Source organism: Ictidomys tridecemlineatus, chromosome 7 (assembly GCF_052094955.1).
Source record: "Ictidomys tridecemlineatus isolate mIctTri1 chromosome 7, mIctTri1.hap1, whole genome shotgun sequence".
Lineage (NCBI taxonomy): Eukaryota > Metazoa > Chordata > Mammalia > Rodentia > Sciuridae > Ictidomys > Ictidomys tridecemlineatus.
This window is the reverse complement of record NC_135483.1, coordinates 19,576,463-19,710,403: the sequence shown is the minus strand read 5'-3', so window position 1 is coordinate 19,710,403 and position 133,941 is coordinate 19,576,463. Positions and strand designations below refer to the sequence as shown.

Sequence of the window (133,941 nt, the reverse complement as noted above, 5' to 3'; positions counted from 1 at the left end):
CCACACCCCCAATGAACCACTTCCTCCAGCCACACCTTACCTGCATCCAGTTACCAGTTAATTCCATCGGGGATTGGTTCACTGATTAGTTTAAGGCTATAGCCCAATCATTTCTCCTCCAAACCTTCTTGCATTGTCTCACACATGAGCTTTTGGGGGGATACTTCACATCCAAACCATAACAATAGGGTAATAAGAACCTAGTCTTCCAAGTATATTAAGCTACAATCTACTCCAAAGGTAGAGCTAGAAAAAAATCTAAGGCTATTAACTTAGACCTCTTTACACTGATGCCTCACCTGTAAATAAACAGGATGACCACATCACTTATAGCCCAATATAGAACACTTTTAAGAATTAAAGAGGGCATTACTAATAATGATGCTTGGACAATAAATGTTAATCAAGACATATAGTCAACCTACCTGACCACAAGCTCCCTAAAGCTGGGATAAAACAATGTGAATCCTGTGTAACAAATAACCCTATAGCATCCAGATCTTTCTCTCAGTAATAGCACATAGAATAATGAAGGCCATCTGAGACATTAACAAATCATTTTGTGCTCGGTTCCCTATTTTAAAACAATAGCAACAATAAACACAGAGACGCACACACACAGCACTGTGTAAATAGAGTTTCATTAGTTTTCTGCATAAGCTATTGTAATGTGCTATTCTTTGGGTTCTGGTACTAGATACATCTGTATTAGCCACACAACTCCATCACTTGTTTTCTAAGCCTCTCTTTCTTCATAAAATAGGACAATAGGGCCTAACAGGACTTTTGATTTATTCACTCAACAAATATTTGAACTGGAGTTTTGTACTGGATAATGTAGATATGATGCTGAGGGGGGCTCTGCATTCCACCTAAGAGCCAAGGCATACAGTATTAAGCCCCAGTGCATGAGGGTTGTGATCCTACACTTCCATATAACAAAAGAACCTGGTTCAGATTGAAGGGACAAAACACTTTTCAAAAGTTCTTGGTCTTTATGGACTTGGCCTAGTCAAGAAAGATAGGAAAGTCCTGTGTGACCGGAATGCATAAACTGAGGGAGAGAATGGTAGAAAAAAAGGGAGTCAGGGACAGTATAAAAAAAATGACTCTGAAGCTCATTTGTAGGGTCTCTTCATTGGTATTTTGTTTTGTTTGCAAAGAGTAATGGGGCATTAGAGACTCTTTAAAAAGATAACTGATGATGGTGACCATAGAGAAGGATATTAGCTCCTATAATTAGATTTGCACTTGGAAAGATCTTTCTTATTATAGAATGAGGAGTGGAAAAGATAAGGGTCAGAACAGATGTGGGAAGACCAGATAGGAAACTCCTGGAGTGGTTCAGGTAAGAAGCAAGGGTTGTTTGGATAAGGGTCAAGGTAGGCAAGGTGTGAGAAGGTAAAAGAGGTAAAACTGACAGATTGAGTGATGGTGGAGTGAACAGAAAATAATAGTAGAAGTGTCTATACATTTCTGGCTAGATGATGAGCCATTCATTGAAGTAGAGCGCACAAGAAGAAAAGTGGGTTTAGGGGAAGCTTACACACTTCTTGGATACACCGAGTGTGAATAGCTTTGAGATATGCAAGCATTGCTTTGAGTAAGAATTCAAACGTGCAGGTGTGGGACTCTGAGTTGAAGTTGGGACAGAAACTGAGCAGGCAGTCAACCCTGACGAGGTGGCAAAGGCTGCCATGTACAGGAGAGATTCCTGAGGGAGACCACAATGGAGAGAAAAGGGAAGGGAAGAGGAACCAAGGCCAAGCCTTGAGCAATGACTTTCATGTTGATGGCAGGTAAGAGAAGATGCTGCAGAGAAAGGCTCATGCCAAAAGAAGAGGAAGCAATACAGGAGGATAGGTGTATTGGTCAGGAAAACTTAAGCTGAAAAGTTCTCCGGAATTTAAACCGTGGTGGTAGCAGTGAGGGATTAAGGGCTGTGTTGGAGGAGTGATAGAGCAGAAGCCAGATGTGGAATGGAGGCCAGCTTTGTTGAGACGTCTATATCTGAAAATTGGAAGGGATCAGAGTATTAGAAGAACAGTTACAGGAAGCCAGAAGAGGACAGAGGTGTGATTTAAAGAGAGTCAAGCATGTTTAACTGTTTATGTAAAGATCTAATAGAGGGGATGAATTGATAGTATAAGATCCCTGTGAAGGCAAAAGAAAGTGGGACCTAAAGCACATGGAAAAGGGTGGGCATTTGGAGGAAGGACCCGTTAGTCTGGGTTGAGGAAGTTCCAGTGTGAGGGCGTCAGTTGTCTCTGAAAGTAAGAGGGTCAGAGCTCGGAATGATGGGCATGAAGCCTGGCCCCTTGTTGGGACAAGATGAAGGTGTTGGTGGAGGAGGGTATGAGAGAGCTAGAGGGCTGTACAGAGGTGTGATCCTGGATTTATGGTGATCCCACTATGTCCTACTGTGTGGCTTTCTCCAGTATCAGCACCCGGCTCAGACATGATAGATCTTGAGCATAGAAAATAAGGTCAGGATTTTCCCATGTCAATGTGAGAAAAGATCAGGCAAATAATATTTTCAAGGAGAGGAAAAGATAAAGAGATATGAATAGCAGCACTAAAACTCACTCTTTATACACTGGTGTGACAGGACACCAAGGGACCCTTTACTCACAGCCCAGCATTGCAACTAAGGCTCGAAGCTGAGGACCAGGTGCCAAGGATGAGTCACGTTCTGCAGAGGAACTCCAAAACTGGCTGCCCACAACTGGGGCCACACTGCTGCCTCCCTTCTTTTCCCTCACTTCCCCCACCAGGGTTTACCAAGGAGAGATGGGACAGGCCTGATGACCCTAAGATTATTCCCAAACCTCTCTGGTGGCACCAAACACAGGCAAGCATCTGCACACACTTTGTCATCATTTGAAAAAAGAAGGCTGCGCAGGAGAGTGGTAGACATTCCAGGAGAGGCAGAAGTGGTCAGTAAGTCAGGGTCTTTGCTCAAGATTCCTGTAGGGACAAAAAAGGGAATAGTCATAATATGTGTCTTATCCTCAATGTGTTGTCTCCACGTTGACATCAGCTGCACGTGGGACCTGTGTTATGACTTCATGTGAGGTAAGTGCTACATAAGGAACTGTGTGGCTCTAGAGCCCCGTTCCAATCTTCTTACTTCCCCTTGGGCTTTGATCCCTCACTCATGTTTCTGAATCAATAATTGTTCTTTTGCTCTCCCTAAAATCAGTAAGCAGGGCCAAGATAAGGGACTAGGGTGGAAAAGTCTGACTAGAGTGTCTAATGTAGCTGCTTTTCTTCTGTAGCTCGTATTTGCCCTGAGTAACCAAGCAACAGATCTCTCCTGACCTCACTTTTGCCAGTGTTGTGGGACAGAGGCAAGGGTTGTCTCCTCGATGTCCTAAGGGACTTGAGGCTCCACTTCACTGTCTGGGGGACATGGCACCTCTCCCAGCCTTGGCAAAGAGCAAGGGATTACTGCCAACATTTCAGACCCTCTGGTGAGATGAGATCTTACCTTAGTGCAAATCCATCGCTGAGCTCCAAAGCAGTGACTTCCTTTTGCTTTTCCAAAACCAACACTCCACTATTTGATGAGTCATTGGTTCCCTGACATTTGTAGAATACACTTGAAAAGTTCCCAGAGGGAGGAAAATTATACCGCAATCAAACCAGGCCCTCCTCCCCCTGGCCCTCCCCCCCCCCCAGTCTTTACTAGTAAAGACCCACCAAGCTTAGCAGTCAAAGACCCTGGAGCTATGGCCCTTTCTCATCTAGCTCAGCTGAATGAGCTGTGCCTGCGTTTCCACAAAAGAAATGAACCAGGTCATTGTTTGGTTATTTTGAGTTGTGCTGCTATAAACATGAGTATACGTTATTGCTTACTATAAAAATTATTGCTTTACTATAAAATCATTATAGTATGATTTTTATTCTTTAGGATAAATTCCAAGGAGTAGTGGAGTTTTATTCAACCATAAAGAAAAATGAAATTATGTCATTTGCACGAAAATGGATGGAACTTGAAAACACTGTTAAGTAAAATAAGTCAAACTCTGAAGGTCAAGGGTCTTGTGTTTCTTTTCATATGTGGAAGCCAAAGAGGAAAAAGGAAAAGAAAGGGGGGGGGGGGCAGGAGGAAACTCATGAAAATCAAAAGGAGAGCAGTAGAGCAGAGGGAAGGGACCAGAGAGGAGGAAGGAAGGAGAAGTACTGGGGAGTGATATTAGCCAAAGTATATTGTTATATTGTGTGCATGTAGGAATATGTAAGAGCAAATCACACCTCTATGTACAACTGTAATGCACCAATAAAAATCTTCTTAAAAAAATGAATCAAGTCTCTCCCCTGACTCCAACAGGATCAGGATCCTGGTGTTTTTCCTTGTAACTGAGAAAGCTCAGTCGGAATAAGATGGGATGGAGTTGCTGGGTTAATATCATCTGTGTGTGCGCTCACTGAAGCACGTGAAAGGTGTCCAGGCCTCACTGGGAACAAGGTATTAGGTGAAAGCTAGCAAGATTACAGGGACTAGATAGATGAACAGGTCTGTAACCAGGCAGAACACAGAAAAGATGAATTCGTGGAAGTGATTATGTGGCATGAACTTCAAAGCTGCAGCCAGAGTTTTGAAACAGAACAGATGATTATGACAAACTAGAAGTGATGGGTGAGAATAGAGTATTTTCTGAGTCTTGATTGTTTCATAGACTTTAATCTGCAAAAAAGAAGTCATAGCCAGCTTCTATGTGAGTTAGGATTTTTTCAGTTGTGGGTCAAAACCCAACTCAAACTAATTTAAGCAAAAAAAAAAAAGACATTTGTTGAGAAGCTTAGTGGGGGTACCACTGATGGAACCAGGCATAATAGAAGGCATTTGTCATCTCTAATTCTCACAAATATCTAGAGTAGTGGATATGACCATCATTACTTGTTAGTGAGCTGACCACAAGGTAAGAAACACGTCCAGGAACGAGTAATGGTGGAACCTAGACTTGAACACAGTCCCAGAGACTTTTCTCATGTGACAAATTTAAGCTGTTTAGGGGAAGAAAAGAGATTGAACTCATTTGACCAAGTAGTCAACTGAGTTTTAGCATCATCGGGAACAGTATAAAAAAATTCCAGGTCTCCAGGTGGGGTGTTCCCATGACCCAGAGAGGGTGCCATCGGCACACAGAAGAGAAGCAGGTGCCTCTCATTCCAGAAGCCAGGGTTATGAGTAAGATAGAGGTCTCTGGCTTGCTATTTTGTCTTCACTCAGCCTCAGGACTTTCATCCATAAGGATTTTAACTATCTTAAAGGACAAAGAGAGACTTAGGTTGTCCAGTCATTCAATTGTGTTTTAATGGCAATCAAATCTGCAGGCACTAAGCTCTGTGAGTAATGATTAACCGGGCAAGGCCCTCCACTGTTGTGGTGGAGCTGATAAATTATTCAAAGACAAGGCTGGTGCTAGACAGTACTGTGATGACAAACCAAGCTGTAAGAATGAAACAGCTGAAAGATTTAAATTAGTTAATTAATGTGATGATGCTTTTTTGATGAAGTACTAATAAAAATGTAAAATAAAGTGAACCTTGGGCAGGACGACCAGCTCATCCTGGTTTACCCAAGACATTGCCCTTTTTAGCCCTGAAAATCCTCTAGTCCAGGCTGATCCAGATACCTGGTCACTCTACAAAAGAATCAAAATCAAATACCTACAGATGGTAAAGTACATGAATGAAGAAGAGGGTGTGTGGGGGGGGGGAAAAACAAAGCACAAAATGAAAATGGAGACTTGCCTGCCGCCTGGGGGAAAAGAGGGGGCAAAGAGACTTGAAGAAGGAACACAGTCAGGGTTTCAGTGTCTCCTGAACTGCAATTCCAAACCAGTCTTTTATCTTACTAGAAGAAGGAAAAGTAAGAGAAGGGGGAGGAGGAGGAGGAGGAGGAGGAGGAGGAGGAGGAGGAGGAGGAGGAGGAGGAGGAGGAGGAGGAGGAGAGGAAGGAGGTCGAGGAGAAGGAGAGGAAGGAGGAGGAGGAGAAGGAAAAAGGAGGAGGAGGAGAAGGAGAAGAGGAGGAGAGGAGAAAGAGAAGGAAGAGGAGGAGGAGGAAGAAAAGGAGGAGGAAGAGATGATGACGACAACATCCAAAGCAGCAGACACAAACAGTGACCCACAGAAAATCCAGCTGGTCATCTGTTTCTGTCTGGCCAAAAAAACTAAGAGTTGTCATTTTTTTTTTTTAATCATTGGAAAAAACCTTAAAGGACAGCAATATTTTTTGATTCATGAATACTTTATGAAATTCAAATTTTTTCCAAGATAAAGCTTATTGGAACATGGCAAAGCCCATTCATTTACCTATTGTTTATAGTTGCTTCTAAACTTCTACAGTAGGACTGAGCAGTTAGAGACCACGTGACAAAGCCTGAGATATTTACTATCCAATCCTTTACTGACTGAACTAAAAAAACAGGCAAATAGATTCCTGCTGATGGTTGACAGGAAAAATAGCCAACAAACAATTAAAATATCTTTTAACATTGCAAAAAAAATCAAAAGCTGGATTTTTACATGAAATTTATTGAATGTTAAATATTGATATCTAATTCAATTGTAATAATAAATGAGCTCAATAAAGCAAATTGCAGCCTGTATCTAGCCTGCAGGTCACCATTTTATGAAGTCTGATGCACATCCTGCATTAATAAACACTGACCCCGTGATATTTATACTAGTTCCTTAATTTGAAAGCAAAATTTATTACAGCTGACTATTCATCAGATTACTTTCAATTTCATATTTGTTTATGATTCAATTTCTCCACCCATCAGTCCCTTTCCAGGATCTCCAAGTCTTAGCAACAGCCCATAAGGCCTTTTTTTCCATCCTAAATTAAATAAAATCCACCTTCAAGGCTACTTCTCTATTTCCTCCTCAGATTTCTTCAAAGGACAGTCTATACTCACCTCCTCCAATGCAGCCTCCCATTCTCTCTTCAGAACACCTCATTGAATGTACTTTCAAGAAAGACACCCCATTGCAAAACTTTCAAACTATCTGACTTAACTTCTCTCTAGTGTTGACATCACTGAACAATTCTTTTAAAAGTGATTCTACCTTTGGACTATTTACAGTCTCTCTCCCTCCTTCCCTTCCTCCCTCTCTCCCTCCCTTCCCCCACTTCTCCTCCCTCTCCCCTCCCCCTTCTGGGCTCTATTTCACTTAGCTAATATTCATTGAACACCTGACTTGTAAAAGCAGGGTACATGGTGCTAAAGCATTTCCCAAATGTAGCTGGAATGTATCTTATGTCACCAGAAATAAAACTTTCTTTATATCCTTAAAATAAAGAAACTAAACATCGGGCTTGCATGACTGATATGATGTTTAATTCAGTTTTTATTGAGGTCTCCACATTTTCCTTAGAGTCATATCAGATCTGGTAAATGGAAAATGATGGGAGAAGCACATCTTCATCAAGCACATCCAGTCCCTTGATGTTTGCCAGCCTTCTGTCCCCAAGCCATGGCCAGGACACAGGGTTTAGGATTCCCCCGCTGTAAAGATCACACAGCACATCCCAGAATGAACCACCTGCTTAGATCTACAGATTTCTCTCCATTTCTGAATCCCAGGAAATCTCCCCTTCTCGCTGGCTTTCTGAATACTATTTCTTTTTGCCTCTGGAATAAGTTTGAGCTTTCACAAAAGTCATGCAGTTCAGTTATTTCAGATTGTTCCCACTTCACTCCACTCTGAGGATGGGGGGCAGAGGGACAACCAAAGCCAGGAAATCACTCTAAAAGAGTATGCCTTCTTTGGTGGGAAGTGGAGATAAAATTACAGAAGACTGGCCAACTTACATTTCAAAGAAGTCTCCTCTCTTAATTATGATGCTATCTCTGAGAAGTGAGTATTATCATCCCTTTAAGGGTGAAAAAATTTAAAGGAGCTCAAAGCCACAGAGCTACAAAGGTTCAGCTTTTACCCTTTCTAAGAGAGCTGGTCTCCTTGCTTCTACCCTGAGATGCTGGTGTACTTTCTCCAGCAAGGGTTTCCTCACTCCATATGTTTTCCAAGGCAATGTCGCCCAGAGACATCGGATCAACTGTCACCTACATGCCAGGTGTGCAGTTTCCTCCTTAGCTCCAATCTCCTCCTTCACTTGATTCCTGGTCATCTTCTCAGTGTGCTTTGTTCATACTTTAAATTCTGCCCTTTCAAAACTGATTTATTATCTCCTTGTCACCCCCATCTTCTTCCACTTGTTCCTGCCTGGAAGTCTCCGTGAGTGGCCGCATCATCTCCCTAAGTGTCCAAATTAAAAATCTCTGAATTATCCTCCGTTCTTTCTGCCATTGAATCTCCTGTTTCTCTCTCAGATTTTTCCCTCTTTTCCATCCACAAGGCTACTGACATTGTTTGGAACTTCATCCCCACAACCAAGGACAGCCCAATTCTTTCCCAGAAACCTGAAATTACGCTCGGCCTTGAAGACTTGAAGTTTCTAAGTTATAACACTGATCATCTGTCTCCAACATTAAAATATCTGGGAGTAGCCAAGTGCCATCAGAATGAAACTTATATTATTTCAGCAAATTCTTTTGTTATTTGTTCTCAGACTCTCCAGTCTGACTTTTGGCCCCAACATCCCAATTCCAAACCCAGCATGAACATGCTACACGAAACTAATTTCCAACTCCGTTCCCTGTGCATCTGAGAGCTCTTAAAACCCCAAGTTTTGCAAGTGTTGGCTAGAACTGGTTTGATTTTCTCCAGGAAAGACACTTCCTAATCCTTCATGTACCTTGTTGGCTTAAACTCCATTTTCTGATACCTCTTCTGATCAAGGAAGCTTGGCATGTTGTCCAGAATGGGTTTTAGAGTTAGAACTGTTGCCTTTCTGCTCTCTACCTATGTGATCTTAGCAAATAAATTTACATCGACGACACTAATTTTTCACAGGTACAAAGTAAGTAGCTCAATATGAACCTCAGAATTGTGATTAGTGAAACAGACCACTGATTCTTTCAGTATAAGGTCACTTTGGCATACTGTAGTTGCTTAGTAAATGCTAATTTCCACATCAAAAACAAACCATTCTTCTTTTCTTGCTAAGTGCATTCTGTAATATAAATATATTTTAACATATATACATGACCCACTGTATTGTGAAATGTTTAAAGTTAAACATCATTTTAGGCATTTTCATATTTGCGGTATCCTCATCTCAGTCTTATTCATTAAATTAAATATTAAATTTTATTAAATGCCAAATAAATTCAATTTTGCAAAGAAAAAGTATACCTAATATGTAGTGAGTAAATTCTTGCCTTTAAAGATCAAGAAAAACATTTCTACTTCTGATCAAGATGACATAAGAAAAACTAGATTTTTTCCACTTACCTGAAACAACAAAAAGCTTGGAAAAATATATATATATATATGTATGTGTGTGTGTGTGTGTGTGTGTGTATATATATATATATATATATATATATATATATATATATATGTAAAACAATGACACTTAAGACATTGACATCAAGCAAGAAAGGACAATGATTTCTGAGAAATGGGAAACAAATGAGATGACCTTATGGTTGTCCAAGTTTGCTGCTGAGAGGAAGTCTTGTGACCACAAGGCAGGGAGGGACAGCCCAGGGACAGCCCAGTCATCTGGCACTGAGGAGATGAAGCCAGGGTTCAAGATGGCGAGACAGGCATATTTCACAGGACAGAATACCAGGGTTAAGAGAACTGCACAGAAAGAACTCCAGAGGGCTGCAGAGGCCCCCTCAAGCATTCAGCTGCAGTGCAAAATTTCACATGGGCATGGTTATCATTTAGAATACTACAAAAGTTCTTGTCTCAGTAGTAGGAATGAAATAGACTGTCATTCTGGCCACACCTAATGCAGCTGTTATCATATATAACAAGGCTTAACAGCAAACACAAGTTTGTTTGTTTTCCTGAGAAAAATTTCCAAGATTTCCCTCCCTTCAAATATAACTTCCTCACAGAATAAAGCTCAAGAATAGTTAAAGGAATGCAGAAATCCTGTACCCAAAATCATAAGATTTGCAATGCCTAACACATGATAAAAAATTACCAGATAACAGAAAGATACAACCAGTGTAAAAAGAAAACTCAATCAATTAAAATGGACCGAGAAATAACATAGATAATATTTCATAGACTAAGACATTGTAAGTATTGTTATAATCACATTCCACGTGTTACTAATATTAATATTATTAATATGCCAGTTTTAAATTGAATTTTGATAAGTAAAAATTATGAAGTTTGTGATGAAAGATGAAAAATACCAAACAGAATTAAAAGGTTAGGCTTTTCTATAAGAAAAAAAAATAGTGAACTTGAAAACAAAACAATAAAAATATGGAATGAAATTCATAAAGGAAAAAAAAGCCTAAACATAAACAGTGGAATTCGATAAACCAAATACACATGTAATTTGAGTCCTTCAAAAAATCCAAAACAATACTTGAAGAAATAATAGTCTTACATATTCTAAGTTTGATGAAAACTATGAACTCACTGAGCCCAACCACAAGAAACATGCACAAGATAAATCAAGGAACCTCAAAATCACATTGCTAAAAACTGTGACAGAAAGAATATCTTATGAGCAGCTAAAGAAAAAAGAACAAAGATAAGAAAGACAGAGTTTCCTTAAGAAATAATGCACACTAGAAGACAATGAACCCATACATTTGAAGCACTGAAAGAAACAATTGTCAAGTGAGAATCCTTCACCTATGGAAAATATCTTTGGAAGTCAGAAGTGAAATAAAGACCATTCAGATATACAAATGCTGGCCTATTTAAGTTAGGAGAGACACTAAGCACATAGGTCAGGGAGACTCAATAATTATTAACATGCCAATTCTAAATGATTTCAAGAGAGAGCTAATAAAATCCCAATGGAGATTTTTCTAAAAATTATAAGGTGATCTTAAAATTTACATGGAAATGCAAAGAATCTACAATAGACTGAATTACCCAAGAAGAAGAAGAAGAAAAGAAGAAGGAGGAGGAGGAGGAGGAGGAGGAGGAGGAGGAGGAGGAGGAGGAGGAGGAGGTTGGAAGGCTGATAATGTTTGAATTTTAAAATTATTAAAAAATAATAGTAATTAAAATGGTACTGTGTTGGTATAAAAATAGACATGTAAATTAGTGAACTAGAAAAAGAGCCCAGAAGCAAACTCACACCTACCTGCATAGCTGATCTATGGAATTGGGAAAGTGAAATAGAAGATAAAACAAATTGCTTTTTAAAAAAAAATAGTGCTGGAAAAATTGTATATTTTTATACAGAAAAAAATAATGGTTGAATACCGTATACCACATACAAATCTAATACAAAATGAATCATAAACCTAAACCTAAAGGTAAACCTTCTAAAGTTTAAACTTCAAGAACAAAATGAAAAAATAAAAAATGTTGTCTTGAATTAGGAGAAGATTTCTTAGATACCATACCAAATGTATAATTTACTAAAGAACAAATTAATGAATTGGACTTCATCAAAAATTTTAAAAATTCGTCTTCAAAGGACACCATAGACAAGTCTCAGACTGAGAAAAAGTTGTCACAAGATACATTTGAGAGATTTGAATCTAGAATATGTAAATACCTCTTAAAATCATTAGGAAACAAATAAGTCAAGTTTTTTTTTATAATTTGACATTTTTAAATGACTAAAATATTTTAACAGAAATTTCCTAAATAAAATATATGGATGGCAAATAATCACATGAGAACACTGGGAAGTGCAGATAAAAAAAGTAAAATACCACTACTGCACCTATTGGTGGAACTCTCACACACTACTTGTAGGAATGTAAAACACAACAACCACTTTGGGAAACAGTTTAACAGTTATTTAAGAAGGTAAATATATGCCTACCTACCACAGGGTCAAGCCATCCCACCCGAAGGTGTTTACCAAAGAGAAAAGAAAGTGTATGTCCACGGAAAGACTTGTACACACAAATCCCTAACAGTTTTTTGTTTGCAATAGCTAAAAGCTGAAAATAACTCAAAGGTCCACCAGCAGATGAATAAGCAAACATGCCATATGTATACAATGGGATACTACTACTCAATAATTTGAAAGGAATGGATTATTGATTCAGACTCCCAACTAAATGAGCCTCAGAATAACTATGCTGAGTCAAAGAGCCAGACACAAGAAGCACATGCTGTACTGTTCCATTAGTGGGAAACTCTGTAAAATGCCAGCTATAGTAACAGAAAGCAGATCAGGGCTGAGGGTGAGTGGGAGGGGTGGTATGGTTTAGGAATAAAAGAGAGTACTAAGGGACGTGAGGAAACACTTGGGTGAATGGATGTACTCACTATTATGATCATAAGAATTGTTCCATAGTGTATGCGTATGTCAAAGTTATCAAATTGTGTATTTTAAATATATGCAGTTGATTATGTCAGTTTATTTCATAAGGCTGGAAGGAGGAGAGGAGGAAGAGAAAGAGGAGGAGGACGAGGAAGAGGAGGAGAAGGAGGGGAAGCATCTGCCAGAGCTCATCCTGTCTACTTCTGCATTCCAGCCAGACCTTGACATCCTTGCCAAGGGGGTCAAGGATATGTGCTTCCTAGAAATGCCGCCCAAACAGGAACCACCAGCACTCTAGGCTGGACCTCCAGCAATGCTCTTCTCTCCAGCTCATAAACGTGAACATCTGAGTTTTGTTCATTGCTGTCCCAAACCATCCTTCTCCAAGCCATGGGAGAGTTTCCAACGCCTTTACCACTTCCCACCCACAGGGCAGCCCAGTCCTGACTCAGCAGGGAGATAGTAAGGGAAAGTTGAAGGAAGAGAAATATAAACAGGAGGGGTCATCTGGACCCACCCACAGACACCCGATTCCCAACTACCACAGGGATAAAGGGCACGGGAAGCTGGGAGCTGTGGCCCTTGGGAAGAGTTGAGCAAACCAAGTTGGCACCAAATACTGCCTTTGTTCAGAGATTTTTGTTGTTGTTGTTGTTAAAGTCAACCCTCTTATAAACAATTCAGAATGTTTTCACCCTTGGGAAACCATGTGGCTGCTTTCCTGGTTTATCCCATTACAATGAGCTCATTTTAGAGAGGCAGTTTCTGAATCCATCCGCTAGAGCAGGACCACCATGCTAGCGGGTGGCTTGCAACTTGCTCAATGAAAGCATGAATGGACCAAGGTCTCTGTATTTAAAAAAAAAAAAAAAATTGTACCCCAACTTAAAATAGTCTTCCAGACCTCATTTTAATAGAGTCCCTGTCCATTCAGGGACTTTAATAAATAACCCCACAATTAATGACGTGTTTATCGGCAAAGCCACTTACCTGAAATACACAGTGGTTGATGTTCTCTCTGGGCATTAAGTTTATTTATGAGAGAGAAACACTTGGCCTAAGGATAGAAATAGAGCAGCAGTATTCAACTAAATTTGCAACTGTTCTCCCCCAGGAACCTCAGGTATAACCTATTTTGGGAAGAGTTCGAGTTGAGGTGATATGGAAATCTAGCCCAGTATGGAAGTTGCAACTATTTAAAAATAATTTTTTTAAAAAAAAAAAAAGCCCCTCTCCCTTGCAGTGCTACGGTTGGGAGACAGTTATACTGTTGTAGCGTTTAGTAAGTGGATGCCCTTATCAGATCTATTTTTATGTGGATTTATATTCAGAGAATAAAATGTAATTCTTACACATCTGTAGTCTTACATCAGATCCTGTCACATCTTGCTGGAGACTTTTCAGTTATTTTCCATTTGCAATTTGAATGGAATCCAAATGTCTCTATAGGGCCAACCAGGCCTCAGTGGGCCTGACCCAGTCCCCACCAACATTGCCACCTCGCTTAGGCACACGTGTTTTCTTTCACATCCTCCATATCCCAAGATCTTTTCATTGGTCATGCTCTTACTTCTTGTCCCTATTCTTCTCAAGGCCAACTCTTCTCCTCTCCTGGTTCTGGGCTGCAAAGTCATCTACAAGGGCTCTTTCCTTTCAGTCCCTTTGTCACTCTCCACCTGTTTAACTCTTCCATAACACATAGCTAACTAAACTTCAGAGCCTAGAGTTTTGTTTTGTTTGGGGTACCAAGGATTGAACTCAAGGGCACTCAACCACTGAGCCACAAGCCCAGCCCTATTTTGTATTATATTTAGAGACAGGGTCTCACTGAATTGCTGAGTGCCTTGCTTTTGCTAAGGCTGGCTTTGAACTCAAGATCTTCCTGCCTCAGACTCTGGAGCCGCTGGGATTATAGGCATGCTCTACCTGCCTGGCTAGAACCTGGAGTTTTAATAGGATTTTTTCTTTCATTAAAGAGTAACCAGCATCAGGTCAGGAAATATTTATTTTATTCACCTGTTTTATAGGCACTGACATATAGTAGATACTGGATAAATCACTGTTGAATACTGAATGGATAATGAACCATATTCCAATTCTTTTTTACCTTTCTTTAACCCTACCCCAAACTCCAAAATCCCATTGAAACATTCTTCCTCATCCACATGCCCATTTTTCCCTTTATAAAATCTTCCCTGAGCTTCCCATTTTTTCCTGATTAGAGACAAGGCTTATTGAGTGCCAAAGATATTCCCAGACTACAGTGGGTACTAAATTAATGTTGCTATCATTAGTAATACTATGACCACTTCTTCCAACCTATTGCTAGAGCTATGTTTCTCAAACATCAGTTTTTCTCTCACCACCTTCACAAGCATTCACATATTCCCAGTACCATCTTCCTACTTTTGATGTCATGATTTTTTATTTATGCAATGTCTTCCTTCTTAAATTAACATATTTAAAGGAAAATTTATAGAAATTAAAAACTCCTTTCATTTATCATAAAAAGGAGCAATTATAAAAATTAACATATTGAAAATAAACAATATACTCTTCTTTTTTCTTCCTAAAGGGAGATGAGCAACTGTTAGAAAAGTAACAACCCTAATATATTAGTGACAACACTGATAAGAAAACTATAATCTCCATGATAGTCAAAAAGACTGAAATTTTTTGAACGTTTTCCTCACTCCATACATCAGTTATTATTTAAAGCCAAAATTATGTCCTTCTAAAATCACCCTACATACTTATTCAGCCTCTCTATCATATTATATTGTTACACGGTTCACATGGGATTTAGCATTCTCCACTTTGGGTAGTTACATGCTCATGTCTATATTTCAACTCACTGTTTTGTTTCTTTTTATATCTACCATGGTTCTTAGGTCGACACCTTGCACAGAATATAAATGCAATTTCAACTGAGTCTAATTCTTTGAGTTTTGAACCAACTTGATAAAAAAGACAATTCTTCCAATGTTCAGAATACTTTTTTAAAAGGTAGCTTTGGACGGGGTATTCAGGTATTCTCTCTTCCTTTTCCCTCTGCTCTTCTGATTTCTCACAGATATGTACCTCAACCATCTCATCCAACCCCTGTATTTACATACCAAGGGAGCAACTAGGAAGAGGTCCTAGCACGAGAAATGTGTTCCTTATATGCATGAGTATACCTGAAGCAAGCCCTCTAATTTATTAGTAAAATAAAGGCCAAACAAAATGAGGAAAAAAACTGAATGTGTGATTTATTATATTTAAGATTGGTCTATAAGGCTTAAATATGTCTGTCATAGTTAACAGCAAATGAATGTAACTTTACAAAATCAGAATTTTGATACAGTACAGGACTAAATGTGGCAACTATGCATCGGAAAATTAATATTTCCTCAATGCAAATATCAAATCTGCAGCACCATTTAGAAGCTTCCACTAAAAACTCAAGCTGCAGTATTTATTACAAGCTCTACTCGGAACACAAGACTACCTAAATCAAGCATTAGAGAAAAACAGTGGAGTCATTCACACTTAACATGTCAGATTTGGTACAGGATTAAAATACTAAGTTTTTTAAATGTCCTGGTTTCAAATTAATAAATATAAACACAATATAAAAATATACACCAGTTGATAAGGCTGTACTGCAGATGATCAGGAAGTTAAATCTCGCTCTCATATGTATGCAGGTATGTCTTAAGTGTCAGAATTTCAGGGTAGCTGCGGCTGGTCTTTCGGAAGAAATCCAAACTGGTAAGATGTTCAATGTCCCGCACTCGAGCTGTGTGCATCTTTATGAGTTCTTCTACCCATTTTGACTCATCCTCTGAGCTCTGTAATGGAAATAAAGCAATCAGAGTCAGAATGTTCCAGAGGTGGTTCTCTAAAGGGTCATTCTACTCCAAGTCCACAAATGACCTCCACACACTCCTGCACACAGCACTAAAGCATGTCGCTCCTTCTTGACCTTCCTGTCACTCGGCAGCATTCCTGTTGGTAATGCACCACAAATACCTGGCCTGGGCTGTAAACATTTTCAACAGCAATTAGCTGTACCAAATAAATGAGACATGTGGTGTGAGAGGCACTCTTCTCAATAGGTTTTCAGAATGTAAATCAAAATTAGGAAAACCATAGACTCTGGAGAATTCAATAATTTGGTTCTTTTCCCGGCATTGAAAAATGCAATGCTGACTACAGCGAACAGGTAATCTGAATACTCTCCTGCTTCCAAAGGAAAATGCAGAGCTGATACCCAATGCACAAAATTGTGTGTGTTTGCATTCTTAGATTGTTCAAAAGAAGCCACTATATCAACTACATCATCTATCAGACTGCAACTAGTTGATATTTGAATAGTGAATTCAACTTGACACAGCTCAGTTGATGCACTTGGCACTTTGGGGCTTGAGAGGCCTGAGCTACAAATGTAGTACTGCCACTTCCTGGCTGTGTGAACTCGGTCATGATGCTTGACTTCAAGACCACATTTCTTTATCAACTCAAAGGTTAATACACTTACTTCAGCAGCTCCCTGGGAAGTAGAAAAAAAAAAGGAGAGGGAGAAAGAGGGGGAAATAAGGTAAAGAAACATCATGAAGGAAAGGAAATCTCTTTCTGTCTCAGCTACTTGCCAAAAACTGCCTTGTTGTCTCAAATTCTAGATGCAAGATAGTCAGATGTCCCACATGAAACAATTTATCTCAAGCCTAACTTAAAACCAAAAGGTAATTCAGGTGAAGCAATACTTTGCTTCTCAAAAACATATTCTTTTATTTTGGAGGCAATTGGGAGAAAGAACAAGGTCTGAGAGCCCTGTCAATTACAAGTGTTTGCCTTCTTCAGTAGACTTGGGACAGGAGGGATTTACAAGTGATCTCATCTCCTAATTCCCTTGGGACTGAAATGACCCTCCCCAACCCCCACCCCCAAAAGAGTCTTTCTAGAAGTTGAAGTGTGGCTGCATGTCCCAGGGCTGAAAATGTTCAGATTTGCCCTCATCCAACTCTTGACCACTAGTGGTCTCAGTGAACTATCCACCAGAGCCCGAGAACCTGCAAAGATTTTCTCAGAAAGCTCCAACCCACACAGACCTGGACAGGGAGCTACAGAAACTTATGCCAGGACTAAATAAGTAGCATGACAGGGTAGGATCAGGAAACTGATGCCTGGCCATCCCAGGAAAATTAAGAAATGGGAAGAAACTGCTTTACAGCCTGGAGAAGTAAGGATTTTAGCCTTCCCTGCCCCACCCTCTTAGCCAACCTAACCAAGATCTCTACGACTCACAGGAAAGACCTAAATATAACTCTACCCACAACGGTACTGACCAATCCTCAGTGTGACCATATAATTAACGAAGTAGGAGGTCTCCAGATGGGTCAGGACCCCCTCAGAGTGAGCAGAGTAAGTATGAGGTTGTGCTTTGGGAGACTTTTCATATTTATCTCATTGGTTCGATTTTTCAATGGTAAGTCAGTCCAGCTTTCCCTTTGTAAATGCAATTATTTGAATATGTGGACAGAGGTGAAAGAGTTCTCCTAATTTAAATCGTGGCAAACTGGGATTATAAGAATTCAAGGGGAGAAAAAATATGTCTTTTGCAACTTCTTCTCCTGGGAAGTGATTTGCCATTTTCTTTGGAAGGGCATTCTCTGCTGGTTTTCACATGCTAAAATCTGGTCTCTAATTTGTCAGTAGGAAAACCAGGCTGCGCTGCACATGAAGAATGTCGTGCAAGATGAAAAACTAATAAATTTAAATAAAAGTCCATGCACCAAGGTCAGAGTAGGAAAGGAGAAACTTTAAAAGTAAATAACAGATTATTAAAGCAAACAGTAGCACAGTCCATGAACTTGCCTCCTGTCTTTGTGCTATGGGTATTTTTTCTTCACCTGCCTTTTCTCTCTGACTTTCCCCTAAGCAGATTTGTGAATTCAAGCTGGGGCTTTGAAATAATCTTCAAAGCATGGACTGGTTTCTCTGTGGACAGAGGATTCTTTAGTAAGAAGCATAGTGGAAGTGAACTTTACGAAAAAAAAAAAAAAAAAAAAAAAAACCTCTAAACTCTGCAGGTCAGCAACCAGTAGGCAGAGGAAGACCTGTGGGGACAGTACTGAATTACACTTTCCAGATAGAAAAAGTGGATCAGCTAGAGAACTATCCCTTCCACTTAGTCTGAAACAGTGCTTTTCAAACTCTCCCTTCACCCAACTCCCCTAATGACATTAGAACTTGAACACGTATTTTCAAGAACTCTATATATACCTTAAATGCCCAACTCTGTGTATGAAATGTCTTTGCAATCTTTATCTAAAAAAAAAAAAAAAAAAAAAAATGCAAGACAACTTTGATTTCACTCCACAGTATGTGTTTGTTTTTTTGCAAAACTTTTACTTCCCAAGAAGTTCTTAGTAAAACTGAAGCTCAAAGAAAGTATTGTAATGTTGCACAGAGGCATTACATCCCCCATTACTCCATTAGCTACTCTTGTGGTTTTGAACAATCAAAATAAAGGTCAACTGTGAAGTCTGTGATATCTCACCTCTCAGTGCAGTTGCCTCACTTCTCCACCGCCCATCCAGTCATGCAGAGAGCCCCACTTATCCTTCAGGTATACTATTACTGCTTTCCACTGTCCTTTTTAAATGTCCTGGATCCTACTCCAGTTTAAGGTTTGCTACCTCACTCCTGTGAATCTCTCCCTTTGAACACCATGCCCAGCCTCCTCCAATTCAAGTTCACCTCTATAAAGCCTAAATGTTGCTCGTCTGATCAGACATTTTTCTTGGTTTATCTAATGACTGTGCAGAAAGAAAAGCTCCCAAGTGCCCAGGTTCTAACACAGAAATCTGGTAAATGGAAAAGAAAACAGGCTTCTATACATTCTGCCCTCCTACTAAGTCACCCGGCAGCATGTTTCCTTTATTATCTATAGGTTCCTCAACAGCTGATAAAAAGGCGTGTGTGTGTGTGTGTGTGTGTGTGTGTGTGTGTGTGTGTGTCTATGTAAGCATACATATATGGAGAGAGAGAGAGATGCCTCATAGGGTGATTTGATGATTAGAAATAATACATGTAGAAGACCTGCACAGTACCTGGATCACAATATGTACTCGATAAATGGTAAAAACTACTAGAACTGTTACTAAGACTATTATTACTATTACTACTATTACTATATTTTTAATTTGTTTCCAAGCAACTTTTAAAATCTTATCTCCCACTATTGGCCCTAATTACAATATCCTAGAAAAGCTTAACTCGATTTCTACACAGCATTTCAAATATGTATGTTTTCCTGCATCCTTTGTTTTGCTTTGAATATTCATACCTCCAACTTTCAACCATAATTGAAGCCATAGCCCAAGAACTGCATTACCCATGAAGCTGATAATCTCTGTTGTCTTTTGGCATAGCAATGACTTAGCCAGGCATGTTGGCACACACCTGTAATCCTAGCAACTCAGGAGGCTGAAATAGCAGAATCACAAATTCAAGGCCAACCTTAGCAATTTAGTGAGACTCTATTTATAAAGTAAAAGCCAAAAAAAAAAAAAAAAAAAAAAGGTTGAGGATGTAGCTCAGTGGCAAAATGCCCCTGGGTTCAATCCCCAGCACCGTGTAAAAAAAAAAAAAAAAAAAAAGGAAAACATTTTTTTTTTTTATCTGTTTTAATTGTAGCCTCACACTCTTGGCTGCCTGAGAGTAGTGACTATGTCTAACACAGTATTATAAAGGGAGAGATTCACAGGAGATTCACTGGAGTAGGATCCAGGAATCCTTATATCAATATCTTATATTGTATATGTTATACAATTTAGGGATTTGAATATGATTTGTTTACTAACATTCTCTTCTGCAGATTACTTCCCTGCTTCTTCTACCAAGTGAAACAAATGCATAGACTATTACTTGTAGCAGGGACTTTGCATTACATTAAAGACATCCGAAGAGATTAGATGATTTTCCCCTTGTGCTGAATTAGTGCAGGATCAGGAGATAGCAAGGCTCCTGTCTTCCTGCTAGTGTTTGCTAAATGTACCCATTCACACACAGACACACACAGAAAAATAAAAATCCATTAGAACACCAAGCCTCTATGTGTTAAATAATATTCAACCTGGGTCCTTCTTTCTTTTCACTTTGTTGGATAGTCCAAATGCTTTGTAATATGTGTGTTCTAGTTCAATGACAGGAGTGTAAATTATAAAACAAAAATTAATTATGAAAGCAAATCCTGAAGGACTCTGTCTTTGAACTCACATTACAGCTCTCATCATTGTCTGGTCTATGAGGAAGGATGAATGAGGATACAGAGAGCGGGCCATCGCACTTGTCGGCTGGCTGAGTGAAATCCAGGCAGCTGGTAATGATACTGTAGTAGTGAGTTGGAACAGGAATGGAACTGCCTTCCACATACCTGAAACGGGAAGGTGATATAAAATTGAGATATGGAAGCTTTCTTTTTAAAATGGTGACCAAAGGTTATTGCCTAAGTTACTTATTAATTCTCATTAATTCCCACTCAATGGAGTTATTTTTTCACTTCTTAGCACTGGCCCACTTCTATAGCTCTGAAAATAATGTCTGCCTGGCATCTTCTCCTTCCATCTGCAGAAGGAAAAAGATATTCCAGGTAAAGAAAATGGTCTGATCCAAGAGTTGGAGGCAGGAAATGGCAAATAGATCAAATTTGTAGAAATGAAAATCTGGAGAGCTAACAAAAGACAAATTACACTGGGTTGTCAGCCAAGATGTAGTGTTCGGATACTACTGTTTAGGAAATAATGTTCCACTGAAGGTTTTTATGGTAGAGCGTCATTATTACACCTACATTTTAGGAAGGTAACTCTCATAGAGTTGTAGAAAATGGACCAAAGTCATGAGATATTGGACTTAGGGAAATAATCGTCCTTTCAAGCTGCAATGAGACCCTGTCTTGGTACACAGAATTCATTTACCAAAGAAAGCATTAAGGACCAAGTGCTGGGGATGAGTCTAGAGGTATAAAAAAATCATTTCCAGTACAGCAAAGTGCAGAAACTTACAATTTCTTACCTGTTTTTATAGTATCTTAATTTTAATCATTTTCCAAATATCAAAATTATAATTGAACTAAAAACTTAATATTGGTTAAACAGTATGTATTTTGTGCTGGGGTTGTGGCTCAGTGGTAGAGCACTTGCCTAGCATGTGTGAGGCACTGGGTTTGATTCTCAGCACTGTGTATAAATAAATAAAATAAATAGCAATAAATAATATAAGTAAAATTTTTTAAAAAACAATATGTATATGTATATAAATATATACATACATATATTATATGCATACTGTATATACTATACTCATAAACTATGTATGCATAAATATTATTATATATATATAAAACAATGATCATCAATAAAATAAATGTATAACTAAGATGAAATTTCTCTCATAAATAACTGGAAAAGGAGTAAGATAATTTCTATTTTAATAGTTCTCTGTTACTTTAAAATAGCATTTATTCTCTAAACATCTGTAACACAAAATTATGTATGTCTTACATGCCATGCTGCTCCCTTTTTGTTTCCTGGGGGTATAAAATTAAATGATAACTCATTCTGAAGTTGTCATCTCTGTGTCTTCTTGCCTCCTCCCCTAAACTCTTGAGTTCCTTATGAAATCAACATTTGATTTATCCCCAATAGCATCAAAGAGAGGGATAGAGAAAATTAGATTCAATCAATTCATGCAATTTCCTAATGATATATAATAACTCAGAAAGTATAAAAGCTTCCAGAAGTCTCCCCAAATAATGGAGATAAGTGAAAATTATGATCTTTCCATTGAAGAGTTGTTTCATAGAAGAACCAATGATAATTTTTAAGTATTTGATATATTTTCTTTCATGGAATAGGAAACTGCATTTATTTCTCACAAAATGAAAAATTCCCTTTGAACCACTAATGCCACATTTAATCAAAGGTTCAAAAGAACTGAAGAATTCAAAAAAAAAAGATTCAATGAAAGAAAAGACTTAACGGTATTGACTCTTCTCTAGTACATGAATATTTGAAAAATAACCTTGGCTGATATCTTGGAACTTAAGCATCCCATACTGAATGAAATGAAAAGCTTACTGTTTGATTTTGTCTTCTGTGTCATGTAAGCCATCAAAGTCATAGTCAAATATTGGTCCACTTATTACATTTACTCCATTTCTTTCTGAGGCATATTTCTTCACCAATACCCTTTGGAAATAATTCCAGACCCCTGTGCAAAAACAAAAATCAGATCTTCTTAAACAAAACTCCTTGCTCGGCCAAATTCTCTCTAGGATGCATTCTACAAGCCAAATGTCACAAGCCAAGAAACAACAGTACTGTTGTGGTTCGTGAGAGGAATCTATGCTAAACCATTATCTCTGTGTTTCATTTATAAAGGAGCCAAAGAAAAGATATGAAGCTACGAGATAATGGTAGGATTTAATTAAGATAATGGTAGGATTTAATTAGGTTCCCAGAAAAAGTTACTGAGCTGAAATCTGAAGGATGGATTAGTAGGTGAGACAAAGAGATGGAGGTAGAATGTGCCAGGTAGTGTGTGCACATACTAACTTTGCAGTAGGTACAAAAGTAGAAGTGTGGTCTTTCTGGGTGATTGAAAAGAAAGCATAGCTAGCTCACAAGTTTGTCCTTAGCTCCGACCTTTCCACGGAGCCCAAGCATGTTATCCAACCATCCTTCTCATAATCCACTTGAATATCTAATCATCATATCCAACAAAACATTACCCAAAGGGAATTCTTGATTTTCCTTCCAATCCTGCTCTGCCCCTGGTCTTCTCCATCACAGTTAATGGCACTCTCACCCAGAGAATTTGTTCAGGACAAATTCTAGGAGGCATCCCTGACGTCTCTCCTCACTCCTATAAGCAAATGCTCTCAACGCTGTCTCAAAAATGCATCCCAGTCACCCCAAGTCCTGTCACCCTAATCATGGCTTCCATCTTGATCTAAGTTTCCATGCCATGTGAAGTGAACTACCAAAGAAGACTACTTCCTGGGCTCCCTGTGCAAAACTCTTACTTCTTGATAGTAACCATATGGATCCTTTTACACCACAAATCAGAATCAATCAATCCCCTCACCCATTGGGCTGGAGATGTGGCTCAAGCGGTAGCGTGCTCGCCTGGCATGTGTGCAGCCTGGGTTCGATCCTCAGCACCACATACAAACAAAGATGTTGTGTCTGCCGAAAAACTAAAGAATAAATATTAAAAAAAAAAAATCCCCTCACCCATTTCTAAGACTGAAGAAGATTTTTCATTGTAACTACAATAAAAATCCAAATCCGATTCCCATCCACAGCCCTGCCTACACCTGTGATTTTACTTCCTACCCCTATCCTCCCCTGGGTGCAAGGCTTTTTTCCTGTCCCCCGACCTTATCAAGTTTGTTCAAGCCTAAGCTTTTGCTTTTGCTCATTCTTTTGCCTGGAAAATTCATTCCATGGTCTCTTTTTGTCTGGTTTCACTTCTATTACTCATTTCTCACTTCCAGTGTCACCCCCTGCATGGGACTCCCTTGTCCATTCTAATTCCAGTTTACATTATGGTCAACCAAAGGAACAGGAGAGGAGTGGAATGGAAGGCAGACAAGAGAAGAGACTAGCAGGAGCAGAGAAGGCAAGCAATGAGTTGTTTCCCTAATATTAGGTCCAACTCACCACTGTTTTACATGGGGATTAGAGGTTCAGGATGCTACCACTTCTTTCCTGTCCTTATTAAAAAGCACTTGGCCATCTTTCCCATAGGGCTTCCACGGCTCTTTCTATCTTCTGATTCTCTACTCTGAATAAAAATAGCAGAGCAGCCCACCAGAGCCAAAAAACCTTGGATAATTATTTGTACCAAAGAAAGAAGGAGGACAGTAAGAGGAAAGGTCCAATGTTAACTTAAGCCAAAAGAGCGAGAGAGTGAAAGAGAGAGAGAGAGAGAGAGAGAGAGAGAGAGAGAGAGAGAGAGAGAGAAGAAATAACAATGGGAACAGTCAAAAGGCCAAACCCACAGAAATGTGGCATGAGAAAAAAACCATCCCCCTAGTGAAGAACAGCAAGCCCTCTGTCAAAGGCCTTGCCACACCAGCCTCAGGGTGGTACCGTGTGTTTCCTTTATTTCTGTTTGGTCCAAATTACATCAATGAAGAATAGAGAAATCCAGGAAATCCCAACTCATGGCAATTAAAAGAAGCTGTGCCCCCATTGTGAGAAATGTACCTACGTGAGTTTCTGAAATGTTTCTCAACTGAGTCTCAGAACATACTAGGAAATCTTCCTTTAAAACCCGACTTTAAATTTTCATTCATAAGCAACAGATTCTAGCTTTGAGAACACCTTCATTTACTAACCAGGACATCAAATAAACATATTTTTCTCCAAACCATGCAGCCATTTCACCAAAGTTAAGCAGGGAGGCCTGCCACTGTAGCTGACACACCACAATTCCTCCTTCCTAATTTGAGACTCTATTTCAGCCCTGAGAGTCCTCAAACAGAACCCGATCCTCCACTGCCAAGTCAAATTAGAGAGAAGTACTTCTTTTTCCTGCTTGTCCCATAAGCATATAAGTTCTTTCACTGTAAATGAACTAAAAGGGAGTAAAATCTATTCCATACCACCTTCTCTGTCTCCAGATAAATGGATGGTTGGATGGGTGGATAAATGGAGAGATGGAGGAATTAATTAATTATTTGATATGAGAAAAAGAAAATGGATTATTTTTACCACTGAATAGATAAGTCATAAATCTATACGAGTCTTAGAGGTCATGCAGTAAAAACTTTTAATTTTACAAATGAGAAGTCAAATAGCATTTTTATAATCACACAGCCAGTGGTCACACTTCAGAGATGAGAACTTGATTTGGAGGGCCAGAACTTATTGTGCCTATAAAATTCATAAAATCCTTACCATCCAAAACTATTGTTGTCATGTACAGATCAATTATGTATTCAATGAAATGCAAACAATAGTTTGCACAGCCCTAAAGCCAACTGAAAATAATATTCTGATGAATGAAGACCCCTTAGGCTCTTGATGGGTTTCAGAGTCAGCATTCTATATGCATGAGCACCCCACAGGGGAGAGTGATTTCATGGCAATGTTCAGTAAGTAAATGTAGATGCTGTTAAGTGTCAAGTGACTTCCAAAATTCAGTGGAAACCTTTTTAACCACCAAAAGAATGAGTATTAAAATTGCAAGAACTAAAAGAAAAACACAAACGTGGTTCATTCAGTTTCTACCACTTATGACCTCTGTCACTTATGATGTCAACTTCTTAAATATAAACAAGGGATAAAGTACCTGCCAACCTTCCTCACAGATTCAAATTTGGGGTTCACGTAGAAAGTTTATATGAAAGTTTTCAAAAATGTTTGAAGGCTAAACACATGAAAGGTATTATCATTATTAAAATCAACATAGTGGTAGAAAAGGTAAGTGGTAAATTTAGAAATATTTACTTTCATAAATAACAGTTTATTAGGTAAATATTGGACTTACTTTTGAAAGCAGGATACATGGGGACCATATTGGTTACAAGGAATGCATCATATTTAGCCTCTGGCGAAGAACTCAGATCTAAACATCAAGAGAGCAAATAGTGTACATGACTTACCAAAATCTACATCAAAAGAAAAATAGTCTTCCAAAATGGTCCCATGGCAAGCAGGTAATAGATCTCCTCCTTTATTCCCACTCTTTGCCTCCTTTAGACATTTCTCCCCCTCCCCCACTCAGTCTTTTCCCTTCACTCAGTCTCTCTCAAAAATTGTTTTTCATTCTACCTAGTTCTTAAACTTAAGTACTTTGTAAAAGAATTTCTTGATTTTTCATTAGTGTAACTCAGACTTTTAAAAATAGCATCAAGATAATGAGACAATGAAAGGGTTCCACTTATTTTTAAAAGATCACCTTAAAATCACCAAAAGATTAATGTTTTCATTTTTTCAGATTCTCATGAAACAATGTAAGGAGGAACACAGAAGATTCCCTTGCACTTTAAAATTCTCCTGGAAAGTCGGATTTTTGAAAGTTGGTCATTGGCTAATTTTGGAAGGATCACATAAAGTTCATCTCTACAATCTCTTGAGTGGCCCCTCTTAAAGAAAATCTGAGCCACCGAAACCCTAACTTCCTAGTTTCACACTCCAGAATGTACAGTATATCCCTGCCCCCAGCCAAAAGATCAGATCCAGACACTCTATGACTTACAGGGAGGAAAGAGGAATCCGTAGGACATCTGCTTATCATTCTTGTAAGCCAAACAATTCTGACTGAAGCCTGGAGAAACACGGACGTCAGGGCGGACACAATTGGTCAGATGCTCAGGGATGCCAGAAACCTCAGCCTGCATGAGAGTCAAAGTTACTCAGTAATGCCATTGCAGAGAGAAGGCCAAATGACAGGGACACAGTAATGCCAGGTTACTCTGTCATGAGCAGCCCAAACCAAAACCCTACTGGCTTTTACTATAGCTCATATTCTGATATTCTGATTCCTTTAAATATCATTAGTTTTAAAAACAACAAGCCAGTAATTTTCAAATGCTTATTTTTTAGCAACAGAAGTCTTTTATCAAAGTCTTAAGGATAACAATATATAAAGCAGAAATCCCACTGCTGGAAAATGAATAGGCTTTCATAGATCATTTAAAAACTAACACATTTAGCAATAACAGACATCCTTTCCAAAAAAAAAGTGTGTGTACTCTTTATATGTGTGGATATATATATTCATATATTTACACACATAAAGAACATATAATATATATAATATACGTATATAAGTAGAAGTATTCTTTTTATTTATATTCAGAAATTTAAAACACTTCAAGTGCCAAATAAATTTTTCCACTTCATGATGTAACCTATGTATCTGATCCTCATCACATTGAAGCTCCAACACAAAACTTTTAATAAATAAAAACAGGATGCCAATTTGTGGGAGAGGCTGTGCATTCGCAGAGAATATAAGGAAACTGTACTTTCCACTAAATCTTGAAGCTGAAAACTGTTCTTATAAAAATAAAGTCCATTAAAACAAACAAAAAATACACAAATCTTAGTGGTTTCTGTAATTACTGGGCAATAATTTATGCACAGTTAAAAACGAACAAACAAAAACAAAAGAATTAGCATGCCCCTTTCAATATTTAACATATTATCATGGAACTATTAGAACCCTGAATAAAGACTAGTTCAAAATATCTTATCCAACAAGGATCCAACAAGGAATTTCTTCCACCAGAAAAAAAGATATTTTCTAAGACAAGTAATCATTGTATTGATCAAGGAATGTAACGAAATGAAGAATACAAAACCCAATTTTTCCAATGACCTGTTTGGAAACAGTGTATGATGTCCAGAGTGGCATTAGGAATATTTCACTATAACCGCTTTCAAAGTCAGTGTGATATAAGATATTATATCTAGTTCGATAAAGCACGGCAGGTCGCCCATAGAGGAGATGTCTCTCTAGGAAAGAAAAAAGTTAAACTATGTTAAATGCACATTGAACTTTACACCAAAAGTTAAAGAAATATTGGAAGAGTTGAGTTGTCTAAAATGTGCTAGCTTACTTATTAATAATGCAGTGCCTTCTCCTTAATTTAAATGTGAGTCTTCCTAACATTTTTGTAGTTTCTGATCACCTGTGCATGCATCAAGGCTTGCAGTTATCAAAACTGTAATGTAAATGCCATATTTATGTTAAATATGCTCTTTATGGTTGTAAGTAATTTAAATCTGTATAGAAAGGAAATATTATATATAACAAAATTAGAAATGATTCCACTGAATGGAAAACCAAGGATTGGACTTCAGTAGAATAACAGGTTAAACAATGACTTAATTAAGAAGAAGGCTCTCTCATCATTATTTGCAAACTGCAACTCAAATATACATTATTTCAGCATAAAATGTGAGTGGTAATGAGAATTTAAAGGAAGCAGCTTTGTCACATGGAGGTAAACTCTTTAGGTAGGAACTTAAAGGAACATGTATAGATAAAATAAGTGGGCATTCAAGAGAGTTCTTGAAATACATCAGTTACCCAAGAGCTCAGTGAAGACTCACAAACGCAGAGACAGATCCCTAAAGGGAAACCTCTCTTCTTAAGGAAAAAGGTCTGAAACCTTACTTTTTGAGGAAGAAGAGATGAAGTTTACTAGTTCCATACTAGTGCCTAGAGCCTGATCTGACCACTTTGGACAGGCCAAAACTTCCACAGATTCTTAGAAATCAGGGTCACTCCAGACCAAAATATTTAGAGATTGAGGCTTAGGCAATTCATAATTCCTTAAGTGCTATATATTTTTAAGGGGGAAAAAAACTTTTTCTTACTATTATTTTATTAGAGAAAATAAGTTTTGGCAATCACTTATTAAATTATGTATACATGTTGCTTTAATTAAAGTGTTACCATTCTATGCGAGTAATGGAGAAAACCCTTCATAGAATACTTTGCAAGACCCCCCCAAGTAGAACTGATGATTTGAGGCAAAGAGGCCCACACTGTTACAACATAAGCCTGTTCTGCATAGTTTGGCTTCGGCAGTATGGCAGTAAATGTAGAAGGGTTGCCTAAGCTGCCAAATTTGGGGACCCACCCCTAAGAATTAGAACATTACATGATAATATTAAATAAGTGAAGTATAATAAAGTAAAAGCCAGCAAATCATAACAGTAGTACTTGGGGGGGCAGTAAACCAACCCAGACTTTCTTCGAAACTCAATCCAAACCTTTTCTAGGTTCAAAATTTCCATTAATGATTTCCTTGTTTTCATTTTTGCTGCCTCTGAATTTCCTGGTTTCAGCTGGAAGCAGAAGTATCAAAATTTTTTGAGAAGCTATTCTCTTTTAATCATTCAAGTGTTAATGCTTACCATGCACATTCCTCCAAACCGGAATTCAAGCCTAGCCTCCCATCTGTTCCATGAAGGGACAGCAAAAGAGCAATCACATGTAATACCCCTCCTTGAGCAGCAACCAAACAATAGTTTGGGTGATCTACAGTTTCCACCAACCCTGGCTCTTCCTTTCTCCAGGGGCCCTCATTTCTTGGCATTTCTCAATTTGCAACACCCTGCACATGATCGTGGTGAACACCTCTTTGATATTACGCATGTGATTGCTTTTCTCTCTACTAACAGTAACTTCTCCAGTCTTCTCCACCAGTCTGTCACTTATCTCCTTCCCAATTCATCCATTATGTATTCCTCATCAAACACTGATTGAAAACCTACATTTGACCAGGTCCTGGGCTGTAGAAGAAAAGTAACTGAGCAAAGAATATTAGGATAGAACTCTTACCCTCAAAGAGCTCAGAGTTCAATGGGAAAGACAAACGTGGCACAAATAACTCACAAATAACATAGTCTGCACCACATCAGAGCTATCCATAAGAATATGGAAGGAACATAGAGGAGGATGAATGTCACAAATGGGGGTAAGATGGCATCAGCAAAGCCCTCCACAGAGTATATGACGTTAAACCAGGGTGAAGCTATATCCCAGCTTATGTCTGCTATTCTGACATATTATTAAAACACTCTTTTTCACACTCAAGGTGCAAGACAAATAATATGGTCACAGAGTTCAACCATCATGGGAGAGACATGAGTTAAAAAGGAGAAGTACAAGATCAACCAAATATCCAAGATTCACTTTCTACAATTTCCCGACGCACCTTCTCCATATCTACTCATTCTTCTGCTCTGAATATATAGACTTTTAAGTTTGCTTCAAAAATTTGGGCTTCACAGTTTCGAAGCATGGACATAACTGCATTATGAAACATAGCTGGGGCACAAATGTATCATTGTCTGATCAATTCTTTTTCAGTTATTACTGAGCATCAGGAAAAAGAAAAAGAAAAAGGAAAAAAAAAAACAAAACCTAGTGGTTTCAACAACCTTCCAAAATCCAACCAATCAAGATTCCCAACTGACCCCTCCCCACCCCCCAAAAAAATCTACCTGGGTCTTCCTAAAACTTAGCAGTTTTGTCCAAGAAAGAAGTGAAATAATCTTTGCAGTAAAAAACAGATTTTAAAGTTCTGATTCAAATTTGGATTTTACTTTTTCAATTTATCAAAGTATCAATGAATCACAGGATCTTCATCATATCCTGACTTTGTGGGTCTTTATGATTTCTTAGGCAAGCCACATATTGAGTTTCTGCTGAACAAAATGCTCCTACCCAGGCCACAAAACGTACTAGATTCTGTCCTTACACGTTAAGATCTTCGCCTCAAGACTAACCCACAAGCTTCTGCTTTGACAACATGTTCCTGGGATTTCTTTTTTATTTTTTCCTACAGTAAGTGACTTCAATAAGTAATTGAAGTATTCATGCTTTTAAAATATTTACTTTCAAAATATTTAAAAATTTTTAATGTCACAGCATTTGCACAAATTTATGGGTTACAGTGTGATATTCTAACACATATGTGCCATGTATATATATATATCAGGGTAAGTGGATCAGTGTAATTGGAATGTTTATTACCTCAAACACTTATCATTTCTTTGCATTGAGAACATTTAAAATCCTCTCTATAAGTTATTTTGAAATATATAGTTAATTTTGGTCATATCGTTACTCCATTATGCCACATAGAAGTTATTCCTGCTGTCCAACTGCACTTCTGTACCCATTAACCATCCTTCTCCTGTGATTTTTTTCTGTGGCTGTGCCTTCCCAGACTGGGTTCCTACTCCATAGAATTCTAGACAGAGCCTTTATTCCACACCCTGATTCCTGTTTACAATAGTGTCTCTGGCATTTTGGTACACGCCAAGGTTCTCCTCCAGATACCACATTTGGCAAAATGCTGTGAGACGAATCTTTTTAAGTGGTGTGGACTCCCCAGCATTTACTGTTTTTCCCTTCCAAAGTTTGGTCATGCAGACCTGAGTTTGTGTTTCTCTTCCCTCCTCAGCTTCCTGATTCACATTCCCACAGATTGGCTGGCTAACTTGCAGCCACATGAAAATCTCTCCTCCCTTTTGTTTTTTAAACATTCACTCCCACAATAATATGCTCTTAAATTTGACCACAAAAACCTCTACACAAGACCTTTCCTTTTCCTGTATTCTTTCTCCTTCTTTGCTTTACAAGTGTCTATTATCATTCACTGACATTTCAATCTCCATTGGGATTCTACTGGCCGTCTGTTCTTACCTCAACCCTTGAAACAGTATGCTGTAATTCATCTACTTCCTACGTCCTTCCACAGATCAAAAACTGTATGAGGACAGGGACTTTATCTGTGTTTTTTACCACCAGGTCCTTCTTCTCCACTGCCAATCACATCATATCTACTTGGTAAAGACTTATTGATGAATCAATAAAAAATAAATAAAAATAAAAAGCTGGGTTTTACATATGACCTGCCTTACGTAATGCTGAGAGACAGATTGGGCAGATCGGTTCCCCCTCCATTTTACTGATGGAGCAATTGGGGGTTTATTATTTATACTAGATAATTCAGCTACATAGCGGCACCCAGACTCTAGGCCTCAACCCTCTTGCTCATCATTCGTCACTTTAGCCTTTGGGGCAATCTCCAGCCCAATGCTGCCTGCTGGGTTGTTCTAATGGAGAACATATTGGAATGAAGGTCCTGCTGCTCCTGTGCATCATCAGTTCTATCCAAGTGATATCTGCTGAGACAACATTAGTAAGCCCTAACAAGGACAATCATTTGTATCAAAGCCTCTAGTATTTCATAACAACTTGCAAATCTTGACATGAACTGAAATTCTCTCCTGACATATTCCCTTTGTGCCAATACTTAGAAGAATAAGCATTTTCCGAGGAAATCACATAGGCTTAAGTGTCACTAGAACTGGAGTCAAATCTCATCTCAGCTCTTCATAACTCTGCAACTCTGAAACTTAACATCCTAAAGGCTTCTGCTTCCCTGGGATGTTGTATTGTCAAAGAGCAAAACACGTAACACACCAAGGTCAGTCTTCACCCAAACTAGCTTTGGTCATAGTGGTTGTAGTTGTCACAGCAAACAATATTGGTAGTTAAAGATGATTAGAATTCAGTGTCTATATCAAAACTACTATAAATCACAAGCAATTATACTGAGTAATGGTTTCTTCCAAGTCTTCTTTAAAACACACACATGGGCACACATACAGAGAAACACAAATATATCTTCTTCCTTAAGACAACTAGCAACTCCAAAATATAACAAAACAAAGAAAGAAACATTTTTAGAATCAAAAAGAGAGACAAGAGATTCCCTCTCTAAAATATTCAAAATGCTACTTTAAAGTTAGTAAGTCTTATCACTCCTTAAGTCACTCTTCTCTCATTGTGTGTGAGAAGGAGCCAAACATGTACACACAAAACCATGTCATTTTAAAATGATTTTCAATTCCTTTTTATATAAAGATGATAGTGAGTTCTAACTTAAGAAAATATAAAACATTTTCTAGCCATGTAAATAAAGACCAAGGTGAAACTAAATATTGTAATAATTCTTACCACAAAAATTATAGCCAGCTTCAGTGCTAGAATCGCCTGCTATGAGAGTTTTTAAATTTTCCATTTTATTCATGCATTCATCCATTGATTCAATGTCACAAGGAAATGAGTTTTCATTGCATAGTAAGTCCATCAAGATGTTAGCTACATGTGACCCAGAAAGAGCAACCATCGTACAATTAAGATCTGGAATTTATCACTTATCTAGAAATACAATTGCAGTGTAGATCACCATCTTGGAGACTACATTTTCTTCCTTTTCATTTTGGCAAATGGCTTCATTCTATAACAGTTTAAATATTTATAGCAAACTATTTCCTATGATTAATTTAATATACCTCTTTTTTTAAATCTCCAAATATCCCCTGAGTTATTTCATTACTGGAATGTGCAGCCTTTACATGTATGCTTTATACAGATATATGAGTGATTTTATAGCATATGACATTAAAACAGCCACATATGAATACTTCAAGTGGGTTATGTGTGACATATGGCTTATTCTGAAATATATCAACTACCTATATCTGTGTTTAAAACAACTAATAACAAAAATTGTACAATTTTACATTTGTATAGAAATGTAGGTTTACAAATTACAAGCTTCAACACATATTCAAAGGTATCCAGAAAGGGGAAGTAATTACTCTTAATAGATTCATGTGCTCACACACACACAGATTTGCATTCACAAGGTTCTGCTCCAGTGGAGTAAGCATTCAATATTTTAAATGGGAGACTAGGATTTATGACACAGGAAACATCACAGAGGCCTGAAAGGACTTGGACTAAGAAAATGTTGCTTTGCTGCCAAAGAAATGACCAAGAGAGAGCCTATAAGAAGACAGAAAAAAAGACCAAGAGATGAAGAAAAAAATAGAGTATTGAGGTGTATGCATATTCCAGAATCTAAACAAGAAAATGCTTTACCCATAATACAACCATGACATATAATTATTTTTACTTCACGAAATTCTTTTAAAGGCTGGTCCCATTAGGACATGAGCAGACCAAGGGCATGTGCCACTATGAGTCTCCTCTAATATTTTATGCTGCCATTTTTTATAGGTGCAGCTGTCTCAGAGAAACCAGAACCAGGCCAGGGTAAGCATCCTACAAACACTGAATGAATCCACAAATGTTAAACTTTTATGCTTGGAAAGACCCTTTGGTGGGAGGTGTAAGAGACTTTTGTTCGACTGAGCAAACCACACAGAGATGACAATATTACCTGCAAATTCTATCCCTGAGAGTCACAGATTCATTAAGAAGATGCCTCTTATGTTCATGTTTGGAGATTTGAGGATATTTCATGCTCCATTGTCAGAATGATTTTGTCACAATGTCACCGAGAATTATTTCTAAGATCAAAATGTTTTAGAACCATGAACAACCAGAGTTTGAATCAGCAAAAACAAGGGATTTTTATCATCAACATAAGGTAACTGTAGTTATGTGGGTTAGTCTCTGTGTCCTCTATGCTGTACCATTGGTCTATAGGTACAGTTATCGTATATTAGACAAAGGCACCAAAAACATATATTGGAGAAAAGATAGCCTCTTCAACATATGGTGCTGGGAAAACTAGAAATCCACATGGAACAAAATGAAATTAAACCCCTCTCATCATTCACAAAACTCAACTCAAAGTGGATCAAGGACCTTGCATTTAATGGAAGAAAAAGTAGACCCAAACTTTTATCATGTGAGATAAGGCCCTGACTTCCTTAATAAAACACCTATAGCACAAGAATTAAAACCCAGAATCAATAAATGGGATGGATTCAAACTGAAAAGCTTCTTCTCAGAAAAAGAAACAATCAGTGAGGTGAACAGAGAGCCTATTCTGGGAGCAAATTTTTACCACTTGCACATCAGATAGAGCACTAATCTCCAGAGTATATAAAGAACTCAAAAAGCTAAACACCAAAACCCCCCCCAAATAACCCAGTTAATAAATGGGCCAAGGAAATGAACAAACACTTCTCAAAAGAAGCTATACAATCAATCAACAAATATATGAAAAAATGTTCAACATCTCTAGCAATTAGAGAAATACAAATCAAAACTATGCAGAGATTTTACCTCACTCCAGTCAGAATGGCAGCTATTATGAAGACAAACAACAATAAGTGTTGGTGAGGATGTGGGGAAAAAGGCACACTCATACATTGCTGGTGGGACTACAATATGGTGCAGCCAATCTGGAAAGCAATATGGAGATTCCTTGGAAAACTTGGAATGAAACCACCATTTGACACAGCTATCCCACCCCTCAGTCTATACCAAAAAGACTTAAAAAACAGCATACTACAGGGACACAGCCATATCAATTTTTATAGCAGCACAATTCACAATAGCTAAATTGTGTAACCAACCCAGATATTCTTCAATAGATGAATGTACAGAGAAACTTGGGTATATATACTCAATGAAATGTTACTCAGCATTAAAAGAGAACAAAATCATAGTATTTGCAAGTAAATGGATGAAGCTGGAGAATATAATGCTAAGTGAAGCCAATCCCGGGAAAAAAAAAAAAAAGGCCAAATGTTTTCTTTGCTATGAGGATGCTGACTCATAATGGCAATGGGAGGGGAGCAGGGGGGAATGTAGGAACTTTAGACAGGACAACGGGGAGGGAGAAGAAAGGAAGGGGCAAGGGGGTAGAAATGACAATGGAATGAGTTAGACATCATTACCCTAAGTTCATGTGTGAAGACATGAATGGTGTGAAAATACTTTGCGCACAACCAGTGACTTGAAAAATTGAGCTCCAAATGTGTAATATGAAATGAATTGCATTCTGCCATCATGTATAACAAATTAGAATAAATAAATAATTTAATAAAAAATCATCAACAACAAACCAGTGGCTTTTAGAAGAGAAGCATCTCAGTACTATTTCTTTGCTTTGTGATTGAATATTTGAAAAACTCAAATCATGAGACTATCTACCCTTGACCCTGGCAGCATCCCAATTCTTGTAATTATTATGACACCATAGTCCACATGGTTTAGGGAGGTCAAACATTTCAAATCACTCAGATTTTGTACAGGATATGTGTAGCTTTCACCAATGAAGTTCCACCTTTAAAAATGGATTTACCCAATTATATGCCTGAGTCTACATTCTCTGTGATCAAAGGAAGGAGGAGGAGGAGGATGGAGAAAAAGAAGAAGGGCAGATGAATATCTTTATAAAGGAGGAAAATAAGTCAGGTAAATAAAAAGTCTTCTACTGCTTTCTTCAACTTCTGCTTAGTAAGATTGGAAACAGCACATATGATAAATGAGCCATACATAAACTAATAACTCCAGCGATGGTCTCAGGAAAACTTGACCTTGTGCATCTTTGCTGCATGGCTTGGGGGTGCTGTATTGTGTCCTATGTGGTTCCTTACTTTCAGTTATTTCCCCCACTGTTTCAACAAGCTGTCCCATCTACTATAGTAACCCATACAGCAGCCTCCACACCCTCTTCTATTTTCTTCTAAAGTTTGGAATTTCAAAGTTAGAAGGAAGAAGGTAAATTGCATTTTTATTCCTAATTATTTATTGTCTCCACCCATTGCCATGTGACTTGTGAGACAGGGTCCCAATGGAAAGAATATATTTCCCTGCACCATTGGTGCCAGTGATACGGCTTTGGCCAGTGAACTGTGAATGGAAGTGAAGTGCCTCATGATAGTAATGCTGAGTTGCAATATGCATTTCTGTGTGCTGCCCTAGACAGGCTATGTCACATACAGGGGTTACCCTGTCAACCCAGACTCTAGAATTAAGAGTAAGGGACCACTGAATTAAGTCAGGGACCCACTGAACCTAAAGTCAGCATAGTAAAATACAAGCAGATCATAAGATCATCTCTCTCTCTCTCTCTCTCTCTCTCTCTCTCTCTCTCTCTCTCTCTCTCTCTCTCTCTCTCTCTCTCTCTCTCTCTCTCTCTCTCTCTCTCTCTCTTCTTGGTATTGGGGATTGAACCCAGGGGCACTTTACGACTGAGCCACATCCAGCCTTCACCCTTTTTATTTTTTATTCTGAGACAGGGTTTCGCTAAGTTGCCAAGGCGGCTTTGAATTTGCAATCCTCCTGCCTCAGTCTCCCCAGTTGCTGGGATTATAGGCATACACCACTGCTCCCAATCTTGTGTGTCTTTCCTGACAAAAATCACTGAGTTTTTTTTTTGTCATATCTCAAGTTTGAAAAAATTTATTAATACATGTTTGTTATCGATGTATGTTATACATGATGGCAGGATAAGACAGGAGGAGATTGAAGTCAGGCCTCAAGATAATCCTTTATTTGAAAGGGGAGTTCTGATTTCATTCCCCTGTATCTCTTTCCCTACAACATATACACTGACACTCTAGGTAGGTGAGCTTCAGCATAGAAACCAGCTGCTCATTTATAATTGTGACTACTATTCCTTGTATAGGAGTCCCCATTAGCATCTTCCCTTGAAACCCATCAGATACACAGTGGATTATCTGGTTGGGGCGGGGGACTTGGAAGCAATTGAAGAAAATGAAAAATCAAGTCACAATTTTCTATCTCAAGCTGGCATTTTGAGCACACAGAATAAACCAATACCCTTCATCAGATGGATATAAAAATCACTTTGCAATACAAATAGGAATTTTTTAAATAGTGTTCTTATACTATGAAGCAAATAGAAGTCTTCAATTTTTTCATACTAGAAAATAAAACTTGTATAATTTTTTTTTTTTAACCAACCCCTTACCTTCTGTGGACCCTTTTGTATGAAGGCGTTTATTGAGTTCATCCAGCTTGTTCTTCATGAGTGAATACCAGAAAAGCAGGGGGGAAAAAAGCAAGTCAGAAGTGTTCATTCTTTCCTGTACCCTCTCTCTATTTGATACTGCCTGCATCTTAAACTCTGTTAATATCATAAACTACTCTGAGGAATTTCTGTTTTGACATTCTAATCTCTACTTCCTAGTGGTTCTGTGTCTATGAGCATCTTCTTTAATCTCTCCATGACTGTTTCCTTTCCTTAAAGCTGTGGGAAATCATGTACCAACTTCCCATGTTGGTAATGATGTTTACCTGGGCATACAAAAATATATATATAATTAATTATAATAGTGCCTCAGTATTTCAGATCAATCCTTAGGTACACTAAAATAATTTCCAAACTAATAGATGAAATTGCTTTCTCCAGAACTAAAAATTAATAAGTCAACAATTCTAAAACATAATTGGTCAGTGACTCTACCTTCCACTACATATATCCTAGAGCATTTAAGCTTAAATGTCCAAAATACATTTACAATAACATTTGTTGCAGCATCATTCATAAGAGTAACATTTGAAATTACCAAGCGTTCTCAAATAGGAAAATCAATGAAATCAGTATGATACATTTTTACAATTAAATACAACTATAAGTAGTAAAAATGAGTGAGCTAACAATATATTAATACACGTAAATCTATCTCAAAATCATAATGATAACATTTAAAAGGTATTTCATGTACAGTAGATTATAAATAAATGTTCACTGATTCTTTATGAAAACAACAATGATAAATAAAATAATTGCAGGGTTCAAATAGTATAATAGCATTCATATAAAAATTTATACTATGCAAAATACACATAAATCATCTTTGGAAACAAACTAAAGATTACATCATATATTACTTGAGATGTACAGCCACATGCATTAGAAATATACACACTACATTCAGGACACCAGTAAACTCTGGGCAGGAAGGAGTTAGGATGGGGAGGGAAGCATGGAACTTCCACTGAACCTGTAAAGTTTTCTCTCTTATGATTTGTGTACTTAGGTATTCACTTTTTTAATTCTTTACATTTTTTTTCAATATGTCTGGATGTCTTAGAGGAAGAAGGTAGTCTTTTAGAGAAAGCCATAGACTAAGACAAAGCAGAATTTTTCTGAAACAGTTTGAAAAGATATCCAACAGTCTCCTTCTTCTCGGAAGACAGATAATTCAGAAAACAAGAGGCAATCAATTGATTCCTGTAAACCTGTATCTGGCCTCCACTTCACCTCACGAAATGTCTTCCTGTTGACTTTGGCAATTCGACTCCTCTAAACTGAGCTCTGAGATTTCCTGCCTTGTTATAACTAGTCTCTTTGGTTCTTGTCAAGAGAAAAAAAATGGGAAGAAGATTAAAATGGGGAAATGAGGAAGAGAAGCAAACTGAACTCCTACAGTAGGGAACCTCCAAATGTGGCTCCTTGGACCCCCAGGAATCCTGGAAGGAAGCAAGTAGAAGGAGAAGGAGACTAGGCAATAGGAGAAATATTTTACATTTTTCTAAAGCTGAAAAAAAAAATCATACATATAGTTACCAAAACACCACACATACAAATATGCCAGATTGCCTTGCTTTGGGCTGGCATTGTGTCAGTTGCATGTGGTAGCATTGGTTGATTCCTGCTGCTAGAAGCACTGGTTGGCTGCTATATTGGTCTTTGATCAATATAAATGTCAATAAGAAAATTATTGCCTAGCATTTTAGTTTGTTTGGTTTTCAAAAACTGTTCAAACATGGAATGATGATAGTCTCTGCAGCAACAATACTGCCTCATTGGTGTTGCACCTTTCCCCACCCCACTCTGTGTCCTGGGAGGCTGACCTCTGGGGACTGTATCAAAAGGCAAACTTGCCCTCTGGTTTCCTGTTGGACTCTACCAATGGGAGACATCTGTAGGGGAGTAAAGGAGAGGGAAAGGAGGGTATTATTCCCTGTCTCTCTTCCAACCAAGGTGCAATGTACTACCTGGACTCAGCTAATAAATCTAATAGTTCCTTCCTACCCAGGTCTCTCTGTTCTGATAACTTGCCTCCACCCCTCACTTTTCAGAGTCTGGATCTATCCTCCTACTCCGGAGCACCTTACCATTCCTCATTGACTTCCATCTACCCTGCCCAGCCTCTGTAAATAGTTCTCTCATTAAACATGATTGAAACAATCTTTTCAAAGTGTCTTTCAAAACCTCTTTATCTTGGCCACCTGTTTCCTGCCAGGATCATGACTGATCGATATGTAATCCATGGCTGAAGAAAAGAAAGCTTTTGGTTGGGATTTGTGCATGGAATAACATTTTTTATTCTTCATTTTCTGTCTGTGTTATGGTAGTAATGAGCCACTGCTGGATCCTTAAATTTAAATTTTAAATAAGAAAATTAAAATCCCTTGATCACACCATCCAGTGGCTCTACTTTGGACAGCAAAGAGAGAAACTATTTTCATCATCACAGAAAGTTCCACTGAACATGCTATTACAAACAAACCCCACCAGCTCCTCAGTGATAAATATAAAGGTTATTTCTACCTTTGGCTCTACCTTATCATCACAGGTGCAGCCCAGGTCAAAATCAGACTGAAGGTACATAATCCCTGGATAATTTGGTCGGGTAACTTCCTCTGGCATGGTTGGCCTGAAGGTATTAACACGCAGGAGGTGATTCAAACTCCCATGGGTTCCATTGTTAGGAGCTGGCTTCAATCCCAGGAGATCTGATGCAAAGAGAGAAAAGGAACCAGGTGCTTCTTAAATGGCTTTTCGATGATATATAATAAGAATCAAAACCTTTCACCTCCAATGGTGTGTAAACTCCCAAACACAAATCAAAATTGAGTAACACCAAATTTAGGTAGCAAGCATCCCTGACATACCCCCAAAACCATTCTGTCCTCACCATGTCTTGCCACAGCTTCCTGAAATAGCCATGCTCCTCACTTGACCATGAATAGAGAGAGGCACTGCCCAAAACAAGAGTGGAGGAAGAGGGTCTTACACAGCTATTGCCTATGTGTGTGATAGGTGTGACACTTCAAGGACTCTTAGCTTCCATATCACTGCCTTTCTGCACTTCTCTGAGACTTTTTCATCCAAAATAAGACTTATAATCAATAAATAACCATAGCCCTGTCCTCTAATACACTCCACACAAATGTGGGGACAAGAGGAGGCTCTGGCCTGGTGCCTTGAAGTGCCACTGTTACACCAACAGGCTGATTTCACAGCAAGTGAATGGTTGCCAAGTGGGCACACAGTGACTGACTTGCCTGAGCTGGGAGGCAGGACAGGGAAGAGCGAGCAGCCAAGATGGGAAAAGAACCCAGGAGACCCGACTTACAGACTCCCCCTCTAACCACCAGACTGGCACTCCCTTACTAAATAGGAAAAGTTGTCCTCATTCAGCAACTAGAAGCTCAAGGAAGAAAAATAATTAGGAGCACATAAATAGCTGGCCAGGATGCAAGCTGGCAAGATTTTCACGGGGCTGCAATGTGAGAGAGAGAGAGGTGGGGAAAGCTCCATGCCCAACTCTTGCTTCATCAGGTCTCTGACCAGCAGTGTCAAACTGTAATGCTATGTTGGATCAGCCAGAGGCTGCCAACAGCAACACTGTGAAAACTCCCTGCTAGTCAACTGTTGAAGGGAGACAAAGACGCCTTAGAAGGGATGACATTCTGTCCTCTGAACCAATGAGCAAGTTACTACATTTTTTTTTTTTTTTTTTTTGCGAAAAGCAGAGATGGTCTTAGAAGAGACATCTCGTTTCTTTCTCTGACATTCAGGAAGTTCGTACATGAACTAAAGATGGTGTCCCTGGTTTTGATTTAATGAGTGACTTACCACACATGACATTGTAAAGTTCAATGTTTTCAAACGGAGGCACTTTAGTCTTGTACTTAAACGTTGGGCCATAACCTACAAAAACGGTCTTCCAAAAGAAAAGAAAACAAACAGAAACAATTAACCACTCCTGACACCCAGTAGCAAGCCTTGCTCTATGTATGAATGCCACAACAAGATGTCACTCACCTCTCCACTCCCATCCCTCCCAACAATGGCTAAAACAAAACACAACATCAGCGCACAGTTCTGGGATCCTACCTGCATGCTGTTGACTTTGTTATCAAATCCATGGTCCCCCTGGAAAAAACATTTTCCTGATGGTTTCTTATAAACATCCAGAGGTTTCCTATATTGAAACAATTTTATCATCAGTCAGGATTTCTCCTGAAATCGCTCTGATAAAAAGCCATTTTCAGGATACAGAGGATCTCTGAGAAGGGGCTTTTGAAAGCCCATTTGTCTCTGTTTTGATTGCATCATTCCTGTGGTGATGACAAGATACTTCTCTTCATTTCTCCAAGCATCCTTGCCTTGACAGTCACCCCACAATCAATGGAGACCTTTGAACAGAATCAGTACCCTCCTTGTAGATCCTCGCAGAACACTTATCCTGGGTAATGCTCTGCCTGCCCATGTGCCTCACTAGCCTTCAGAGTGTTAAGACTTTCCCTGTGGGACCACATGCCACCACACAGTAGGCTCTTTAAAAATATGAGATATTTCATCAGTGCTTTGAGTTCTGGATTCTGTAAAAGGATTGTATGCAAATTTGCCTCTAAGTACACTACAACTAGAGTATAATTGTACAACTGAGAGTCAAATGAACTCTGATGGTGACATCTAACAAAATCCTACACAATATCTCTTCTTAGAAATAGAAAATTGGGGAGCTGGGGCTGTAGCTCAGTGGCAGAGTACTTGCCTAGCATGTGTGAGGCACTGGGTTCCATCCTTAGCACCACATAAAAAATAAACAAATAGAGTAAAGGCATGCTGTCCATCTACAACTACAAAAAAAAAATTTTAAAGAAAACAAAGAAATAGAAAATGAAAAACTGCTCTCAAGACATCAAGCTCATTAATCTTTCCCCTTATAACACGAACTCACCTTTTACATAAGTGTCATAAGATCCTTTTCCAAATAAAGTTTATGTTTATTAATATGAGTATTCCTAATACCTACAGGGCACATAGCACTGAAGCAAAGTACTTGGGGAAAATAAAGAAATCTATCAAAAGTGTATCCATCCTTAGCAAACAGCACCTTGAAGTTGGGATGATAATAACATATGTGCATATGTAACCCAGCCATGAAAGAGTTAATATTAAAAAGATTTACTAATTAAAATGCCTGGGGCTGGGGATGTGGCTCAAGTGGTAGCCTGGCATGCGTGTGGCCCAGGTTCGATCCTCAGCACCACATACAAACGAAGATGTTGTGTCCGCTGAAAATTAAAAAATAAATATTAAAATTCTCTCTCTCGTAAAAAAAATAATGCTCAGGCATTGCCAAATGGGGGGCAAAATACTCCCTTGTCTCCACTCATGACTTTAAAAAAAATAAATAAAAATAAAAAAATAAAATGCCTGGCTTGGGTCTATGTTAATTTGAACAGCTGTCGTCATCTTTCACATAACATCTGCTCAACCCCCATATGCTCTTCTTCATATAAACCTGACAACTGCATCAAATTTTCTCTCTTCCCCCCAAGTCACCCCATACATAAAAGGTCCTGCACAGGGTATAACCAAACCATTTTTGTCACATCTCTGTAATGCTTCTAACTCCTCATGTCTGTTCCACATGATTTCAATAATTTCTGACCTTCACATATATCTCTTAATAACCCCACATATTTAACTCTATCAACCCCTTCAGATTACAGTAGGACCTTTATGTGTTTGCCACACGTCTTTCTAAGCATTCTCTATTGATACAAGTTCCTAGGGAACCAATTTGTCATTATCTAGTCTCCTTTGTAAACGGAGTAGAGAACCTAGGTAGGATGCATGTCATAGCTATTTTGTCATTGCTACAGACAGATTCACAGCACTGTTCTTAAGGGAAAAGTTAAAGGAAGAGGGTGTGGAATATGGCTGGCTCCAGGGCTGGTTGAAAATGAACCAACTTTCAGCAATTAATTCTTTAAAACTGTCTGAGCCTCCAGATGTCCTACACCAGATTCAAAAGCAAGACTTCATTAATATTTGAAAGAAGGCAAACATGAGAAATAAAGCAATGTAAAACACATTCACAATAATAGGTTTTTAGATTCACATTTCCTGAAGTCCTCCATAAACACTGCTATAGGCGAAGTCTCATCAACCAAGATCGCATCCATCCTGGGTCCAAGGACAAGGTCCAAGTTATAATTTTGACTGGTTCAAATAATAAAAACAAAGGCTAAAATATCAATTCAAAATTGGATACAAGCATACACACATGCACATATGTACATGAAGACACTTCAAAGGAACACAAACACACTGACCCCCAGAACGAGGAGATGCGTCATCTCAGCCCTTACCTGAGATGAGTCCAACTATTTCTTTTAATAATGACAAAGAACTTTAAATTATTTCCAGTTGCCAAAGAGATGGCCTCAAAGATAAGAAACAGAGATAGCCGGCGCCCCCAAGTTACCTTGCAACGTGCCACCTGCGGTCCACCAAGAGATGAATATCCTCAATTCTTCGGTTGTTGGCATAATGCAAGCGTTTGGGAAGGTGCTGTTTCATATAAGGCTTAAAGTGCTGATCTGGTTTTTTACACTGAAATAAAAATGAACATTGGTGGTTTTCTTCTAGAAGAAATCCTAGGTGTTCTCTCCCTTAAAAGTTGAAGGCAGTTTTAAGCTCAACAAAAGAGTCGTTCCTGAATAAGTGGAATTTGTTACCCCCTATCAAATAATATACACTGAAAATAAATAAGTTTAAAGGGGGTTGGTTAGCTTTGGAGATAGTACAGCAGGCTATTAGAGGGGAGGGAGGAATTTGGAAGACACATTCCTGACTCAGGATGACCCTAACTGAGAGCAGCTTATACCCTAAGGCCTTTCCCAACTGCTTCAAGTCAAGAGGTAGAGAAAGGGAGGTGTGATACACACAGTTCTATCTGAGGAAAGTTGCTAGTGCTTTAAGGGTCTCTGCCCTGAATCAGGGAACAATGGATCCAGACGGTGGGCAGATCTGCTCCAGAGAAAGTAAAGATTTGATTAATGGTGAATGAAGACTTATCAGTTCTAATGGAAGGATCCAACAGTCTCAGTTTTCATCATTGCCAAGACCATTCTGGGGCCTGCAGTTGACCCCAGGCCAGAAGTTTTGAAGGCTCTCAGGGCAGAAGATGGCAGGGAAGTGAGGAAGATGTTCCTCCAACCCACAGTGGGGGATGATCATGGAAGAAAAGCGCTTGAAGAGCAGAGCCCTGGTGGCTTCCAACACTTACCGTGAGGTTAGCAATAATGACTTTGGGGTCATCTGTGCAAAGAGAGAGGGAGAAAGATTTCAAAAAACATGACAATATTTACTTGCAGGATATTCAATTCTTTATCCCAGAAGGACTATCACTTTAATATTTTATTTTAAACATGTATATAATCATGTGGGGTTTCATATTTCAGTAAGTAAAATGCAATTAAATAAATAAAACAAATCCTATAGCAAACTTGTCTGTTGGTCCAGGTCTCCTCTTCTAGAAGGAAATTCCTCCTTTCATAGCACCAGGATACTGCTAGGTAAATTTCTCCCAAGTTGCCCAAAATGGTTCCTCTGAAGCAGAGACTTAGTTTATTTTCAATTTAATGTCAGGAACTAAACTGAGCATTGGGGCTTTCAACACAACTTCCTATTTATCTGCAGGTCTTTGAAACAAGTCATCACTCTGTTTAAAATGAATCTTCTGATCCATTGAGTTATATATTTAAAGGGAATTTTGTTTTCATGGTAATATTATGAGCCTAATTACATAGGGGCTGTTTCTTTCCGGTCATGGGCACACACATATGCATCTTCTTGTTTTTCATTACCAGCAAACAAAGGCTATTTTAGTCAATACTCTGAACCAGCTAAAAGCAAAACTATGTAAATGATGGCTGTGTATAAACAGGATTATATTATCTGAATGTCCTCTTTTGGGGGGGTTGTGGGGAGAAAGAGGAGATTGTAGGTTGTTTGGATTTTGTTTTGTTTTCCAAAAATTTAGTGCAGTATGTCATTATAGAATCAGCAAAAAAAGGAAAACAGCATTCAGGAGAGATGCCCACTGTCACGGTGCAGCCATCCCTACCATCTAAATGTCAGTGTGTGTATCACTGGCTGCTGCAATCCCTAGAGCCTGATACACAGTAGGCACTCAGTAAATATTTATTAATAAATATTAATATATGTCTGTTCATATTGCTGGAAATACATGTTGCCTTGAAGTATAAATTCATACACTTCAAAAACTACTTTCGAAATCTTTGTTCTAAAGCTATGAATCCAAAACGAAAATGTGCAGTCCATCCTATTTAAATCGGGGTTAAATTTTAGTTGCATCTTTTAATGGAAAGTGAAAATGATAACAATGATGGCTAACCCAACTTGAGTTCATACCACGTGCCTGTCACTCTAGAAGAGCTTTGCAAGGGCCTTCTCTCTGGTTGTCCATAATCACCCCAGGAGGGAGATGCTTTCAGATCCTCACTAAGCCAACCAGCTTTGGAAGGTAGAGGAGGCCACACACTCGGATGCCCAGGCAGCCAGATTGACAAAGCCATCTTTAAATCTCTACACTTTTGAGCCTCACAAACCACAGTCCTCAAAGAGGCCAGAGCAAGTTCATATTCTTTGATAATGAAGAGAAATAAATAGCACGGGGCAATCTTGAACTCATATACATTCCAGAGAATTACTAGAAAATAACAAATGCCCAAGTCCATGTTTGAGACACCAGTCCTTCAATCCTGACCTCCTCATCTTTGTATGCCACCAAGTCCCACTTGTATGAACAAAGAGTAGTGATTAAGAATAGGCAAATCTGGGTTTCTGTCCCAGCTTGCCACTTACTAACTGTCCTCTGAGCCAGCTCCTTCACCCCTCTCTGATCATTCACTTGTACTGCCTACAAAGAAGATAATAATACATATCACACAGGACTATTAAAAGGATTAAATAAAATTGTGTACATATTCAGCTAAAATAAGGATGCAATTAAACCACCATCATGATTAACCCTTCCTTAGCTTTGACAATTTGCTAGTGCACGTTACACCAATGTCAGTTATATATACATAATGTCTCATTTAGTCTTTCCCACAGTCTGTAATTTACAGATCAGAAAGCCAAGGCACAGAGTGTTAAAGAAGCTTGTCCAACATTACCCGGTGAGTCCCTGGCAGAGCTAAGGTTTGAACCTGGACATGTGGACACCATTTTTGCCTTTTGCTACCCTGCTTTCCTGTCTCTCCCAATGAAGTCACATATGATAATGTTTTGTAGAGCGTAAAGCATTTCATTTTGGATAGTTATGATTTCACACTTCCCAAGGAAAGTCCCTCTTTCCCCTAAACAACCTCCCTATTATATTTTCAGATATCAAAAATATCTTTTAAAACAGACATACTCTTTCTTATCTAAGCAAAATGCAAATACTAAATTCAAGAGGTACCCACACTGCTTGCATCTAGTCTATACCAACAGCCCACCTATCTCAAGTGAGCAAAGACAGGAGGCTGTGTGGGACAAGAAAGGACAAGGAAAGAAGAAGCAAGAAACACCAATGTTTTGTTTATTTCACAACCTTGCTTGGAACTGACCTTGGAAATTTCCCAAATGTGTTGACTCAGGAACATAATTTGGGAAAAAAACATTTAATTTTCTAAAACTTTAACCTTGGTGTCAATGGTTTCTTATTACCAAGGCTTGAAAACTCCAAAAATGTTCTTTTTTCAAAATTAGCCATGTCTCCAATAAAACTATAGACTTCTCAAAACCTAGGTGGGCAGCACCTAAATGTCTTAGCGCACAAATTTAAAAGTCTTTAGTGGCATATCATCACTTGACATGTAAAGCCCAAGTGACAAAATTATTCCTGTTAATTTCACTGCCAATCTTTCAAAACAGTTGCCAATCCCAAGGGCTTAATATTTTTCCCTCCTGGGTTCCACCAATCACTTTGACAAAGGGGAAGAGCCCCCTTCCACGTGGTTAGAAACTTTCAGTGTCCAAAAGTGGTTCTCTTTAGACTCTAGTTTTAGCTAAGGAGCTAGCTTGAACTTAATGCTGAAAAACTCTTCTCTTGTAAACAGAAAGTTATGGTTATAAACATGCCTCAAATTAAGTTAAATTTCTACGTGATAAAAATAAGAGTAAATATTTACACAATACTAGTCTGTGCCAGGAACTATTCTGAACAATATACATAGATTAATTACCACAACTCTGTAAATAGCTACTGTCATTTATCATCCCCATTTTCCCCATATCAGAGGGGAAAAAAAAAAAACCCTGAGGTTTAGGGTTTAAATTACTTATTCAAGGTCACTCAGCTAAGCAGGAGCAGAGCTAGGATTTTTGCCAAAGTGTTCCATCTCCAGAAAACAAACCTTTACCCAGTCCACTGTATTATCACTCTAACCCCGAGCATTTTATGCATCAACTTACATTTAGCATTGTTGCTAAATTTGGATCGAATTCTTCCTAGAGTTCCAGGCACTAAAGTAATATCATCCACATTGGTCAGGTAATTACTCAGGAACTCAGTTCTATCACATGTAACATCTTCCATACCTATAAGCAAGGGGGAAAAAGCATTTTCAGGCAATATTAAAACTAAAATCTTAAAAGTGTCACACAGACTCTCAAGATGACATCCAAGCCTCACTTTATTTAGTTCTTAACGGGAGGAACCCTCGCAGTGGAGATCCTGAAGCTGACTTTCAGCTTTTCAATGGCTCTCTGGGTAACCTTTCACTGGACTTTGATTTAGCCATATCATCTTGCAAGCACCAGAAGATTGAAAATGCATCATCTCAGTAATCATTTAAGTCATTGAGCAAGAACATCAAGACAAAGGAACTAATCATGTTTTTAAAAAACAAACAATTTAAAGTCATTATGAAAAAGATCTATTCTTAAAATATATACATAGATTCTTCAAACTCTTCCCAGCTGGGGGTGGTATAAATAACTGGAATACACAGTTCTGTGTCTCTTTTACCAAATGTCTTTCTCCAGCTCACTCCCCACCCCTTGCCCCCCCCCAGTCTCCCTCCCTTCCCCCCTCCCTCTCTCTCTGCCTCACCCTCCCCCTTCCCTCTCTCTCTGCCTCACCCTCCCCATCCCCCTCTCTCATGCATCTGCTATCTTAAGCACATAATCACCAGCCCTCACTCTGTCTCCTCTGGTGGCCTTGGATGTTACTGACAAAACAATACTGGCAACAAGAGATGAGAAAGGAAAATGTCAGCTCCAATGACCACCCAAACTGAAAAACAAAATAATTCTGAAAACAAGTTGTAAACAGTGTAATTAGAACCGAAAACTAGCAACTAGAGCACAGAAAGGGTCTAGATAAGGAATTGTTTTTAACCAAACAATGTTCTTTCTCCCACCTCAAAATTTCTTTTCTTTCCTCCATCAAGGAAAGTTTCTTGATCGATATTTTTAAAATAATAAAAACAAACGTGGAATCATAAGCTGAAGGCATCTAGTAGAGACCTTTATTTGCCTTTTGGGAATTTATGACATGGAAATTTCATGAAGGTTTAATAGACAGTAGTCCCTCCACATCCAGTTTTGCTTTCCATGGTTTCTGTTACCCATGGTAAATAATAGTCCAAAAATATTAATGGAAAATTCCAAAAGTAAACAATTTGTAAATTTTAAATTGCCATTCTGAATGCAATGATGAAATCTCATGCCTTTCTGCTCTAAACTGCCCAGGACACGAATCATCCCTTTGTCCCAGGGTATCCACATTATATATGCTCTCCACCCCATGCTAGTTGAAAGAAAGAGGTAACAGTCATATAAATTTTATCACAGTGTATTCTCCTAGTTGTTGTATTTTATTACTAGTTTTTATTGTTAATTTCTTATTGTGTCTAATTTATAAACTAAACTTTATTGTAATTATGTTTATGTCACTGGCTGCCTCAAAGCATGACATATACAGGGTTTTTTATTATTCACAGTCTTAGATATCCACTGGGGCTCTTGGAACATACTTTCCTTGGATAAGGGGAGACTACTTGATTGCTTTACACAATCCATGATATGCATATTCTCTAAGAGGGAAATAGGTGATTCCGTAAAGGCTTCCTAAGGTTTTATTTTATTTATTTTTATTTTTGAATTGTTTTTTTTTAGTTATAGATGGACACAATACCTTTATTTTATTTATTTATTTTTATGTGGTGCTGAGGATCAAACCCAGTGCCTCATATGTGCTAGGTGAACCCTCTACTACTGAGCTACCACCCCAGCCCCTTCCTAAGGTTTTAAACTAAAGAAATAAAGCCCAGTGTGGCCCAAACCTGATAAAATTCAAATGATAACCTCCTGTAATTCCAGATCCGTATTCTGTATCCTTTCTTAAATATAAATTAGAAGGAAGAAAGAGAGAAAAACAAATCTCAACATAGCATAAGGGTTATATATCATTTCCTTTCACACTCAAAACTCTCAGGAAGAAAATTTTAAAACAAACAAGCAAAAAAAAACCCTCAACTACCTCAATCTTAGCCCAAGGATGGAAAGTCTCCAAATAGATATTAATGGAGGACTGGAGGGGTCTTCCACTTGTTACATTCTAGGGAGTCACTGATGCCGCTCCCAGGGTGCATGACCTCCCTTGCTTTCAAAGTTCAGAGGGCAAGTTTGCTTCTCTGGCATTGCCACACATTCCACCTCCAGACCAACTTGGCATGGGTAGAGTCAGTGTTCTCCATCTTCAGATGAGGAGCTCACACTTCAAGAGGCCCCAGAACTTGTAGAGCATCAAATAGTGGCAAGATGCAATTTGAGCTTTGCTGAAATTCATTCTGACCTCAAAGCTCACACCCCACAACACTAAACCCTTTTTGGAGAGAGACACTATTGCTTCCCCAAACCAAATGGATCTACTCATCTTAGAAACCTGCACACTGAGAAAAAGTTCTATTCTGTCCATGACTTTTACAGTGCTTCAGCCTGTGATCCACTGGGACAATCTACTTCTTAGACACCTGCCTCCAGCATGTGGGCAAATACTCTTGACACATCTGGGCGACTCAGTGGAATCAGCTGTGTTACATGCTCCAGATTCTCTGTTCTGTCCTCCCCACTAAGCCAAACTCACAGAATACAATTTCACAGGGGGTAACAGGCCCCTCAAGGGAGCAAGTGAGTCCCCACAGCTTTTCTCCCCACAGTCTGTCAGAGATCTTCTAGAACATTTCAGACCTAGAGCCCAGCTTTGACTAGGAAGATTCACCAGCTATTCTCAACAGAATTGCCAAAGAGTCAATGAAGTATTTTCATCTTCCAAACTCTACTAAAAGGGAGCAGTTAGGAATTCCAAGGTCATTATTTCAATTGGGTAGTTCAGGAAAGCAATGTGCATGTCTATGAAATAAAAATGTCCCGTAGGCCCCGTCATCATACTGTGTTTATAAGGTTCCACCTCAGAGTGAAGCTGTCATGAGTTTTACGACTTTATAAAATGTTTGGAAAACTGCTCCTTGAGCTGCTGCCGCTGCAACAGAGGGCGCTGGTTTTGGCTTTGAATTCTTCAGTGAGTTAGGGAAATGGCTGAACTTGTAGTACATGGCTTCTTGGACAAGACCCTGTCTCTCTGCCTCCTTATCATATTCCCATGCATGATTCAACCACCCAAAATCTGTGGGCTCCTTTGAGGGGTGTGGTCCACAGGGATGGGAGATGATCACCTGATGTGCCAGATTCACAGAGCAAGTCCTTAATATCACAAGTGAATCACCTGCCTTCAGAGACAGATTTTGAAGAGAGGCCTCTCTTGCAAAGAATAGAAAGATATAGAAGACCCTGATTTTGATTTAAAAGAACCCAGGGTCATCTCAGGTTGTTTGGAATCATGACCTGATTTCTTTCCCTATCCTGAAGAAAAGGAAAAACTTGGATTCTGGGGGTGCCAGTGTTCCTTTCCTTTACACCCTCAGAAGCATCTATTTATCTATCTTATTAGCAAAGAAAAACAAAGCGTTACCATGATCTCCAACAAAGATGACATTCACACATCGATGCAGCTTGAGCTGTTTCAGCCCATCCATTAACTGTCCCACAGTTTTGTCAATTTCCCTCAGAGGATTCGTCATCTGGAAAAAAAGATCAAGTTAGTTCTCACAGGTTTTGTTTTTGTGGTTTCGGTTTTTGACCTTTCAGTTTCCACAGATGGTCTACCCTTAGAACATTCTGGAAGGAAAACTTCAGGCCCAGTGGCAGAGCTTTGTCTAAAGGGGAGATTTTTCTGCCATTTTTAATGGAAATCTGGTCTAAGGACTTCATACCTTTTTCATGATAATTAATAACTCTCCTCATCCAATTCTTTTCAAGATTCTTGGATATAAAAATAGAAATATTAAATTCCTTTTAGAGAAAAGGAAATTTTTTTGGAAAATTCCTTAACAACAGCATCTTTTAAGTTCAAGAGTTTTGAGAGTGAACAGAAAGTTGGATGGATGGTTTAAGCCCCATGTCTCTGTGTAAAATCGCATTAGGCCCCAAACTTAGGCAAGAACAGAGTGCTACATGAAATTATAAGCTCCCATAGGGTAACAAATGAGAACATCATTAAAGGGACCCATCACATGTCCCAAAGAAATCTATTGTCAGCTTCTAAAAGCAATAGATTAATGGAAGAAGTTTTCTAACAATCAAGCTACCGTTCCTCCAATCAGTTCTTTTCAAGCGAGCTTTGAGTGAAATGAGAACTTACAAGATCCCTAACTGAAAAAAAATGAACCAGAGTTTGTTCTAGAACGTTTCTTATTTAGTCTAATACAAAAACTCACTTCTTCTCTGAAGAACATTTTCAAAGCCTAGGAAACATGATCATCTCATATTTTTCTTCAGATGGAAGTCTAACAACTCAAGCACTCCCACACACACTACAGGTCTCCCTTCTCAATCTCATCTCTAACTGTGCAACGGAAAGATTCTTATATGAAACTTCACATCAGACAAACCCTTGAGAGCACTCTAGATGAAGTTTGCAGTTTAGCTGGCAATCACACACATCTACCTAAGATAACCAGGATAAGATCAGAAGAGATCTGAATATCATTATTACTCAAACACACAATGTGATCTTTCACTGGCACCCTTCACAGAGGATTCAAGAACTTTCCTCCTATTGTTTCATCAGTGAAATCAGGTATAGACCTTTTTTCTTCATGGGAGGCATTAGTATTTCAAAACCTATCCCAAGGAATAAGTTAGAACTGAAAGTTTCAGAAAGAGATGAGCAATGGAATGTGAAGGGACTAACAGATGTGGGGCTCAGCGGCACTTGCTTCTGAGAAAACCACACTCCCCTCCAAGATCCTTGTCTAGATAAAGAAATACCAAATGCATAACATATGTCAGTCCTTGGCAATGTCTTGTTTTCCTTGATTCATCAGGACAATTCAGGTAAAATCCAGAAACTACTTCTTAGTTTCTGATCTGTTCAGACAACTATAAATAAGAGATTGCCTCATAAGTATTTGAAGGTTTCAGGAAAGTAGTAACCATAGGCTCTTCTGAGTGTACCAGGACAAGTAAATATTACTCACGTCATTATGAGAAAACACACGACTCTGCCCATTGTTTTTTTCTTTCATTCTATCTCAGTTATTGCCTTGCCTGTACTCTAAGATTGTTTCTGATCTCTGAGAGTACAGACCACTAATCTAAGTCAACCTTCCGACTCCTCCTGCTACCTTGTGGGGTCATTCTCAAGAACCAAGGTCACAAACCATTGACTAATTCTGTGCATAAGTGCAAGTAAAACCAATAGCCCTCTGGACAGTCACTCCAGCCTCAATGTTAATACCCATTTAGGGACAATGAACTCTGAAGAAAGTCAAAGACTCCTTTTTCTTTTTTTTCTATCATGCAAAAGCTCAAGAAGTCTTCATATCAGTGTTCACCTTTGAAGTACCAGATTCTTCTGGACTCCAAGCCCAAGGACATGGCACCAGAGTTTTTCTAAAACATGTATCCAGCCAATTTTCGAACTGAAGCACTGGAGGAAACCTTCAACTCAGACGTGCCCGCCACAAAGCTTTGGAACAATAGATAAACTTACTTTGTCCTGACGAGTTTCCGCTGCATAATGATCCATCCTATGTAATTTTCTTCTTCTTTTCTTTGGAGGAGCAACGGGTCTTTCCTGTCTCCTCTTAGGGGCAACTTTCCTCTTAGGTCTCTTAGCCGGAGTAAGAGATGGGCCATAACTACTCTCCTGTACTGGCGGATAGAGATGTCTGCACTCAGAGGCCGTCTGTCCCTCTGGGTCAGATGATAAAGCTCACCTTTTCCGTCTGGGGTCAGCAGAGACTTAGAAAGACTAAGGCTGCTTAAGTGAGAACACATGGGTAGGACAGGTGATTCAAGGACCTCTCTGGAGAGAAGCCTCCTAAGCGGGTCTTGAAGCTGTTGTCTCAGCTTCTTTGCTGGGAACAAGAATGTAATTTAAGACAATCTAATCATATGGGCTTCTTTTAGCTGACAAGCTTGCTCATAGATACACCCAAAGGTGACATTAGAGAAGTCCTGTAACGCAGCACTCCTGCATTAGGGAGAGGCTGATCCTCGGTTACAAAAAGCTCTCCATTAATGAAGTACTAGTTTACCACCAGAGAGAAGACTAGTCACTTGGCCATCTCAAGATGGGAATACAATTCGTGAAGGTGGTTCCAGTTCAGAAAAGCATGGGTATCTAACTGTCATGCCACTAAATTGGTCACAGCACTGTCACCTTCATTGGCAAGGATCATGTAAATTTTTTAACCCAAGGATGGAATGAACATGAACAACTCCTTGGTCCTGAATACATCTGACACATCGGGACTTCAAGCAGGAGAGAGAACCTCTCACTGACGACCAAAGTTTCCGGTACAGAGGAACTTGACATAAACAGTACTGTATTTTTAGAAATGCTCTTAGAAAATTAGATAAAATGTGACAATTCATCAAGATTTCCTCATCTTGGTCTACAGAGCCAGAATGGCTCTATTTACATCTTTGCTGTCCCTTACATCCTCCCCTGATTGGGAGGGTGGCAGTGCTACAGATTTTGTTTCAAGCTCCAGAGAACAAGTGAAGTCTGATACTTAAACTGAGTGAAGAAGATAACCTTTTGGGACCTCCAAATGCTGGAGAAAAATAGGCCCCTGATTTGCTGATGGTGCAAAGGTGAATTAAAGCAGCAAGCTCTGCTGTCTACGTAGCTAACTTCTCTCCTGGCAGGACTGTTCCAAGAGCCATTCAGATGCAGGAAGGGGCAGGAGGAGGAACAGTGTTAGTGTATCCAAGAAGGAGAACATCTGCCATGCGCTCTCACGGTTTCCAGGGCAAGCGACTGCAAGGGCTCTTCTGTTTCTGTCTCATCCTCTTTCTCCGGCAAAGCGATCTAAAGACACAGCCTCAGAGACTTGGATTTGGTTTGGTTTAATGCCTCTAATTTTAGGCAAATCTCCACGAGAAGAGCAAGAAAAGGAAAAGAAGGATTTTCCATTTCATGATCACCAAGTACATTCTGCTAGCACTCAAATCTGCCCATCAAACACCAGGCCACTTGCAAGAGACTTCAACATTCCAAAGACTCCCAAGGTGAGCCCTTCCGATTGCAGCAGGTTAGAGGAGCAGGAGAAGTAGGGTTTAGTCAAACTGAGTTTTCATCCAGGGATTACAGTGCATGTATTTCCTTCTTCAAATGTTAGAGGGAGATGAAAGCTAAGTTTTCAATGACCAGCCATACTGTAGCCTGAATTTAGAAGTTTTAGCCTGAGGTTATTAGGAGGATGGGAAGGAGAGGGGCAAATTTCCCTGCTTTTCAGAAGGATATGTTGCCATCTGAAGGTAGGGACTAGCCAGCCAAAGCTCTGCCTCTAGGTCTGGAGGAGCAGCCCAACGAGAGGTCACAGAAAAGGCATACAAGATTTAAGAGAAAAAGGTTGCGCCAATAATCAAAAGCAAGCTTATGTTTGAACATTCACCATTACACTATGAAACCAGGAGCAATACACCATTTCGGGATGCCATTAGCCCAGTGTTTGGTCATCTTAATACCTTTGAGAATCATCCTGAAAAGGGGTACTCAAGTATTATGTAAACAAAGCACAAACTCTAATTGAGTTCATCTTATTGTAGCATACAACATTCTGTTAGATAGAATCATTTCAATTAAATTTCAAATGCAAGTTATTTTCTCATATGTCAAGGATAGCATGCTAATGATTTTAAAAGTAGTTTTTCAAGTGTATAGTCTTTTCATGTCCATAAAAGTATATAGGGATATCTATGTATTAATCTGCATATAGGACACATAGGCATATAAGCCAATTAGTCTATGCCCAAAGAAAGATTTTGCTCACTTGCTTTGGTTTTGTGTTTAAAACTGTAAACTGTTTTGTTTTGTCTTGTTTTTAGTTAGAATAAGATTCCTAGAACCACATAAGAAATAGTTGAAACCTGAAAATACTCCCTCCTTTTTCAGAAAAATCGACCAGGTGATCAGATTACCATTACTGAAGAGATAATCTAAATTATCCAATTAAGAGTATTTACTCAGTAGGTATATGAGAAAACACCCATCTGCAAATATTAGTACTAAAAAGAACATAACATGAGTAGTTTTAACTTTTAATTCAAAAATACTTTAGGAGTAAAGATCCATTTGTATATTTATGAGCACTCCTGGACATAGAAACCATCTTTATAGCAAATTAAAGCATTCTATATCACACTTCATTCATTCATTGCTCAGAACTTAAAATGTTTGTTTCTTAATTAAAACACAGGCACATCTACTTTCAATAGGTAATTGTAACTGAAATACACGTTAGAATTCCAAAGATGTTCATGGAAAAAGAACAGTTCTTATTAAACTACACAACCTAAAGTATAAAATGAGTGATACCTCATCTGTACTGTTAAAAACCAGCTTCTGAATTAAAGAAAATACCCTGTGTGATTTGAACACACTTATTAACAGACCACTCTGCTGGTTCCCTGGACTGAAGGAGCATTAAATGTTTCCACGAAGCCGGGCACCGTGGCACACTCCTGTAATCCCAGCAGCTCAGGAGGCTGAGACAGGAGGATCGCAAGTTCAAAGCCAGCCTCAGCAAAAGCAAGGCACTAAACAACTCAGTGACACCCTGTCTCTAAATAAATACAAAATCGGGCTGGAGATATGGCTCAGTGGTTGAGTGCCCCTGAGTTCAATCCCCAGTACAAAAAAAAAAAAAAAAGTTTACACAGGAAAGCCGTGGTATGGGAGCCAGAAGTTCTGAGGATCTGTCTCCAGGTTCTCCACTTACCTTCGAAGCCACTTGAGCAGCCCAAAGTTCTTCCAATACCAGTCTCCTACTTTTAAAAGAGTAGCTATACCCAAATCTCTGTTCTACCTACCCTTGGGGTCTTTTAAGGGATAATATTCAAGCAAAGTTGAACTTTACATAGAGCACATGGAACTGCTTAGGTGTTTCGTAAGGGTTTTTTTTTTTTTTTTAACATTTTAACAAAATGTGGTTCCTTTTGTTCACTTTAGATTAATCTCAAAGAAACTCATCCTAAAGATAAAACAACCATTCTTTTTCTTTCGTTGCAAAATAAGATTTGTGTTTCATGTATGCAGATGTTTATCTTGTTTTATCATTTGTGTTTCATAATCATGCAAAACTGATTAAACATCAAAGGAACAGAAAAAGAACACCAGATTTATATGACTTCTGTGATTTAAGACAAAGAATGGTTTCACATAGCCATTAGTTTCTAATGTTTAAAGAAAAAAAATCACTGACCACTGAACTGATGGATGATTGAACATTCAAGCATACTTATAACTTCTTGGTATTTACTGCCTTTATTTACACAGGCTGCAATTTGTTCGAAACTACTTAAGCTAAGATACATCTATCTGTATCTCCAACTCAGCCTTATACTGAACCCAGTGAATTTAATTATAGGCAACAGTTGTCATAGGCTAGTAGAGAATCAGAGACAGTTTCCCTCAAAGGGTTTTTTAAACAATTTTTCAGCTGAAATCAAGTTTTACTATGTTCATGTAGACATATCATCCCTGTTAGGAAAGAAATGCTAAAGACATTTAAAATATGAAAAAGATTTAGATTTGCAGACTTCGTGTTTTAAAATTATCTTTGCTGAAATATTGGGAGGATTCCACTCTGGATGAAAAAGGAACATAACAAAACACAGCTATTCCCCTTCCCCATCTTCTGAATTTGAAGTTTTACTGGCTCCTACCTTACAAATAGACTGTCTTCTAAGATGACTGAGCACTTGATAAAGGGTACCTCACAACTCTGCTGAACAGATTCATTGGGTAGCATGTTCCTCTCAATTAAGAATTAATTTAACCTTTGGGGGATGATGGATATGTACACACCCTTGAATGTGGTGATGGATTCACAGTATAAATACCAATGTCAAAATGTACCAAATAAAAAGCATCCAACACTATAAACTATACTTGCTAAGACTATCAGAGCTGCTTAACTGACCTACCCTCTTTGAACAGCATACTCATTTTAAAGGTGTTAAAATTCAGTTGTAATGTTACATATTGGAGGTTTCATCCCCATATGCCTTTCCACTCCTTTCCGACGGTGGCTGGTGCCAACCCTTCCCAATTCTTCACATGGTAACTGATACCTGCAAGCTTGCAATACACCCCATTCCCATTAGCATCAAGTTTAGGATATGTTTCAATATCAAAGGAATCTGAAATGAAGTTCCTGTAAGAGAAACAAGTATATTTAAGATTTTTCAAAATGTTTTAGTCTTGTAATTCTGAATAAACCTTGTAGATTACAAACGCTCCCAAAGACTGTACAAATCCTAAAATAAGGTCAGTAGGTCAAGTAGCCCAGGGGCACAGACTCCCCTCAAGCAGATGATAAACTACTAACCTCAGGGCCAAAAGGGCCGTATTTGTGTCCAGAGAAATCAGGTTGTTCAGAGTAGAAGGCATAGACCGAAGGCCTAAGAGAAGATTGGAACGTTTATAATTTGCCCAAACCACACACAACAAAGAATATCAAATATCCCCTACTCACTTTAAAAAATAAAAATCCTTCAAGTTTCGTTAATCTCTCAACCACTGTCAGTATTACCATGGAAAAACTTTTTTTTTCCTAATGCTCCAACACCCGCCATCCCACTACACCACCCTCATTGTGGTAACTGCCTGGTACCACTTTCAGAAATTAAAAGTCACAAAGGAAACTCTGAGCATGTACTCAGAGTCTCAAGATAATAGAGCCCAGTGGTAATTCACATGGGCCATGAAATCTGCAGCCAAAAAGATTTACCTCTGTTCAAGTGCAAAGTTGGTCTTAATGCTTCTCGGTCTTTGAGAAGCTGATAGTTCATTTATCAAAGCCAGAAACTCCCTTCGGCTCTGCTGTAGTGGCCAGGATTAAGAGCTGTAGTAATCCATGTAATTAAATGGTCCCCAATCACCAAATCCTTCTTAGGGAAATAACGCTTAAGGCTAATAACCACAAAACTTTTAATAATACCAATCTTTGGCTGCACTTCTATTTCACAGTCCATCTAGTATTTCACCCAAGTCTAACCAAAGATGGAAATGTACTGAAGAAAGAAGAGAGAAGGACAGAGGAAAGCAAATACCTCTCGTCATCTGGCAGGGTGAGCCACTGCAGGATGGTCAATATTCTCCGCTCATGGGGGATGGCCCTGTAGGGGATAAGCAGCAAAACATGTTGGTAGGTGTCTTTCCACAGACTCAAGTCTGTGAGTCCTGGCTCTTGCACCCAGGCCAAATGCTCTCTATTTGCCACCATCTGTTTTCACTTCGTTGTAGTAAAAAGGCCCTCTTTGGAATTAGCATTGAAACTTCCATTTCCATTTGTAACATATTACATTGCTCAACCTCTTCCACAGAAGACTAGACTGGAAATTCTGATTCATGGTCACAGTGAGGAACCTGTCTTGCTGATGAAAAACTCGGCTACAAGTAGAAAAGACCATGGCTTCACAATCATTGTTGTTCAGTGGGTTTGGAATCAGCAGTATCCGAGGAGGGAACAGGACTTCCATGCGCACTTTGCCTCTTTCCAGCAGGATGACCTCTGCTCTCCTCTGTGCCAGTTGACCTCTCTCAGCCTCAGTTAACTCATCAGTAAAACAAAGATAACAGCAAAGCACCACCACACAGCTTGTTTCTATGAATGAATTGATACGAGGCAACTAAAAGACACAGGGTCCCTGGTACACAGTTAAGTGCTAAAATCATTCTTTTATTGATGATCATAATTAGTCATCATTCTGCCTCTAAATAGTTACATAACTTTAAAAACATTATCTAACCTGAAACTTTAAATTCCTCCTGTATCAAATAATGGGTTAGGGAAGGTATTCTTGAAATTCTCTTCCATCTCTATAAAAATCTATCAGGAAGGAATAGGCACATATAATTATGAGACTGACAAAAAGGGTATAATCTTCATCCACAATGACTTTTGTGTTTAAGTCTCATTCCTCTGTTGAAACATAATTAACCTAAGCCTGGCACCAACCTGAAGAGCTCTTGGCTACCATGATAGCACTGCCTCTTGAGCCGAGTTCCATTAGGATATTCATATCTGAGCCATCCCTTGGCTTATGGGGAAATTTGCTTACTTTCTTAACCTGGAGCACAAAATGCTTTTCACTCCCCTACCAAGACCAGGCATCAGAAGCATGTTCGTGATGAATTCAGATGAAAACTAAAGTTTGATTGTGGTAAGGAAAAATTGTTAAGGAACCTTGGATGAACCACTGAAACTTCACTCCTGGTGGACATGAGCAAGAAAGCTAGGAGAAAGAAAGCTCTCCAGAGCCATGGTGGAAGGCAGAGTTGGCAGAGGCTGTGGGCCAGCAGCCGTTCCCTGTCCCCACGATCACTACATTCCCCCACCGGCTCCACCCATCTCTCCTCTGGGCATTTGTCATTCTTCTGGCATCCTCTCTGTCGAGAGCTATCATACACACCAGAAAATCATGTTTATCATAAAATGAATCCTGCTTTAAATATATCACAGTGCTGTTCAATAAATGTGACCCTGTTTATTATATCTTATAATTGAATTAGAAATAGGCAGAGCAAAGCCAGGTTAATCACTTAAGGAATTTAATTCTTCAGCTTTAGAAATCCTTTTTATCTGAACAAAATAATTATGATTACATATTTTGAATTCTTTCCTAACTTAAAAAGAAAAAAGCCAGTGTCATAGCTTTTTCATTTTTCCTGATTTCACTTTCTACCTAAAAGCTGCTTTATTTTATGTGATTGGTGTTAAGCCACAAATATGGACTCCGATGAACCCACTTCCAATGCTAATGGAAAAATACCAGCTCAACAGAAATTTTTTTGTCAAGCTCAGAATGCTTACCCTATAACACCCTTGTTGGACAGGGTACTTGAACAACAATAGATTGAGAATTAAAAACACCAGCTCAGAAGCCAAAATGTGTGAGTTTAAATCCTGACTCCTACAAGTCAAGATGTCGGTGGGTTACCTAACCTTTGGGTGCCTCTGTAAAATGATAGTACCAGTACCTACTCATGAGGGTGTTGTAAAGAATAAAAGACAAGAAAAGTGCTTAAAATGATGTCTGGGGCATCGAAAGTGTTTAGAGAAATGTTAGCTTTTATCATTACATACTGGTTTTATAGGTCCACAGAGATGATACATTCATCTGTGAAATGTTTGTTAAAGGCATATTATGGCCCAGGCGTGTGTGTAAACATAATAAAGATACAGACACTCCCACAAAAATCCTATTATGGAGGTGTCATTGTCCTCTTCTTGGGGAAAATAAGCTGGTAGTTATCAACTCTGTGTGTGTGTGTGTGTGTGTGTGTGTGTGTGTGTGTGTGTGTGTTAGGAGCATTCAATGAAAACTCTGGAGGTCTGAGTATCCACCCCAGGTATGACTTTGGGGATAACATTTAACCACTTTAGGCTTTACTTAGTATTCTAACCTCTTAAATGAGTTGGACAAAGTGGCTTCCCATGAGTTTTAGATGATCACTTTGAAATAACCTCATAGACCAAAGAGACATGATCCTTAGCCATTAACTATGTTTCAAATACAATACAGAGGCACAGCAAATAAATTAGACCAAAGGAAGCAAAAAAACAAGCAGAACACAAAACAGGGTACATATCCCTGTCTTTACATCCCTGATAGATTCAGAATGTGTTGTGAAACCAAGTGCATGAGACATGATCAGAAAAGGGAGAAAAATGGAAATGGAGCATTGGAGGACTAGAAGAAGTATTTAGGGGTAAAGGGAAACAAAATACCTCAGGATATGTAGAGACATTGTCTGGTCAATGTTGAAAGAGATAATGCAAATAAGTAAACAAATACTGCTTATTGTTTGTTCTCTCTATACTTTAAATATATTGATTCATTTTATCTTCATAATATCCTGTGATGAAAGTACTACAACACCCATTTAAAGATGAGAACATTGAGAAAAGAAAAAAAGATGAGAACATTGATTAGTTAAGAGATTAACAACAAATGGTCCAAAGTCAGCAGTCTCAGTAAGTAACAGAGCTGGGATTAGACCCAATCTACACACACATACATAATGGGAATTACTCCCTTTAAATATGAATTGACAAAAAAGAATATGATGGAACTTCTACTGAGGATGATTTTGGAATGAAATATTATCATTTAAAAAGCAAGAATATACTTCTAGCCTGCAGTAGAGCAACATATTAAAAAGATGGCCTCAAAGTCTAAGCCTGTGGTTTGAATCTAGTTTTAAATTTTAAATTTTGCAGAATGTACTTTGTGTAGATTTCCTTGACCTGTGTTTCCTTAAATAATTGGAAGTATGATCAGATTTTTTTTAAGGTTATAAAAAACTTCAAATGAGGAGAAAAAAAAGTAAATCCAAGTCACTTCCAGGATACAGAGATAAAAGAATTGTCTGAGAGGCAAAGCAAAACTACAGATGTCTTTCAAAGAAGCACACAACAGCCACCTTCTCATGAGTGGTTTCAAATGGGTGGAGAAAATTGTCATTCAAAACCAGAACACTGGGCCTTTTCAAGGAAGCTGTGTAACATTTCCAGGGGGGCAGGGCGGGACCAAGTATTAATTATGTTTTTGGCTCCACCTCCATTCTGACAGGCCAATGAGTTAAAGAGCAAAAGAAACCACTTCTATAGAATCAGTGACAGTCAAGGGTTAAAAAAAAATGTAATGTGTATGATTAAATTGGTAAATCAACACCCCACTTACATTCAGCAGTGTCTTTTCTAACATATCCATGCTTATTTCTCAACTCAGAAACCTCTTTAAAAAAAAAAAAAAAAAAAAACTTTTAAAGAGACACTCTGTCTTAGCTTTAAATCACCCAACTCAATTTCAATTTAGCCCTTCAAATCTGAAAAAGCTACTTTTATTCCTGAACTTGGAGAATATATATGGTACCATTCTGGATTAATATGGACCTGTGATTGCTCTTAGCACACTACTATTATAGAATAGTCAGATTTTTGTTAAAGTATAAGAGGCAAATACGAAAACAGCTTTAGGTGGTTAAAAAAAAAAAAAAAAAAAGATGGAAAGAACATCTCAGTGGGAACAAAATCCCCATGAAAGTTGAAACAGATTTCTCTTTTTACTAAGGAGCCTTTGAAAATAATCAACATGTTGACAATTTTATTAGGTAAGTTTCATCTTAAGGCTTACAAACTTCAACTACTAATCCCGTCACCTCTGCAGGGATGAGAAGCACTTTCTTATTAGGGAAATCTTGGAGTTCAGTGGAAAAGCGGGGTGAAACAAAGGGTTCCCCTATCTCTTGTTTGGAATCCCCAATCTCTAGATCACTCCATCGACTCCCAAGCTGTCTGAGACCACACCAGAGTTTTAAAGTTGTGAACCAAAATAAATATAGCACATTGAAATATGTTTATAGAAATGATAGTGCAGACCACAGCAATAAATATTCTAAGAGAAATATACATTCCCTAGGTGGCAAGTTACCAAAAACCTCTAAAGAGGGGTAGAAAGAGCAAATGGATGGCTAGAAGAAGAGAAAATCTTCCCTCCTTCAATGATAGGGAAAAGGAGGAATATGGAAGAGAGGTGAGAGAAGGAAGAGAGAAGAGGAACAAAAAAAGGACCTCAGGAAAAGGTATTGAGGTATATTTCTAGGTATCAACAAATATGTAAAATGTTGACATTTTTACATTTTATGGAAATAAAATCAAGACTAAATTAATGTTTCATAAACTGAATCATAACTATAATTTTATAAACATTGACAAAATAAAGGTAACTTACACAGACCAAAAGAATGTTCCAGCTTTCACCCCTTGCTTGGTGGCTGTAATCCATAGCTAATGAGGAAAATATAAGAGGCTTATAATATGATCTGGGTTTTGGTTAAAGAAAAACACTTTTAAAATATATTAGATCTGATATCTTATACTCTACTCACACCCCACCATAAATTTCACATTATTTGCAACCATTTTTTTTTTTCACATCTGGAAGTCAGAACCATTATTTCCATAAATGTTATTCAATACATTCTCTGCGAAAACTCTCAAAAGCTCTGCTACGATTCTAGTGACATTTTTTTAAACTTTTATTTCAACTCAAAAGTCTCTCTCTTCTGTACCTGTCTATTCCAATAATTGTTTTTGAATATTTCTCTCATACATCTGAATTCTGCTCATCAAAGGACTCAGGAGTGAACCATATGTTTCCTTTACTATTGAAATCCTTACAGAGGAGAGCCCCAATTTGGCACCCAGATGTCAGAATCTTGGAACCTAGTTTGTCTTGTTTGACTTTAAAGTGGATGAAATAGAAGGGGAAGAAAGGCTAATTTTTAATTTGGATTTTTCTTATATCTTTTACCTAGCCTTTTAATAAACAGGGATTTAAGGAGAAGATCCTAGGATACGTTAGATGAACTAAACCTTTCATTAAGGCTTTGAAAATATTTATAACTCGTGCTGCTGAGAGGCAAAAGATGGAGTTCAGAACCCAGGCTCTGCAACCAGATAGCCAAGATTTTAAACCTGGCTTCTGTGACTAGTGAACCACATGGCCCTCCAGCAAGTCACTTGACCTCTCTGTGCCTCGGTTTCCTCCACAGTGGAGGCGATGTTTTCTTGCACACAGGATTACTCTCCACTTTAAAGAATTAATACATTCAAAGCCCTTCAACTGGTGTTTCAGCATTTGGTAAGCACTTGATCAATTTCAGTCTTTATTATTATGCAATAATGGAAATAAATGGAATCCAATTATTTCCAGGAACATTAAAAACAGCTTAGGATGGCGAGTGTCCCAATGAACAGAAGTCCGTGAGGAAAGAAAAAAAAAAAACAAAAGCCCTCACTGAGAGGAAAAGAGTGGAGGCAAATAAGGGAGAAAACTTGTTTGTTATGAGACTAAAGCAAAAATGATGTGGGAATTACAGCCAGTCCATTTTCTGGTTTCATGGCATGCAGACTTTGAGAGGATCTCAGGATACCAATAAAAACCTCCCCCGCCCCATTGTGGAAATGTGCAACTGGAAGGCGTAGAACCTTTAGGAGCTAGGAGCTTGGCCACAGTTTCAAAAGGGTATGAGATACTTGAAGAGTTCTACAAGAGCTGCAAACACATTGTTAGGGGCATCTAGAAATTCCTATCACAACTAGTGCAACTGGCAAGGGAGACCTGGGGTGGGAGAGCATATCTAGCCCTCTAGATCCACAGAGCTCTGAGTAGCTAGTGGATTTTATCTGCAGGGGAGAGGTGGGGTCCTCAACCCATTCCCATAGTTCCTGGCTGGCAGGGACCTCTGGTTCTTTGAAATGGTTAAGAGTGCCCACTCCTCCATTTGGTCCAAATCATCCTTCCACTTTCTGAACAAGCTCTGGCATGGCCCAACCAGGGTTCTAAATGTATCCTGGACTTTCAATCATTCTTGCCCCAACACCTCTACAAACAAGAAGATGACTTCTAAGTGCTGGTCACCCTGTAGCTGCCTCAAAATTGCACTAAGTTCTCAGGAAGTCCAGTTTCTTATATTATAGCACCACTTTCATATACTTACATTAATTTCACTGACACAAGCTTAGTATATTTATAGCCAAACCACTTTCTAGAAAATCTAGTGCCTTGCTAATTCCAAAGAAATTATACCAGGCAATTTTTGACATATATGAAATATAAGATCCATCTAGGGTTTCCTAAAGGAAAAAAATATTTTTAATACATTTTATCAAAGATGACCAAGGCTTTTCAAAATAATATTGTAGGATACATACAGATACTGGCAATATCTGGGCAACAGTAAACCCTAGGAATAACTTAGCTCAGGTGTTCTCAGGACAAAAAGACCACCAGAGGGGTCTTTGCAGTGTTCAAAATATGCACATGCATGTGAAGATGGCAGAATAAGTGTGCTGAAATCATTGTGGTGGCCCTCACCACATACCACTGAGAAAGAAGCCATCTGTCTTCACAAGCTACACTTTCATAATACCACTTACCTCCTAGTTCTCCCATCTAAGAATACTCCTGAATGAATTGTCAAGCCCACTAATTAATAATATCAGAGATTTTACAAGAAATTATTTATGCTAATAAAAAGTATTCTAATGGCAAAAATCAGAATCACTTATTCTCTACACTTTTATGTACTTTGCAAAAATTTTACTGACAACATATTTATAATCAGGATTATAAATTATGAATTATCATGATAATATAAGGTCAAGAATTGTCTTTCTTCTGAGAATGGTGATGTATAACTATAATCCCAGTGACTCAGGAGGCTGAGGCAGGAAGATTGCAAGTTCAAAGCCAGCCTCAGCTACTTAGTGAGGCCCTAAGCAGCTTAGCAAGATGCTGTCTAAAAACAAAAAATAAAAATGGGTGGGGATGTAGCTAAGTGGTAAAGCACTCCTGGGTTCAACCCCTAGTAGCCACCCACTACCAAAAAACATTGTCTTTCTTCTGAAAAAAAAGAAACAGAAAAATTCTCCCTGTTTCTTGTTGATGTCACGTTGACAATATTTTCTAACAGAAAATTGAAGGCATGGTCAGAAGAGGACAAAAGCCAACAAATAAGAGAGAATACTTGAAATTTAAAAGTATATTTAAAAACCTCAAATAAAAGAATCCCAGCCCTGATAAACATGATCTGTCAAGATTTAGCAATTGATGCAAGGCTGAAATCTAAAGGAAGTTCTTAAGTCATATCATGAGTCTCTATTGAAGTTTCTCTGCAGGCCAAGTGTGAGTGTATACAGACACAAGCTATATAAAAATATACAGAAAAAAATATAGGTCTATAGTAGAATGTGGAAAAGAAACAAGAAAATTTTAACAAGAAAAAAAAAAAATATATATATATATGTATATATATATATATATATATATTCCATTTCAGGGCTCAGAAGTTAAATCTAGTAATTACCATGGGAAAAAAGTATTAAAATGTTGGTGCAAAAAAAGAAAAGTAAAAACAACACTCCAGGGCTATCAAAAAAGAGAAGCTTCCTTATTAATTCAGAGAAATAGAAGTCAAAATTTCTCTGAACTTGAATGCAAATTCCCTCAGAAGTTGTTTTTTAAAAAAAAATCAGCCAAAAACATAATCTAAGAAGGCACTGGGTGCAGGGTTTAATCCCAATACTTCTTTCATTGCTCATTTTTTATCTGTAGTATTTGTGTCCTAGACGCTTTACTTTGAAAAGGGGACAAATGGAATTATACCATATCTTCTTGCTATGTTATCAGGAATAAATAAAGCTTCCCCACTGGAACTGAGGATGTGGGCTAAATATAAAATTCAACACTTTTTCTAATTAAGTAAAGTATGCAGTTATGGGAGGAGAAGTTTTGAAAAAGTTAAGAACCAAAAAAATAATAATTTTTAAAAGCATAGACTTCTATTGTGGATTTTAGCAATGCAAGGAAAGTTTCCTTTGCATTCAAAATCACAGAGCTAGAGTAACTAGAATTCTGAGAGATCAAAGGAGTGGATAGGGCTCTAGCACCAGCAAAATAGATAAGATTATTGAGAATTAGAACAAACTAAGGATGTAAGGGTCAGGGGTGCAGCAGAATAGACTATGGACCAGTGTGCTGCTCATAAGGAAGTGCAGAACAGGTCAATCCAAAATCCAGCAGTAGAGCTCCTCAATACACCGGGCACTGGATGAGGTCTTCAAACTAGAAAGAAAATAAACCAGGCTCTATCCCCATGGAATCCACAGTCTAAAACAGATGTAGAATTAGCCAATTTCAAAAGGAGGTGGTCAAATTTATGATAGGAAAAAAAATATATAAAAGCCTCAAGGAGGATCAAGTCACTTGGCCAGGGCTGAAGGAACTCAGGGAAGGCTCCTAGGGACAGATACTACAACTGAAAGTTTTAAGTAAATTAAGAGGTCGCTAGACAAAGGAACCAATCCCAACAAAATTACCTTAAGGTGAGTAAGTGAGCAAAGCTCATCCTAACTAAATACCTGCCTGGGCTGCAGCTCAGTGGTAGAGCACGCTTAGCAAACACAGGGCAACAACAGCCACAAAAAAAAAAAAAAAAAAAAAAAAAAATATATATATATATATATATATATAGAGAGAGAGAGAGAGAGAGAGAGAGAGAGAGTGAGAGAGAAAGTATAGGTCTTTAGTAGAATGTGAAAAAGAAACAAGAAAATTTTAACAAGGTAACATTTTTCTGAGCAGAATGTAAATCTTCCTCTACCCAGATAACCTGGAAGAACTGAGTACCATTGCCTCCTTCCATCAGCCAACCCCTCTGGCCTGGAAATGCGCAGCTGTTCTTTCATTCTTCTCTTTGCTGTCTTTTTCTAGAATATGCAACCCTTCTTCACTGCCCCAACAATGCGGGGGAAAAAGCAGTTTCTAGGCCAAGGAACTTAAAAAGTATTAAGAATACACCTGCTCCTCTTAAAACACCTAGAAAATCAAGACTTTGGAGGACTCAGATCATGAGTCCTCCACATTTAGTTTCTCACATCTCCACATTAAGTCAGGCCCATGGAGTCCCCTTCATTCTCCACGTGGCTGAAGGTCCAGATTTGGACTGAGCTGGGAACTATCCCACCAAGTTATCTTTATTCAGAAATTACAGGAGAGAGAATTTTCAAAGAAACAAACACAATCAATGAGCTCTATTAAGTGAGAAATGTATGTTGATGCAGCAAATGACAACTCCTAATTGTGCATTCTGAAGATTAGCAAGTTAAAAGCAGACCAGACTTTGCTAAAGTAATTATAACAGAGGTTTCGGTTTTGGGTTTTTTTTTTTTTAAGATGAAATTAAATCATACAAATTATTTTTGGAAGAAAAATAATGAGGAGATTCAAAATCTCAGATGGACACTGTATAAATGCCTCATCTCATCTTCTGGGTTTTAAACAAGGATGTCACTCTTATTCACCATTTAATCTGGTTCCTTTATTATGAAGCCAACTATCTTGCATGGTTTCATCATTCAGTAATAGTAAATTTAATTTAATTTAATTACCATTTCTAAATTTTGATGAATGTTTTCTATACTCCAATTATTTTTTCACTGGTAATTCTGTGAAAGGTACAAGCATCTGAGAGGTTTATATAAATGCTTGTGGAGGAACAATTATTCTTTCTTATAGGACTCATAGTTTCATGTAGTCATATACTTAGGCTGAAATCTCTTATAGTTCCTGTCTATACACTCCACAATAGATCAAATTTCAAGACAACAATGTGCTGTTAAATTATAACTATGATGGTCCTTAGATTGGTTTCACTGTATCTCTCAGTCAGTCTTAGACCGAGAGTTTGAGAGTTAGGGGGGAAATGAGCAGCTAGTGCTGAGAGAGAGACTACTCCTGGGGAGAGGTTAACGGCTTCCCCTGACCTGTGTCTGCACCAGTTAATTGGACTCTTCTGCTTCTGAGTCATCAATAACCCCAAGGAAACCTAGTGTCAACACCAAGTGTGAGGTGATCCAATTAGATAAAATTACTATTTATATCCTTTGTTATCACTCAGACAAGTTGACTTCCATGATAAAATTATTACAAGAGACCAACTAGCAACAGGTAAATAGAACTCTAATTTCCATCACTCAATTTACTCATAAACTATTGCTCTGTCATAAACTGTGGAATCCATTCTGTCCACAGATGTCATTAGACCACAATATGGGTCATCACAGACTTCTGGGAGTCCAACCCCAATAAAGAGCAAGATCAGAACTTCTATTATTTCCTGCAGATAGAGAAGAAGTCTTTCAATATTAATTTGAAGCACAAAAAGTCCACATTTGTTCTTACATAGTATATATCTATTTAACAACGTGATGTTTTGATCACAGATGACTTTTTTTCAAATGACTACCTCCAGAACACAATTTCTGTTTATGTTCCATATTCTGCCAGTGGATCACAGCAAGCTTTCCAGGTTCAGTCCTCAGGGCATTGTGGACACACAGGATAGTGCAGACCCCATCCGCCCCTCAGGCCTTAATAGACTGCACGAAATCTCCCAGACTCTTCCCTGGCTAGTGTTCCAGGGAGCCACTACCCCAGATGGGAGTCGGCATGAGATGGAGCCATTCTCTGCCTGTCCTTGACACATCTCTGTTTGTGTACAATGCCCATGCTTAGGTGGTGATTCCAATCCTTTTGACCAGGTACACCAGAGCCCAGTTCTGCACATTCCACAACCATGGCTTTATGTTGCTGCTTTGCCTGTGTCTGAGCAAAGCAACTTGCCCATCATATGCACTGTCACAGGGAAAACATGAGGTCAAAGCACCAACAGCCCATTTCATTTTTTGCTCAGCCACTTAATCTGAACAAGGGAAATTCTTCCAACATCTTAATTTGTTGTCTCAGTGAAAGATAGGATTCCACTTATACTCTTTCACTTCCATGATTTAAAAAATAGATTAAATAAAAGAATGCATGAATTTACAATGGGCTTCAGTGAATTCCTTTGTTTTTTTCCCATCAAATTTCCCTGATTCTGTTTACTATGGAACTGGATTTAAAATAACAGGGAAGTCATAACCATTCATTTTTCTTTCCCATTGTATCTCCAAATCTGGTAAATCATTAAGATCTGACTATTCAGTCCTTCTTCAAAATGCTTCTGAAATTCAACTCATGGCACCGTTTCCATTATTATCCTAGTGAAGACTTTTCATCATTCACACTTTTAGAATCATAACTTTACACATATACATATAAATGCACATACACATGTATATACAGAAATGAATGTATATTATATTCCAGATGTATATGCATATATACATATGTAAATATATGATATATACATACATGTATATACATTATACATAATATCAAAAAACAAACATTGACAAGTATGAGGACATATCTTTTTCTCAGGTAACAAATTTAGGGATGAAATAATTCCAAGTGCACACACCAAAAAACAAAATGCAAAACTTACTGGTTGACCTCCCCACCATCTATGATTAAATTTCTCTCGCCCTCGAAGATGGAAAGTGGCATCAAATACAGGATCATACATTGAATTGCCAACAATTCCATGAGATTCTGGATACAGACCCTTTGTATAAAAGCAAACTTATTGTTAAAATAATAATACAATAATCTACATATATAAGTTCTATTATGAGTTTTCTAAACACAGAAGGTTTTATAACAATATTTAATTTCCAAAATCATATAAGATACACATAGCCTTTACTGTGTGTCTGCCTGAGCAAACATGCATCAAGGCTAATTATTAGCCATTTGAGAAACAACATGACTACAAGAATTTTAATATCTAGATTTTTAACTATTAGAACCTGATATAATTTTTATTACTTTATTTGAAATTTACACATGTGCCTCCAAAGAATTTCAATTTCTAAATATTCTTTTCTATTTTTCTTAGTTCTATTTCCCCCCCAGTCAACAATAAAAAAACAGTAATAACAAAATAATAAGTAAATTGCGTATTAAAAAAAAAAGATAGAATTTGGAGTATCTGAAAATTAAAACATCTGAAATCAAGATTTTTATTTTCAAATCTAAAAATTAAATGATCAACTCTCAGGTATTTGAGGGAAATTTAATGCTTGTGTTCAGATTGAACTGCGCCTGAAGAAAGACTTTAGTTTTAAAGTTTCAATGAAGCTCAGGCCTGTACCAAGTTGTAAAAGGCATTTGCTGTGAATTACTGAGGCCGATAAGATGGAAAACAGAGAGCCTGTCTTTGAACACTAAGGAACATGTTTGAAAAAATCTCCCCTTGAAGTCATTCCAGGATTAAATCAGACCTTTGAATATGTATCATTCGAGAAAACACTTACGGTGGCCAAAGTGTATAAGTTAGGAAAGGTTTTTGTTGGGTACACAGGCCTCATGTAAGGAGAATGTGTCCCACAGGACCCTAGAAAGAGAATTTCAGATATTAGGATAACAGAACCAACAGGAATCACTTCATATAAAATTCACTTTACAAACAAGACACGTGGTGTTACTTTCAATTTTCTTATTTCAGATAATAAAATACATTTAAAAACAATGTGTGCATAGACCTCAAACCCCATAGCAGAACTGTACTTCAGAAATCCTGGCTTACAGATGAGACCAGGCAGTCAGGAAATCACTTACTTAGTTTTTCAATGTTAGGCATGACCTTGCTCCCTTTCTTCATGTAGGATGCCCGGAAGCCATCCACAGAGAAAATGATTAATGGAGGACGAACAAACCTTAAACAGAAATATGTTAAAGCTTAGAAAAATTATTGCCACCAGGCATTGTATCTACTCATTTTCAGTAACTGGGACCCATAACTTCCATGAAGAATCTGTACAGAGGATATCTGGATGAATCTGAGCTTCCAGCCATATAACAATTGAGGTCACTAAAGTCCAGGGTCAAATGACCAGCCTCACAAGGACCAACAGAAGGGACTTCACACCCAATTTCCCTTGATGTACTTCCTCCACTGCTCCTTCTCCCTTACAAACAGGGTTATTAATAACATAAAAATACAGTTACATACTGTACATTATGAATAAAAATGCAGTTATATTTGCCTCAGATAAGTAGTCTCCCATTTGCCACGTGGAAAACTCCTATTCATTCTTTAAAACCCAGCTCAAAGTTTCCTCTTTGATAAGGTTGGTTGTTCACACTTCTGAGTTCCTTTAAGATTATTCATTCCTACCTCTTTCCTCATTCATATATACATTATTGTACATGATACTGCAATGATCTGTTAATATATTTCTCTTCCTTGCTAGTTCCAAAGCACAGCTGAATCTTATTCATCTTCTTATTTTGTGGGCCCCAAAGCAAATATTTATTAAATACATTAATGAACAAGTGTAAAATCATCAGGAGATGCACTTGTACTATTACATCTAAGCGCTTATAAAAATTCCTTTAAGTTATAATTTAAAAAATAGTTTAAATTTTAAAAACCTGTAAAAGGTATCTCAGTAAAGGACTAGACTATTCATCTACCTGGGCTGTATCTTATGAAATGGCTCTTTATCAGACTTGAGAATATTAAAATATGTGCAGAATTACTGCTAATAGTTTGAAACTAGTGAGCAAGCATAAGTTTATGTTTACTTGCAACCACGTCATAAAGAGGACATAGTTCAAATGAGTCACATAGAAAGCACTTAGAATAATGCTACATAAACAGGGTTCCCTGTTATCACTACTCTTATCAGTTGCTTCTACTCTTTCTTCAAAAATATGCAAACACATTTTAAACAGTCCAGGAACTGTTGCCATGCACTCTACAAACCCAAAGAAGTTCAAACATCTCACTAAGGTTAAGAAGGAGGAAAAATTAAAAACATCTCATTTAAATCCTGTGTCCCAGGCTGTGCCACCCAAAACAAAAATACCTTTAAAAACCAAATGCATTTTAGTGCTTTTGCTGGAAGTGTATTTTCTGCTAAGCATGTAGAAGGTGTGTGAAGCCTCCATAGTTTCCTGGAAGGTGCCGGAGGAAGGGCATACTTGAGCTGGGGGGTCACCCAGGATGGCTGTGCCCCAGCAAGACCTCACTGCTGTGGCTCATCGAATCTCTGTATCATCTGCTAGGACAACCTCCAGGGTGATCCTTTTAGAGGTTGTACATTTTCCCTCTTCCTGCCCCCTCCCTGCCCTCAGGAAAGGGCAAAACCAGAACTCAAGGAGAGAATATGAAAAAAATAAAAAACATATATATGTGTGTGTATATATGTATATATGTATGTATGTATATGTATATATACATATATGTGTGTATATATGTATGTATATATGTCTGTATGTATATGTATATATACATATATGTGTGTGTATATATGTATGTGTATATGTATGTATGTATATGTATATATACATATATGTATGTGTATATATGTATGTGTATATATGTATGTATATGTATATATACATATATGTGTGTGTCTATATGTATGTATATATGTATGTATGTATATGTATATATACATATATGTGTGTATATATGTATGTGTATATGTATGTATGTATATGTATATATACATATATGTGTGTGTATATATGTATGTGTATATATGTATGTATATGTATATATACATATATGTGTGTCTATATGTATGTATATATGTATGTATGTATATGTATATATACATATATGTGTGTGTATATATGTATGTGTATATGTATGTATGTATATATATACATATATGTGTGTGTATATATGTATGTATATATGTATATCTGCCTGACATGTTTCCTTCTTCAGTGATAGTCAGGTGACTTTGTCAAACTTTCAGCTGAGGGGAACATAGGAAATAGTTGAACTCCACACAAGTGACAAGAAATCTGTCAAAACTTTAAGATAGCTTTTGACGGGTAGATTACTTTTAAGCACGCACCAGTTTGTAAGGAAGGATTTCAGTTTTACATTGTTTATATCCAGTAACCATTTATTCTCTGTGACGTTTTACTAATAATACGTACAATTTTATAATATTCATTAAAATACACTTACCCTGCAGGACACTCTGGGGCCTTTATTTCTTCACAGTCATCATCTACCCAATGTGATTCTCCTAGAAGGAAAAGCGCTGTCTGTTTATCGTGGAGTCTAATTACGTGTGATACCCAGAGCCTTGAAGCACATAATCCCAGGATCTGAGTCCTGTTGGACACTTGCTAATGGAATACCATCTAAAATGAAATTCTGAAATAAAGTGTAGTGTCTGGTTTGGCTTTTAAAGTACACCCATACATGGTGGGAAAGCTAAGATTTAATAACCTCAAGTGGTGTTTATTTGAGCTTTGAGAGTCTAAATGGTTTGTAGATTAAAAAAACCAGTGGCGTCAGTGAACAAAATTTCATGTTTGTATCCCTCCAGAAATAAACTGTTTGGTCATTAGATGGAACATTCTTTTCTCTACCGCTGAAGATCTCAAAGCCATAAAAAGCATGACATATTTCCCTTAAGATGGGGAAAAAGGCTTAGAATATACAGGGATGATAAATGGGAGATGACAATATGGGAGATTATTTGCCAATGGATCTGTATATGGCCTCGATTTTTAGAAATGCAAACCAACTTCACTCCTATCTTGCACCAGGATCTGACAGCATAGACCTAAGTCTTTCCTGAGTTATTCCCATCAAAATAGAGAACAGAAAAGTGTTCATATTGAAAAACAAAAAAAACGCTGTTGGTCCCCAGCGTTTTGTGTGGTTTGATCTTTAGAGGGGCAGTGTTGAAGTGGTATAACCTTTCAAATGTGGGATCTAGTGGAAAGTAATTAGGTCGTGGGAGCACCATCCTCAGAAGAGATTACTGTAGGTCTCTTAGGACTGGGTTAGTTCACAAAAGAATGGGTTATCATAAGAAGCCTGGTAGCTCTCTTAAATCCCTCTATTACACATGTATCTACCACTATAATATGATCTATTCTCCATGATGTGACATAGCTAGAAAAGACCCCACCAGAGACTGCCCAATCTTGAACTTTCAACCTCCAAAATTGTGAGCTAAATAAACCTCTTCTCCATATAAAGTTTCCAGCCTCAAGTAGTTTGCTATAGTAACACACTCACACACCAAAGGGAGGGGCGGAGATTGTAAAAGCTTTCTTTGGAGAAAATGAAATTAAAAAAAAAAAAAAAGAATTTGCCTTAAATTGTTCTAAGACAAACAAAAATTGCATGCCTTAAATTTTACAACCACTAATATGGAAAAACTTCTCCTATTTAAAGAGCATTGGAAATTTCTGTTAGTCAATAAGAATCTAACTACTGAACTACTGGGTAAGTACTATGCTCCTTAAAATGGGAGCTCTAAACATGTAGTAAGCCAGGGCATCCATGTGGGCTTCATAAAAGTACTAAAAATAGAACATTAAACCAGAAAAAGCAGCTTTAATATTTAATAATTCAATGAGCAATGATACCTCAGACTTTTTTAATCTTCATTTTTTTTTCTAAAAGCCTTTGTGGCTGATACACTTACTGCATAGGAAATTTTTTAAATTTCCCTTTTAAGGAAAGGGCTATAAGTTCTTAGTTCATCTAATATTTAAAAATAAAAGCATAATTCTTAGGTTAGTAGAAATTCATAATACAATAATTGCTTGGGTATGAGAAATTTGCCATATTCACTAATATAATACAATTTTCTCACAACTATATACCTAACACATTTTAGAACTGAATTGCTCTTTCCCTGAAAACTTTTAACAGAAACTCTTCATAAATGTTCCATGTATGACACAGGGGAAAGGATTTGTTTAGAAACTAAAAAGTGACTTCAAAGGTATAGATAAAAGACTCTTGGGTCTTTCCATTAATAAGTGCTTGGCACAGTGCCTTAAACTTCTTAAAGACAGAAACTACATCTTTTATATTTTCTGTAGTCATTGATCTTGTTAATTATTATAATAAAAGCATAATATTCCACCACCAACCATACGAAGAAAACACACATTCACAAAAGGCTCAGGTGTGCAGCATTATTGTCTTTATCAGCTAGTACCCCCATCCCTAGGTTGTGTCCCCTCCATATAAAAGCCACACCCTCCTGCCTCAAGTCTGCAACTCTGAGATTTAATTTTCAGAACCATCAGTGGAGCAGGCCACAGTGATCTTTACCTGAGACATCACCCACCCCTGCCTCCCAGTCTGCTGCCCTTGCTCTTTCACATGATTTTTCTACAAAGCCTGCCCTTAACTTCAGGTTCCGAATTCCTATCTCAGATTCTGCTTCTATGAAACCTGACCCAAAACTAAAACAGAAAAGTGAAAAGTCTCTTCATTATTGTGGTTCTAATTATGGAATTGGGCTTTATTTCCTTGCTATTTCAGATTAAGGAAATGCAGGACAGAAAAACTAAAAAATGCATGAGAAATTAAAAAGGACAACTCCACCCCACCCCCACTTATACACCCATGTCCAAGATGTTTTCTAAGTTATCCCCATCAGAAACAGAGAACAGTAAAGGGCTCATATTAGGAAAAAAAAAATACCCTGGGGGATCACCAATTTTCATTCTTCTAGATCTCGAGCTGATCCCAAGTCATGTACCTTTGCAAACCACTTGGTAATTAGTACAGCAGTCTCCCCTGAGCAAGCAGTCCTCGGAGCAGTGACACGCATTTTCCTCATTCCGTACTTCTCCACATCTGTCCTTAGTACACTCCCAGCCTCGAGCTGAAATCATCACAATAAAACACTTTCACTGCTGCATACAAACCAAATGAAAGAGGCCACAATTGATTACGGGTTTCCAACCAAAAAAGCTCAAATCCCACATCATTTCATCTGCTTGTGAAATCTGAGTCAGCCTCAGGCCTAGAGGTATTTGGAGGATTTACAGATCGGATGAATTTCTAATGTTTCAAGGCTGGGGACAAACTCAAAGTACAATTGACCTCCTTTGGAAAAATGGTACCTGGAAAGGCAAGCAAAATATCTCTCCCATTCCTCTATTGTCCTAAGGGACCCAATAAAAAGCATGGTTTAAAAGATTGGTGATAGGGGTATCTATCATTGTAGAGATGGTCTCCATAGCTCTGCTCATTTATTTTCAGAAGTAGCTTTATTTAACTTTGATCAGCTTGATTTCAATGCAAATAATAAGGCTGGGCATGTAACATAGTGGTAGACTTTGCCCAGCATGTGTGAGGCCTGAGTGTGATCCCCAGCACTGAAAAAAATATATTTTTTAAAATAAAAGCATCCAGTGCTGAAAGGTCCGGGAGCCTTTGATAGCAATATGAAATTTCAGAGTCCAATTTTATACTGTATGTTTAAATTTTATAAATGCACATACGCTTTGACCCAGAAATTCACTGCTAGGAATTCATCTTAAGGAAATAGAAAAAAAGTATTTATGTACATGACTGGTATTCATTAATACATTATTCTCAGTCGCAAAAGTTGAAGGAATATAAATGTTGATTCATTAATGACTTAGGTCTCAATACTTTGCTGAATGTAAACATTCAAAAGAATGATGTGGAGAAAGATTTATGGATATGGATACTCCAAAACATGTTTACATATGTCATATGTATATATAAGTGCATATACACACATGCATTCATACCAAACACGCACAGAGACAGAGAGTAATCAGAGTTTGCAGTGAACCCTCATGCTTATTGCTAGAGTGTGCTTGTATCAGCAATGAAGAATCTCAGAGATTTTCTCCCTTGACTTTTTTTTTTTTAAAGAGAGAGATTTTTTTTAATATTTATTTTTTAGTTTTCGATGGACACAATATCTTTATTTTATTTTCATGTGGTGCTGAGAATCGAACCCAGTGCCCCGTGCATGCCAGGCGAGCGCGATACTGCTTGAGCCACATCCCAGCCCCTCTCCCTTGACTTTTTATTGTTATTTGATATTTGATCCTGCCACCAACAACATTGTGTTTGAACATAGGAGAATAAACCATTTTATAAAAGGCTATTATAGTTCATCTTTATTAAGCCTGAGAGAAAGGCATGAGCTACACTTAGAAAGAGCTAAGCTAGAGTCCAGGGGATCCTTTAAACTTTTCAAGAAACTCTAAGATCAAGACGGTAGAAAATTGACATAGCATGTCAGGGACAAAATACTGAAGGTACGACAAACGTAAAGCATTCGTAAAATCCTTAGTGCCAAGCAAACAAAGACTGCTGACTTGAAACAATTTTTGAAGCCAAAGAACTCTCTGGAACATCTGTTCCATCCATACACTCCATTTATTATGGTCTCAGCATTTAAGTTTGCAGAGCCACAACTAAAAAACATGGGGAAAGTTCCAAAGGAAGCAACAACGACAAAAAGTGGTGGCTATGTTCTTGGAAATGTATTATGAAAAGAAAGAGTCTAAAATGAAGCTCTTCTTATTTTGCAGGGGCTGAGGGGCAAAAATCAGAATGAGTAAGGGAGTTGATGAGTAAGGGAGTTGATGAATAAGGTAGTTTGGGGCTTCGCCTGGAGGCATGATGGTGACTTCATAAAGTATCTTAAAAGTCCATCTGAAAAGTTTACTTTTGAAAACAGAGCAAGTGTGATAGAAAAAGTCCCCAAAGGTGTTTTTTTCTCAACTAATGTGCACTCACCTGAGAGCCTGTATATTCTAATGATTGTTCCACCATGTGAGAAATACAAAGAAAACCAGAAATCTTAGAGGAAGATTTGAAGCTACCCAGAGCACAAGACCCCAAATAGAATTCCATAATAAATTTGCATTTGTACAGAAAATAGGGAAAGACATCAGGGCAGACCAGCAGTCACTACATAAGATGAAAGAAAACAAATGCTAGAACTAGGGCAGGTAAATTTAAAAAAAAAAAATTTTTTTTTTGAACCTAAAACTTTAAGAATGTGCACAATTTTGGCCTATGTACCCTGGCAATGAACACAGAAATGGACAAGAAAAGGCAGAAATAGTGACTATGAACCAAAGCCTATACACAAACACTTTTAAAACTGGCATATGATGACTACACCTGTGAAGAGCCTTCTTTGGTCAGGCCCAGTGTGGGAACAAGTCATTCACACAGGACGTGTTCATCACACGACCAGCAGTCATTCAAGAAACAAAACTGAAATCCATAGTTCAGATAGGCCAAAGCAGGGGGCAACTCCAGGGCATCCAACATCACGGAGCCTCTAGGCCATCTACTGGAAAGAGAGAGGACACCAAAGTGACATACCTGTCTTCAAACAGAGCTCATCAAAATCATGACAGCAACTGCTGTAACTCTTACACAAGTTGTCACACCGACAATCAGGAGGTCCAACCTCTTGAAGTTCAAAACATCTTCCCTTGCAAGATCCAGAGGTGTTGGTCCAAGGGGAGTCCGATAGCACTGCAAGAGGTAAAGGCAATGATTTAGGAAGGGGGTCATGACACTGGAAGAATGGCCCTGGGAAGCCATGCAGGATGGGGCTGTAGTCTGACCCTAGAGGAGAAGTCTGGCCCCATCACCTGCCACCTATGCACCCTGGACACATTGCTGAACTTGCTGTGCCACTGTTTCCTCATCTGTCAAATAAGAGGATCCATAAAAGTAACTCTAGATTGAAATGAAAGTTAAACCACCAAAGGAAAACATTTAGCAGGGTATCAAACACATAGAAAAAGTAAAATCTGTTAGCTATTGGTTTCATTATTATTTATTATTACAAATGTGTCAGGTTACTTCCCCAGTAGAAATAAGAATTTGTTTCCCTATTTAATAATGCATTGCTTTTTTTTTTAAAGAGAGAGAGAGAGAGAGAGAGAGAGAGAGAATTTTTTTAATATTTATTTTTCAGTACTTGGCGGACACAACATCTTTGTATGTGGTGCTGAGGATCAAACCCGGGCCGCACACATTCCAGGCGAGCGCACTACCGTTTGAGCCACACCCCCAGCCCCTGCATTGCTTTTTATAAGAAAAATTAAGCTCAAATGTTCTAAAGACAGTCTGAATATATGTGATGGAATAGAAGAAGACTTTTACTATCTCTTCTAACCAAAAATCTATGTCATAGCCAGTGTTATACAAACACAAACTCCACAATCTCATCTTGTCAAGAACAAACCCTCTTATCATTATACTCATGAGATAAAATTGTAGTCTGAGAAACCTCAAGTCATCTACATTTGGGGAAAAGAAAGAATTCCATGAGATGAAAATTTCACAAATTCATAATTTACAGAAAATGTAAGTTTAAAAATTAAGCGGTAATTTTATTCACTGAAGTACCTAAAAAATAAAACGTCTAGGAACAAATTTAATAACATGTATAGAACCTACATAAGAAACACTTTAAAACTTTACAAAAAGACTTTTCAAAAGGTCTAATTCCATCAAAATTCATACCACCTTAGATGTAAAAATATTATGAAAATATTAATTTTTCCTATATATCCCTAAAGATTCAATGCAATCACAATAAATATATCTACAGTTCTTGAAACTTGAGAGGATAAAAAAGATGTATGTAAAAAGAAATATGTGAAAATAGGAAAACACTAAAAAGGAAAAGTAATTTGGTGACTAGACAGGAAAGTATATTCTGAAGTTAAATAATTAAAATAGCTTGGTACTAGAAAATAAGTACATCAGTGTTATATATGGTCCCAGGAATAGGAACCATACATAAATGCTAAATATATGAGAATATATTGTATAATAAAATGACATTTAAAACCAGAGAAAGAGAAAAGGATTAATCAGTAAGTTGTGACTGGAGAAAAGTAAGCTGGACCCTCACCCCAGTTAATAAGATAACTAATTTATGGTGAATGTAAAATATAAACTGATAACTGTTTCTAAGAATGCAAAGTTTTGTAAAATAGAATACAATTTAGAAACATCTATCAACATTTTAAAACGTGCATGACTCTTCCGGAATTTCATTACTAGTAGTTTACCTCTCATATATAATTGCGAAAGTTCTCCAAAATACATGCACACACATGAAAAAAATGACCATTATTCACTGCTTTTTTTTTTTTTCAAAGGGTAGAAGGAAGGGTTCCTGAAGTCAACCAAAGGTACTTTATCCATCAAGAAAGAAAAAATCCCTACATTTATAAGTGGAATGTTGCTTACCCTTAGAAGAGTGAGTCAGATCTGTATAGGCTAATGAAAAATCCACAAAACATATAAACAATTTTTTTTTTTAAAGAACAAAGTACCAGTAAATGGATGGAACTGGAGATGATCATGCTAAGTGAAATAAGCCAACCCCCTCCCCCAAAACAAAGGTCAAATGTTCTCTCTGATATGTGGATGCTAACACACAACAAGGGGTGGGGGTAGGAGAATAGAAGTTCATTGGAATAGAAAAGGGGAATGAAGGGAAGGGAGGGGGATGGGAATAGGAAAGACAGAATGAATTACACCCAACTTTCCTATGGTCCTTTATAAATACACAACCAGTGACACTCCACATCATGTACAACCACAAGAGTGGGATCCTAATTAGAATAAGTTATACTCCATGTGTGTATAATATGTCAAAATATATTGTATCCTTGTGTATATCTGAAAAGAACAAATAAAAAAGGACAAAGTAGCCGGGCAAGGTGGCACACGCCTGTAATCCCAGTGGCTCAGGAGGCTGAGGAAGAAGGATCTTGAATTCAAAGCCAGCCTCAGCAAAAGCAAGGTGCTTATGCAACTCAGTGAGACCATGTCTCTTAAAAAAAAAAAGAAAAGAAAGAAAGAAAATACAATCTAGGGCTGGGGATGTGGCTCAGAGTTCTAGTGCCCCTGAGTGCAATCCCCATTACCAAAAAAAAAAAAAGAACAAAGTACTTAATAGTGTTACAGTATTAAGGATTATGTATTAAATTTTGTGCTAAAAAAGAGAGATAAAGAGAGCATTAAGGACAAGAGATAAGGATGGAAATAACAGAGTCAGAGGTGCAGAGGGGAGACAGAGACAGAGAGGGAGGGAAAGACTGAGAGTAAAGGGGTTAAGAAAATGTGCAGGTGTGAATTAACCTTTTTCTTCCCTGTAAGAAACTGTTTACAGGAATTATATTTCTGAAAAATGAGAAAATTAATTTCTATAATTTGAAATTACTGGCGTTTTACAAATTTGTGGGTAGTTCTCTGGATTTTTTTTTAATCGCTTGATTACTTTCTTCTATATATCACATATGTATATATGCATGTGTGTGTATAAAACATGTCATACAATATATAGTACATGTAAATACATTAACAAGTATTATTTATAACATGCTATTTGTAATTTTATTTCCATGTTTATGAATTTCATATTTTTAATAATCCACATGTATCACTTTTAAAAATCAAGAAAAAGTGAAAAACAGGAGAAAAGATGTTAAGTGACATTTCCCAGTTCATCCACACCATGTATTTGAACATCCTGCTCATCCTTTGTCTTCTTTATAATCAGCATCACCCAATGCTAACCTTTATGTCATCAGATCAGTTGAACTAAAGCAAACAGATTCACTAGACCATGAAATGTGAAATGCTTTCGCATGGTTGATTCTGTGATGTTGAAATACATACAAACCACATCAGTTCAGTTTAGGAAATAATGTCAGTTTCCACTGCAGTGCCTTACCTCTGGTCTAAAAACCACATTTTTTCTATTGACTTTGGCTAACCTAAGAACAGTGTATGCTGAACCACAGGAAACCATGGTAAGGAGAAGGAATTGAAAAGGGGGCGAAAAAAAAGATGGTCCTATAGTAAAAATAAAGATAAGGAAAAACTTATAGTTGAATATTCCTTTTTTAAGGCTCGTGGTTAGATAGAATCACTGCATTAGCAGCTAATAAATGGTGAGCAGTTCTCACTCCAATGAGCTGCATACAGAAGCCTGCTCAGCTCTGCTGAGAGAGGAGGAGGCCTACAGGCAATGTCATTCACAGGTGTTTTTTGTTTGTTTTTGTTTTTGTTTTTTTACCTGCCTTGTCTCCTTTAGGGGTCCCAGAAAGCATTTGAAATTTTCCTGCACTTATGCCCGGCATATTCTTTTTATCTTAATCTATTCCCTATATCTTTTTTACTTTCAAAATATCCATATAGGCTAGGAGTAGTGGTGCAAACCTGTAATCCCAGCAGCTCAGGGGGCCTAGACAGGAGTATCATAAGTTCAAAGCCAGCCTCAGCAATTTAGCAAGGCCCTAAGCAACTTAGCAAAACCATGTCTCTAAATATAATATCTTAAAAAGGACTTGGGATGTGGCTCAATAACTAAGCACCCCTAGGTTCAATCCCTAGTACAAACAAAAAAACAAAATCTGTTGCAAATGCTTCATCATTTTGTGCTCTTTTTTCATGCCTAGTACCAAAATGATTTTTACTAGTAATCATTCTTTCACTTTGTGCCTTGCTTTGTTTTTCAATGTAATTGACTCTCACTCAAGGGTTGACCCTTATCACAGCCCTCCTGACCAAGCTTTAGACTGAAGACAGCTTTGTTAGAGCTGCATTTACATTCATAAAGCAAAGATACATCTCATAAAAAATACTCTACCCAAGATTGTGTTATCGACAGCTTCAAACAGGAGTGAATTCCTGAGCCTGTGTAGATTAGGGGATATCTATGCCCAAATTCACTCTGGGCTAACAGGAATCACAGGGGCAGAAAAATGCAAAGATAGTTTGAGTCATACAAAGCCTCTTCTAACCCTAAGAAATTTGAGCTGCCATTGCTTTTTCAGTAAAGGAGAACAGAGAGTAGGAGAATGTTGGCTTTGCCAGTCCAGGTCCTGATGCATCTTGGCTACCTGTTTCACGACAAGTTTTGGGTCCTAGTCATTTTCTAGGAATTCTGTATCTCATCCTCTTCATTCTACCTTGCTTTTATTTATTTATTTATTTATTTGTGTGTTTGTTTGTTTGTTTGTTGAATTCCTGGCCCAGGATCCATGTCTTTCTTCCTACACCAGAGAACAGGTTTTGGGGACTTTTCTTTTTATTGTGCCCGATTCAACACCAAATGTGGAAAGATCAGTTGATTATACATCTCAGTTTTAAATTCCAAGCCCCCCTTTACTTGACCTAAATCAAGAGAACATGGACCTGAGCACCTTAGTTCTTTAGCTCAATTAAAGAATGGCAAAAAAAAAAAAAAAAAAAAAAAAAAACACAAGGAACCATAAACTTGTGGCCTCCCAGGATTTTCCTGAGATCCCCACAAAAGCTTGAAACTAAAAAAGAAGACAAACTCTAAAGAGCAAGCAAACAAAAAGTACTCAGAAGTATTAAGTTAGAAATACGTAGTAAGTGTGATAGGGCCTTCAAATTAGATCTTAGGAGGCACTTGCCAATATTTTTGTGTAATTCAAATTACATTGCTGCCTTTAAAATCATATATTTAAATGATGTTATTTTACTTCGATGATAAAGTCAGTCCTAGAATCATGAGTAACAAATGTTATAGAACCTTACAAATATATTTTGTTATTTTTTCAAAAGGACATTGGATTTTAAAATTAAATATACACATGATATGCATACCAACAGTGCCATACACTCCTTATTTTTCACAGAAGTATAATTTCATGACTTAAAGAAATACCAATATAAATCATAATTTATTATTTCATTCAAAAACCTTTTTTTTTTTTTTAGAATATCCCATCTCACTGTACACATACACAGAGAGGATTGGAGAATTCCGGTGTCATTTATTCCATAGATATACAGAAAAAAATAATGAAAATGTATACCTCTTGGGAAAAAGCGTAATTGATGAGAAGAGTTGTGATCAAAATATAAATCCATCCCGGGCACCCCATCATATTTCCCTCGAAATTCTCCCACACAGGAAAATTTTCAAATTTGGGTAATGACCAATAAGGGAGAGAGTCTTTAAATTGAAAACATGAAGCCCAGCCCAAAGTTGGAAGGTTTTTTTTTCTTTCAAACTTCTTCCAACAGGCTGCTCCTGTTTTCAGAGTTTGGGACATTGCTCCCTATCTGTCCCTCCCATTCATTCTGGTTCTCAGCCCAGGTGTTTCCTGAAAGTGAGAAGAAAGCCCTGAATTGGATTTCAAGTTGTGGTTGTGCCTTTTCTCATAAGCATTAAAACAGAAAGGGTTCCCCTGGGTTGCCCTGTTTGAAGTAAACCCAGTGAAACCCCAAGGGCAGCATGGATGCCACTCAAGATTCCACTCAACTCTAGAATTTAATACTGTCTTATGCCTCTTCTGGAGTATCTGATTCATCTTTTTAGGTGATACTTTCTTGTTCTGAAGTTGCTTTTATTTTTCTGATGGTTCTGACTTCACCCTTTAGCAAGCAGCTCTATATACAGGCCTGCTCTCCACCTCTCTGCTTCCTAACATCACTTTCTATAAATACCCACTCATGGGCATCACTGTTTCCTCATCTTCAGAGCTGCTAGGCCAGATTTCATAAGGTTTTTTTTTTCTTTTTTTTTTTTTTAATATAAATAGGTCCACCTGGAATAATATAAATAGGTGTTTTCAAACACCTGTACTTTCAAAGAATTTATCAATAAAATGTCCTCCTATGGAAGGCCTCACAAACTACAAGAAAATAGATTTCTTTGTGATTTAAATCAAAAGTTAAAAACTTAATTAAATGTCTAACCTATTCAGAAAGCCTTAAAGATAAGGACTAGCATGAATCTGAATGATTTGCAAATCTGCTAGCCAACAATGAAACACTGTCACCTTAAATCATGGTTTTATTAGCCCTAGGAATACATGTAGAAACTGGCCTTACAAGTGAAGATAAATTCAATGTATCATCCTATTTTAATAAGACTTCTAAAATTTTCAATAGAAAATGATCCTTCTCATCCCTAATACCATTTCTATTTTCTCTGTGATTCACAAAAAAAAGTTTTTACTCATAAAATTATTTATGATACTTTACATTTCATATTTATCCACAAATTTCAGTTGTACATTTTGAAAGTTTCTTGTTAAACCAATGAAAAGGATAATAAATTGGAATGAGCTTTCAGGTTTCTATTAGCTCATGAGCTCACAAGTTTCCTTTTGTCTTTCAAGTATTAAGTTGCATATATTTCAAATATACAGGTGGATATTCCATTTCCACCTGGGAACTAAAAGAATATGTATGTCATAAGCTTCAATAAAGTAGACTCCCCCGTACCATCATAATCCCACACACATACAGGTGTACATGAGAACATGAACACCTGTGCACACATAAATTCTCTTGCAGTCTTTTTAAAACCAAATTAAGGGATCTGCATTAGATGTTCAGGACAAAGATGTCAAATTGGATTGCAGTTGTTACTCACATTTTCTTTGAAAATTGATACCTGCCATCTTGCTTACCTGAGGGCCCTTTATGTTTACTCAAAAGAATTATAATTTGCTCTGCTCATTTTATACCTTCTAATAAGTCTTTATGTGTCTGGTAAAATAAATCTTATTCCACCCTTACTTCCAATAGATCACTAGTTCCTAACAATAAATCCAGCTAACAAGTATGCTAGTTAATTAATTATAAGTTTGTTTACTCTGCCACAACCTTGAAACCAATGCCTCAGTCCATAGTACAACAGTAAGGATCTACATGTGTGTAGAACATTCTCCACTGTTGCTGCATAAAAAACAAGAGGCTGCATGCTTTTGAACAGTGGATCTTGCTTTAATCAGTCCAGAGCTGGCCATATATGAATACCCTTTGTGTTCCTTGTGTTTGTTAAAAAAAAAAAAAAAAAAAAAAAACTTGAAGCACTAAGCTTTGTAGGATTTCTTTGGAATCCAAAAGGATTTTTTGAAAATGGGAAAGCAGGAGTACTTTCCCTCCTGGTGTCTTATCTTAATCCACATATAAAATTTACCCAGTGTTTTCTAATGTGAAGGCTTTACTAACAGAATGATCAATCACATATATCATTTGAAAAATGTCCCTTCTAGGCACAAATGGCATTTAAAAAGACATAAAAACTCTGCACTATGCTTTCACCCAGTTTCCAAAGTACATCTTTGGTCGTTTCTCTGGAGGAATCAACCACAGCACCTAAACAGTAAGTAAGCTACATCAGAAGAAAAATTAAAAATAAAAAGTGTGCAGACATAACAAAACACTTCAACTCAGACTTAAATTGTATTGTACCCTAAGACAAAGCTTCTCACTCATAGGTGGAAGTTTAACTAATAAATTATTTTAGATGCTATCATAAAGCCTGAAACAATCAGTAATTTAAATTATTTAATAATCAAATGTTTTGTAATGTATTTAAAATTATATAATTTATAGATTATAATGTAGACCATACTACTTTTTCCAAAAGTAACATGGATTTGTTAGTTCTTTTAGTTGTTTCTTATAACATTTGGAAATAATTTAACATATACAAAGTATTTTTGAAGATTACTAAAGCCGACCTACGTTTTCCACATTTTCTAGTGGAGAACACTCAAGCCTAAGGGACAAGAAAGCAAGATGGAAATCAGGATTTTTTTTTTTTAATCCAGAAAGAAATTAGAGATCACCCAGGTCAGCTTCTCAGTGGGCAGCTAGGGAAGAGACTTCACACATGATTTGCCCAAGACCTCACTGCCTACTATATGAACAGAGAGTATCAGCCTAAGACTTTTAAGACTATCTCCCAAAAGAGTCAACTTCAAAAATAATGGATATCTTGATTTTATACATGTATTAAGGAACCAGCATTTAATTTCTCAATATCAGTTTTAACCAAAAGTAATATATGAAGAGGAAACAACAGCAAGAAAGTCCCATTTTGAATGCATTGGAAAGAACCAGCTGTTTGCTGTCAAGTTGCAAGCTGGTCCACGTGACCTTACTAGGAGTTGGATCCCCCTGGCTGTTAGTGGCACTGGAAGAGGCCTTTGAAGAGAGCATTTGCTACCAATAAAAAACAGCATTCTCTTCTAGCCCAGAGACCCTTCACCTCCCTCCCCAACAGAAGACAGCTCCTTCTGTCCATTTGGCTTCCTGGGGCTGCAATTTTTATGATCTATTTTCTCAGTCTTGGCCCAAACCACACCCCACTTCAATTCACTAACCCACTGCTAATATTATTCTTTCAACCTTCTGGCATGACTCAAAAGCAACTTACTTGATGTAAGGAAGATTTAGTATTCCATCAAGGCATGTATCACAACTTGATTAATAATAAAGTTCATGCTGGCTAAACAGAGAGAGGTGAGAATCTTTCACTGTGGTCAGATCAAGAAATACAGAGAAACACAAAATTTACAGAAAGACAGACAAACACTCTGGGATCTCAGAAAAAGTCAAGAAAATATTGCCCCCTAGAGTACCCATGACTTCAAATGTAATTTTTATTTCTAAAACTATCAGCGGCTCCAATTTCCAGGAAATTAACCAACTCATTGCTTAAGACCTGGTCAGTTAAGCCCCCTCCGGCTGCACAAGGAGCTCCTTCATGAGAATTCCCACTCCGCTGATGGTTCAGCATATTGTAAAAGGAAACTCTTTCACTTTGGTTCGATTAGCTAAGTCAGGGTACACTTTTAAAACTCACCTTTCCTTATGCAAAAGAAAAAACACAATGAGAAAAATCCATCCCATAAGCTCTTTGAAGTACCTCCTCTGTCTTATGTTTTTCCTGTTTGGGGTAAATCTTGATCTTAAAAATTTTAAATCTCTAGAGTTTCATAGAGACAGATCACTGCCTTTTTTACTTTCACTCCTCTTTTTCCTGGATCAGAATTATCTGGTAGCAAACACTCTATTTTACATCGCATGACAACAAATTGCATTTGTATATCTCCAGTCCTAACCCAACACCTGTTCTCTCACCACATCTGCTTTTGCCTTGGCTATGAAAAAATGTTTTAATTTTATCTCAACATTTATAAATTTCAAAGTACACAGACTTAAGGGTACAGTTGTTATGAAGCCCCCATCAATGTGCTCTCAATAAAACCACATTTTTTTTTCACCTGAATTTATATCTACCGCTGGTTTCATCCCAGAGGAATCTAGGACTAAATTAGTTATCCTGCAAGATTACCTTAAAGATGGATTTCTTAAGGACTTTATGTTGATAACTAGTGAATAATATTTTTAAAAGAACTGAAATGCAAATAGTTGTTACTCTTACCTGTCAGAGGGCCTTCATCCCATCCTTCTGCCCTCTTAATTCGACTTGCCGTGAATCCACAGCAGATATTGACACCAACAGCAAAAGTGAACAAGGATATTACCTAAAGAGATAGAGAGACTGAGTTGTCAAAGACAGCTAGACAGGTCTAAATCCAATTACATGAAGCAATTCCAGTCCCTGCAACATCCCCAATCCTACAACTTCCAAAATGCATCCTAAGGTGCTGTCTCAATCTGAACAACAAACAGAAACACTCAGATTCAAAAGGAACTGGTTCTGAGGAGCAAGCCTTTTCCCCAGCGGTTCCATCCTTCTCCTACCTGGTAAGACTGGAAGGAGCCTCTTCTTGCCATGTCAGGATTCTTGGAAAGCTTTCTGCAGCGTGTTCTCTGCCTACATGGAATGCCCTGCTCCGGGGCTCCGCGTTCAGTCTATTAACTACAAGCAATCCCACCTGGGAAGTTGACAGGCTCATCTGATTTGTCCAGAGCTTGATTTCATCACGGTTTGTTCAAATTGCAGCTCTGAGCACAAGAGGCTTAAAGCATCATCCTCCTTGTCCCCACCCCCTTATCGGTCCCTCCCCTAACACAAACCCTTTCATGTGGTATCCTCTGGCAACGTGAAGATTTCTTATGTAGCTGTGGCCAATAACAGCGCACGTTCGTTTTCCTTCCCTCACAAAAACATGGTTTGTCAAAAAGAAACCAAATGTATTTCATCCGATAAAAATGAAACAGAGCCGCACAGAGCTTTCTACCAGCTTCAAGCTTTTAAGGTTTACAATGTAGTTATTCAGTGTCGTCAACCCCGGCTTTATTTTTCTTTTCTTTCCTTTTTTTTTTTTTTTTTTTTTTTAGAAGGAAAGTTTTACCATTTGTAAGCATAATAACTCTCCCTGTCTTTTCCATTTATTTATTTGCTGGCAGTTTGAAAGACCCTGTCCCTATTACGACGTTCTCTGCTACTTCTGATGACTCTGATATTTCTCAGGATGAAATCTCCCGAAATTGCAACTCGCACAAGAGACAGCATTCTTTTCCCCCATGTCATTGTTATATTTTAGAGAAGTAACTTTTATCAAAATACTGAGAATGCCAGCTAAGCAGCGTGCAGTCCTCCTGCCCAGTGAGGAAAGACAAAATAACTCCAGGCTCTGGCCATTCCTGCCAAAAGTCAGCTGGCTTTGAGGCATTTGGGAGGTAAGGAGCAGATAGAAGAGGTGGAGAGGAAAGGGAGGGTAAGCTTTATTAGCAAGTGAATTGAGGATGGAAATCTCAATGGCAGCAAGAATTTAGATTTCAAGAATTGTTTTTCTAGTTATTTTTCTCTTCAGTTATCATCTAGCTCCCATCTAGGACACTCTAGTGTCCTCTGAGGCTCTTGTGAGTGTAAAAGTTCCTTTACTGAGCACTTTGGAAATCACAGCACATTTACAGGAGAAATTGAGGCCTCTAAATCTGAAAGTTGTTTAAATATTGTGTGCCTTTAAGATTCAAATGAGGGGAGGTTTGTTTGTGCCTTTTCCGGCCAGGCCCAGGGACTGTCTTTTCTAGCACAGTGCATATGCGCATACGTAAACAAACAGGGACTCACAGCTCAACCAATTACTAACGGAGCAGAGCCTCTGTGCAAATAAAACATGATAGCACAAAAGCAAGAACTTGTTTATAAGCGGATTGTATAGTAGGCCTGGGTTTCATTATAAATTCTAGAGTTTAGTAACAGCTAATTGAGAATACACTGCCAAACTTTAAGTTGCCTTTCTAGAATTCTTTCAGTTTGCCCTCTTAAAAGAGATGACAGGCTTATGAATTTTTCTATGTAAGTCTCTTGCTTTAGTCTGTCTGCCATACTGAACTGATTTAGAGTTGGGTATTTAGCGAGGCTTATAAAAGATGTTAACCCCATGTAATATTTTTCTACTATTTATGTTAAATTTCAAGATGCAAGCCCGTCATTTTAGGGGGAAACTATCAACCAAAAAGGAGAACATCAAGGCCATCCTGTTATTTCATTGTATGCTACAGTGCTCCCCATGTTCCAAAAATCAAGCACCCTCTACTCTCCAGCCTCTCCAGGCTTCGCCAGAGTCCAACAACTTGAGCCTCTGTCTGACATTTGATTGCAGAAACCCAGCATGGGGACAATGACTCTTGTCCTTGGGGAAAAAAAAAAAAAAACGGAGTTCGGAAGCAGAACATCAGCTATTATTTCATTGCATTTTAGACAGGATGACTAGCCGTATGGGAGAGAAAAGCTGGTAAGTATAAAAGCCAAGTTTAGGCATAGTTGACTTCTGCACACCACTTGGTACCATTTCCAAAAGAAGTGAGCTTAGTCGCTCCTGCTGCTAACTATTCTGCTAAATTCACTTTATCTTCTACCGGGTCGTGGAGCGTCAGGAAATTTTTCACACACATACATCATCACCATCATCATCACCACCTAGGTATTGATAAACAGAACTTTACTAAAAAGATTATCATTATAAATCCACTTCCAGGAAGATGGCCAAAGTCCCTCTGTTGGGCACCAAAACAACAACACAATCCCATTACCCCCTCATTATGCAAAGCTGAGAAAAAAAAAAAAAAAGCCTGGGATTGCAAAGTAAGTTAAGAAATTCCACCAAAATGACTGGAATATAGTTCAAAACCTTCTTTTATAAGAAACCCCAATTAAGAAAGTTCACCTGCTGTGGTGTCTAAGATTTTGGGAGAAATTGACACATGGCTGGCTCAGGAAACAAGAAAGAGTATGCGAGAGACTGAACTTCCAGCTTGGTTTATTCACCTAGCCACCTTTCAGAGAACACTGCCCCCTGGCAGAAGGAAATCTAGAACTCTAAATACATCTTTCATCAGCCTCAGCCCCTAAAAATCACTCCGTGGTTCTCAATCTTTATTAGGCATAATAGCTACCCTGGGGTTTGTTTGAAATGTTGTTTATGCCCTGTTCCCTGAGATTCTGATTCCCTGGTCTGCGGGGTGGGGGAGGAGAAAGGGGTGCTTAGGGGCCAGACAAGAATGGAACAATAGGTTATTCTGATGCAAGTCATACAAGGACTACATTTAGAAAAACAGAACATGAGAATAAATTACTCTGAATTAATTTACTCATGCCCTCATATTGAATTGCTTGGCTTAAGTCATAATGTAATTTTTAATACTTTCACTATTAATTGAACTTTAAGTTTCCATCTCTACAAGACAAGCAAGCTATGGCTGTCCTTCCAGGGGAATCATCTCCAAACTGTAAGCAGCAGATCAGCATTTTATTTACTTTGCTGATGGTACACAGCAGCAGTGTGTATGTTGCTTAATTGCAATACAGTAGTTGCATTTATACAAATGCACAGACTATCTTTTCATGAAATAATTCTATGAATCCTTGTTCCCAAGCCATGATTAAGATAAGAAGGCTTGAGGTGAACAGTGAGATTTGAAAGATATGAAACTGAGTGTTGTTATTCCTGCTTCCCGCAGCAATTATGAAATTGTCATGAAATGATTAAAACTTTATCTACATCCAGTTTCTCATTATGCAGAACTGACATGACTTGACTTGGCTTAACATTATTCCCAGAATAATTATAAGATAATGTGTGATGTTAGACAATTACTAACCACATGATTTTCAGAACTATCATTTTGCAATAACTACAGCATGTACACTTTGGAAGTAATAAAACAGCACCACTGTATATTCTTCCTATTCTATTTTCAAATTCTTTTTTTGATTTTTTTTTAGTTGTAGATGAACACAATATCTTTATTTTGTTAATTCATTTTTATGTGGTGCTGAGGATCGAACCCAGTGTCTCACACGTTCGAGACAAGCGCCACAACCCTAGCCCCTCTATTTTCAAATTCTTTAAGCCTTGTATTTACATTCTGTTGTGGAAGAGCAGTATTAGAAAATTAAGAAAAAAGTTGGACAACAATCATAGCCAAAGGGACATACCAATCTAAATGCAGCTGAAAATTCTGACAGTTAATGGGGGAACAAGCTGGCTCAATTGCTCCCACAATCCAGAACTGCAGATATTTATATAAAGTAGATGCCACTTAAAATGCTAAACCAAAGAAGCAAAGTTTTATGGGTAATGTATGGTCCCTGGGGGTTCTCCAGTGGAGAAATAGCACATGCCTTTTCAAATGTAAACAGGACTTGTTCTATTATTACATAATTGAAAGCTGAAATCAACACTGTCACATCTTACAGTGACTTCAACTTATATTATAAACTCACATGAATTACATTTACTCCCAATGGCAGCTTAGTATGAATCCCTCACTGGAACAATCTCTGCCCTTTATGAATATTCATTCATTCATTGCACAGATATTCATTAGCTCCTACCAGGTACCAAGCACTGTTCTGGGTACTAGCAGTACTACCCAGGGAGCTAAACCAGAGATTGCCCTGCCCTCCACATTAATCACATAGACACAGAAATGAATGTGCAATTGCAACTGTGAAAATGCAGATGTGTGGAGGTAAATGATGCTAGGAGAAACATATTATCCAGATTTGGCCTAATCAAGGAGGTCACAGATGATTTTGTGGGTTAGATGTTAACTGAGCTGTGATTTGAGGGGTGGATGGGAGCAATTAGATTCAGAGAAGAGGAAAGAATTCTAGGCAGAGAGAAGAATGTGCAGACGTTTTGTTTAGGATTGAGGCACAACACCCTCATGAGATAAAAAGACAGCCAGTTTGACTGGTGTAAGAAGAGCAAAAGTGAATGCAGAGTGAAGAGGGACTGGAGAGGGTAGGAGAGACTGGGCACATGGCTTCCCACAGTTCATCTTAGGAATATTGTCCTTATCCTGAAAGAGTGAAAATGCCCTTAGAAGACTTAAGACAGGTGGAGTTTAATCAGATTGTGAAGAATTCATCTCTTTACAGTATAGATATGAATTAGAGGGAATTAAGAATGAGTACAGTGGTCAGTTTGGAAATCATGGCAAGAATTCTGAAAAAAAAGATAATGGCAGTTTGTATCCAAGAGGGTCTGGTGGTGGTGGAGAGGAAGAAAAGCACAAGAGTTAGGGAAAAGATTTGCTAATGACCTGGGTAGAGGAGGCAAGGGGCAGGCCGGTATTAGCATGACTTCTGAGTTAAGAAACACTTAGACATTACAACACTTAAATATATGCTCAGTAAAATCACTTCTTGTGTTTTAATGGGACCATAAGGAAAATATAGAGACATCTGCAAACACCCTAATATTAAAGTTAAAATAAAGGACATAGCTAACAGTTTTAGAACATTTGTCAATCATTTTAAAGATCATCTAAGACAGTTGATTTAAAGTAATGTTATATTTGGCTTTGAACATGAAAAAATACATTTATTCATAAATGAGGTTTTAAAAGAATTTCCCCCAGGAAATAGCTCAGCTTTGTTCCTAACTCTAGCTTATAATAGAACATTTTAAAATGAAAAACTCAATTTAACTATTTCATTCTAGTTACTCCGAAGCCTGCATGCTAAATATCTAAGCAAACAGAGATAGATCCTATCAGTTTGGAGGGATGGGTCACCTGCATGCCCATGAGCCTTAGGAAGGTCTGCATCGTTTGAGTCTACTCTGTAATGTAATTGTGCAATAGATGAGAATGAAAGGTGGGTAGATCACTAGAGATAATTATTATATCACAGGACTGAAGGCACCCATTCTTTCCCTCCAGTCTCATACATTATTGTCACCTCCTCTTGCAGTTGAAGTAATGGAAGTTACTTCTGAAACCTAGGTCTCCTAAGCCAGCCTAGACCACTGTCCACTCGAGCATGATGTCTCTTATGCCACCTGAGGGTCTGAACTCAACAGGTCCAAAATGCTGCTACCTACACAACTAGTTCACCATCCCAACTTCATTTCTTTTGGTGAAAACCTTAAAACCCCTTTTTGTTCTACTATAATCCTCTCTTTCACCTCTTGCTTTTCATCAGATACCATGCTACACATTAGCCTTATTAAATACAACTATCTCCATAATTTATCAGAGCTTGCTGAGTGCTGTCAGTTCCTAAACTATCTTCCCATGTGATGATTTTCTTTCATCCCTATGTCTTCATACTTCTAGACAAAAGTTGAAGGTCCTCTCTGAAGGTTCTTCCTATGTGCGCTCCACCCTCTCTATATACTGCGCCACTGAGTCCTCTATTATTCAACCTGTGATTCATTCCCATTAATTACCCAGGGGGCCCTACACAAAATGCATATCTGATCACTTTCCTCCCCAAATAAAAATCTTTCAGTGGTTCCCCATCATAACAGATCTCAAAGTATGATTTTTGGACCCAGAGGGTCAGAAACACCTAGAAACGTATTAGAAATGCACATTCTTGGAGACTACCGGAGACCAACTGAATCAAAAACTCTGGGGAGTGAAACCCTTGATTAGTGTGGCAAGACGCCCACCAGGTGATTCTGATACAAGTTTGAAAACCACTGACCTCGAGAATAAATACTAAACTGCTTAACAGGGCATGTAAGACCCAGATCCAAAACTAAGCTCTCTGGATTCAAATCCCAGCCCTGCCACTGTTTAACTATGAGACCTTACATGACCTTCCTCAGCAAATTACTTCTCCATCCCAAGACTCAGTTTTCTCATCTGTATCCACCTTGGGAGTCTTAAGACTATTACATGAAAATAATCCATGCAAGTCACCAAGCACAGTGGCTGGCACAGAATAATGCTTGTTAATTGGTGGCTTTCTTAATTAGAGAAACATTTGCTGTTGCTTTTACATTTTCATTCCTCCATACATGTTGGAGCTTAAGCCTAGAATGCCCTCTTCACATAATCTCCCTAGAAAACTCCAACTTATTTGTGAAAATTCAAGTTAGTTCACTGTGATGCCTCCTCTGATTTTGCCTTCCCAGTGCATAGCAATGGGATGCCTTTGTTCTGTTCCTATATTGTCTGTATCCTCTTAGCTTGACTCCTTGTGATCTCTTCCAATGCAGAGACCAGTTATCCCTACATTTCACAGAGCTTTGCAACTTGCCCGGAACATAGCAGGCAGATGATAAATGTTTGCTGAATGAACCACTTGGTACCAAGAACCTTGAATTGCAGTCTTGCTCTGTTACTAACTAGATGTGCTGTATTTCTTCATCTGCAAAACAGGGTTATTGGGCTAACTCAGCAGATTTAAGCCATTTTTTAAACATTTTTTTTTATATAGAAATGAGGCGATTTATTTATTTATTTATTTTAGTTATACATTGGCACAATATCTTTATTTTTGTTTACTAATTTTTATGTGGTGCTAAGGATCGAACCCAGTGCCTCACATTTGTGAGGCAAGTGCTCTGTTACTGAGCCACAACCCCAGCTCACCTTTTAAACATTTAAACTTTGTTTTCAAATAAAACCTTATAGTGAATACTAACATCTAAATTTGGAATTGCTCTTCTTGTAGTTGAGATGAAGACCTAGAATCTCATCTAACCAGCTACCTCTTCCCTATGAACTTTCTCAGAAATGTAGAGATTCAAGGCAAATAATTTGCAAAAACCAAACAAGCAAATATCCATAACTAAGTTAATTCTCATTATTTAATAATGTTACTAATATAATTTTTTCCCTGTGATATTCTGATACTTATACATCAGATTTTTGGGATGTGTGGGATGTACACACACATCCCAAAAATCTGATGCCCAGGCCAGATCTTTCATTGACAATGACAGAGACTCTCACTCTGAGCAGGTCCTTCTGCAAGGAGTCCAAGCTCATTCCTGCGTGCACATTTTTGCTTGTACTGTTTCTCAGCCCTGAGGTCTTTCTCTTCCTGTGGTTTTCCTCCAAATCTTAGTCAGTTTATAATCTTTCTCAAGTCTCAGCAACTTCACAAGTAACCCTTTCACAATTGCAAAGCCCATTGTACTATCTTCATTTCAAGAACTTACAGATTTACTCAAGACATTCGTCTCTCTTCTGTCTAGAGTTCCCTGTTTAGTTTTGTTGTTAGTTTGATCGTTTCTTATTTCAACAATAAAAGCATAAACTCATAGAGAGTAGGAGAAGTAAACAACAAGGTGTAGAGGCTAAGAGTTTGGATTCTGAGATCCAACAGACTTGGTTCTGCTCCTTTTGAACATGAGATTTCACTTAACTTCTCTGAAATAAGGGTTTCTTTTTAAACTGGCTTTTATTACACAGGATTTATATGAAGAACAAGTTATATAACGTATGTTAGGCAAATAGCTCAAAGCTCAAGCCAAAGAAACAAAGTATTAGATATGACTATATATAGGAGGAGAACAAGATCTGCATCATCTTCTATCATGTTCTCAGCATCCTACAAAATGTTGAACATAAAATAGGAGTAACATATGTTCCAGGAAAATCCCTTTGAAAGTACAGATTAGCAAAGTCACACTGACCCTCTTCTTAGACTTGAAAGCCCCCTGAAGGTGAGCTTTAACTCAAGAAATGTGTTGAGCTCAAAACTAACAGGAAGTTTATAATTGCTCTTAGAGTGTTATCATCACATAATTACCAGCACCACGGTATTCTCTCAGGGAGGAAGCAAAACTGTCCTTTCTGTGATTTCCCCTTTCAAACTAACAGCAGTTAGTGATACTGATGCAAATTGGGACAGAAGGGAACATCCTCTTCCTGATCAAAAGCTCCCACTAACAACTCACAGCTGACATCATCAGACCTGACAGAGAAAGACTGAATGCCTTCCCCCTAAGTTCAAAAGCAAGAGAAGGATGTCTGCTCTGGCCATTTCTATTCAACATTGTATGTCTAGCCAGAGCAATCAGGTAAATAAATAAATAAATGGCATCCAGATCAGAACAGAAAGAAAGAAATAAAACTATCTGTATTTACAGGTTATATGATTCTATAAGTGGAAAAACTAATGAATTTACACACATCAAAAAAAAAAAACCACAACAATTGGTATTAAAAAATTAGTTCAGAAAAGTTGCTTGATACAATACAAATATACAAAGTCTATATTGTATTTTAATGCATTACAATGACAATGTAAGGTGAAATTAAGAAAAACAGCACTTACAATAGAATTGAAAAGTCTAAAATACTTAGGAATCAAAGTAACAAAAGAAGTGTGAGATTAATACACCGAAAGCTAAAGAGAATCATTAAAATACATTAAAGAAGACCTAAATAACTGGAAACACATTTACATTCTTGGATTGGAGGGCATTATTGTTAAGATAGCAAGAAAGCAAAAGATGACCTATTGAATGCAAGAAAATATTTTCAAATCATATATGTGATAAGAATCTTGTATCCAGAATATGTAAAGAATATATAAACAACCCCTAAATCCATCTATAAGGAGACATACAATCCAATTATTAAAAACAGTCAAATAATTGGAATAGTCATTTTTCCAAAGAAGATATACAAATGGACCATAAACACATCACTAGTCACTAGGGAAATGCAAATCAAAAAAACTACTAATACAACTTCATACCCACTAGGATGGCTAAATTAAAAAGACAGATAATAACAAGTTCAAGAAATGACATGATGAAAAATAAATAAATACATAGTAATCTTGATGAAGAGAATAAAAGAAGTGATGTAGGAAAATTGAAACTCTCATTCTTTTTTGGTAGGATTGTAAAATGGTGTAGTCACTTTGGAAAACAGTTGGCAGTTCCACGAAATATTAGATATAAGGTTATCTATATTGCCCCCACCTATGAACACACAAGAGAAATTATACATACATGTCCACAATACTTACACACAAATGTTCACAGCCAGAATTATCAATTGATGAATAGAAAAATAAAGAAGTTGTATCCATACAATGGAATATTATTCATAATAAAAGGGATTGAATCCCGATACATGCCACAATGTGAATGAATCATGAAAACACATTAAATGAAGAAAGTGGTTGCAAAAATCACACATTGTATGATTCCATTGGTAAATGCCATTAGGTAAATATGAAACCTCTAGGATAAACAAACTTAAGGAAAGAAAGTAGATTAGCTGTTGGGCAATGGGGGAGTGACTGCCATTAGATGTGAATTTTTGAGTGTTGAAATATTTTAAAATTACATAACTGCAACTTTTGCATGTCTCTAAGAATATATTAAAAACCACTGAAATGTATAGCTCAAGACTAAATTTCATAGTATACAAATTATATCTCAATAAAGCTGATATTTTTTTTTAAAAGAGGTGGGCTGAACAGACACTTCTCAGAAGGTAATATACTATCAATCAACAAATATATGAAATAATGTTAAATATCTCTAGCTATTAGAGAAATGCAAATCAAAACTACTCTAAGATTTCATCTCACTCCAGATAGAATGGCAGCTATTATGAAGACAAACAACAATAAGTGTTGGTGAGGATGTGGGGGGAAAGGCACACTCATACATTATTGGTGGGACGCAAAATGGTGCAGCCAATCTGGAAAGCAGTATGGAGATTCCTTGGAAAACTTGGAATGGAACCACCATTTGACTCAGCCATCCCCCTCCTCGGTCTACACCCACAGGACTTAAAAACAGCATACTACAGGGACACAGCCACATCAATGTTTATTTCAGCACAATTCACAATAGCTAAACTGTGAAACCAAACTAGATGCTCATCCGTAGATGAATGGATAAAGAAAATCTGGTATATATACACAATGGAATATTACTCAGCAATAAAAGAGAATAAAATCATGACATTTGCAGGTAATGGATAGAGTTGGAGAATATAATGCTAAGTGAAGTTAGCCAATCCCCCCAAAAAAACAAATGCTGAATGTTTTCTCTGATATAAGATGGCTGATTCATAGTAGGGTTGGGAGGGAAAGCATGGGAGGATTAGATAAACTCTAGATAGGGCAAGAGGAGGGAGGAGAAGGGAGGGGACAAGGGGTGTAAAAAAGATGGTGGAATGAGATAGACATCATTACCCTACGTACATGTATGAAGACACAAATGGTGTGAATATACTTTGTATGCAACCAGAGATATGAAAAAATGTGCCGCATATGTGTATTATAAATTGTAATTCATTCTGCTATCAAACAAATTAGAATAAAAGATGAAATTTTAAAAAGAGAGAGATGAAAAATAAATAAATAAATAATAAAAAGAGAGAGATGGAGAGATTGTGCCTGTAGAGAGGCGAATTCCAAAACACCTGGATTCCCATGATCTTCAGTTCTCAGGCCTGTGCATTTCCAGAGCCTCTTCAGTTAGTCTCTGAATTTGACAATGCAGAGAAGGAATGAAGCAGTTCAGTCACTGTGTGGGCCTCTTTCACCATCCCCAGTGGGTAATCAAACTCTTCACCCTTCCACCTTGCAGTCAATAAAACTGAAAGGCTGTGCCTAGGCAGAGTCCCAGAGCTAAAGTTCTCAGATTGAAAGATCAGGATAGCTGCTGTGGCAGACAGGCATTTGATATAGTGGTCTTTAAACTAAAGATAATTTTTTTATGTAGATAAATAAGAAAATGATATTATAGGCAGGTGAAATTCCAAAAGCAAAGACTCAAAAATTTCAGGAAAGGTGAAAAGAAAGGGACTATATATTCTAGACAACTGGCAGGGAGCAGATACACTCTTACATGGTAGCTGGTCTTCAAAATATATCTTGACAAGCTGTAATCAAATGTTAATAAAGGAAACAGAGAGAAAAAGACACATCAATCAATCTAATCAGTGTGTCTGGGATAACATTCTTGAATAGAATACAGAAATGAGTTACACAACTTCACACTAGGAGAGACAAGCATTAACAATTCTTGTAAACAAAACCTGGGAGTTTTTGCTACCTGCAAGCTCTGTAGGAGGTCATGCTTGATCATAGCTCTAAGTGACCTCATTGAACATTAGGCTCCTTTAATAAAGGATTACTGCTCGGCTCCCAGAGAGAAACTTTCCATGGAGCCTGGCACTGCCCCAGCTCCATCTGGATTGTGTTCGCCTCTGGATATCTCATTTTAGGAGGTCACCACAAAACCGGAATTACCGAGAGAGGGATGAAGAGGATGATGAGGGGTCTTATTACCCAGTCCATTCATAACTTATTCATTTCCTTGTTCACTCAACAAACTTTTATTGAGCACTTGTTATGTGTCAGGCATTGAGGATGCAGTCTGCCCTGTGGATCCCAAGGGATTCTTTTAGGGGAGAAGAAATATAATGTCAAGTCATTGATAGGTGATAAGAAAAATAGAGCAGAGGAGAAGAGAGGAGTGGTGGGAGGAGCTATAGTCAATTAACTAGCAGCACTGATCTCTCCCAACAGATGACATTTGAACAGAAATCTGGATGAAGTAAGAGAGGATCAGGTATCTCCTGGAAAGAATAGCAAATGAAGAGGCCCCAAGGCAGAAGCAGCCTGGGTGTGTTCATAAAGGCCAGGGAGGCTGGGTGGAGTGAGAAGTGGCCGGGAAGCAGCAAGAATCAATGCAAAGAAGCAATTGGGTACAGGTCCACCTAAGACTCCTAGGTCATTGGGTCGGCTTCACATTTCATGTTGGTTGTGATATTTTAAGCCACCCTAGAAATTTGAGTCAAGCGACCACATGATCTGGTTTACATTTGGAAAGGCTCCCTGTGACTGCTCTCAGTGTCTGCATATCAAATGAGCAGCCCTGTGATGGTGCAGCCTGGATATCCCCAGAGGTGAGGGGTGGGTGGGTGTGGCTGTTTTCCTCAGACATTCAAAGGGCAACTTAGGATGGACAAAGCTTTCTTTTGCCTGTTTCCTTAGGCAAAACTAGACACTGAAGAAAAGCACAGTTTCAACTCGGAATAAGAGGAAATGTCATGCAATCAGTCTTGCTACTAGACAGGGAAATGAGCTCACTTACAAAAATGAGCTCATAGGCAACATTCAGGAGAGGCCAGGTGATGTCAAGCAAGAATTCTTGTACAGTATCTGAAGTCAAAGGAAGGTTGACTCACACAACATCTACGGTTCAAAACTTTCTTGGGAGGAAATGTCTTTCTCTCTAATGACCAGCAAAGAGATATATTCAAATTAAATAACCAGAACTTGGTTTTGTTTTCTCCAGATAAGTAAAAGGAAAATTAAAGATCCCTATAAACACTGCATTCTTTCTGTTTCATCTCCTGAAGGAAAACAGAGGAAGTGTAGCTAGGTATAAACAGCTATTTGCCTGGTATATGCAATTTAATCTTTGCCAATTAAAGGGAATGTTTGTTGGGATTAGGCAAAGAAAAACAGAATGAAACACCCTTCACAAAATCCTTTGAGGGACTTGAGCAAGAAGTGAAGCAACATACTTCTGAATTGATCTAGAAGACAGGCATAAGACAACTGACCTGACATTGCCTATCCCAACCTTTTAGGTCTCTCATTACCCCTTGTAAACAGAGCCACTGCAATTTTGGAATTCAAAAACCTCAGATTGCCACCTATTATGCAAGAAAGAGATTGCAGAAATTCTGAACCCTACTCTGTCCAGCTAAACTTCTGTAGCCCTTGAGAGAGGTTATACAACTTGTTAATCCCTCAAATCCAGGACTCTCAGGTTTGGTTAGAATCACAACTCAGGTGCTCACGAGCTAGGTGGGCATGAGTGAGTCGGGAAACCTCTCTGGATCTCCAATTACTCACAGAAAAATGGCAATGATCTCAATGCCTTCTTCATAGGTTATTGTGGGGATAAAATAAAATAATCCAAGTAGTGTTAATGGTTTATAACACTACCTACCATTTATTGAGCATCTAGAATGTGCCAGACATTGTACAGAAAGGATCTTACCGAGTTCTCTCAGTGATGTTGCAAAGTACATAGTGGTTCATCTTTTTTATAAAGGCTCACAAGAATTTGAATATCTTGCCCCATTTTATACACTCAGCAAGAGACAAAGCTGTCTTTCAAATTCAGATATTCAGGCCTACCTAACTCCAGTGCAGCTTCTAAGTATTTCTCACTGTAGCAAACTATGCTATGGTACATCTCGTTGTATTGTCTTTAAAAGAAATTCCTCCAGGTTTTCATTTGGGAGCAGTTGAGGGGTTATTCTCTAGTGCTTCTCACAGTTTAGAAAGCAGGACAGATTCCATAAAAGATAGTGTCTCGTTTTGCCACCAGTAGCAGGTTGAAGTCGTTACACCAGCATGCTCTTTTTTTCATCTGGTATATGGCAGCTGGTTTACAGGCCTTCTAAGTTTGGCCTGGGTAAATCTCCATCATAGACTGGCAGCCTACAGCCTCATGCAACCAAACATTTTGCAAAAGATGCTGTTTCTCTCTTTTTCCAGTCTCCCCCTTCCTCTCTGCAGCTATTTCCCTTTCTTCCTGAAAATGGATAAAAATTCTGACACCCTGATTTTTGCAGTTAATATCATGTGACCTTACTATTTTTTTTATTAGCTATTCATGATATTACAGTGATCTTGGCAATTCATACATTTGAATCATTGGGGTATAATTTCTCGTTTTTCTGATTGTACAAATTGCAGAATTACACTTGTGACCTTACTATTGACAATGACCTGGTTGTTTCACTCAGCGACAGCACAGTTGATAAGATGACAGTGCTAAGGACAAGGATCTCCAGCGGACAGAGCTGGGAGCCATCTCTCAGTATTGGTTCCTCTCATGGCACACATCAGATTCTCAACATCACAGTGACACTAAATGGTAACAACCAACATGTGCCAGGAAACTACTACTTGCTCATAGGTTAATTTAGGATTTAGAATTCATTCGTGTGTTCACTCACCCATTTATAGAGCAAATACCTTATTGAGAATCTACCATGTTCTAGGTACTGTACTGTACCAGCAACTCAAAAAGAACCCAACTACTTGGAGCATGAAAAAAGGCAGTAAATATATATATATATATAAATCAGTGATAAAAATTGTGAATAAAGAATAAGACGTGATAAGAATGATGAGAGACTGCAGTTAGCTCTTATACCCCATCAATAGGCAGTTCAAATTATCTTATTTTGCAGATGCAGAGTTTGAATAATCTGCCCAAAGACACTCAGTGATAGAACAGGAATATTTATTCTTGTAATAACAATAATAAATACAGCAACAATGATTATAATAGTTGCCATTTATTAAGGTAATTGTTTGCATAAAGGAGTCATATAATCCCATTTTATGAGTGAAGAAACCAAGACACATAAAGATGATATCATTTGATTAAGGCCACACAGTCAGTAGTAGAATAAGGATCTAAACTGTGCCTGAATGGTTCAAAGTACAAGATCTTTCCATATCACCATGCCTGCTCTGATGAATTTGTTATGTTGGAAATTCTTCCTGAAGAAGTTCTCTAAGAGTAGGGACTGTTGTCTTCATTATCTCTCAAAAGTTCTAAAGTATTGAATTTTTGTGTCCAGACCAGCCTCATTTCCTGATAGAAATTTAAACAGAAAAAAAAAAAAAAAAAGATGGCTGCCAATTCTCACTTTCGAATCTTCTCATCTTTCCTTGGCAGTGGGGTTGGGGCATGTAACTATCACTGCAGCCAATACTACTCTCCAACAGCAGAGTGCTGAATGATTTCCCAAGCTCACAACACAATGGCAATTTGCTAGAAGCATCAACTTAACCTCCCCGACATACCCACATTCCCAAGAAACTTGTGACCTGGGCAGACATGTTTGCCTTTTTATTAGACTTGTGTTTGTCTAGGAATGAAAGGAATCAACAAGTGGGATGTGCACATGCCCTGCATTTTAATGAGTGCTGTAATCTTCTGGAGAAAAGGGGGGCATTGTGAAGAATTTGAAGGGCATTTGGACCCCTGCATTACCCCGACTCCAGTTTAACAATGCTTTTCTCAAAGTTCCTCAGCCCTGATGCTCGCAGCTGCGCTAGACTTTGCATTTTGCATTTGCATGCAGAGCCTGGCTAACCCATAATAAATGATGAGAACTGGTGAATGATTTTTTCTTACCATTTTTGATGAAGTAATTGTACAGCTAAACATAAATATATGAGAGTATAATTGCTTAAGATTTAATCAAAAGTAGATACTTCTTAGAGAAATCTAGGTTCACACTTCCGTGGTGCTAACTTGGACCTGACTAAACTTGGAAACTACCTTGTTGGGCATCTCTTCCCCTGGTCTCATTGAGCCCTCAGTTCTCAGCTCGGAGAAAAGCCTTCCCTCACCACACTGACCCCTCTGTCTCATCATTGTTCTCTTTCTCTTCCCCTCTGTTCATGTGGTGCAGCTCTTACCCAACTCCTAACATGAGTGAACTGTAAAGACCAAGTCTCTGTCCTTCCTCTGTGTCCCCAGAGCCTGGCCCAAGGACATTCAACTAACATCGATTGAATGAAGTAAGGAAAGAAGTACACGCTAAACAAAGAGGAAGGAAGATAAACCCAAGTGTGAAAGGTTGAGGCAGAGGAGAAAAGGGATCAGGCAACTAACTGCCTGAAGCTTTGCTCCCTGGGAAATGGGTGTAGGGGAACTTAGGCCTTCACTGTCCATAACTTCCCAGCCTGGGACCCCCAAGATCAGAGCTCTCAAGAAGTTTCTAGATTCTGGAGGACTGCTTATCTCCAGTCTTGGAAAAATAATGCCATTTTCTCACTCCTATGCCTAGGCATCTAAGGCAATTGCTGGGAAAATTGCAAAACCCTGCACACACTCCTTCTGCATCACTTCAGCAAAGCCGCTAGACGTCACCGCTGTGATTCGATTTGCTCCTTTAGCTACCATGGAAATGTTCATAGACACTTTCCCACACCTATTGCCATCTCACCAGAAGATCAAGGTCATTTCAATGACTTAATGCTCACTACTAATCCTAGGACTTTGGAGGATGAGGAATACTAGTAAAAATTGATTATTGTTCTTGTTTTTCCCTAAAGATCAAATTACAGATTGAGGTGCTTCTGAGGGAAATTGCTAGTCTTGTATTAAATTCAGGAAGGTCAATCTCAGGCAGCCCAGATGATATTTTGAGACCCGTGTAGAGCTGTTGCCATTGATATTAGGACTATAAATATCAAGGGTAACAGCAATGAGAGATCTAGATCCAGTAAGTGGATGAATGTCTGGGAGCTTCTCACAATAGGCCTTTCCCAGGTGCTTGGGCCATCAAGGGACCAGGAAATGGCTCAGGTCAAAGTCATCCTTGATAAACAGGTAGCAAAAGCTTCTTTCCTAACTGGTATCTGACAAGTAGGAGCCACCATGCATAGTGAGCTCCAAGGCTGAGATGCTGTGACAGCCAGCTTTGCATGGCACCCTCTCCACACACCTTGTTTCTATTCCCACAGACTCTCTACTTTGAAATACTTAGTTATTTCATATAAAAATAACAAATGTCTTGCAGACCACATGTCCGGTGCTCATGTAATTTCTTTACAGACATGATCTCATTTAATCATGCTAATAGGTACTATCATTATCTGTAATTTATGGGGGTGGAAAGTAGGAACAGAGAAATTAAGTGATTGAGCTGGGACTTTAAACAGTGTCGCTCCAGAGCTTGAGCGCTCAACCCTTTACTCCATGCCATCCGTCCCATCGTTGGGATGGATGGATATGGAACCGAAATCACAAGTGCATTTCCCCATTGTTAAATCCATTGAGGACAAATGCAATCAACAATCAGCCTCTCAAGTCAGCTGAGCATGAGTTGAAGCTTTGGAATTCAGCAGACCTTGGTTTGGATTACAAGAGTTGTTGAGAACTTTCAAAAGTCACTCAGCTTCTTTAGGCCTCCATTTTGTTATCTAAAAACAGAAATAACAGTAACTCCTTCCCAGGGTGACTTTGGGCACAGGTAACAAACTTTCTGTAAAAGTCCAGAAAATAAATATGTTGGGTCTTTTGAGCCATAGGAGGATCTCTGTCACAACGACTCAACATGCTGCTAGTACTATGAAAGCAGTCACATGCCACATTGCGGAGGCGGGAGGGGTTGAAACAAATGGGAGGTTGGCTGTGTTCTAATAAAATTTTATTTACAAAAACACATAGATACGGTATAGCAACAGAAACAAGAGAATGCAGACACAACTTACAGAACTATCCACGGAGAATACCTGCAAACCATACATCTGATAAAGGGTTAATATCCAAAATATACAAGGAACTCAACTCAACAGCACAAAAATCAACAATCTTATTTAAAAATAAGAAAATAACCTGAATTAACATTTCTCAAAAGAACACATACAAAAGATCAACAAGCATAGAAAAAACAGTCAACATCACTGCTCATGACAGAAATGAAAATTAAAACCATGATGAGATGTCACCTCACACTGTTGGAATATGAAAGATAAGCATTGATGAGGATGTGAAAAAAAAAAGAGAACCTTTTAATGCTGTTGGTGGCAATGTACATGGGCATAATCATTATGGAAACTAGTACAGAGACTCCTCAAAATATTAAAAACAGAACTAACATATGATCTAGAAATCTCACCACTAGGTATATATATCCAAAGGAAATGAAATCAGGTCAGAGAGGTATCTACACTTCCACATATATCACCTACAAGAGCCAATATCTGGAATCAACCTAAGAGTCCATCACCAGATGGATGGATAAGGAAAATATGGTGTATACACACAATAGAATACTATTCAGTTTTAAGTGAGCTCTTATAGTTTCCAAAAACATGGATAAAACTGAATGGCATTATGCTAAGTGAAATAAGCCAGGCACAGAAAGGGATCTCACTCATATGTGGAATATGTATATTCTGCATATGTTAATATATATATAAATTGAACCCACAGAAGCAGAGAGCAGAATGGTGGATACTGGGAGCTGAGGTAGGAGATAATGACATATGTTAATAAAAAAGTTTCAGTTAGGAGAAATAGGTTCTAGAGACCTGTTGTACAACAGGGGACTAATTAATCATAACACACATATTATACACTTGAAAATGACAATTCAAATAGGCAATCTATGAAATCAGTCCAGGTGTCAATCAATAGAGGAATAGATAAGGAAAATGTATCTATACCCAATGAAGTTTTATCCAGTCATGGAGAAGAACAAGATTATACCATTTGCAGGAAAATGAATGGAGTTGGAGTACATAATTTTGAGTAAAACAAATCAGATTTAGAAAGAGAAATAGTATGTGTTTTCTCTTACATGTGAAAGCTAGAGGGAAAAAAAAAAGAAAAAGAATGCCATGAAAGAAAAAGGAAGGCCATTAGGGTACAGGAGGAATCAGTGAAAGAAAGGAGAGAAAGGGGTGGGAATTAGGGTGTGAAATTGATCAAATTGCACTTTTATGTGTCTGCAAATATGCCATGATGAAAGCCACTAATGTGCATCATTAATATGCATGAACAAAAAATAAATAAAGTAAGCACTAAGGAAAAGAAAATTTCTCAGACTAGCTTTAAATGTTCTCAGTACAAATGATAAGTATATGAGGTGGTGGATATGTTAACTAGCTTGTTTTAATCATTCCAAAATGTAGACCATATTGAAACATCATGTTTACAAAATCAATACATGTGATTTCACATTTGTCATCTAAACCAATCATAAAATAAATTGCATAAGTATGCAGATAAACAGCTTTCTTTAGAATCTGTACCACTGGTTCTTGAAGTATGATCCCCAGACTACAGTGTGAGCACCACCTGAGAACTACTTAGACATGTGAATTCTCAGCCTCATAGTGGAACCACTGAGTCAGAAGTTCTATGTGGAAACACCCAGCCCTGAGTCCTCCAGGGGACTATGTGGCAGCCAACACATGAGACCCACTGATCTAGACATTCCTTTCTCCTTCTGAAGGAATCCTTTCCTGATTATGAACAAGTTTTTTCCTTTTGTTGTCTTTTGTTTTGCAATTATAAAATAAAACTTTGGCATGTTCTCAAGAAAACAAAACAAACAAACATAAGACAAGCGGGATAAGGTTTGATCTGCACATTTTAGTTTGCCCCCTATAGGTTTTGAGGATTGCATGAGATCATTTTTTTTTTTTAAGAGAGAGTGAGAGAGGAGAGAGAGGAGAGAGAGGAGAGAGAGAGAGAATTTTTAATATTTATTTTTTAGTTCTTGGCGGACACAACATCTTTGTTTGTATGTGGTGCTGAGGATCGAACCCGGGCCGCACGCATGCCAGGCGAGCGCACTACCGCTTGAGCCACATCCCCAGCCCCTGCATGAGATCATTTTAAGTGTTTTACACAATCCCCAGAATATGTCATCAAAAATGGTAGTACAGTTGTGGATTCAACAGGAGATGATATTAAAGAGATAAATTTTAAAAAAAATAGTTTTAACCAAAATCAAAGAAATTTAACATTTTCAATAACCTCTGAAAGCTTACTTGAGTAATGCACAATGTTCACAGACTTCTGAAATATTAAAAATATTATCAGCACTCATTTCCATATCTCTGCATACAATAATTTGCAGTTTTTCAGCATTAAGGAAATATTTATACTAAAATGATATTCATTGTTTAGACTGAAATTTAACTGGGGCATCCTGAGATTTTGTTGTTATTGTTGTTCTCCATTTGGTTCGGTTCGGTTTTGCTCAGTCTGACAATCCTACCTGTAGATCACTATGGCTTCACAATTTGGGAACCACTGGTTTTATCGCCTAACAAGGATAACCCAACACAAGCAACATTTTGTTCTTTCAGGGAGGAAAAGAATTGCATTCTTGTGGAATTATCCCCAAGGTTCAAAACTAATAACTCCCCTGGGTAGAGGCCACTGAAACACTCAGACAACCCAGTGCTCTGTGCTCACGGGTGCCAAGAACAAGCTTAGGTCACCCAAGGAAAAAGTGCAATAATCTTACATTTGTTCCCGCTGATTAAAGTCAAGCAGTTTCCAGGAAAATGTTAGGCGCCCCTCGTGTTACTATGTTGAATTAATATCTGAACAATATTAATGATGGAAAAACTCAATTATATCCAACATGTCCAAAGTTTTGCAGTTGAATTTGTCAGTGATCAAACAGTGCACTAAGAAAGCCTATTTTGTCAGTAAACAAAGCTTCTGAGTGGAGGAGACATATTCCGTGCACATAAACAGAGAGGCCTAAATCAAGGATTCCTGGTAAACATTTGATAATGAAGACTTGGGCGGAGCAGGTTCCTTCAGGCTTCTGATACATTCCAGCAAGTGGGCTAATAAAACCATTCTCCAGGGAGTTGTAACGAAAGAGGAAATGTGGCTCCACATGCCACAATCCATGTTCTTTCCCTTTAAAGAAGGGAGATGATAGGTGATGTGTCCACTAATCATGCTTTTTATTGAAAAAGCACAGTTATTTAGTGTCAGAAGACCCATGCTTGGATTTCAGCTCCACCGCTTCCAAACTGTGCAAACTCGAGCAATTCACTTAGCCTCTTCACTTCATTTCCTATCTCTAAAACAGAGATGATAATAACTCTCATTTCACATACTTTGGTCAGGGCCAAAGGGGATCATAGATATGAAAATGCTTGATAAATTGTAAACTGCAAAACACTGTCAACTAATGTTCCTATGAGCAATAGCAGAACCTCTAGTGACAATAACACAATGTTATGTTGAGTGTTACCAGATGAAGCCATGCTAAGGGTATTATGATCTCAAGAAATTTGTGTCAGCCCTCTCAGGCTACCATAACGCGGTGCCATAGACAGGAGTTGAACCAACAGAAATGTATTGGCTCACAATCACAGAAGTCCAAGATGTCAGTCGGTGGGGCTGGTTTCTTCTGAGTCCTCCCACCTTGGCTCATCGATAGCCACCATTTCCCTGTGTCACTCTACATCACCTTTCCTTCATGGATGTCTCTGTACCCAAATTTCCTCTTTTTATGAGAACTCCAGTCATATGGGTCAGGACCCATTCTGCTTTAATACGATTACTTCTGTGAAGATCTTATCTCCAAATAAGGCCACATTTTAAGGTCTCAGGGCTTAAGAATTCGAATTTGGAGGGGGATACAATTCAAGCCACACCAACATCTTGCACTTTTTCTGTTGAAAAGTGACTAAACAGATTTCACGGTGTTTCCCAATCAATGCCCGGTTTCTCCCCAGACAATAACATTCTACTCCATGATGGAGACCTTCCCGCTCCTTGATATCTAAGATGATAAACTATTTAGTTTAGAATAAGGATCCGAGTCCATGGCCTCACACCTTCACTGAACAGCAAAACACGAGGCAGATTCCTCTTTCCAGAGGACTAGCCTTGTTTTGTAGCAAGTGTGTCCTCACTTTCCTGTTATATTTGGCTTATAAATAACAATTTGTCTCACACTGATTGGAAGACACTAAAATTTTTAGATTTTTAAACTTGATTCTTTGTTGAAGTAATATGTTTTCAATTATCAATCATTTCTTTACTGAGCCTACAGGTTGTTCACACATTTTTCAAATCAGAAACCTTCATTAAATTAGAGGACTAAAATTATATTACACAAATAAAACTCATATATATAATATTCATAGAATAGAATAAAAATAAAACTTTTAAACATAAAAGTATAACTTTTTTTAAAAAAGTATGTTTTTTTTAGTATGAGTGACATCTTAGAAAATGTAAATATCCCATACAGAACAGAGGCATGAATGTATATTTCAGAAGGCCAGTTATCACAGCACTGTGTAACATCAAAAAAGTGGTAACAGCTTATTGTCCAGCAATAGAACTTCACTAAAGAAGTCATGAGGCAACAATAGAATACAATTGGGCTCATTGAAGATCATGTTTGTGAAAAATATATAACAACATGCAGTGATACTTTTGTTAAGTGAAGACAGGTTACAGAAAAATAGAATTTTAAGAATACATGTGTAAGCTGGGCACAATGGCACATACCTGTAATCCCAGTGGCTTGGGAGTCTGAGACAGGAGAATCGCGAGTTCAAAACCAGCCTCAGCAATGGTGAGGCTCTAAGCAACTCAGTGAGGTGAGGCTCTAAGCCATTCAGTGAGACCCTGTCTCTAGATAAAATACAATATAGGGCTGGGGATGTGGCTCAGTGGTCAAGTACCCCTGAGTTCAATATCTGGCACAAAAAAATAAAAAATAAAAAAGAATACATGTGCAGAAGAAATACAAATGATCAATAAATATATGAAAAGTATTGAACATCTCTAGCAATTAGAAATTTACAAATTAAAACTACACTGAAATTCCATTTCACTCCAGTCAGAATGGCAATTATCAAGAATACAAGAAACAATTAATGTTGGTGAGGATGTAGGGGAAAAGATTCACTTGTACACTGTTGGTGGGTCTGAAAATTGGCTCAACCACTCTGGAAAGCAGTATGGAGATTCCTCAGAAAACTTGGTATGGAACCACCATTTGACCCAGTTATCCCACTCCTCGGTATATACCCAAAGGACTTAACATCAGAATACTACATCGATGCAGCCACATACGTGTTCATAGCAGCCTAATTCAAAATAGTTAAACTATTGAACTAACGTAGGTGCCCTTCAACAGATGAATGGATAAAGAAAATGTGACACATATACACCATGGAATATTATTCAGCCATAAAAAAAAAGAATGACATCATGAGTTTTGTCTGTAAATGGATGGAACTGGAGACTATGATGCTAAGTAAAATAAACCAATCCCCCAAAAAACAAAAGTCAAATGTTCTCTCTGATATGCAGATGCTACCACACAACAAGGGGTGGGGCAGAAGTTCAGTGGATTAGACAAAGGGGAATGGAGGGAAGGAAGAAGGAACAGGAATAGGAAAGACAGTAGAATGAATCAGACAGAACTTTCCTATGTTTATAAATGAATACACCACCCGTGGATCTCCACAAGAATGGGATCCTCATTGGAATAAGTTTACTCCATGTATGTATAACATGTCAAAATATACTCTATTGTCATGTATATCTGAAAAGAACAAACAAAAGAATATATGTGAATAAAAGAATATACAAGGAGGATTCGCCCAGGTGTTAATATGCTTATCTCTAGGTAATGAGAAAGTAGACAACTTGTGTTTCTTCTTTGTGCTTTTCCATATTTAATATTTTCTACAAAATGCATGTATCACTTACATAATAAAAATGATTTCTCTTAAAAATAAAAATAAAAACTCTCTGAAGGGTGACATTGCCTTAGACAAAGTAGCGTTCAGTCCACTGAGTTACTATGGAAGTTTTCACAGATCCTAGGACCAAACTAATAGCAAATGGTCCCTTACGAAAGAGGTTCAAATGAGAATAAAAAATAGTAATTTACTCAGCCATATAATGCAAACTATCATGTTGCAAAGAAGCTTAATTTCTTTAAAGACAAAGGAAAGGCTTAATGAAGGACAAGGACGCATTGCTAGCTGAGCTTAGGACTTGAGGAAATGGTATGTTTTTCAGTGAGGTTTTAGAATGTGGAGGTGTGGGGGGCGTCTTGCTGGTGTAGGAAATGGCACAGTAAACAAAACTTGCAGTCCAAGGCTGGGTCTGCCTGAGGGCAACAAAGCCTTTTGCAGGAGAAGTTCATGGTGTTTCTAAAGAAGCAGGAAAGTGAAGTCGAGAGAATCAATGGCTACAAAATTTACTGCTCAAACTGGGGCCCTCTTGAGTGTGAAAGAGGATGATGCTCTCACAGCTACTTTGACATAACAGGCATAACCTAACCCTGCACCAGGAAGCCAGGACACAGGGCTGCCTACAAAGCTGCCTCACACTGGGCCTTAAACGCCAAGCTCAGATACTTGAACTTCATACACCGAAGCCTGGAATCTTAGAGCTGAAAGGCAATGTCAATGCCCTCCAGTCTGGCCAGTCCCACCTCTGCCTCTCCAGCTTTTCAAAGAACAGTTATCAAGACAACGCTTAAATTTCTGTGGCAAAGAACTCCTTGCCTTGGAACAGCTGTTAGAACACTCTTCATTGTATTGAGCCGAAATCAATCTCCCTGGGTTCCCCACCCGTGGCCTGGTGCTGCCATCTGAGAGATGGCAAACACAGCACTAACCTCCCTTCCAGGTCTCCATGAAAGCTATAAAGATAGATGTCATGACTTTCAAAAATCTTATCTTTTGCACAAGAAGAGCCTTGTGCCCATCCTTTTTGTAGCATTCCGGCAGCTGTCACTCTTTACTTTGCATCTCCTGATTTATGATCTTGTCACCTTCCCTGCCACCCTTCTGGTGGGGGCCACCATCTTTTCTTGGTTATATCACCACAGCACCTCCTAAGTGGTCTCTCTCATCCTTCATCCCTCCAGCACACTGTCCATAGTGCAGCTGGAATGATCTTTCCCTAACACCGACTGCTTATGACACATCCCTGCTAGGCTCTTCCCCATACTCCTAAGGATGAATTACAGCTCCATAATTACTAAGCACCACTTCAGTCTCATCTCCTTCATCCCGGTTTCTGGAGCAGCCCTCTTGCCCGCAGCCTACTGAAGGGACTGTCATCTCTGCTCAGAAACCTCTTCCCTCTACCATCTTGATCCTTCTCATTCCTACTCAGCCTCTGAGTCTAAATTTAGAAATTAATTTCATTAGAAAGTTTACCTTGTACCCACTAGGTCTGGATTAAACACCCCTTCTTAGGTGTTCCATGGGGCCTAAGCTTCTCAGATCAAAGCAAGTATAACCTTAAGGTCACCTGGTTCCTTGTCTAGCCCCACGGTTACACTAAACTCCATGAGATCAGGACTTTTTGAGCTTTGTTTTCTTCGACATCTAGCACCGTGGTTGGCATATAATTATAATTGCTATTAAGTTAACGTGTAGCACCCAGATCTAGATAAAATTGTTTTAAAGTTGGTCTGAACAATACAGATAAGAATGGCTCTTTCCTTCCATGTTCCATACTACAGACCTCTTTTTATAAAACCAAACTTTATTTGAGAAGAAATCACTCATTATTGATTTTATTGTCTGTTTAAACCCCTAAACCTTAACCCTTGGAAACTATCACATCTCTTTAACTTTTCTTCTGTCTCTTCCTTTCTCAATTTCCCTCTCCCAGTCTTTCTCCCTCTCTCTTTCCCTCTCAATCTTGCTGTCTCTCCCCTTCCCACCCACTTCTCTCACCACATAAATACACACCCAAGAATTTGCAACTGATGTTAAAGGCCCATGCATACAGCATTTTATATGTGTCTCTGCACACACACACTGCAAAAATAAAAAGTCAAAATAGACTACAATATGTTGATAACATTTGGACTCCTAATTCTCACACCTTTTTCCTGAGCCAATGTGATCCATTCACAGATATCAGTGATAAATAATCAGGAGTGAGCACAGGGCCCAGTAGCATGCTAGTAAAGAAGTCCATCTGTCAATGCATCTGCCAATCAGCTCTCCTTTAACAAATGCACTCAGTTATTAATGCAGCCCATATGCACCCTTTTGATCTGAAGGAATGTCAAAAGATTTGGGCCTTTGTAAAAATCAAGGTTTTAAATTAATGTTTATTAAATGTAACTATATTACATTTAATAATACTCATTATCCAACACTCATTATCCCCTTTTTATAGACAATGAAATAATCACTCAGAAAGAAAATCACCAACAGAGTGATTGCCAGAGCAGGGACATGAGCCCAGGTCCCATGGCTTCAAGTTCATGGTCATTAGCACTCATTAAACTGTGTTCCTCTCAAAAGAGAAAACATGCATAATTTGACTTATGCTTACTTCTAATCACCATCTACTTCCTTTCCAGAACATCTTCTTAATTAATTAAGCCTTTGATTAGAAATTCTTAACTGGACATTCATAACTCAAGGGAACCCAAGGGTACACTGGTAGGAACCCCTTGGAAGTTAAAGTGCTATGTTGTATAGTGGTTGTTTTCTTGTTTGTTTTGATTTTTGTTTGTTTGTTCTTGTTTTTTTCTTAAAAGAATAGCATGCATCCAAATTGCAAAATGACCATGATCACAAACAGTTTAAGAACAACTTGAAGTTTAACTAATTCCCTGTAGAATACAATCATCATTCACTTCTCTGTCTAGAGTTTCAGAATGCACACAGTGTCTCTTTTTACAAAATCAGAAATGCACTTTCTCATTGCTAGCTTTGCAAAGGTTCCATCGCTCTCTAGAGAGTCTTAGAGATTTCACTGGCTGGTCTATTCTGAGACCCTGGATGCCTTGTCTGAGCCAACTTAGTAAGAGTCTTTTTAAACCTTCAATGTCCTATGCTAAGCTCCAGTTTGAAGAGGATTCCTTTGCCTTCCCGAAGTCATCAGAGGCAAGATCGCAAAGGACTTTCATACAGTACTTCTTGGACTTGGATAAGGTTAGGATAGATGGTAGTAGCAATAAAAGAAACTGGAAGCAACAGGAAGAAACCCCCAGTAGGTTATAGGGCAAGTTGGTAGAACCAGAGACTTGGATCATTTTCTCAAACACACAAAAAAGTCTAAACCCTTCCTGTTTTAAGTAAGTGAAAGAGTGAGCCTTTTCCTGATTAATCATAGTTGATCTTTATTCTTTGCTATATTGTAGCATAGATATTTCCAGATGCCCTTTTGTATCTCAGTCATCTAATTCAATACCTGAACATAATATTCATTCACAAGAATTGCATAAAATTCATGAAAATTTATGGAGCATCCCAATTGAATACCGGTAATAAGCTCTAAAGACACTAAGACAGAGTGGATCTCTGTCCGGCAGGAGTTACAGTCCAAATAGGGGATAGACAAATAGATGGTTGCAGTAAACAATAAGTGCTCTGGTAGTACAAGTAGAGGAAGTTTGGGGAGAGTATGGGAGGGTTGCCTAACCCATTCTGGACAATGGGATGCAGATGGTCTGGGAAGTTTCCAAGAGAAAGTGGCTTTCAGTTGAATGTTGAAAGAAAAATAAAGGTCAGGCACTGACCTAGGAGAAGTACAAGGTGGAAAGTCATATTTAGTAAGCAGTTTAATATGCCTAAATTTATATACAATGTGTGTAAATGTGCAAAAATGGTGCATAAGATGTACAGAGTGATAAACTACGAGACTGAAGAGGAAGGTAAAGGGGGACTTATGGAGAACTTTTATACATTGATGTAATTTTCCAAAGAATAAAATAGAAATCCATTAAAGACATTTTACAAAGGATCTGCATGATCATATTGCATTTTTAGGCAGACCGTGTAACACAGTATGGAGATAAGATGGGGTGAGAGAGTGAGTAGAACTGGTCCCAAGTGAAACTAATGGAAAGTTCTGACCAGAATGACCTGAATCAAGAGTGACAAGAGAAGAGACACAGGTGTCTGTATGAACTATGTTCTGCAAGTAGACAAAGCTTGCTGACTTGGTTGTGAATAAAAAAGAGGAAGTCACCTAGGCTGATTCTGCTGTGTCTGGCTTGAACAACTGGAAATGCCATAGCACAAAATAGAAGAAAACCAGGCATGGGAGAAGGAGAGAGAAACAAGCATGTTGATTTCGATAGGTTCAAAGCATGTCTATGGAACATCCAAGTGGAGCTGGTGTTTAGTGCTAGTGTTTAGGGAAAAAGATTGACATAAGCTACAGATCTGGCATGACACCATATCATGGATTTATGGTTGAAGCCATTGAAATGAATGAATTATCTGGGGGCCTGCAGGACAACCAACTAAGGACAGAGAGTCCAGGAGGAAATGGCAGGGCACACTAAGGGGTATGAAGCGAGGCCTTAAGGCATTAAACAGTAACTCAAAAGGGCAGAAGGGAACCAGGGACGTGTGGTATCCCAGAATCCAGGACAGAGTCCAAAAAATAGAGAGGGAGTTGACCAACTGTTTCAAATGACACAGAGACGGGGGGAAAGCCTATAAAATGCTCTAAGATTTGCCTTCAAAGAACCCTTGGGTGGCCCTGTCAGAGACTGGTCTTCAGAGGTGAGGGGTAGATGCCAGTGTCCTGGGTGTGAAAGGCTTAGTGGGTAGCAAGGACTCTGAGATAGTGAATGTCACCCCTCTTTCAAGAAGTTTAGGGGGAAAGAAGAGAAAGCCAGGTGGCAGCTGGAGGTGGCCCCAAAGGAGAAGAGCAGAAGCTGAATAAATACCTGGTGAACACAAGGGTTAGAAAACTATCCTCGGAGGAACTGGGTATGTGATAAACAAACAAATACCAGAAGCGGGTTCCCTCTCCATCCCGCTGAGCACTAGAAAGACTTTTGTTTTCATTCCCTTTATCAGTGAGCAATGGCTCCATGTTTAACCTGTTAAAATAAAACCAGAGCATGGAAGCCCGGCAATCCCCCAAACCCTTTAACCCTTCGCTCCACACCTGAAGACTGGGGGCCCCTCAGTCAATGCTCCCCATCTGCTCCATCTGCTCTTGGAGACTTCCAAGTCCAGATCAAAAGCACCCATAATCAGTTGAGACCCCCAGCTCCTTCTATTCTTAGCCAAAGTGAGCCATGTCCATTTGAAGAGCTTGTTCAAATAGGAAAGTACAAAGGGCCAGAGCCTGGCTGCTCCGTGCAGTCAATCAACATCCTTCCTTTGTGGAGCCTGCGGAGGGAATCCTGGGGATCCAGGGGATCGGTAGTGGGGAAGGGGCTCCCTCCATCAGGAATATGCTTCTAATTCTTTGGGACACGTGTAGGAGACCAGAGAACGCTACTGAAATAGGTGGCTTTACAAATCCTCATCCTTCTTGCCAAGCCCTGGCCCAACAGGTAATAAACAAGGAGCCTAGATCTCGCTGCCCCAGGCGGGCAAAGCTCACAGTCCCCTCTGTGGCTGGTAATGGCCAAAGGGGCTCACCCATTTGCACGGGCTGGAGCGGTGGTGAGCCGACGTCCCCAGCCCCTCTGCAAGTCCCACCGGCTCGTTTTCCAGAAACAAGATACGTGTTTACAAATCCAAACATTCTCTGGCAAAGACAACTCGAAATTAGTTAAGCTCCGCGTTTGCGCGCCTGGAAATCTCTCCAGCTGAGTGCAAGCGAACGCAGCCCAACAGGGACCGGTTTCCGGCAAATCGGGAGGCCCTTGGCTAGGTTTTTTTTTCTGCTTGACAGAACAGCAGCTTTGACCGGGGAGCCCAAGCAATGGAGGACGTGCAGAGAGAAGCGCCTACCGTACCCGATCGGCGTGGCGGGCCATGCTGCGGGCGTCGGTGACTGCTCCAGGCTGCGGCCGGGGACCTGGGAGCGGTGCCCAGGACGGCGGCTCCGGACTGCTCTTGTTTGCGCTGGGCCGTTTGCTTTTGGGATTTCTCCAATGCAGATGTAGTCAGGGGGCCGCTATCCCGGGGGACAGTGATTCCATTGGAAGCTGGCCTTTGACAAGACACACACATGACCTTTGACTAAAATGGCTTTGGGGAAGGAAAAGTGTCCGGAGGCTGAAGACGGGGCGTCCGGCACAGCCATTCCATTCCAACCCCCAACAGTGCCTAGTTAATTTTTCATCTTTTCAAGGAGAGTCGGTGAGGTTTGGTTTTCCATCTCCTTCATTCTGCCGGGTTCATTCCCTGTTTCCATACGTATTTTGCTGCAGAAGTTTCCTGCCCGGTGGTTGTTCCCAGAATTAGCATTTTCAGGTTAAGCGGGGGCAAGGGGACACTGTATACAATTTCCTCTAACATTCTCAGGAATACTACCACCATTTTTTCCCTAGAACATGCTACAGCTTACAAAGAGCTTTCCCCAGTCATGCTGTCATCTGGCCTCCCAAACAATGCCTGGGGAGCTCTTCTATTACTATTTTACACATAAGGAAATAGAAGCTGGGGGGGGGGGGAAATGTGCCCAATCACCCAAGCAGAAGGTGAAATCTACTAGGTCCTCCTAATCCGAGTCCACTCCACATTCACTACAACAGCCACCTCCCTGGTGGGTGAACCCCCTGACTTAATGATAATGCAACTCACAAACAACAGATAATTAATTTTTCATTATAAAATTATTAGAAATTATTTATACTGTAATAGTTGTTTTGGTCATTGATCTTGGAATTCTTTGAATTTATTGACCTCATTTTTTTTTTACATTATTATTATCATCTGCATTTCTTCTCTTTGCCAGCTGTTGCAGGTATGTTATCAGAACCAGTCTGGATCCCCACACCTTTTTCTCTTCTTTTTCTGGGTCTTTCCAGATTTCCAAGTGGAAAACCACTAACCCTAAGAGGAAGGAACTATGGAACTGTGAAGGGAGCTCTAGACAGGCAGCTGGAATCACAGAACTTCAGGGTTATCAGGAGAGCTATGGCGGAGGCCTGTAGAGATGAAATGGCCCATCGCACCCCTCCCCCAGCCTTTTCCCCCTCCAGCTTACAGAAGGAGATACTCACTCTCAGTTTTGAAGGGCTTGAAGGAGTCAGCCAGGAGAAGAGGAAGAAGGACATCACCAGCCCAGACAACACCATCCACGAAAGCTGTTGTGGTGCCCCCAACAAACTGAAAAGAGTCAGGCAGGGCTGGCAGGAGCCGAGCGTGTGGGAGCCTGCGTCCAGGAGCCTGCGTCCAGAGAAGATGGTGTGGGATTGGACTATGACCTCCCTCATGTGTCACTGGAGGAAATCTGGACTTCATCCTGCAGTGTCCAATGAGTTAATAGATCAAGCACCGGGTTATCAGTTCACAAGAAAAGGATGCAGAGGTCACATGGTATTCTTACAACATGGGAAAAAGAAAACATCAACATAGCTTGGAGGTTATGGGTATTAGCTTCACCAGAGAGATTCAGTTTCTTCTTTCTAACTACAAAATGTGAGCAATATATTTAACCCCACAAAGCCTCAGTTTCCTCATCAGTAAAATGGGGATTGTGAAGATCAAATGCAATTATGTAAGTGAAGCCCTAAGCTGTTCTTTGGGGATAGCCGTACTCAGTAAAATGTAGCTATCATTTGCTTTAAAGTGCTTTCATGTATGTAATGCCTCCAGTGGAGTAACAGGAACTTCCTTTTCTTTCATTTTTCTCACTCCCTTCTTCCCATCATACTTTTGGCTCCTGACTCATTAGAAGTTGGTCCCTTCCTCTTTTCTTCCTCTTACCTTTGAATTCCTTCTTGACATTACTTTCTTTTTGTCCCCGTCTAGACTTAATATCAGTTTTAGTCTTTTTCTCCTTCCATCTCCGTTTATTCATTTCCTTGTCTTACCACTGCCTGCCATTTTGATCTGTGAAAGCCCCACCCAGGGTGCTATCTGTGAGAACTAGACCTCATCTCACCTCCATGTCCCCTGGCACTGCTGTGGCTGTGTGGTCTGCCTCTGCCCTGGGCCCTCAGTACCTCTGTGATCCCTGCAAGTGTGCCTTGTGATCCTTGCAAGCAAGGTCTCCCTGATTATGCAGAGCCACTCCCCCCCCCCTTCAGGCTTCCCTTCAGCAAACAGCCCTTCCCCCAAACAAGAATACCAGAGAAGGGGAGGGATAGGGGAACTACTGGAGACCTAAATGGAGCAAATCATATTCGAGGTTCCTATGGTTGTATCAAAATGAACCCCAATATTATGTATAGTTGTAAGGCACTTATAAAAATATTTTTTAAAAGGAAGAACACAGAGGGTATCAGGAGGAGGGTATCTCCACTTTCTTTTTCTGCACCAGAGGGACAAACTTCTACTCTTAACCCCCACATGGGAGGTGCTTCTTCTGTGTGCTATGGATTTCCTGTCTGGAATATTGTTTCTTCAAACACTCCCTTTCACTTTCTTCTTTACTGATTTCATTAGTTCCTTTATTCTGTGGACATTTATAAAACAACTCTTATATGCCACTCGGCATGCTTGGTTCTGGTCATACAGGGATAAATAAAATACCACAGCCTAGAAACACATTCGTTATGTGCCCCCCACAATAATGAACATTGTTTTCTTTAAAATGTAGTCTAAATATGTGTCTGCTCCTTGCAATAACAACACACACACACACACACACACAAATAGCCAAGAATATTCTTCCCATGGACGTCCAAGGTCAGTTCCTGCTCAAACTGTAGGTCTTAACTTACTGTCCTCTCCTTGAAGAGACTTCGCCTGGCCAGTTAAGCGAGGTAGCTTCTTCCTGATAGTCTGTTAACCTTCACTGTTTCCTTTGTATCTTTTATCCCGGGTCAAAATGAGAGATTCCTCAGTCCACTTCCTTGTTTAAGTTCTATTGCTTCTACTAGTTGGAAACTTCATGATGCCTGGGACTCTCGTCTTACTTGAGGTTGTATCTCCAGTATCTCCAGTACCCTGGTACGACTAGAAAGTTCTCTAAGAACATATGTTGATTGTATTCTTCAAAACACCAGGACCACTTTGCCTGTTTTTCTCCCCTCTTTCTTCAAGTCCATCATAAAACCTATGGATTTTTTTAAAATATTTTTTTAGATGTTGATGGACCTTTATTTTATTCATTAATTTGTAGGCAGTGCTGAGCATTGAACCCAGTGCCTCACACATGCTAGGCAAGTGCTCTTCCACTAAGGCATAACCCCAGTCCCATACTGATTTTTGATGTGGACAGCAATTAGAATCTCCCAAAATTCCTGATGCCCAAAATACACTGAGACCAATTGTTTCTGGAGAAGATTTAGGTAACTCCAAAAGCCAAGCTTGAGCAGCACTGACTTAACCTCCGCATGACACTGATGACTCAATGAAGGAATAAATGAGTAGATAAATAATTCAAAGAACACAGTAACTAGCTCCTGCTTATCTTGCAAACCCCCAATGAGTTCTGCCTTTTCATTTTTCTAAGCTTTTACCTGCTGCTATCTCTACTCAAAACCCTCACACCCCATTTTGGCTGCCTAAGGGTTTCCTGCTGGACTCCCCAGTAAACTCTGGATTTGAGCTCAACAAAACCTCCTCCGCCAGGCTTTGGCCTCTTCTCTGCTTGCACACAACATGCTGTGAGAGCATCCTGGCTGCTTCCCACTGCTGTGTCATGATTTTCTTGACCCGGAGCTCTCTTCTCACTGTATCCCATGTGTAAGCAACTGCTTAGCCAGAAAAGGCATGCCAAAGATGCTGTGGAATTAATTAATGAGTTAATGGACCAACACACTGAATGAATTTTTAAAGAGATGCTCTTTTTTTTTTTTTTAGTTTTTCGTTTGTTTTAATAGCTTTATTGAAATGTAGTCATGCGACATATAATTACTAATTCACATTGTATAACTCAATGTTTTTAGTAGATCCAAAGATCTATATAACCATTACATAATCAATTTTAGAACATTTCATCACTCCAAAAAAGAAACCTCATACCCATTAATCATACATCCTCCCAGCCCTAAGTAATCACCAGTAGAGACAGAATTATGTCTCTATAGGGGCTGAGATTGTGGCTTAGCGGTGGAGGTCTCACCTAGCACGGGTGGGACCCGGGTTTGATCCACATAAAAAATAATAAAGGCTTTATGTTGTGTCCATCTACACCAAAAAATAAATATTAAAAAAAGGATTATGTCTCTATAGATTTGCCTATTGTAGTTATTTCCTACCAATGGAATTATCCAATGCCTGATCTTTTGTGATTCGCATCTACTTCCACATGTGAAGATCCATCCATTTTGCCATGAACATGCATTTCATATAGAGTGTATGTGACAGAATACAGCTTCTAGTAGAGATCTGGGAGGAAAAATCAAGGCAGTAGTTTTTAGACAGTGTTATTACACAGAAGCCTAATGAATTATCCAAATTCCTGAGCTCCAAAGATAAGGGGGAGAGGGGAGAAAGAAACCTGTTACCACAGAAGAACAGGAAACAGGGTGTAGAGGCCAGCATGGTTCAGCTCTGCCTCACCAGCCCTGTTCCAGCCAAAGCCTTTTGGGCAGGACCACCTGTATCATCAGGACACCACATTGAGGGAAAATTTCCTGGGTCTAGCTTTACCATATATTAGCTGTAACTCCTCATGTCCCATGTCCTCAAATCCAAAATGGAGACAAGAAAAATTCCTACCTTATAGGGATAGCATCATAGAATTGTTGCAAGAATTATACACATAAGTGCACAGCAGAGTACCTGGGATGCTGTAAATGTTTCAAGTATGTTTATGTTTCTTCTTGTTGTTGCTTAACCACGGCTCTTTGTATATCAACCTTCTAAGCAAAATTTAATATAAAAAAGGAATCCTGGTCCTTTAAAAAAAATGCAAACCATTATCTTGGGAAAACTTCACACACCATACAGATATCCACTGCTTGATGGTCAGTGAGTCTCCTCTCCCTTTCTATTAATGATGCCTCTTTGGCTTCAGCTAAATCTTACTAAATCTGACAAATATTCAGGTGATTTAACTGAAGCCAGAAAGTAATTATTAATAGAAAGTGAGAAGAGAGGTGTGTTAGGTCCAATTTTAGCACAAAGTTGATGGAAAGAACCTAATTGTCTCCACCAACTATTCATCAGCACCACTAGCAGGCAGAGTATGTGGGCTTCATGGACCTTTGGTCTTATCCTTTCACCTTCTCTCCTCTCCTACAGTTTCTTTACTTTCCTTTTACTACTCTGAGGTGTCAGACCTGCATATGGCACCTTCTGCTAAGCCTTTCTGGGCATCTCTTAAAGACAACTGGAATCAGCACATTGGGCGGCTAGCCTTCAGTAGGTAATTCAATGCTTGGACAAGACCATCCATCTGCACTGAGGCAGGTGGCCAGAGGATACATACACTGATTTTGCCACCATCTCGTCAGACAATTATCCTGCAAGCCCCAAAGAGCTGCCCTTGAAAGCAAGCATCTATCTTGAGTTAGAGAAGAAATCACAGACCTTCTGGTTTCCACAGCTTTGAAGGATCTTTCCTGCGCGTCTGGCAAACCTTTGTTCAGTTTCAGCTCTGCTGTTCCTCTTGCCTTTCTCTCTCCTGTGTTTCACCAGACTAGGATAGCACAGAGCATAGTCTCCAGTTACCACCCATGTGTATGACCATCTCTGCTGCTGCACTGTGAATGACTATACAATAGGGACTTTTTCATTTATTTTTATGTCTCCCCTTTGATCCCTAGGACAATGCAGGCTCGTTCTTCTATTTGACAGCTATCCATGGAGAGCCTCTGTGTGTGCCGACACTTCAAAAAGCAAATAGAAACATGACATTGCAATTCTGAAATGAATTTTGAGAGGAGGAAATGAGGCCCAAGAAGGGAGTTTCTTGTTAAGTGTCCCAAAGACCCAGTAGGGAAAACTCCGGTGATAAACCTTGTTCTTTGATGGTAAGAATTTCTCCTTTGGTTAAAATAATAGATTGATTTAAACTCCATGAGAAAACTAAAGACAATCTGAATGATTATTCTGTTTGTTATTGGTTTTCCCAGCTCAAATACTAGCCTAAATTGGAGGTTAAAGATATCCACACAGACCAATGCAAATTTACAACGTGGCTAATTCCACTATTGTCTTACTCTCTGTTTCTTACACCCCCACTCTGTTGGCTCATGTCTCATGCCCACCAGGCCAGGCCCACCAAGGGCCTGTGAAAATTTAACCTGGTAGGATTGCACAACTTTGAGAGTTTGAATTGCTTTTTGGGGGGTAATGAATGAGATTCTTCAACAGCCTTGCGAAAATGTTTCTAGTAGGAGGAAAAATGGAACAAATTGCCACAATCTGTTCCTCATCAGGCTTGGGTGAGGTTATTATACAACTAAAGGAGGCTGAGACACTCATCCAGGCCATCCTGGGGACTCATGGCATCTTGTTCTGTGTCCTTCTTCTCTGTTGTGGAATTTCTATTGTTTAGGATCTACTTCCCTTTTGGAGAAGATAAATGTGTTTTTTAACTTGATTGTCAGACGGTTTCCCAGGTATCTGCATATATCCAAACTTTTTTAAAGTACTGATTATATCTCAGTAAAGCTTTTATTAAAAAATAAAAACCTATTTCCTCACTGAGTCAAATCCTGGTCCATCAAATCCACTATTGTGTCTTGCTCCCAGGCAAGTTTTGGTAAGGAAGAACAAGACTAATTTCTACCATGTTCCTTGAAGGCTGCTGCTGAATCTCCTTTAACTAGTCATGATGGCTCTAATGCCAACGAATGTCACTACGTTAGATGAAACCACCATCATCTCTCCTCTAGACCACTGAGCATATCTCCTAACTACCTTCCTTTACTTCAATTCAAAGTGGTCTAGCAAAGTTTCCATGCTGCAGTCTGAAAAATCTAAAATTGTAATCTGACTGCTTAATTCCTCTGCTTAATGCCCTGCAAGATTTCCCATTGACCTGAGGACAAAGCACCAACTCCTCCATACAGGTTAGCAGTCACCTGGTCAAGGTTGCTGTGTATAGATAGGGGCCTCCGGCTAAGGGTAGAGTGAGGCTGAAACCCAGTCCATGTTCCACATGCCAAGCCATGAGCCCAAGCCTAAGACCCAGGGAGGGCTAGAGGTGCCTCTGAAAAGGCCTGTCACCTCCTGCTGGCCACCCACCTCCTGCTTCTATCCTAACTTCAGCATCACAATCCTAGTATATTAGCCCACAGAACTCTGCTTTCTCTTCCCTCTGACCCTCTGCCTACATTCCCCTCTACTTGAACTTCTTTTCCTTCCTGTTTTTTTTTAATTAATTTTATTATCTTTTTAAGTGCAAGACAACAGTGGTCCTTCCTGTTTTCAGCTAGGTAAATCACATTCTTCTGCCTGCTCTCGACTTAAGCATCACCTTTCCTGAGCCTCTTGGACTGGGTTGGGTGTCCCCAAAGCACAGTGTGGTTTGCATAATGGAGCACTCATCCTAGTGTCTTATAATTGCCTATTATCTGTCTCCCCTTGAAAACAGGACTGCCCTAAGTTACTTTGTAATCTCTTTGTCTAGATATTCAATAGATACCTGCTGATCAAAGAAGCGAATGAGTAAATGGATGGATACATAAATATGTTAAGAACTTGGAACTCATGTTTCTTATTACCTACTCCCTGTTTTTATCTTAAGTGGTTTTTTATCTGCCTTCACAGAATGCACTTGAAGAGGTAAAGTTCTAGGAATTGGTAATTTATCTTAGTTCTTCCAAAACCACAGTCTTTTAGATTTTATAGACTAAAAATGCCAGATTTCTTTCCTTTGAGTCTTCATGTTTCCAAATGAAAAGATGCTGGTCTCTCTCAGGTGTCTTTGCTCACGGTGGGGGGCCATGGCTGTCTTGTTGAGAAGTTTAGTATTCAGCCTGTGGTAAAGAGTCCATAGAGAATGCTAACAAGCGAGTGACAGGTTCAAATTTGCATTTTGTGTAATCTCTCTGGTACTATAAGGAATATGAGAACCTGGGACCAGAGAAATCAGAGAGTCTGAAAAATCTAAAATTCTAATCTGACTGCTTAATTCCTCTGCAGGTCCAGGAAAGAAATGATGAAAGCCTGGGGCAAAGAAGGGCTTATGGCAAGAAAGATGGAGATGCGGAATCAAGAGACATTCAGGAGGTCAAAATACCTCTGGCTTGATTCAACATGGATGGAGATTACTGGAGGGAAAGAAACAAGGATGACTCCAGAGTTTCTAGTTTCAGCAAGTAGGTCCCTGGTGATACCATCATCTGAGCTCAGGGCTGTGGGGGAGGCAGTGGGTTTGCTTTAAGATGTATTCAGCATAAGAAATAAAGGTACCAAACACATCTATTAACCCAGCTTCCATATGCCTTATACAAAGAAGGTGCTCAAAATGTTTCTTGAATTGAAGGTGCAGTGCATCCTAGTTAGAGGATTTTTCAATATCTCCAATTTACACTGTCAGTGGTGTGTCTTTTGTAAGATTCCATCCAACCCATCCAACCATACTGCTCTAATATAATATAATATTTATCCATATGACAAGCTAAGAAATTTCAACCCCCTGGAAAGTATGACTAAGAAATTTTACAGCAATAATAATTTTCACCAAGTGGTTGAAGGAATGGGGAAAAGGGATAGTTATTATAACAACCACAAATTGGTTCAGACCTACATTTGGCTTCCAATTTCACTACAAATTTCGGAGAAGCCATAAAAGATTCAAGTGAAATCTGGTTGGTTGATTAGAAACATGTGAAGGAACCCCAAACAGGCACGTGTTTCACATTCCCACTTCCAAGTTCGCCAAGAATTAATCATCATCTGCCCTGTGATATTCCAGAAAACAGAATCACCCCAGCTGGCCCTTGGAAGGAGAGGGCCTGGGTCAGCAGAATGTCTAACAAATCCAGGATGTCCTAGGCAGGAAGTTAACAAATCCTATACAAAATGGAGGTGCTGTACTCAACTTGCTCCATTGTCCCTTCCCAACTGTTACCATTGCCCCACATGCCCCACACTTGGCCTTCTCCATACTCACCTCTGTATCAGAAGAGGAGAAGTTTTGGGGAGTAGCCTCTCCCATGAAAGCACTGTTGCCTCATCCTGAACCTCCCTCCCTCCCTGTCCAGAACACAAATTCCAGAACAGAACAAGCACACACTTTGGAGCCAGAAAATCCCAAACTTGAAACCAAACTCCACCATTTACTTTGAAGAATTCACTTTAACCCCTTTGAGCCTGAGTTTTCCTCACTTATCAACAAGGGAAGGCCTACTTTGAAAGGGTGTTATGAAGACTGAATTCAATAAGTCCTGTGCAATACATATATGCATATGATGCTAACAAAAGCATTTGGACCTTTTTTTTTTTTTTTTTTTTGCCCCCTCCCTTCTGATGAGGCAAGCTAGAGCACAATTGTCACAAACACAGGATCCCATCAAGGAAATACCCAGGGAATGTTCGCAGCATATGCACTATAGAGACCTGAATTGGACCTAGTCCTCATTTGACTAGGACTGAGCAAGGGGACAACAAATCCGGCCTGTCTCTGGTTATAGTGCTATGAGAATAAGGAAGTAGGGTAATTTGGATTAGTCAGGTCAGACCTCATAGATGAGGCCACATTTTAATTTGGCCTTAATGGATGAGTAACATTTTCTGGGAGATTTCACACATAAGGGGTGGAAAAATAAAGACATTGAGACCATGGTGTGCTCAAGAAACCGATTATGTTCGGCTGGAGGTGAGGTTAAGCAGGAGAGGTGCTGAGAAGTAGGACTACTCAATGACTTTATCAAGAGCTTACCATGCTGAGGCAGAGACTCTTGATTTAATACTATAAATAAGGCAAGCTTATTAAAGAGATTTGAGAATTTCTCCTTTGAATTTTATTGTATTTTTCCTAGCATTTTCTATCTGCATTATGAAAATCATACAGATGGTAAAATATATATATATATATTTGAACAGTACAAAAGGATGCAATAATTTTCAAAATCTCTTTTTTTCCAACCATGAGTCTACTGCTCAGAAATAACTAGTGTGAAGTCTTTATTCTCTTCTTGCAGAAATGTTCTATGTTTAAATGCTCTTGTAAGACTTTCTGTGAATGAATAAATAGCCCCTTTACTGCACTTTCTTCTTTTTCCCTTTATAAGGTCTAATGAAATCTTTCCATTTCAGCATATATAATTTTGCCTCATTGTTTTAACTAGCTAGATGGCATTTCACACATTACATTGTTGCATCATCTTGTGTTTTACTAGTCCCTGGTGACAGATTTTTAGACTGTTCCCAATTGTTTATTATTATAACTTGGCAAGTATCTGAGAGTATCCCTGTAGAAAAAAACTACTCAGCACAGAATTGCTGGAAGAAAGGGTATGTGCTTTTAAACTCTGAAAGCTATTTTCAACTTTCCCATTAAAAAAGTACCTATTTATACCCCAGTCTCTAGAGGATGACTATATTTGTTTCCACATACCCTTTATATCATTCTGTTATCAAACTTTTAAATTTTGGCCAATCTGATAAGTGAACATTATTTCCTTGTTTAAACTTGCGTCTCTTTAACTGAATAAAGATGAGCAAGTACTCATCTGTTTACCAACCATTTTTATTTTTTTCTTTTAGAGCAGCATTTTTTAATGTTCATTGCCAACTTTTCTATTTGTTTGTGCTTTTTACTGATTTATACGAGCTCTTTATATATTTAGAAAATGGGCAAATGGACCACTGTTTTGTTTATGCTTTCTGAGCTCTATCCAAAACTTAGAAAAGTCTTTACCACTCCAATATTATTTTAAAATTCACTCATATTTTCCTTCACATTTTTATTACTTCCTATTTCATGACATATTGAGAATTTGTTTTGCTATAGGGTATGTTATACAGGCTTCATGATTCATCAGTTTTCTTTTCTTTTTTTTATTTATTTTTTTATTTATTTTTTATTTATTTTTATTTTTTTTTATTGGTTGTTCACAACATTACAAAGCTCTTGACATATCATATTTCATACATTAGATTGAATTGGGTTATGAACTCCCAATTTTACCCCAAATGCAGATTGCAGAATCATGTCGGTTACACATCCACAATTTTACATAATGCCCAATTAGTAATTGTTGTATTCTGCTACCTTTCCTATCCCCTACTATCCCCCCTCCCCTCTCCTCCCATCTTCTCTCTCTACCCCATCTACTGTATTCATTTCTCTCCTTGTTTATTTTCCCATTCCCCTCACAACCTCTTATATGTAATTTTGTATAGCAATGAGGGTCTCCCTTCATTTCCATGCAATTTCCCTTTTCTCTCCCTTTCCCTCCCATCTCATGTCTCTGTTTAATGTTAATCTTTTCTTCCTGCTCTTCCTCCCTGCTCTGTTCATAGTTGCTCTCATTATATCAAAGAAGACATTTGGTATTTGTTTTTTAGGGATTGGCTAGCTTTACTAAGCATAATCTGCTCTAGTGCCATCCATTTCCCTGAAAATTCTATGATTTTGTCATTTTTTATTGCTGCATAGTACTCCATTGTGTATAGATGCCACATTTTTTTTTATCCATTCATCTATTGAAGGGCATCTGGGTTGGTTCCACAGTCTAGCTATTGTGAATTGTGCTGCTATGAACATCGATGTGGCAGCATCCCTGTAGCATGCTCTTTTAAGGTCTTCAGGGAATAGTCCGAGAAGGGCAATAGCAGGGTCAAATGGTGGTTCCCTTCCCAGCTTTCCCAGAAATCTCCAAACTGCTTTCCAAATTGGCCACACCAATTTGCAGTCCCACCAGCAATGTGCAAGAGTACCCTTTTCTCCACATCCTCGCCAACACTTGTTGTTGTTTGACTTCATAGTGGCTGCCAATCTTACTGGAGTGAGATGGTATCTTAGGGTGGTTTTGATTTGCATTTCTCTGACTGCTAGAGATGGTGAGCATTTTTTCATGTACTTGTTGATTGATTGTATATCCTCCTCTGAGAAGTGTCTGTTCAGGTCCTTGGCCCATTTGTTGATTGGGTTATTTGTTATCTTATTGTCTAATTTTTTGAGTTCTTTGTATACTCTGGATATTAGGGCTCTATCTGAAGTGTGAGGAGTAAAAATTTGTTCCCAGGATGTAGGCTCCCTATTTACCTCTCTTATTGTTTCTCTTGCTGAGAAAAAACTTTTTAGTTTAAGTAAGTCCCATTTGTTGATTCTTGTTATTAACTCTTGTGCTATGGGTGTCCTATTAAGGAATTTGGAGCCCGACCCCACAATATGTAGATCGGAGCCAACTTTTTCTTCTATCAGACGCAGAGTCTCTGATTTGATATCAAGCTCCTTGATCCATTTTGAGTTAACTTTTGTGCATGGTGAGAGAAAGGGATTCAGTTTCATTTTGTTGCATATGGATTTCCAGTTTCCCAACACCATTTGTTGAAGATGCTATCCTTCCTCCATTGCATGCTTTTAGTCCCTTTATCAAATATAAGATAGTTGTAACTTTGTGGATTAGTCTCTGTGTCCTCTATTCTATACCATTGGTCCACCCGCCTGTTTTGGTACCAGTACCATGCTGTTTTTGTCACTATTGCTCTGTAATATAGTTTGAAATCTGGTATCGCTATACCGCCTGATTCACACTTCCTGCTTAGAATTGCTTTTGCTATTCTGGGTCTTTTATTTTTCCATATGAATTTCATGATTGCTTTATCTATTTCTACAAGAAATGCCGTTGGGATTTTGATTGGCATCAGTTTTCTTTTAAAAGGTGACTTTAGGGCTGGCGATATAGCTCAGTTGGTAGAGAGCTTGCTTCACATGCACAAGGCCCTGGGTTCAATCCCTAGCATCAATAAATAAATAAATAATAAAAGATGGTTTTATTCCCAGGTAAATTTATTGACACTTCCTTTATATTTGATGTCTGGTCTGCCTTTATCTTCTCTGAAATCCTCCTTTACAGAGAACTGTTTGATGGAAGAGCAAGGAGATCTACCTGAGACACAATGGAGTCTTATATGTCAAAAGTGCTTTGTGTGTATGTGTGTGTGTGTGTGTGTGTGTGTGTGTGCGTGCTATGTTAATCAGTTGACTCTATATGATTCCACACACCCTCTGATAGGGTATGTGATCACTCTGAGAATTCCTGTAAAGTAGGCATTTTGCAGGTTTCTCTTTGCCCTTCCTTTCCCATGGTGCGCCATGGGAAACAAGGATGTGGATGTTCACCTAGTCTGTTGCTACTTGGGGCACAATTGGCTCCTATGATTTTCTGCCTCCTTTTGGAGTCCTCTATAGAAAAATGGACTTACTGTCAATGTCTTCCTCCAATTAGATCCAAATTTTACTGTTTATTAAATATTCTTCAGAGTTTGGGGAGGGTAGGTTTTTTCTTCCTTCCTTTCCTTTCTTTCTTTCCTTCTTTCCTTTCTCCTTTCTTTCTTCTTTCTTCCTTCCTTTCTTCTTTCTTTCTTTCTTTCTTTTCAGTTTTGGAAGACAGACTAGGAATAGAAATGGCTTTAAACTGTTTTCAACCAGAATTTTTCCATTTAAGATAGTTGAACAGGGGAAACTATATTGATTGTGATTTTGAAAGAAGGACTGGGGAGCGGGGGAAACGGAGGTGGAAAAATCAATAGGAAGCCAGTGTGGACATCAAAAATAGAACAGAGGTGAAACGAATCTAGTGGAAATAATAATAGGGAGGAAGAAAAGTCTGCAGGGCAAACTGACAGAATTTTGTGAATTATTAAAAAAAATTAGTTCAAGAGAAAAAAAAAAGAGGTGACTTGCTAGATAGTCCTAAATTAATTGATGCAAGAAATATAGCAGAGGGAATGAGTTAACTTTAATATGTTTTGGTGCCTGTAATATTCAGAGGACACTATCAAGTGGACTGTTGGAAATATTGAACTGAGATTCAGGAAAGAGCCAAGGCAATGAATATAAATGTGAGTCACTATTAGATTGAAAGTTGTGGTATCTGGAC

The 133,941-nt window shown here is 38.5% G+C and overlaps 1 protein-coding gene and 1 long non-coding RNA gene across 14 annotated transcripts; one reads left to right on the top strand and one right to left on the bottom strand.

Moving 5' to 3' along the window:
* Nucleotides 1-15,569: 15,569 nt before the first annotated feature.
* Nucleotides 15,570-121,272, bottom strand: Enpp2 (ectonucleotide pyrophosphatase/phosphodiesterase 2). Of its 13 annotated transcripts, none has more exons than XM_078016746.1 (27): nt 121,045-121,272; nt 89,837-89,939; nt 79,966-80,121; nt 77,342-77,467; nt 74,791-74,851; nt 72,420-72,517; nt 72,116-72,195; nt 71,245-71,364; nt 64,086-64,141; nt 59,400-59,465; nt 58,676-58,748; nt 51,745-51,853; nt 48,183-48,308; nt 44,986-45,017; nt 44,182-44,309; nt 41,796-41,883; nt 41,535-41,622; nt 40,224-40,408; nt 37,635-37,686; nt 32,891-33,034; nt 29,128-29,202; nt 27,725-27,861; nt 26,600-26,735; nt 25,889-25,966; nt 22,468-22,600; nt 20,609-20,765; nt 15,570-16,176 (listed from the first exon to the last, which is right to left on the bottom strand). In XM_078016746.1, the coding sequence occupies exons 1-27, from the start codon at nt 121,255-121,257 to the stop codon at nt 16,006-16,008; spliced, it is 2,991 nt and encodes a 996-aa protein (XP_077872872.1). In that variant the 5' UTR covers nt 121,258-121,272; the 3' UTR covers nt 15,570-16,005. The 13 variants fall into 13 exon arrangements, with proteins under 13 accessions (XP_077872872.1, XP_077872873.1, XP_013212287.1 ...); XM_078016747.1 differs by having other exon boundaries at nt 40,236-40,408; XM_013356833.4 differs by lacking the exon at nt 121,045-121,272 and adding an exon at nt 119,833-119,995.
* Nucleotides 118,580-124,162, top strand: LOC144365428 (uncharacterized). The gene is made up of 3 exons (XR_013423836.1): nt 118,580-118,849; nt 119,769-120,178; nt 120,777-124,162. It is a non-coding gene; the product is annotated as an uncharacterized LOC144365428 (long non-coding RNA).
* Nucleotides 124,163-133,941: the final 9,779 nt, after the last annotated feature.

What these genes read in the sequence shown, in the direction of transcription:
- Enpp2 (XM_078016746.1), bottom strand. Translation starts at nt 121,257, where the DNA reads ATGAGGGAGGTCATAGTCCAATCCCACACCATCTTCTCTGGACGCAGG. An exon ending in GGATGAAGGCCCTCTGACAG is followed by an intron (nt 80,122 to 89,836) that starts GTAAGAGTAACA and finishes TACCTCTTGCAG; the next exon opens with TGCTATCGGACTCCCCTTGG. An exon ending in ACTTATACACTTTGGCCACC is followed by an intron (nt 71,365 to 72,115) that starts GTAAGTGTTTTC and finishes TTTTATACAAAG; the next exon opens with GGTCTGTATCCAGAATCTCA.